The 101733-nt window shown below is 36.4% G+C and overlaps 2 protein-coding genes across 7 annotated transcripts; both read right to left on the reverse strand.

The window, feature by feature from the left end:
• Nucleotides 1-10964: 10964 nt before the first annotated feature.
• Nucleotides 10965-66674, reverse strand: LOC141520018 (regucalcin-like). Of its 4 annotated transcripts, XM_074231926.1 has the most exons (8): nt 40288-40418; nt 34862-34923; nt 34555-34720; nt 26933-27115; nt 26474-26689; nt 20678-20809; nt 13672-13826; nt 10965-11122 (listed from the first exon to the last, which is right to left on the reverse strand). In XM_074231926.1, the coding sequence occupies exons 3-8, from the start codon at nt 34715-34717 to the stop codon at nt 11060-11062; spliced, it is 912 nt and encodes a 303-aa protein (XP_074088027.1). In that variant the 5' UTR covers nt 34718-34720; nt 34862-34923; nt 40288-40418; the 3' UTR covers nt 10965-11059. The 4 variants fall into 4 exon arrangements, with proteins under 4 accessions (XP_074088027.1, XP_074088028.1, XP_074088025.1 ...); XM_074231927.1 differs by lacking the exons at nt 34862-34923; nt 40288-40418 and adding an exon at nt 66568-66674; XM_074231924.1 differs by lacking the exon at nt 34862-34923.
• A 10747-nt stretch (nt 66675-77421) lies between these two features.
• Nucleotides 77422-100128, reverse strand: LOC141506700 (regucalcin-like). Of its 3 annotated transcripts, none has more exons than XM_074213690.1 (7): nt 99837-100128; nt 95904-96095; nt 86261-86443; nt 82752-82967; nt 80139-80270; nt 79264-79418; nt 77422-77957 (listed from the first exon to the last, which is right to left on the reverse strand). In XM_074213690.1, exons 2-7 carry the CDS (start codon nt 96064-96066, stop codon nt 77907-77909), a joined length of 900 nt encoding a protein of 299 aa, XP_074069791.1. In that variant the 5' UTR covers nt 96067-96095; nt 99837-100128; the 3' UTR covers nt 77422-77906. The 3 variants fall into 3 exon arrangements, with proteins under 3 accessions (XP_074069791.1, XP_074069792.1, XP_074069790.1); XM_074213691.1 differs by having other exon boundaries at nt 99833-100110; XM_074213689.1 differs by lacking the exon at nt 99837-100128 and adding an exon at nt 96353-96491.
• Nucleotides 100129-101733: the final 1605 nt, after the last annotated feature.

Consider the following 101733-nt stretch of genomic DNA (forward strand, 5'->3'; position numbering starts at 1 on the left):
GGGTTAAGGTTAGGGTTAGTTTTGAGGTTAGTGTTATGTTAGGTTTAGGGTTAGGGTTCAGTTTCGCATTACCTTAGTGGTAGCATTAGCATTAGGGTTAGGGTTAGGTTTAGTGTTATTTTGAGTGTTAGGGTTAGGGTTAGGGTTACTGTTAGTGTTAGGGCTACGGCTAGGGTTAAGGCTAGGGCTCCGGCTAGGGCTAGGGTTTGGGCTGGGGTTAGGGTTAGGTTTAGGGTTAGGCTTAGGCTTAGGGTTAGCGTTACGGTTAGTGTTAAGGCTAGGGTTAGTGCTAGGGCTAGGGCTAGGGCTAGGGTTAGGGTTAGGGTTAGGGTAAGGGTTAGGGTTAGGGTTAGGGTTAGGGTTAGGGTTAGGGTTAGGGTTAGGGTTAGGTTTAGGCTTTGGGTTAGGTTAAGGGTTAGGTCTACTGTTAGGGTTAGGGTTAGGGTTAGGGTGAGGGTTATTGTTAAGTTTATGATTAAGTTTAGGGTTAGGGTTAGGTTTAGGGATCAGACATTGGGGTTAGGGTTAGGGTTAGGGTTAGGGTTAGGGCTGGGGTTAGGTTTAGGGTTAAGTTTAGTGTTAGGGTTAGGTTTTTACGGTTATGTTTAGGGTTAGGTTTGAGGTTAGTGTTATGATAGGTTTAGGGTTAGTTTTATGTTTAGCGTTATCGTTATCGTCCTCGGAAAGTAGGTTTACGTTTTGGGTTAGGGGTCATAAATTGGGTTAGAGTTAGGGTTAGGGTTAGAATCGTTAAGTTTAGGGTTAGGGTTAGGGTTTGTTTTAGTGTTAGTGTTAGGATTCGGGTTAGGGTTAGCGTTAGGTTTATGGTTAGGGTTTAGGGTTAAGCATTAAGGGTCACAGTTAGGGTTAGTGTTAGGGTTAGGGTTAGGGTTAGGGTTAGGGTTAGGGTTAGGTTAGAGGTTAGTGTTATGTTAGGTGTAGGGTTTGGTTTAGGTTTAGGGTTAGAGTTAGGGTCAGAAAAAAGTAGTGTTAGGTTTAGGGTTATGGTTAAGGTTAGGGATAGGGTTAAGGTTAGGGTTAGTTTTGAGGTTAGTGTTATGTTAGGTTTAGGGTTAGGGTTCAGTTTTGCATTACCTTAGTGGTAGCATTAGCATTAGGGTTAGGGTTAGGGTTAGGGTTATTTTTAGTGTTAGTGTTAGGGTTAGGGTTACGGTTAGTGTTAGGGCTAGGGATAGGGTTAAGGCTAGGGTTAGGTCTATGGCTAGGGCTTGGCCTGGGGCTAGGTTTAGGTTTAGGGTTACGGTTAGGCTTAGGGTTAGGATTAGGGTTAGTGTTAGGGCTAGGGTTAGTTCTAGGGATCGGGCTAGGGCTAGGGTTAGGGTTAGGTTTAGGGTTAGGTTTAGGGTTCAGGTTAGGGTTAGGGTTAGGTTTAGGCTTTGGGTTAGGGTTAGGGTTAGGTCTAGGTTTAGGGTTAGGGTTAGGGTTAGGGTTAGGGTTAGGGTTAGGGTTATTGTTAGGTTTATGATTATGTTTAGGGTTAGGGTTAGGTTTAGGGATGAGACATTGGGGTTAGGGTTAGGGTTAGTGTTAGAAGGGTTAGGGCTATGGTTAAGTTTAGGGTTAGGATTAGGGTTAGGGTTAGGGTTAGATTTAGGGTTAGGGTAAGGGTTAAGGCTAGGGTTAGGTCTATGGCTAGGCCTTGGGCTGGGGCTAGGGTTAGGTTTAGGGTTACGCTTAAGCTTAGGGTTAGGATTAGGTTTAGTGTTAGGGCTAGGTTTAGTTCTATTGATTGGACTAGGGCTAGGGTTAGGGTTAGGTTTAGGGTTAGGGTTAGGGTTCAGGTTAGATTTAGGGTTAGGGTTAGGTTTAGGCTTTGGGTTAGGGTTAGGGTTAGGTCTAGGGTTAGGGTTAGGGTTAGGGTTAGTGTTATGGTTAGGGTTATTGTTAGGTTTATGATTATGTTTAGGGTTAGGGTTAGGTTTAGGGATGAGACATTGGGGTTAGGGTTAGGGTTAGGGTTAGAAGGGTTAGGGCTAGGGTTAGGTTTAGGGTTAGGATTAGGGTTAGCGTTAGGGTTTGTGTTAGGGTTAGTGTTAGGGTTAGGGTTAGTGTTAGGGTTAGGGTTAGGGTTATGGTTAGGGTTAGATTTAGGTTTAGGTTTAGCTTTAGGTTTAGGTTTGGGTTAGCTTTAGGATTAGGGTTAGGGTTAGGGTTAGGGTTAGGGTTAGGGTTAGGGTTAGGGTTAGGGTTAGGGTTAGGGTTAGGGTTAGTTTTAGGTTAAGTGTTAGGTTAGGGTTAAGGTTAGGGTTAGGGTCAGGTTTAGGTTAGGGGTAACGTTTGGGTTAGCATTAGGGTTAGGGTTAGTGTTAGGGTTAGGCTTCCTGTTAGTGTTAGTTTAACGGTTAGGATCAGGGTTATGGTTAGGGTTGAGGTTAGTGTTGAGATTGGAGGTCAAGATTGCAGTTGGGGTTATAAAAATTGATTTGAGTATCATCTACAAAAAAGATAATGACTGAATTTATTGGAGCTAATAAGATTACCAATATAGACTACTAGATTATGCATATAATATAGCTACTAATGTCATTTTTTAATATATTCATCAGTTTTGCCAAACTTTTTCCCCCTTTTTATTTTTCATTTTAAGGGATGATTCTGGAAGAAGGCATGCTAGGAATTATTTTACAATGTAAATATTAATATAGATCAATAAAATTTACTTTAAAAATAAAACAAAAGTCAAGTGAATATCAATGTGTTTTAGAGCACAGGGGAGAATGAAATATGCTACTCATTTATTTCACAACCCATGAACTCCGACCAAAGTGAGAGTCAAAATGAGAATTTCACTTGTAACAGCTTTGGAGGGATGTGGGTGTAAAAGCAAAGGAGAAAGGAATGACTCTCCCCACTCCTAACTAACCAGGAGCCTATAATTGAGCATTCTGTGAGCATCAGAGCTGCTGCTCTTGTCTCACTTCATCTCATGGGAGGCCAAGGCAGGCTTTGCTGTGGGCACAATGCCCTGAGTCAGTGCAATCATTTACATTTTCTGCTTTACGAAATCATGAACCCTGGGATTCTCAGGCAGCAAAGTATGAGACAGCCAAGGCATCAAACAGTAATCCCTAAAGCACCCACATGTGCATGGCATCCATCCAGATGGGGTTCCTTCATTATAGAGGGTCTTCCAAGGACATGGTAGTACTATGAGTCAGGGAGCATAGGGTCAATTGAAAGGAGCTTGTGAATGATGACACACTTTCGGGTATATTTTCCTATAAACTCGGGTTATCACACTATCCACCCATGAGAATCCAAGAGCAATTAGCAAACTTCTTTGGAAAGGTTTCCTAGATCTTTGAGGCTTGTCATCATGGAGTATTATTCCCTCATTTTTGTATATCTCAGCTACAATATATACTAGCTAAGTGACCTTCATTTTTCTCTAAACTTCAGTTTCTCATCTGTAAAATGAATATATCACACTAGCACTCACCGAAGTGTTGAGAACATATTCATAAACCTTAAAGCTCTATACAAATGTAAATTATTGTTTTCATTAAGAGAGGTAGTGTCTTATCTATGTCACACAACATATTTCCCTCATAATAATAGGTTCATACCAATTCAGCAGAACACATATCTAATTTTATGTTGAGTTGGGCAAACTGGTTGTTAAAATGCCACTTGTAATCAGGGTTCTCTCTGAGGTGGGTGCCTGGGCAGTGGCCTAATGTGGAAATCACAAATATACATTCCTTATTCTTTTTTAATGTTCATCTGTAGCAACAATGTTTTCCAATAAGGCTCATTTGATTATGATGCTTTGATGCTCTCCAGTGATATGGTGCTCTGGTGAAAAAAAAATTGACAGAACTATGCTTGTAGTATTTATTTATTCATTTCTTAAAACTCATTATACCTTTGAGGAAATACTACATTTTATTTCCTTTGTTCTTATTACTTTAGTAAACCAATATATAACATAAAGAGATAAAATGCCAAACAATCAGGCAGTGACAAACTGTCATTTGTTTCCACTTTGTGTTATGCCCCAAATTTCCTCAAGGTAGTATGAATGTGCTGGTGTTTCCTGAACAGTGAAACCAATAGGAAGCTAGAACACAATGAAACAATAGAAATATAGATTTCAAGGATTAACTTATTGCCCATTTCAAGAACCATGGAAGTAGAAGAAGAGTTAGAACAGGTAGAATGAGTTTTGGTTCTGCATATGTTCTAACACTGGCAACTGTAGTTACATGGCTGTTTTTGTTCCATAAGGATATGTTTGATTACTGTGAGTAATATAACATAACCTAATTTTGCGTACCTCTTTTATTGTTTTTATTTGAGTATTAAATGCATGAAATATTAAACTACCTTTTTGTACACCTTTTTGTATACATGAAATGGTCATTAGGGCAGAGAACCAATTCTTAATTTATTTAAATCCCACCACTGCTCTTAATCTATGCTAACATGCCTACCCTATTCAATATATAAAGATGTCTTGTTTAACATGGATGGCCTGAAAAGGAAATTGGGGTGATCATGGAGTCATTGATTTTTCTTTTTCAGATTTTGTTGTTCAGTTATTTCAGTTTTGTCCAACTTTTTACAACTCCAAAGGGATTTTTTTGGCAAAGATACTGGAGTGGTTTGCTGTTTCCTTCTCCAGATGTAGGTGAGGAAACTGAGTAAAACAAGGTTAAGTGAGTTTGCCAGGGTCAACCAGCTAATAAGTGAGACCAGATTTGAACTCAGGAAGATGAGTCTTCCTGAATCCAAGTCATCTACTGAACCACTTTCCTGCCTTTTTTCTTATACCTTCAGTCTTTTTTAAAATTCAATTTTATTTTCATTTCCAGAGGATCTCTCTCTCTTCCCCCTTCCTCATCCATTGAAAAGGCAAGAAAAGCAAAACTTAAAAAATTCAAAAAAAAAAAAACAAAAAGATGCTTCCATTTTTGTTCCAAGTCCATCAATGCTCTATTTTGAGGTAGATAGCAAGTTTCATCATGAATCTATAGAATCACAGAATAAGGACTGAAAGATATCTTGGAAATCATCAATTTCAATTTTTTTTTTTTGCAGATGAGGAAGCTAAGGTTCAGGAAAGAGGGGCTATTGAGCCAATGAACCTATGTGCATTTTTTTAAAAAAATGTTATTTCATTCTGAACTTAAATAAAAAAGATGACTGTATTTGATATTGGAAATCTATTATGTACAATTTGCTATGTCTTTGAAATATATTATAAAGTTATAATATAAAAAACTTTCTTTTTTTTCTTTTTTCTTCCCTTCCCTTGTTATCTGCCCCAGAGATGGTTACCATTTGACACAAATATGTGCATATATATCTGTGTATGTGTATAATGTATGTTTGTGTGTGTTTGTGTAAAACCATTCTGTATATACTTCTATTTATTAGTTCTTTCTCTGGATGCAGGTAGCAACTTCCCTCGTGGTCCTTTGTAGTTAATTTGAGTGTTTATTATATTAAAAATGACTTAGTTGTTTAAAGCTGTTCTTAAAATAATATTTCTGATACTATTTACAATGTCCTTTTGATTTGGCTCATTTAGCTCTTCATTATATTGCTCAGGTCTATCCACATTTTTCTAAGATCAATGAGCTCATCAATTTTCATAGCACCATAGTATTCCATCACAATCAAATACCACAACTTGTTCAGGCATTCCTCAGTAGACAGGCATCCCTGCAATTTCTAGTTCTATGGTCTCACAAAGAGCAATGCTATAAGCATTTCAAAACATATAGGTTCCTTTCCTGGAAATAGATCCAGTAGTGGTATTGCTGGTAAAAAACAAAAGACAAAAATAAGATATGAAGCCAAGTGCATTTCAAGTCACCTGGTTATACTGAGTTTTTTTTTTTAACTTGGAGAGTTACTCCCATTGATAGAACATAGACTGCCTTAATAAAAAACGTCCATAAAAAGGTAAGTCATGATCCCACTGTTTTCTACAGTTGTCAGGTCATAAGTGTAGTTTTCAGATCTAGGTACCACATTTGAAGAGCAGCATTAACAAATTGTAGTATGCTCAGAGAAGGATAGTTAAATGGCACAGCAGACAGAGGACTGAGTCTAGATTCAGGAAGACCTGAGTTCAAATCCAGACTTAAATGCTTTCCAGCTATGTGACTGTGTCACTTTAACCTATTTACCTCAATTTACTCATCTGTAGAATGAACTGGAGAAGGAAATGATAAATCTCTCTAGTATCTTTGCCAGGAAAAGCTCAAATTGGATCACAAAGAGTCAGACATGATTGAAAAATGACTAAACAACAGCATCAAATGAGGACATTTAAGCTCCTTTCTAGTTCTAAATCTATAATACAGAGATAACAAACCAGGAAAGGAAAAGATTTAGAGAGGTCTGAGAGCAGTTTTCCAGTATTTAAAGAGGTTTTAATGAAGAGGAATTAGATTTATCTTGTGAAACTTTAGAGGACAAAACAAGGTTCTTCTGGGGCAGGGGGCGGGTTGAGGAAGAAATCTTGGCAAAGACTGAAGAAAAATATCTCAACAATCAGGGATGCCTCATTGGGCAGTGACTTCCTTTTCACCAGAAATGTTCATGTGTAGGCTGGCTTAACACTTTATAAAATGTTGTATCAGGGAATTATAAATCAGTTGAAGCTAACACTAGATGACATTTAAGGTTCCTTTGAACTCTGAGATTCTGTGATAGATTCTATGAACTAAAATAATAACAATAATAGCTATTATTAATATAGCACCTTTTGCAAAGTGATTTACAATGTTATTTCACTGTAATTAGAAACCATGATCAAGGCCAGTCTTGAGGTATTTGGTGTTGAAAGTACTAGCCTGGGAGCTGGGAAGACTCAAGTTCAAATCTAGATTCAGACAGAATCTAACCATGTGAGCCCAGGCTACTAACTTAATTTCTGCTTCAGTTTCCTCAACTGTTAAATGAAGATAATAATAACACATAGTTTGTGATGTTTTTGTGAAAATTAAATAAAATAACATTATCATAATATCTGACACATAGTAGATGCTATTTAAATGCTATTCTTTAGACAAGGATAATGGATGAATTTTAAAGGAAATGATAAGAAATATCATTCTGTAAAGAGACATATCCTCATTCCTGACTGAAACATTATATATAAAGAATCAATTGAACAATCTATAGATTATATTATGTTCATTGACTTTTCTTTTAATATTTCCATCTATTACAACATGATCCATAGTCACTCAAAAGAGTTCAGTAGAACTATCCACAGAGAAAAAACCAAGTGAATGAAGAGTGCCTGCTGTTTCAATCATGATATACAGTTGGATAGAATCTAGTCGATCTGGTTCACTGTTGTTGTCCTTCATTCTTGAAGAAGACCATAACCTCAGGTAAGGTGATGCCATGAGAAGCATGTGAATTGGATTTGAATGAGGTAGTGCTGTGCTAAGTCACCAGTCTCACTTTCAACTTCAGAGCCATCTGGGTCCAGTGGCACATATACTTTGGGCAGAAAGTGGAGACAGATAATAGACCCCAAATTGAACAGAGATTATGAGCCCAGAGCCTACACTAGAGATATAGCTATGTACATATAGATACACATTTATGGATATATATATATATATATTCATATACATATGCATGCATTCTCTTCAATCTTCACTTTGTATTTATTTCTCTATGACTGTCTAAATTCTAATTAACACCTACACTTCAGTGTTAGTTTCTATATCAAAGTCAAATGTGGATTGTGAGTCAGAGAGGTAGTAGGCAACAGAGGAAGGTGGTTTTGAGTGGTGGGGTTAAAAGAAACCTTGACATTGTTGATAGACACATATAATGAGTCTGTAAGAATGCCCAATCACTTGTGTAAAAGAGTCTGACTGTCTTTCCCTCTTGGTTTATACACACACACACACACACACACACACACACACACACACACACACACACACACTTTAAATTGCTCTTGTGTGGGTTTTTCTTTTTAAGACTGACCTATTGATATTGTTTGGCCTCCAAGTATTTAGACCACAGAATAGTGTTTTATTTTTTAACTTTTGTTTTTGTTTTAAAAGAATAGCCTAGTGAATGATTCTGAATGTTTTTGCTTTGTTTTGAAGATGAAAGGAAGATGTCAGTCCAAACTTGTTTAAACAGCTTTTCAATGAAACTTGAACAGCCTGAATCATTCCCTTTCTGAATTCTAAAAAGGTAAACAAAATAATTAAGTATTCATTGTGGCTAGTTAGTTTTGGGTAAGTCACACTGTATTTACTTTAGGGTTTTTTATAGGGTTTTTTAAATAGGGGTTGTCTATATGGTATATTTAAAACCATACTCTAAGACTCATAGGAAGGTAGCCCAGCATCATTCTCCAGCAGATTAGTCAAAAGATAGTTTTCAAAAGAATTTCCAATGAACAATTAAAAACATGCTCCAAATCACTTATATTAATAAAAATACAAATGAAAATACAAACTTTGGGATTTTATTTCACACCTAGCAAACTGGAAAAGATAACCAAAAGAAAAATATAGGAATTGGTCAGTTGGGGGTGCTATGGGAAGACAGGCATACTGATAGACTATTGGTGGAACTCTACACTAGTACAAGTGGTCTGGAAAACAATTTGGAATTATTCAAGAAAAATGTCTAATCTCTTTAAACTCTTTGGTCCAGAGATCTCCAACTCACCATATACTCTAAAGTCAAAGACAAAAAGAAAGATTCACAGATACCAAAATATTCATAGCAGCACTTTTTGAGCAACAAAGAATTTGAAGCAAGGTAGGTAGGTGTCCATCAACTGGAGAATGACTGAATGTATATGATTGAACTGGAATATTAATGTATAATAAGAAAGACTGAATATAAAGAATTCAGAGAAAATAGAAAGATGTGACTGAATTGATGCTGAGTAAAATAAGGAGAATCTGAATAATGTTGATAATTGTGGCAAAAACACAAATGAAAAGAACATTAAGGTCAGTAGTCTAGAGGTGGAAGGGACCTCTGAGATCATCTAATCTGCTGTGTGCTGTCTCATTTTACAGGTAAAGAAACTTAGGCTCATGGAAGTTTAATCATCTTCCCAAGGTGATATTAGATAGCATTTATTAGAACTGGGATTTGAACCTGAGGTCCTATGAATCTAGTCAGTACTCTTTCTGTCATGCCATGAAGTTAATTGAAATAATCTATCTTGGTCCTAGAAAACAGTTGAAGAGAAGTGGGGGAACACAGGGCAACACATTACTTAAAATGCCAGACAGTATTTCTATTGCTTTCATTTAACTGTTTTGCATGATTATCTCCCATCTCATAGATAAAACAGAGATTATGATTTGCCCAGGGTCCACAGTTAGTGTCTGAAGCTAGATTTAAACTCAGATCTTTCTGACTCCTGGTCCAGAGTTCTATCTACTATGCCACTTAGTGGTCAGAAATAACGATGATGTTAAAACAAAATTCATTAAGAAGAAAAAAGCCAAAAAAAAAAAAAAAAAAAAAAAAAGAATGAATGGACCTAAAATTGAGAAGCCCTGGTTTCTAGTCTTGGTTCATTTTTCAAAGTTAAAGGATCTTGAGGAAGATGCTTTAATCTCCCTGAGCCTCAATTTCATCACCTATAAAATAAGGGAGCTGAATCTTCTTCAATTATTGTGGCAGCATCTAGTTGTATTTTTGCTTTTACAACACATTATTGGTCCTATTCATAGATAGTATAGATAAAGAGCTAGTCTTAGAAGACTTAGCTGGAGTCTTGCTTCTGTCACATACTGGACATACCGAGGTCAAGTCACTTAACCTCTTAATTCCCCTAGCAATTCTCCAGGATGATAAAATGCAGAAGTTGCTGATCTCTCTTTTAGCCAAGGGCATTTCCTCCAAAGGCATTCTCTACATCTCTGATCTATTTGGAATGAAATTAATAATTATTTCATTCATTCTATGAAAATAATGTGATTTTTATTATAAGACTGAAAGTAGAAAAATAGATAGTATATGAGCACCACACATACTCATACCAAGAGTTCATGCATACTACAATAATAAATGGGTTTAGCTGATTTATTCTTCAATTATGCAATGAATCTATGGGCTCACCAATGTGGAATCCCAACCCCTTCACACTACAATCACACATTCTCCAATGAATAAATTGATTGATGATTTATCTGCTATCAATCAACAATAATATGTTAAGTGCTAGGAACTGGGAATAAAAAATATAATAGTGAGATAGTTTATACCCTCAAGAAGTTTACTTTCTAATGGGGGATACACATCATATAAGGAAGTTGTGAAATGCTAGGATAGGCAAATAAAGTTTATAAAGACAAAGGAATTTGGAGTAGGGCATAGGGCAATAGATAGTCATATTCTTTCCAATGGAAGTGGTAATATTATTTGATTATTGTTCCTATAATAAGGGTAAGAGGTAAAATGGAGTGGGGGTGGACATAACATAAAAGCTTGTGTGTGGGAAATAATCTGTGTGCAGAAAATAAATTGTGTGTGAGAAATAAGGCATATGGAACAATATCTACCATAGGCTGGTGTCTTTCTTGGTGGATGGTTAGAGTGTGAGATCTGATCTGGCACTAACTAGGTACAGTGGGTCACTCACCAATCAAGACTGCTCAATTCCAAGGTAAAATCCCAAACCTAAATGGATTAATTCCAGATTGACTGGTCTTGGTGGGTATGTGCATGCTGCAGCAGGGAAGATAGCAAGATACCCATACTACATAAACCTTGATTTTCTGGTGGAAGGTAGGTGGGTTCTCATTTCATACAACTTTTGATCATGGCTCTTTAATAAAGGATTCATTCATTGAAATGGAAATTATGCATAGTACTATATAGATATAGCATTCTTATGCATGCAACTGAGTTTAAATGCACATTGGAACAGCAAGCAAAAACAATGAAAAGCAAAGAAGAATATAACTGAGGGAAAAGTGCTTAGCATAATGTATGTATCTTTATTGTTTAAATCTGTTAAGGAGCCATGAGAGGCAGAATATAAGTCCAGAACAAAGTACCACACAAGATTGGTGCAACAGGTTCAAATCCCTCTGAAGTATGGAAGACCTCTGGGTGAAGTTTTAGTGATCTGTGGTTGTTCAACCTGCAAAGAAATAGTGAGGGATTCCTTTCACACCTAGGCCAGTTACCTGTTAGAATAAAATAGGTTAAAATGTAAATCATTTACATCTCCTTTGATTTTTTGAAATCATGATGGGGAGCTTTGATCTAATGTGTTGATTTTAAAGCCAAAGATACAATTGATAGCAAAAATGATGTTGGTGAGTCACTGTTGTGTATTGGCAACAACTTAGCTCAAACAACAAACATGTTCTCAGCTGTCAAGGCATCTCCCTCTCAATAAATTCGTGATATGTTCCACCTGAAAGTGGAATACTATTATCCAAGGGAAAAAAGAATCAGTTCTTTTATTTGTGAGCCACTGATAGTTGAGCAGTTTTTTAAGAGGGTTTTTTTAAGGTGTTTTTTTAAAAGACCTTCACTGTCTTCTTTTTTTAGTGTCAAATAACCAATCACAAGACATCATGAGTCTGGACAAGTGAACAGAATGTTGGGACTGGAGTTAGGAAGATCCGAGTTCAAATCCTACCTGTGATGGAGTCACAGGTATTTCCAAAATAGTCAGAACAAAAGTACAAAGAGATAAAGGAAAAATCTTCAGTTCAAGATACTTTGCTACTTAGATTAAAGGGAGCACTTCCCATAAAAACCTTTTTTCCCCCTTTGGGAGATCAAAGTTTCCTCCTATGTATCAGGGTCTTCCTCCCAATTTAAGTCTACATTGAGCTCCTTCTTTTACTGCAAGAGAATTTATTGCCTGTCACCGTTTTTTGGATAATCCCAAGCTGCTTTCCACTGTTTCTTAACTGTTTTATTACTGTTGGAAACTCCTGTTTCCAAAACTGGATTGGAAGCTACTTGGGGACAAACATTACATCTTCTAACATTTCTTTAGTATATACTCAGCATTTATTCCAGTACTTTGTAAGGAGCAATCACTCAGTGAATATCTATTAAAGGGCTTAAAAAGTTATTGGCTACTTCTGGGGTACAGGAATGATACCTCAGTTTATGAGAATAACACTAGACTCTGCCTATCTACTAGGGCTACTGTGAGGATAAAATGAGGAAATATTTGTAACGTGCTTTACAAACTTAAAAGTGCCATATAAATGCTAGCTATTATCATTATCGAGAAAGAAAAAAATACAAGAAAAACATCAAAAAATAACTTCTGGAAGATCTCTTGTTTATTTTTTGAGACATTTTTCAGTTCTGTCTGACTCTTTATTACCACATTTAGGGTCTTCTTGGCAGAGATACTGGACCGGTTTACCATTTCCTTCTCTGCCTCATTTTACAGGTGAAGAATTTGAGGCAAACAGGATTAAGTAACTTGCCCAACTATTTAGTGTCGGAGGCCAGATTGGAGCTCAGAAAGATGAGTCTTCCTGACTCCAGGCCCAGGATCCTATCCATTATGTGAAGATCTACTAGACTCACTCATTCAAATGTAGCCTACTTGAAGTATAAGAAGATCTATCCATATGATTAATTAAGCAGTGTAAAAGAGAACTATATAGTTTCATTATCAGCTATATAATACAATGTTATAGGGATATGGAAAATTTCTGGCAAATCCACTATGATGAATAAACTCATAGGTAGAAGTATCACCCAAGAAATATTTTGTTTTAGAGAGGATCTTTATATTCAAGATTTGCTTACCTGGCTGTTCACTAAAAGCAAGTAGATTCTTTGTGAAAGAGTTCCACAATCTAAACCTATATTACTAATAATAGGAGAAGTAGTGTGGCATTTACAGAGAGGGAGCTCATCTCAGAGGTAGGAAGATCTGGTTTTAATTTTAATTTTGACATATCTGACTGTGATCCTGGGCAAATCATTTAACCCTTTATTGCTGTAGGAGATTTCTAAGACTATAAGTTGCAGAGGTTTCAAATTGCATTGATAACAAGAGTTTCCTCATTTGAGAGTTTTCTACCAAGTAAATCACAGGTCTACTATCTAATTCTCTCCCCTAAGATTATTCATTCAGAATTAACAAGGAGTTGAAATATTCCCCATGAAATATTACTTATACTAATCATTTGTTCATTATCTTTTTTATAGATAGTATAAATATGCCCCAGCCAATTTCTTCCAGGAAGTTATAAGAAATTCTTAAATTATATTAGCAATATTATTATTATTATTTTTCATTTTATTATTCTTTACAAAATTAAAATATATTCTTTATACAACTAATAATAGTCATTGTTATTCAGTCATATTCAACTCTCCATGATGCCATTTGGGGTTTTCATGGGAAAGAGACAGGAGTGGCTTGCCACTTCCTTCTCCACTTCATTCTACAGATGAGGAAACTAAAGCAAATAGTATTAAATGACTTGTGCCTAGGATTTCAACTCAGGTCTTCCTGATTCCAGCCCTGGTGCTCTATGTACTATACCACCCACTTAACCACTAATATAAGTACTAAGAACAACTATGTTGCTTTCATAGTTAGAAAACATTTTAAGGTTTATAAAGTACATTTTTTTAATAATAGCCAGTTGTGGTTTATTTTATTGCATAAACAGATAAATAAAAGAAGCCATGGTGCAATACCTTGAAAATTTCTCCTGCATGGGGTTCTCTTCTCAATTCTTCTTGGCTTAAGCCATCAGAGGCTGAAGTGACATAGAGTTCAGAGTAGTCCTTCCCACCAAAGCAGCAGGATGTTATCCTAGGAGTTGGCATTTTTACTGTCTGCAGTCTTTTTCCTGTAAGAATAATAGTAATAGTACACATTTGTATAAAGTTATAACTATCCCTTAGGGTCCAGGGCAAGCTGTGAGAGAAGTATCCTGAAATCAACCTTTTAATTTATGATATAATAACAATAATATGAGAAAGGATAATATAATGCAGAGGTGCCAAATTCCTGCGTGTAGGCCACAAATGGCCCACAAAACTTCAAATATGGCCTGAATCACATTAAAATGTGAAATATTTAACAAAATAAATAAGAATATAATACAACATAGATTGTTGTAATTGCTAGTGATTATTTGAGGTAAGAAGTGACCTCAGATTCCAGGATTCCACATATGTAACAGGTTGTACCACTACTCAGGAAAAAAGAAAAACATTCTCTCAGGTGATGTCATGACATGCAAGTGAATCGGCTTTAAGTGAGAAGGTGCTGTGCTAAGTCACCAGCCTCACTGTCTCCTCCTGAACCATTGGCCACATATGAATTGAGACAACTGGAGATGACCCTGGATGCGAGGTAGTTCAAGTTAAGTGACTTGCCCAAGGTCACACAGCTAATAAGTGTCTGAGGTCATATTTGAATTCAGGTCCTCCTGATTTCAGGACTAGTACTCTAACCATTCTGCTACCTAGCAGCCCATCTGCTACATCTGCTTTGAAAAATCTAGTAATAACAATTCCCTTATTCTCCAGCAGGTTATTTACCAGGAAAGCAAAATAGCATCCTGAACTTTTAAAATTTGTATTTTTCATTTCCCTGTTGTTAGGGCCAGTCTTTGGAAAAAAATGTGAATCTATTTTAGATGTGCACTCTCCCTACATGTATCCTTTCCCATTTCCCTTATTATCTTATATATCTTTTAGGATTTGGTCACTACGGTCTCTTCTCTCACTGTTATCACAACCTGCTTTCAATATCAGTTATGTATATCCTAGTATAAATTTAAGTCCATAAATCATCTCTTGGCAAGTATGGATTAGTAGAAAGAATATTGAACCATGAGACAGAAAACCCAAGGTCAAATACAAGATCTGGCATAACATTATGTTATTATAGAGAAGGCTTTTAACCTCTCTAAGCCTCAGTGTCCTTGTCTCTAAAATAGAAGAACTATATACTTAAATATTTACCTTAATGGGTTGTTTGCAAGAAGAGCAAAATGTTTTATAATATTATATGATATTACATTACATTATATTGTACTACATTATATTGTATTTATGTCATATTATCATATTGCATTTCATTGTATCGCATTGCATTGTATTATATATAAAATGATAATATATAAATATATAACACTGTTATATAAATAATGAGTTATTGTTATTTGCATGTAAACCTTATTGTTGCAGTAGAGTGAAAGACTTTATCTTCCATTAAAAGAGTTCTACGCATTACAGAACAAGAGGGGGACAGGCTTTTTTTTTCCTTATGAGGAAAGGTGCCCTTCCTGGTACTCCTGAAGGAGTACCTTTTCCATCTTCAAGAAGAATTTTTCTATGTAAAGAATTTCCATTCAAAACCATGAAATTAAGAATTGCAAATAAGAGAGACTTAACCATGGTCATGAATTCTGAGGGAAGCATCTAATATTTAGCATTTTAGTATTTAGATTAGTAACACAATATATTGGAAAGCCTCTGGCCTTGGAATCAGTAGAGAACTGGGCTTGATTTCAATCTCTAGGACTCATGTTAGCTGTGAGAATGTGGTTAAGTCACTGGAATCTCTCTGGGACTGAGATACAGTAAGAAGATAAGCTCAATGCAAATAAGAATTGTTTCATTCTACTTATTTATATCGAACCTAGCACAGAGACTGATGCACAGTAGGCACTTAATAAATTCTTGTTGATTAACTTAAACCTCTATGAGAAACCCCTCAACAACATGCCTTTCAAGCTTTTACTTTAAGACCTCCAAGAAAGATTTTTGAAAAAGTGAAATGAAAAGAATCAAGAGAACTAGGTCTTCAGTAACAGCAATGTTGTTATAAGAATGACTTTGAGGGGCAGCTAGGTGGCACAGTGGATAGAGCACCAGCCCTGGAGTTAGGAGTACCTGAGTTCAAATCTGGCCTCAGACACTTAATAATTACCTAGCCCATGTGACCTTGGGCAAGTCATTTAACCCCATTGTCTTGCAAAAACTTTAAAAAAAAGAATGACTTTGAGTGAAATAATGATTCACCTATTATACATACCTAAATTGACTATAAAGGACATATGAAGAAAGACACTAGCTGCTTCCAGAGAAAGAACTGACAAACAGAAGTATGTATAGAATAATTTTTCATGTACATTGACATATGTAAATACATATAAATTACATATGTATTATATATATATACACATATACACCTATTTAAGTCTAATGATGGCCATCTGTAGGGTAGAATGAGGGAGGAAAGGAAAAAAAAGTTTACCAGATAACTTTGTTGCATATTTAAAAAGATTAGCAAATTGTATATAGTAGATTTGCAATTTACAATCATCTTTTTATCATCTTTGAGGTACTACTTCACACCTCTCAGACTGGCCAGTATCACCAGAAAGGACAATGATCATTGTTGGAAGGGATCTGGGAAATCTGGGACACTATTACATTGTTGGTGCAGCTGTGGACTCATCCAGCCTTTCAGGAGAGCAATTTGGAATTATGCCCAATGGGCAACAAAAATGTGCATACGCTTTGAGCCAGGAATACCTCCACCGGGTCTATACCCTGAAGAGATGATGAAAAAGGGTGAAAACATCACTTGTACAAAAATATTCATAGCAGAATTGGAAATTAACTGAACATCCTTCAATTGAGGAATGACTTAACAAATTGCGGTATATGTATGTCATGGAACACTATTGTTCTATTAGAAACCAAAAGGGATGGGAATTCAGGGAAGCCTGGAAGAATTTGCATGAACTGATACTGAGTGAGATGAGCAGAACCAGAACACTGTACACCCTAACAGCAACATGGAGGTGATGATCAACCTTAAAGGATTTGCTTATTCCATCAGTGCAACAATCAGGGACAATTTGGGGGTATATGTGATGGAGAATACCATCTGTATCCAGAGAAAGAATTGTGGAGTTTGAACAAAGACCAAAGAATATTACCTTTTATTTTTTAAAAAAACCATTATCATGTGATTTTTCTATATCTTATACTTTATTTTTCTTCCTTAAGGATATGATTTCTCTTTCATCATATTCAGCTTAGATCAATGTATACCACGGAAACAATGGAAAGACTAACAGACTGCCTTCTGGGGGGGGTAGGGGGAGAGAAGCAAGATTAGGGGGGAAATTGTAAAATTCAAAAAATTCAAAATAAATACAATCATCTTTTTTAAAATTATACTAGGTTATAGAAATGCTTGTTTTATTCCACAAATTAAAAATAAAATATTTTTTTAAAAAAGACCTTCAGGAGGGGAAGGGAAAGAGAACAAATATTTATTAAGCATCTATTATGTGCCAGACACTGTCCTAAGTACTTTACAAATATGATCTCATTTGATCTCACTACTTCTTGATGTGTTCATTTCACTTTGAGATGGTTCTTATTATTAAGTGGATTGTCCTTGAATTAAGTTAAAATTTCTCTCTTTAATTTCCATCCATTGCTTCTAATTCTGCCTTCTAGGGCTAAGCAGAAAAAAAAGATAATCCTTCTACATGTCAAGTAGCTCTTGTGTCCCTATTCTCTTTTGTTCTCCAGTTTTTCATTTGATCCTGAAATGACAGAATCTTTGAGACAGACTCTTCACCCTCTTCTGAATTCTCTGTAGTTTATTAATCCCTTGAGATAAATTTAATTCAAAACACAGAAATTGAGTAAATTTATATCGACAAAAGTTCCAAGTCCCTGGCTAGGTAGAAGACACAAAAAAAGACTGAATATTCTTTTCTAGTATCTGCATTGCTAAAACTAAAGCAAAAATGACTCTAATGAATATCACCAGATGGCAAAGTAAATGTGTTAATTCTGGACTCTCTCTAGTTTGTTAATGTCCTTCTTAAAACATGGTCTCAGAACTAAACTCTGCTTCCAGCTCTGACCTCTCCTATTCCTCCATTTCCAACAATTCATTGCTCCACTGACACTTCAACCTATACTTCTCATATGCCTCCCCTGACCCCAAACCAGGCCTTCATGCTCAGAACCTTGAAATTAGTCTTGATTTTTCCTTCTCTTTCTTATATTTAATGAATCACTTTGTCCTACCAACTCTCTCTCAAATTTGTCTCTCTTCCTTTTCTTTCAATTCTCATTCCTACTGCTCAAGATTCAGGTGATATTATCTCACCTGGTGAATTAACCTCCTAATTGTTAAACCTAGTTCAACTGCTTCCCATTCAGCAATATTTTTTTAAACAGACATATTTCTACACATACACACACACACACACAATGTCAATCAAAGTCTCTTGATAGATAGTATGCTAGCATTAAATTTTTAATGAGAGACCTGGGTTCAAGTCCCAGATCTACCACCTGCTATCTATCTATCTATCTATCAATTATTTTTTTAAAAAAAATTTATCTTGGGATATTTATTTAACCTCTATGGAATTTCATATAAAACGATGGAATTAAAAAAATGAAAGAAAGTTTTTATTAATTCCTTACTCTTTGATAAGTACTGAGTTAAGCACTAAGGATTCTAATTTAAAAAATGAGACCATTCCTGTTTTCAAGGACTCTAGTTAGGAGAAAAAGACAATACATAAAATAAAACTCAGTTGCAGAGCAGATCAAATAGTTCAAGAATCCTAAGGGTTCATCAGTAAGATGGCAAGGTCCAAGAGTTCTGAAGTTATATAAATCTGGCAGATGATAGTGTAATGTGGGAAGTGAAGAAATGATAGTATCACAGAGTTTAGAGACAAAACAAATGGAAAGACTTTAACAAGTGGTGAAACAGTACTTAGGGTCTACAGGTCCTTCATCTCATTGGAAGGAAAAGAATTGCTGACTCCCACCTTGCTCAAGTCTTATGTGCCATTAAGCAACCCAGGCAAAGGGGAAAGAGAGGTCTGTGTGACCATGGGCAAGTCAATGAACTTTTCCATGACTCCATTTTCTCATCTGTAAAATGGTATAATGATAGCCCTACATTATTAGGGCTGCTGTGAGAAATAAATGAGTTAATACATGTGAGAAAAAGAGTTAACTTTATTTTCCACAGTATAAGCACAATCTGAGTGATAAGCATGGGGGTGGGGGTGGGGGTGGGGTCTGGTTGACCCAGACAGAACAAGACAAGAGTGGAATTCAACAAGAGTAAAATTTAAGGAGAGTAATATTTAGAAATATTCTAGTAAGTAGATAGAACCTGATGAAGGCCTATTCTTAGGTTAAACATAGATTAGAGCAGTTGCATCAGTAATCATACTTGCTTAATAGATTTATGAATTTTTCTTTTTTTAGGATTTTGCAAGGCAAATGGGGTTAAGTGGCTTTCCCATGGCCACACAGCTAGGTAATTATTAAGTGTCTGAGGCTGGATTTGAACTCAGGTACTCCTGACTCCAGGGCCTATGCTCTATCCACTGTACCACCTAGCCACCCCTAGATTTATGAATATTATTCAACACACCTATAGAGTAGAAATTAGTTCTTTTAATATAAATGCAATATTTATCTGGAAGGGGGTACATATCAAAGAGAAACATGTTTTAGGAAGATCAGAGAAGATTGTAAACTCCTTACTTCCCATCTAATGAGCAGTTGGAGGAAGGACTTTTGCTATCAGGAGAGGGTTAAAAGATTCATGTTCCAAGCTGTTGTGTACCCTCTTTTGGGACACCCATTCTTAAGAATGTAAATACAAACTTTCCTAGCTTCATCAGTGGGCAGAGTCTGTAGAGTTTTGGTAGGATACATTTTTCTTATTCACAATTTTATTTCTCACCCATATGTAAAAAGCACTTTGTAAACCATAAAGTGCTATCTAATTTGAATTGGTTATTATCGTTGTTGTTCATCTTTCATTGTCGAAGAAGACCAATGACATCACAAGGTGTTGACTTGTGCACAAGTTCGGTAGAGTTCATAATATCATCAGCCTCACTCTCTCTTGAATAGTTACCAAAATCCAGGGGTAAGACAAAAGTCAGAACAATGGTTCAGGATGCAGTGGATAACCATGGCATCTTCCATGTCTGACCAAGTTCAAAATTCTCCACATGGCCTACTTCAGCTATCTTCATGATCACTGGAACAAATTGATCTTTTCTACACAATCCATTGGAAGAAATCTTTATATGCTTAGGGTGAACACCCCCAACTAACTCACATCCTAATTCACCCATAGATTTGAGGTTTGTTGATTACCCTTAACCTTGTTTAGAGCATTTGCTGAGATGGTTTTACCTGGGTATGGCTACTGCACATTCTACAGTTTCTTGGAGTCATAGGTGAGAGTTGAGTGCCAGGTAGACACCAAAGGTGAATGAGCAGCCCTGAAAAAAGACTCACAAACCCTTATACCAGAAGTGCCAGTCCTCCCTGAATACCTCAAATACCCCTATTTATTATTATGTGTTGCATATAATAGATATTCAATAAATATTTGTGGAAGATGTGAAAAAATAGCTAGTGAATTTAAAATTCTATCAGATTTATATGAAAATCATTTTGACTGTGACTTTTGAGAGTCATCAGTACATAAAGGAAGATAAATCTACATAAATAATTCTATAATAAAAATGAAAGACTGCAAGTGAAGTGACAGCAAGTATGATTTGATGAAACAGTGACTATTGCCTTATTTCTGTCTCTCTGAAGTCCACATACCAGAAATAATCCCAAACCTGAAAAAATTCTCAAAATGTCACTTGCAATATTTTACCTGTCTCAGGATCCAAGCGTATTATTCTTCCAGCATCAATGCAGGCCACCCACAGCTTCCCTTCAGTGTCAATACACATACCATCAGGCATGCTTTCTTCCTCTTCCAGCTTATAAAGAAGCCTTCTATTGGCTATAAAAGGAGAACAAGGATGAAGATTTTTATAAAATCGTAGGCTTATAAAAGCTCATTGTTGAAAGGAGCATCAGAGGTGAGTTACTTCATCTATCTTGGGAAAATATCCCAAGTGTGACTCCTATACCTCCATGCATGTTAGACTAGATTTTTCCTTAAAAGGTATGAAAACTGTCCTTGGGATACGATTGGCTAGAGAAACTAAAGTTTACAATCACAGATAACCAGGTGTGCTCTACTGAATCAAAGCTTTAGATTGAATAAACATACCTTCTCTGCTCTGAATATCTTTTTTGCTATGGCAAAGTAAGTAAACCTCTTTTTGTTAACTGTTAACTAGATTTCTAGTGACATTTCTTTTCAATTTCAAATGTACATTTCCTGTGTCAGAGTCAGGTCATTTTGTACTTGAATCCAATTTACGATAACCCTGATAATATTAACCTCCACTTAAACTTGCATTTTTCAAAGCAGCCAGTCCCATTTTGGAATAGTTCCAATTATTAGGTATTTTTTTTCCCTTGATACTGAGTGAAATTTACCTTTCCTTTAATTTTTACCTTCTGAGACTAAGGAAAAACAACCTTGTTCTTCTTTCAAGATAATTAATTTTCTTTTTTTTTTAGGTTTTTGCAAGGCAAATGGGGTTAAGTGGCTTGCCCAAGGCCACACAGCTAGGTAATTATTAAGTATCTGAGACTGGATTTGAACCCAGGTACTCCTGACTCCAGGGTTTGTGCTTTATGCACTGCGCCACCTAGCCACCCCTAATTTTAATTTCTTGAAGACACATTTCTTTCTTCAAACTTCTTTCTTTCCTAATTTCTTTTCTCTTAACTACACTTTTCCAGTATCTTTAATTGATCCTCACATGACATAGTTTGCAGCTCTTTACCTTTTCTGATCCTGATCCTGGATTTACTTTTAATTCATCTGTGTTCCTTCTCCTGGTCAGATCCCAAGATATCACTTGAGATGTAGTCTGATGAGTACAAAATACAGTACATTATACTTTCTGTGATTGCATCTAAAATTGATTTTTTTTTCGTTGGCCACCACACCACTGACTCAGAGTTCAGTATCAACACCACTGCCTCCTTTTCCTCCAGGTCTTTTTCAATGAACTAATTTCTCACCATGACCACTCCCATCTTCCCACCCATACCTGAAGCACCATTTCACACTTATCAGATTAGCTAAAGTGATAAAAAAGGGTACAGACTTACTAGTTTGATAGCTTTTGAGGTATAGTTACAAATTGCTTTCTAGAAGGGTTGGACCAGTTCACGAGAGCATATTGCAATATTTGTTTTCCCACAACTCTTCCAACATTTGTCATTTTCCTTTTTCATCACTTTAGCTAATCTGATAAGTGTGAAATGGTGCTTCAGGTTGTTTTAATTTGCGTTTCTCTAATTATTAATGATTTAGAACTTTTTTCATATTATTATTATTGATAGTTTGGGTTTCTTCTTTTGAAAATTACCTATTCATATTCTTTGTTCACTTATCAATTAGGGAATAACTCTTATTCATATAAATTTTATTCAGTTCTCTGAAAAATGAGATCTTTATCAGAGAAACTTGCTGCAAAAATTTCCCCCAGTTTCTTGTTTCTCTTCTAATTTTAGCTGCAGTGGGTTTTTTTGTGCCAAAACCTTTCTAAATTTTATGAATCATTTCTAAAATATACAGAGAACTGAGTCATGGTTTTTTTTTCAAAAAAGCCATTCCCCAATTGACAAATGGTCAAAGAATATGCAAAGGCAATTTACAGATGAGGAGATCAAAGCAATCCATAGCCATATAAAAAATTGCTCTAAATCATTAATTATTAAAGAAATGCAAATTAAAGCTTCTCTATGGTACCACCTCATACTTCTCAGACCGGCCAATATGACCAGAAAGGATAATGATCATTGTTGGAAGGGTTGTGGGAAATCTGGGATGCTATTACACTATTGGTGGAGCTGTGAACTCATCCAACCTTTCTGGAGAGAAATTTGGAACTATGCCCAAAGGACAACAAAAATGTGCATACCCTTTGATTCAGCAATACCACTACTGGGTCTATACCCTGAAGAGATGATGAAAAAGGGTAAAAACATCACTTGTACAAAAATATTTATAGCAGCCCTGTTTGTGGTGGCAAAGAATTGGAAATCGAGTAAATGTCCTTCAATTGGGGAATGGCTTTAGCAAACTGTGGTATCTGTATGTCATGGAACACTATTGTTCTATTAGAAACCAGGAGGGATGGGAATTCAGGGAAGCCTGGAGGGATTTGCATGAACTGATGCTGAGTGAGATGAGCAGAACCAGAAAAACACTGTAGACCCTAATAGCAACATGGGGGTGATGTTCAACCTTGATGGACTTGCTCGTTCCAGCAGTGCAACAATCACAGACAATTTTGGACTGTCTGCAATGGAAAATACCATGTGTATCCAGAGAACTGTGGAGTTTGAACAAAGTTTAAGGACTATCCCCTTTAATTTAGGGGGGAAAAAAACAGATATCTTATTGTCTGATCTTGTTATCTCTTATACCTTTTGTTTCTTCCTTAAGGATATGCTTTCTCCCTCATCACACTCAATTTGGATCAATGTACAACATGGAAACAAAGTAAAAACTGACAGATTGCTTTCCGTGGGGGGGGGGGGGGGAGCAAGATTGGGGGAAAAAATTGTAAAACAAATAAAATCTTTAATAAAAAAAAATTTATGAAGCAAAATGCCTCTTTTGAACCTATTTCTTATTTTGTCATGAACTCTTCCCCTATCCAAAGATCTAAAAATTTCTCCTATGTTCCTCTAATTTGCTTATGCTTTTATCTTTTATTTCTAAATTATCTGTCCATTTGAAGCTTATCTTGGTATATGGTACATCACTTATTTTTTTAAAATGATTGAGATTTATTCCATTTGGACTTGTGAATCTTTTAAGGAGGCTAAGGATAAAGCATTTTGAAGGAAAGTGGTAACTTTTGTAGGTGAAATATATCCCTCTGCCTTTTAAAGAGTGAGAATTATAGCCCCTTCAGGGTGGATTATTTTCCTGAATAAATATTCCATATTTTGATGCTTATTGGAAGACTCTAATTATTTATAATTGGTGGAATCTAATACCTTATTAGAGCTAAAAGAACTAGTTTATAATTTTTTTTCAGAAACAGAAGCTATATAGAGAGATAAGCCAAAGAAATAGGAAAGAGTATTGAGAATCTTCAAGATAATTTCAATCTGAAAACGTAAGGTTTGGTTTTGTTTTCTCCTTCCTCTGTTTCTATACCATCATTAGCTCAGTCTTAGTTACCTGAAATCTTAGTCATTTTTTTATTCCTTCTTCACACCTTCCCCTAAATCTACTCTGACAAACTCTTTCTTTTTCATTTCCACTGATACATCTAGCTCAGACTTTTTCTAAATTGATCTCTAAACTGATTTCCCTGTTCCCAGCTTTAACCCTACTAAATCCATCCTGCACATCACTCAAAGATTATTGTGCTATGCATATAGTAACATTTTAATAATACTTTATTACTTCATTATTTTCTGAAATAAAACTTTAATTTTTACAACACCTTCCTAAGACACTGCTTTGATCATGTCATCGCTGTTCAAAAATTGTTAAGGGCTCTACATTAAATAGAGAATAAAATACAAGTCTGGCATTTTTCCTGTTGTTACATTGAATTGTTGTTTAAATTTTGCAAAGTTTTTAAATCTTTTACCAGTATGCTTTGTCTCCTTTTGGACTGCGAAAAATAAACATGGCAGGGTCTCTATTTTTTTGTCTCTATATTCCCAAGACTTAGCACAGTTCTTGGCAAATAGTAGACACTTAATGAATGCCTCTTGAGTGACTCACTGACAGCCCCTCTCTCCCCTCCATTTTTCCTTTCTTCCTTCCTTCCTTCCTTCCTTCCTTCCTTCCTTGCTTGCTTCTTTCATTTACTCTATCTCACCTAGACTATAAATTCTACAGGCAATCATTGGGCTAATCTGAATGTTCTCTTAGCAAGGACAGTTTGACTTTCTGACTTGAATCTATTCACTCTTCCTTCAAGAGTGAATCTCACCATATTGATGCCCAACTTAATGTGGATACTCAATCAGTTATAGCCTACTGTAATTCAGAACTCTAGAGATCACATAATCTACCAGCCCCAGCTTCCCTAGGAACAGACATTATAGTACCACTCCAAGTCAATTTTTTATTCAAATGAACAAGCATCTATTATACAATAAAGCAATGCAGATTAAGAGAAAAGAATAAACAGCAAATAAAGTCTTAGTCAAAGAATATTGTTCAGAAAAACATGATCATTGATCTAGAGTGTCTTCTGTAGCAACACACCAAAGCAACATTCTTTGATGTTTCATAACAATGGGAGTTGTTCTGAATTTTCCATTGCTATCTGGGTAAACCAGTTATCTTAGTTGATAACTGAGTTGAAGGAAAGTACAGATATAGACTCACAGAATTTTAACCCTAAAAGTGAATTCAGAGGTTCAACCTTCATTTTACAGATTAAAAATAACAACCACAACCTCTTTCCTAGAAATAAGTTGAAATAGCTAGTTAGTAGTAGAACCAGAGGTTGAACTCAAATTTTCTAACTATAAACTCAGCTCTACTTCTACCATACAAGCACTGCCACAATAGGTCAGACACATGACTAGGGCAGTCAGTGCTCTATATATCAAAGCAGCATCATACAACATTATTATTAAAGGGACTGTGGTTCTTTTGATGAGGATGACCTTACTAGTTGGCAATGAAGGCAACTATTCATCTCATGACCATCAACAAAGTTTCTTTGTTCCAAATTATCTCCCCCCTATTTTTGGGGAATGGGAACAGTTCCTTAAAGAGGAGGAGACCCTTTGATTCTAAAACTCACCCTAAAGTGAAAATAACTCTAGAGGAAGTATTATATGAACAAATTCATACTAAGGTTAAAAAAAAGTATTTTCAAAGGGTAGGTTTTACTAGAAGGGAAAGATAGAACCTAAGGGTAATGGGCACTTTTAATCAGTTTAAGTAGATCCGGAAAGCCTATAAATGGTTGTGCATATTTGTATAAGAGTTTTATTTTTCTCTCTAAACTGTGGGAAATGTAGGAAGAAGAGAAGGTAAATTTTCATTGATTTTTAAAAAATAGAATTTAATAAAATTTTTAAAAATTCACCTGCTTCAGAAGATTTGCCCTATGACCAGGTTTGTACTATTATAGTAGCTATATCAAAGGTAATGAATGTACCCTAAAGTATTGACAGGTTATCTTAATAATCCATCATAATTGTGCTATCCACAAACTTATCAAAACCATTTTAAAATCAGTTTCTATTTTGCTTCAATTATCTCTTAGGGCAGTGATTTCTATGAATTTATTAGCATCACATGAATTATTTGTCCTAAATGAACCATTTGCAAGTTTTACTGTCCTTCCCATCTCTACTTTAGAAAACAAGTCTGTGTTCACATCATCTGAATCTATTGCATGATAATAATATGCCATTGCATAATGTTAATAACAAATACAAAATAGATCTAACAAATAAATATAATATTTAGTGTGTAATAATTATAATATTATAACAAAACAATAAAATTATTATAATAAAATTTAAAAAGGTCATAAGATCATATTCATACCAATCTTCCCTGATTGTAGGTCATAGTCAAAGGCATGCACAGCAAATGTCAGGCTGTCAATGTGGTAGAATATTTGGTGATCCAGAGACCAGTCCAATCCATTTGAGATGCTTAGCTTATCCAATTGCTTTACCACAGAGCAATCTGAATAGAGAGTATAGAGAGACCCTTGTTGTTTCTCCCATACTCCTGGCCTAGATTGCTCAGCCATTGTACCTACAAGAATCAATCAATCAATCAATAAGTGATTAATTATCAGTCCCTATATGCTAGATACTAGGGAAACAAAGATGAAAAATAGAGAGACAGTATAGTAAAATGGATAGTCAGCAAGCTCTGGGTTCAACTCTTGTCTCAAACACTTGCTACTAAACTAGAAATGTTTGGATTTAGAATTATATTTAAATGAAATAAAAATTGTTTCTGGCAGACAGTCATCATTACTGTTTCCATCCTTACCAGCTACAAATCTTCCAGCCGGATCCACTTTGCCATCATTGAACCTATTGTTTGGTTTATCCCGTTCAAGATGAGAAACAGTTGTCACTGACTGGTTTTCCCAGTTCAAGAGGCCAAACCGAGTTCCAAGAGCTAAAACATAGTCCCCACACTCTCGAAGGGCCACACATCCAACCCGGGCATCTGCAAGAAATATAAAGGAGTAGAGAACAAGAATCACTCCTGATTATGCAGTGCTATGCAAGGGTATCTGGTCCAACCTCTACTCATCAGTCTGGAACAAGCAGTCATACACAGCTTTCACTTGATGATACCCCATGATGGGGACTCATTTTATTTTTCTGGATAATTTTAATTGTTAGAAAGCTTTTCCTTACATTGAGTCAAGATCTGTCTCCTATAACTTTCCACCCTTGGTTCCTATCCTCTGGGATCAAGCTGAACATGCCTGATCCCTTTTCCAAGTGATAATACTTAAAAATATTTAAATAAAATTCAAATATTTATGTCTTCCCCTTTCTCTTCTCTTTCAACTTCTCTTTTTCAACTTAAAAATTCCTTGTTCAGTCTAGCAATCTTTTTATTATATGGTTCCAAGTCTCCTGATCCTTTTGATTGTATTTCTCAGACAACCTCCAACTTGTCAATCAATGTCCCTTTCAAAATGTCATGCCCACAGTTGGCTACAGAGCTCCAGATATAGTCTAACCAGACTAGGATATATTGGTTGCTCTTAGCCAGTCATGTGTGACTCAGCACTAAAAAGTGTTCTGAGCATTCTCTTATTAATCTCTGAGCCAGAGGAACTGATGATTATAACTATTAAACTGATGATAATGACCATTAAAAGGGAATGACCTACTTTCATTTGTTTCTTTCTCTTTCTTGCTACAAAATAAGTGAGTGCCCTTCAATATTGCTGGAAGGATGGGGGTCTGTCACCCTTTTCCATCTACTTACACCCTATAGTGACCTCTTCTGCATGACAATTGGAGAGAGAACAGGGACACTCAACTAGGTGAGCTGATTCTACTTTGTGATTCTTTGAGGATAAAAGACCAAAAAGCGATCTTGAGATGGTCCAGTCTTGTGAATTGGAGAAGTTAGATCCAGGGTCAATCAGTCAAAGATGACAGGAGGTAAAGAGAGAGAGAGGAAAGGATAGACAGACAGATAGACACATACACATAGAGACAGACAAAAGACAGAAACAGAGACAAGAGAGACAGACAGAAAGAGAGAGGAAGTGAATTGCAGTACCCTAATGAAGTGGTTTATTAATTGTTAAACTCCTATTAATATAGACATATTAGTTTTTTTGTCTACCATATCAAGATGCAAAATTTTATGGAGATTTTTTCTCATGTAATTGCTTTTTTATTTTGTCCATTTTCATCTTTATTTTTTATAAAAGTAACTAATATTTTATTTTATCCAGTTTTCAACATTCTTTTTTTTTGTTTTTCTTTTTGCGAGGCAATAGAGTTAAATGTTCTTACCCAAGATTACACAGCTAAATAAGTGTTAAGTATCAGAGGCCAAATTTGAACTCAGGTCCTCCTGACTCCATGGCTGGTCTTCTGTCCACTGCACTACTTAGTTGACCCAACATTCATATTTTATAAGATTTTGAGTTCCAAATTTTCTCCCTCCCTCCCTCCCCTCCCCATTCCCCAAGATAGCAAACAATTTGATACAGGGTATATATGGGAAACTACATAAAACAAATTCCAAATTCCATGTAAACTACATTGTACTCATGCTTCCCTGTACTTGTGTTCAGTAGTCCTACTGTACAAAAGAATTAGTTTTTGGGGCGGCTAGGTGGCGTAGTGGATAAAGCACCAGGCTTGGAGTCAGGAGTACCTGGGTTCAAATCCGGTCTCAGACACTTAATAATTACCTAGCTGTGTGGCCTTCGGCAAGCCACTTAACCCCTTTTGCCTTGGAAAAACCTAAAAGACAAAACAAAAAAAGAATTAGTTTTTAAATATAGTACAAAAGGCATAAAAATCACATGAGATAATAATTACTCCAGAAAGTCCCTGATATCACCTATATAAAAATAGTTGTTCAGGCATGTCTGACTCCATGTGACCCCCTGGACCAGACTGTTCATGGATATTTCTTGGCAAAGACAGTGGAGTATTTTGCCATTTCCTCCTAGTGGATTAAAGCAAATAGAACTTAATTGACTTGCCCGGGGTCAAATGACTAACAAGTATCTGAGGCTAAATTTGAATTTAGGTCTTCCTAACTTCAAGTGCAGTTTCTATCCACTGAGTCATCTGGCTGCTCTAAAATACAATACAATACAATATCTTTAAATAGCTGTGACCAGGAAAAAGGTTCAGGTCTCTTTCAAAGAAGGCAGTTTGTATCAGAGAACAGATGGATTTGAAAATGGTTGCTATGGAAACAATTGAAAGCAAGTCTGATTTTTTTTAATGACACCTCATAGCAAAAGTTTTACTTAAATTGAAGGAAAAAAATAGGCAAAGCCTTACTTGACAATAAAACTGATAATTGGAGGGAAAATGTTCTTGTAAAGGATCTATGTGTGTGTGATTACAAAAGGGGTTGATCTCATTACCTTATCTCATACCTTTTACTTTTTCCTTCTTCATCATGAGACAAGAAAGGACACCAAAAAATCAAAGAAAGCACAAGGAGGCTCATTCTTGCTCACTAGGTATGTTACAAAAAACAACTGAGGTTCTCTCACTCATCTCTATCTGCTTGACCAGAATGAATATCCATCATCTATTGGTATGACGAAGAAGATCTGAGGGAACAGCAGATTCACCTCTCCCATCTCCACATTCACTCTAAGGCACGAATTAAACTTAAGTTAAATGCAACAATGATTTGATTCTTTTATAGATGATTTTTTAAAAAAAAGCACTAGTGTAGGATTTCTTTTTACATTTGCTCCTATTGAATTTTTCCTGCTTAGCTTCAGCCAACATTGTGGCTTGTTGAAATTATCTAAGATCTTGAACCTATCATCCAGTGTGTTAGCTATCCTTCTCTACTTTTTTGTCATTCACAAATTCGGTGGGTATATCATCTAATCCTTCATTTAAATTCATGATCTTTAAAATTGGTTAGACATAACAAGGCAGGTATTTATTGATTCCCAAACATTGTTTGCCATCCATCTCTCACAGTATCTTTGCCTTCTTTTGTATTAACTGTCAGTGGAAAAAATATAGATTTGTTCTATTTTGAAAATTTTTTCTATTTTCTTTCCTTTTTAAAAATTCTGAACTTAAGAAATAAAACAAGCATTTACATAATAAAGTAGAATAGAAAAAAGAGGATTGAACCTGAAACTATATATATATATATATATATATAATATACAACTTGCTATTTCTTTTAAATATACAAAATTATAACTTTCTTTTATCCCCTCTATCTGCCCTTCCTAGAGATACCTACCATTAGACACAAATATGTGAGTATATGTATGTGTGTGTGTGTGTAAATATATGTATGTGGGTATATATAGGTATATTATGCTGTTCTGTGCAGCTAGATGGTGCAGTGGATAGAGCACTGGCCTTTGAGTCAGAAGGATAGGAGTTCAAATTTGACCTGATGTCATGTTCTTCTTTTGTTTATCTTTCATTCTCCAAGACCATGACATCAGGGGAAGCGATGCCATGACAAACACATGAACTGGATTTGAGTGAGGGGTTGCTGATCTAAGTCACCAACTCCACTTTCTCTTCCAGAGCATCTGGTTCCAGTGACTAGATATGAATCAGGAAGACTGGAGATGACTCCTGGGTTAAGCCAGGGTTAAGTGACTTGCTCAGAGTCACACAGCTAGTTTGTTTCAAGTGTCTGACTGATTCCAAGTCTAGTCCTCAATCTTCTGTACTACCTAGCTGCTCCTTATACATATGATATATATCTGCATTTTATCTGTTCTTTCTCTAGATGCAAACAGCATCTTTCCTCATAGGACCTTTGAATGACTTGATCATTCTAAGTTGTTTGTTTTTTACTCTAAATTGTTCTTAAAACAATATTGCTATTCCTGCCCAAAGGGCAACAAAAATGTGCATACCCTTTGATCCAGCAATACCACTACTGGGTCTATACCCTGAAAAGATGATGAAAAAGGGTAAAAACATCACTTGTACAAAAATATTTATAGCAGCCCTGTTTGTGGTGGCAAAGAATTGGAAATCAAGTAAATGTCCTTCATTTGGGGAATGGCTTAGCAAACTGTGGTATATGTATGTCATGGAACACTATTATTCTATTAGAAACCAGGAGGGATGGGAATTCAGGGAAGCCTGTAGGGATTTGCATGAATTGATGCTGAGTGAGATGAGCAGAACCAGAAAAACACTGTAGACCCTAACAGCAACATGGAGGTGATGATTAACCTTGATGGACTTGCTCATTCCATCAGTACAACAATCAGGGACAATTTGGGGCTGTCTGCAATGGAGAATACCATCTATATCCAGAGAAAGAACTGTGGAGTTTGAACAAAGACCAAAGGGTCATTTAATTTAGGAAAAAAAAAACTGATATCTTATTGTCCGATCTTGCTATCTCTTATACTTTATTTTTCTTCCTTAAGGATATGATTTCTCTCTCATCACATTCAATTTGGATCAGTGTATACCATGGAAACATGGTATACTGACTAACAAATTACCTTCTGTGGGGGGGTGGGGGGAGGGAAGTAAGATTAGGGGAAAAATTGTTAAACTCAAAATAAATAAAATCTTAAAAAAAAAAACAATATTGCTATTCCTGTATACAAATATTCTCTTGGTTCTGTTCATTTGCTCTTCATTATTTTATGCAGGTCTTTCATGTTTTCCTAAAATCATCAAGCAGAGTAATATTCCATACAAACATATCACAATTTATTTAGCCATTCCCCAACTGAGGGGCATCCCCACAATTTTCAGTTCTTTGCCACCACAAAGAGAGCTACTATAAATATTCTAGGACATATAGGGTTTTTTTTTCCTTTTCCCTTAATCATCTTGGGGAATGACCTAAAAGTGGCATTATTGTGTATAGGCTGTTTAATAAAACTTTGGTATAATTACAAATCTCTCTCCAAAATGGTTGGATAAGCTTACAGATCCATCAACAATGAAGGACGTACCCATTTTCCCATATCTATTCCCTTTCCTATTGAGAAAGGAACTTCTTGCTAGTCTTTAAATATATAAAGTCAACTTTCAGAATTCTCTAATAAATGAAGTTTTCAATTTCAGGTATGACAGATTTGTTTTCTCTTTGATGAAACAGTCTTCATCAAGCTGGTGGGACAATCTCATACCATTAGGCGCACAAGGCATTTCCCAGAAGGAGTTCTTATCCCTTTCTTCAATCAAGCAATCAATCAATCAATTAAGCACTCACTTATCCAAGCACTATGCTAGATAAATACAAAGAAAAGGAGCTTACATTTGAAGTACAGTTACATTAAAAGGTAATAACCTGATTGCCCTCTGGTGAAGTCTACCTCCAATTTATCATCAAGACTCACTTTTGCTTTATTTTTATAGACTTACAAGCCCCTGCTCTCTTCCTTTCTTTAATAACACATCTCCAATAATATAAACTGGCATTTATTTGTAACTTTGATTATAAATTGTTTTACATATATTAAATTGTTTGATCCTAACCTTATGAGGTAAGGCACTATTATCCACATTTTTCAATTGAGGAAACTGAGTCAGACAGAAGTTAAGTACCTTGCTTAGGGTCACACAGCTAGTATCTGAGGTAGGATTTGAACTCAAGTCCCAGACCTTCATGATTTTCTGAAAAGAATTATTCAACCAATAAGTTACCTCCTGGGTAGGCACTTTGCCCAGTAACCATACAAAAGTAAAAAGAGTCCTCCTCAAGAGGCTTTCATTTTGATGTTGATGTTATTATCATTGTTGTTTGTCCTTCTTTCTTGAAGAGACCAATGACATCAGGAAAGTAATGTCTTCACTTGCAAGTGAACTGGATTTAAGTGAGGCAGAGCTGTACAAAGTCCCAGCATCATTCTCCTTCAAGATCATTGGAGTCCATTGGCAAGACATAGATCAAGACAACTGGCAGTGGCCCCAGATGCAGAGGGAGACCCTGGCCTTTCTAAGCTAAGGCCTTTCCCAGGTTTATAATTGCCCAGACAGTAAGAATCAAAGTGATTTGTGTTTATAGGTATAGTCAAGGAGTTTCATTTAAATTACAATGGGCCTTAACAAAGCCTGGTTTTCCAGAGCTATAATTCAAGGAATCATAAATGAAAACTACATGAGACAAAATAGTCAATTATCCCAGTCTTTTTTAAGAAGCAGAATAAATAAATAAGAAGAAAAAAAATCTAGCCCCCAAACCCCAAGATATCTTCTGAAGTATGTGATTAAAATTTATATTCCTTTGGACAGAGTACCTCCAATTAAGACTATGATTCCCCATGTGGAATGAGGAGGGGGGAGGGGAGAGGTGCAAATGAAGGAAGAAATTAGGGAACAATACATGAATAATCAGAATATACATATAAAATTAAGTGCTCAGATGTACAGCTCTTGGAATTTAGAGGAGAGCTAAAAGCTTATTTCAAGAGCCATCTTCAGGAGGGCTTTCGTGGTATTCTTAATCCTTGAAGGTTACCTTGTATCTGCTTTGTATATATTAAAATATGTTTCTGAGTATGTACAAGCTGCCCCCTGGATTATAATCAATCAATAAAGCAACCAGAGTTTATTAAAATTTACTGTATATCAGGCACTGGGCTAGGCCCTGATGATACAAAGACAAAAATGAGGCATTTTGTTCTCCAGAAATTTATATACTGTGGCTAAAATATAAGAATGAAAGCTTCATGAAGCTAAGGACTATTCCACTTTTATCATTGTATCTCTAGAACAAGAGCTTAATCAACCTTACTGATTGTTAGTTTTTTGTTGTTTTTTTTACTTGATTTAACAAACTCAATAGGACTAGAATCATTAAGGAAAGTTTTTTTGTGGACAAAATGAGATTTAAGGTGGACTTTGAAAGATTGGAGAAAATTTGAATAGGGGAAAGGGTCATTTTAAATAAAGAAAACTTAAAGCCATGACAGGATGGCCAGGACACTATAAAGCTAACATTAAGATGATACCTTAAAATGGTTTGTCCTTATCTCACTTGTTCCCCTCAACAACCCTATGAGATTAGTACTATTATCTCCATTTCATAACAGAAGAAACAGATGGAAAGAGATAAATTATTTTGTTCACAGTTAACACATCTAGCAAATATCTGAGGCAGGATTTGAAACTAGGTCTTTAGGTTACTGAAGGAGAAGGTACAAGTTAAAGAATCATAGAAAATGGAGGTTAGCTAGGTCAGATGAGTCCAGATTATGGAAACTGTTAAAAGGAATTTTTTTAATCTTAAAGTTAGGAGAATTCTGACTTGATATTATCAGTTTAGCTTTCATTTAGAAAATAGGGGGTCATTTCTTCTGTTTCCCTTTCACCCATGTACCGTGCTTGCAATACACTAATCTGCTCTAGGAAAGAAACATCTGTAGACTAGAAAATCAAGAAAGCTCCTTCTGTTCACATAGCAAATTTTTCCAATCCTCTCCCCGTTACCTAGGGTCAGACTCTGTACTTTCCCAGTGATTGGATTCCATCTGCAAACCTTCTGTGCATTGATATCCACATAAACAAGGTGACCAGTCTTTTCATCCCATACAGGGCATTCTCCCATTCGGTTCTTTTCCTTCATGATAGTCTCTATCTTAATAGAAGTCATTGCCTGACAAAGAAAGCAAATAAATGTCAGTAAATCCACTGATTGAATCATACATTGGAACTCCTTATGTTTTAGACAAGTTTAATGGAGCACCAGGCCTGAAAACAGGAAGACCTGGGTTCAAATTTGATCTCAGATACTTACTGGCTGTAAACCTAGGCAAGTCACTTAACTCTCTGTCTCAGTTTCCTCCTCTGTAAAATGAGCTGAAAAAGAAAATTGCAAACCCACTCCAGTATCTTTGCTAAGAAAACTCCAAATGGGATCATGAAAAAAATCAAACACAATTGAAGAACAACAACTTCTGAAATCATATTCCTACTGCTTTATAATTGTCTTTTTGTAGATGCTATAGATTGCTTAGTAGATTAAATCACAAATAATTGATTAGTTTTGTTGCTGATATAAATGAAATTTCTCTTTTCTTCATTCTCATCTAACTCCCCAACCTGATTTCTTATCCTTTTCTATTCTTTCTTTTCCCTGTGCCCTCTAGAACAAAATTCCCTTTCATCTTCCGTTCATTCCATTTTTTTGTACTTTTGAAAACTTGATTCCTTCTAGAAGACTCCATATTTCTGGCTGCTCTCTCTCTAGTGCTGAATGAGTACTTTTACCCTAATCCTATACAATTGACTGATCTAGGAGGTGAAGTAGAGACATGTCTTGATCTACACCGTTACTACCAGACCCTTCCTCTGTCCTCATCTATTCAGAAACCTCCCTTCTCTATTAGAGGATTCAACAACCTCTCCAATCCATGCTTAACTGGGAAGCAGCAAGGTTCAGAGGAAGGAGTCCTGGTTTTTGAATGAAAGGACCTGAGGTCAAATACCTTATCACCTGTGTGACCTTGGGCAAGTCATTAAATATCCCTAGGCCTAAGATTCCTTATCTGAAAAATGAGGGGGTTGGATTGGATGGTGTCTGAGGTTCCTTCCAATTCTAGATCTATGATAAAATGCAAATCATCAATTGATCACCTTCCCTATTCATCCCTCTCCTCCCCCCCCCATTCCTTCTTTTCCTTCAAGGACTTCAAGTCTTTGATTTACAGTGTTCCTTTCCTTCCTAAACCCCTCCCCTCAGATTTGGTGACTATAATATATACCATGATATCCCTTAAACATCCTAGCCCAATTCACTAAAATCCTCTACTCCTTAATTTCACATTCTATCAAACCATTATAATAGAATATCTTTAATCTTTATTTCCCTGTCACCTAAAGTAATCAACATCTATGGTCTGAAATTCCCCTTTTTAATCACACTTTCCTGTTTCTCTATCCCTCCTTCTATCTCAGTGCTCCTGAATCTATTTTTAAATTCAAAATTTTGTTTTTCAGTTCTCCAACATTCATTTTTCCTCCTACCTTCTACCATCCCACAAGAAAGGAAGGAGAAAGAAAAAAGGAGGGAAAGGAGGATCAGATGGAAGAAGGAAGGAGGGAAAAGGAAGGAAGGAAACAAGGAGGAACTGAGGGAAGAAAAGGGAAAGGAAGGAAGAAAAGAAAGAAGGAAGGGAGGAGGTGTACAACAAAGAGAGAGAGAGAGAGAGAAAGAAAGAACCTCTGTATTAATCTTTTTTTTAAGGTTTTTGCAAGGCAAATGGGGCTAAGTGGCTTGCCCAAGGCCACACAGCTAGGTAATTATTAAGTGTCTGAGAGTGGATTTGAACCCAGGTGCTCCTGACTCCAGGGCCAGTGCTTTATCCACTGCACTACCTGGCTGCCCTGAACCTCTGTATTACAAAAATACAGTCAAAGCAAAATACATTCCTGCACTGGTCATATTCAAAAATTAATTTCTTGGGGACATTGCCTTGCAAAAAACCTAAAAAAATAAATAAATAAATAAATAAATAGTATAAATTTTAATTCTGTTCATTTTACTCTGCATCAGTATTCCCAATTTTTCTAAAACCTTTTCTTTCTTCCATTACATCCATAAACCATGGTTTGTTTAGCCATTCCTCAAAAGATGAATATTCCCTTAGTTTTCACTTCTTGTCCCAACAAAAAGAGCTACTATAAATATTTTTTGTACATATAAAGGACCTTTCAAACTTTCCTTCCTTCCTTCCTTCTTCCTTCCTTTCTTTTTTTTTGGGGGGGGGGCGGGGTTTGCAAAGCAATGGAGTTAAAGTGACTTGTCCAAAGTCAGACAATTAAGTAAGTATGAAATGTCTGAGGTCAGATTTTGAATTCAGCTCCTCTTGACTCCAGGGCCAGTCTGGCTCTATCCATTGTGCTATTTAATTGCCCCAACTTTTCCTCTTTCTTGATATTTTTGAGATTTAGGCATAGCAAAGAAATAACAGGGTAAAAGAGCAGGTACTAGTAATTTTTTTGGGGGGTATAATTCCAAATTGCTTCTCAGAATTATTGGACCTTATCATAGCTCTACCAAGAATATATAAATGTGTCTATTTTCCGAAGTAACTCCAATATTTGCTATTTTCACCAATTTGATGGATGGGAGGTGAAATCTCAGAATTGCTTTAATTTGCATTTCTCTAATTATTAGTGCTTTGGGGCATTTTGGTTTTCATATGGCTACTGATAGGCTGGGTTTTTCTCTTGAGAACTGCATTAGACCAATTATCAACTATGAAACGGCTTTTAAAAATATGTCTATCAGTTTCTCATATCTTGGAAATGAAACTCTTCTCTGAACCAATGTAGTGAACTTCTAATTATTCTCCTTTCTTCAAGTCTGTCCCCACTCCAATACACTCTATAAAGTGTTAAGGTCCGAGAGAAGTCCCCAGTTACAGAACAGAGGCACTCGACACAATGGAGATGCAATAGCAAGGGTTTATTAAACTAGCTCAAGCTAGGGTTCTGTCCTAGGTCAGGGCTAGGATCCTGGAACCCAGAGTAAAGTGAGGAGAGACTTTATATATATGGTTTGGTAGGGGAGTTTCAAGCATCTGCCTGCATATTGTCTTGAGATAGTGTGGTGTGGTCTTATTGGATGCAGGTCCTAGGAGAAGCCCCCCTACTGCATGGTTGGAGGGCTGACCACTCAGAATCTTCAGGAGCTGATCTGGCAGAAATCCAGCTAGCTGGCCAAGTAGGGACTTAGGGCAGAATTTAGGCAACAGTTCATAGGTTTCAACATTCAGGATCTTACAGGCATTCAAGCTATTGTTCACAGATTTTGACACTCAGGATCTTACAGGCATTCAGGCTAAAATCCACAGATTTCGAGACTCAGGGTCTTACAAAAGTGTTTGGCCTTAAATTCAGTTTCAATTACATCACTAAACAAGTGTTGTAATTTTTCAGTTGTGGATTGGTTTGCTAAATCCTTGTCAACTCAATTTACAAGATAGGAAATCAGGTGGCTAGGTGGCGCAGTGGATAAAACACGGGCCTTGGAGTCAGGAGTACCTGGGTTCAAATCTGGTCTCAGACACTTAATTACCTAGCTGTGTGGCCTTGGGCAAGCCACTTAACCCCATTTGTCCAGCAAAAAAAAAAACCTGAAAAAAAGAAAAGATAGGAAACCAAGGCAGACAGGATTAAGTGACTTACCCTGGATCACACAACTTGGAAGAGTCTAAGGTCACATTTGAACTCAGTATATACACTGCCACCAACCATGCCACTTTTCTATTCAACAAACTTGTATTTCCTTATTGCCTCTAGGTTAAAATATACACTCCTGCTTGACTTTTAAAACATTTTATAGTCTGGTTCCACCCTAATTTTCAGACTTATATATTGCTCTCCCTTTCGACATTCTGGTCTAGTTTATCAATTAGTGAATAGAGTACTGGACTTGGAGTAAGGAAAACTTGAATTCAAATTTGATTTCAGACAGGCAAACTGTGTTTCCTGGGGAAAGTCATCAAATCTGCATTTGCCTCAATTTCTTCAACTGTAAAATAAGGATAATAACTGCACATACTTTGCAGGATTTTTATGAGGATCAAATAAGAATATTTGGTAAAGTGCTTAGGACTTCAACACTTAGTTGAAGTACATAGTAGGCTTTCTGTACATATGTATAAATAAATATATATATATATATATATATATATATATATATATATATATTCCTTTCCCTTCCCTATAATACGAAGTAACTATTTTTGTTCATGTTTCAAAAATAAAAAATTCAAAGTTATGTTTAAGTTCATCTGCATTTTACTTTGCCAAGAGAAATAAATCTGTATTACAAGTGGTTCAAACATTCGAAAGCATCAATTTAACATTAAACAAATAAAATGGATACAATAATGAAGATATCTTGCTCCCAAAATGTGGCTTCCACATTATTTGGGAGACACAATTTTGTATTCAAGAAATGATATAGGGGCGGCTAGGTGGCACAGTGGATAGAGCACTGATCCTGGAATCAGGAGGACCTTAGTTCAAATGTTACCTCAGGCACTTAATAATTACCTAGCTCTGTGGCCTTGGGCATGCCACTTAATCCCATTGCCTTGCAAAAACCTAAAAAATGAACAAACAAACAAAAGAAATGATATATATACTTAGATAAATTACACAATATCTCTGAACCTGTTTCCTTATCTGTAATATGAAAAGTTGAACTAGAAGATCAGTAAATTCTTTTCCCTCTCTAGCATTCTAACAATTTTATGATTCTCAATTTGGCCTAAAGATATTTGGTATCAATAATATACATTTGATTGATAGCTTTTATTTTTATTTTACCATCATTTCCAAATATATTCCCTCCCCCAAAGAGCCATTCCTTGTAACAAAGGATAAAAAAGTAAGGGGGGGGGGGGGAGTCACTGTAGCAAAATTAATGCAAAATTATATATCAATTGAATCTATGCAACATTCCACATCCAAAGGAGAAAAGTGCATTTTCATTCTCTTTGAGGACAAGATTTATCACCATAGTTAATGTTCAGTTTTGTTCTTAAAGGTATTCCTAAGCATGTGCTTTCCAAGGAGTCTAATTAATCTTCTGTCTTTCTCTAGAGGGCTCCTAAATGGCCCAGTTTACCAAGTCAAACTACAAAGCTGTTGTTATGATGGCAAACGAGATGCTTCCAATGCTTGAGCAAAATTGGAAGTAAAAATGGAACCCTTTAGCAGGGTATTCCTTTTACCATTCTGGGTGTTTCCAATAAAACATTTACCTAGTTTCATAAAAATTTTATTTGAAGCACAGTATTCTTAAAAGGAATATTTAATAAATAATTGTTGAATTGACTTCCCATTTTCAAAACTGAGTCTCTCAACCAGAAAATAACTTGATCATAGTCAAACAGCTAAGGACATCAGTGTCAAGATTTGAATCCAGATCTGCAGATTCCAAGTCTGTCACTTTTCCCACATGCCCCTGCTTCTTAGAGTCAAAATAACAAAGCAATAAAGAAGCATCTCTACAATCATTCCAGTGTTGTTCTGGAATTAGAGGCAGGGAACAAGAATCTATATAAAAATAAGGTGAAGTACAGAGTAGATGTCAAAACCTTTAAAAAAAACACAACAATTTCTAGCAGGTTAATCCAAACTGTATTTCATAAAACCACTCAAAAAAAGAAATGGTGGTGAGTTAGCAAAACTACCCACAGAATGTACCTGAAGATGTCTTAGGAACTGGAATGGTGGCTTCTGGTGTGTCCATAAAACTATCCAGGAAAAAAATAGATAAAGGAAGGTGTTTTCTTCTGTTCTTGTTATGCTGGCAGCTCATCTATTGCTATGAATGTGGAAATGAAGGAGTAAATAAGTGGAATGGAAACTGTGCCCACATTATTTATATAGCACAACCTGAAGGAGTGAAAGTTCTCATTCAGCATTCTCTTCCATGTGGGTGTGGATTGGCATATGGCTAAATAGATCTTACTGTTACTAAGAGAAGCCCAGGTCTTTACTATATAAAGATAAACAGGTGAATTGAAAAAGGAAAATTAAGGAGAAAATATGTAGTTGTGAAAGAAAAGTAATGGAATCAACTCTAATGCTCCAGGTAATCAAATGTGCTGTATTTTTGAAATCTGTGTGCATGCACACTCAGAGATAAAACTCATTGGCCTGTCAAAAGAGAGAACATACAGAGATTCTATTCTAAGGCTATGTCCATCAACTGGAAAGGCTTCAGCAAAGAAATGTCATTTGAAGAGTTGTAAGCCCCAATATGAGGCAGCTAGATGGTGAAGTAGATAGAGCACTGGGCTTGGAATCAGAAAGACATAAGACCTCATGAATCTAGACTCAGACACTTAACTGTATGACCTGGGCAAGTCACTTCATTGTTACCTCAGTTTCCTCATCTGTCAAATGAGCTGCAGAATGAAATGGCTAACCACTTCAGTATCTCTGTCAAGAAAACCCCCAAATGGGATCAAGGAGAACTGGATACAACTAAAATAATAGAACAACTACAACCTTCAACTTCATCATTCCCAAATGCCTAGAAATTTCTTAATATTTATTTTGCATAAATTGATGATGATGCTTTGTCTTTCATTTTTGAAAAGTCCATGACATTAGAGAGGTGATGCCATGGCATGCATGTGAATGGGATTTGAGGGAAGAGGGTGCTGTGTTAAATCAACAGTCTCACTGTCTTCTACATAGCCATCTGGGTGTAGTGGCCAGAAATGAATCAGAACAACTGGAGACAGCCTTGGATGTGAGGGAATTAGGGATAAGTTGATTTGCCCCAGGTCACATAGTTAAGTAAATATCTGAGGCCAGTGTAGAACTCAGGTTCTCCTGACTTCAGGGCCTACACTCTATCTGCTATGCCACCTAGCTGCCCTACAATTTTACATAGCTGCCATATATTTTATATAATCTATGCATAAATTCATGTGCATACTCTATATGTTATCTCCAATAGAACATAAAACCCCTGAGGGTAAGAACTGTTTTGTTTCTTTTTTTGTCTCCATTGTCTAACACATGGCAGTGAGAGAAATGATTATTTCTCTTATATCAATAACCAGCTACTATTGAGAAGATCCGGGATTTTTTTCTTTTCTATTTTCTCATTTTCTACTACATCAAATCAGTCCTTAAAGAACAAGGCTCATAATAAGACTGAATTTAACATTCTCCTCAATCATGTTCAGACCCCACCCAACTAGGGAAAATTAGTTCTACATTCATTTTTGTAAGATTTTGAATTCTAAGTTTTTCTCCCTCCTTCCCTTCCCTCCCCACTCCCCAAGACAGTAAGTAATTTGATGTGTATAATACATGTACACTCATGTTAAACATATTTCCATATTAGTCATGTGAAGATTAATTCTGATTAAAGAGTAAAAAGAATTTAATGTACATGAATTTCAATCCATTGTGTTCCTTCTCAGGCTTAGGGAGACTGGGGAGTGGAAAAGAGGTAAATCTTTTATCTAGATTGCCCAAGTCCAGGAGTCATCCAAGAGTAAGAGTGACATAATCAAATTCAGGGTCCCCAACCCATTAGGAGCCTACCTCTCATTATAATGTTCATTCTCTCATTAAATGTATAGCCATCAGAGTTGATTGCTACCTGTTGGGAACATCCATTCTCCCTAGGGCATATAAGTATCTTTTGTTTGTTTGTTTGTTTTGTTTTTTAGGTTTTTGCAAGGCAAATGGGGTTAAGTGGTTTGCCCAAGGCCACACAGCTAGGTAATTATTAAGTGTCTGAGACTGGATCTAAACCCAGGTACTCCTGACTCCAAGGCTGGTGCTTTATCCACTATGCCACCTAGCTGCCCCAGGGCATATAAGTATCAAGATGCCATCATGATCTATCTTAGGTTTAAGAAAGACAGTCAAATGGTCATCTTTTTATTAATTATTTTCTAACCATAATTAATAGAATGATTTATTGCTCAGAAATTAAGTCTCTTGAACGTTTTGTATGTCACAGTTGATACCAAATAAATCCTTGTTGATTGAAGAGAATGTTGAACCATAACTACAGGATGAAATATACATTTTCAGTCGCTGCCAATTCTGTTCTGATCAAAGCAGAAAACAATTGTTATTTATGCTCATTTTATGCCATCAAAACATAAACAATGAATTGTAGAGACTTGGGATAGAGGCACCTTATCGGTTGCCTCTAATTCTTATTTTTTAAAATTCTTGTCCTTCCAGGCAAAAATTCCTCTCCTCTGTAATCTATACCTATCTTCATCCTTGTCTAGCTTAGCTCTACCACTTCCTATACTTCTTCTTCCATAATGACCTCATTCAGTCATTAGCAAATTTCCTTACCTTCTCCATCTATCCCTGTAATATTCCTTTTATCTCCTGGCACTTAATAAAACCTCACCTTCTGAAGGAGATACTATATTTACTACCAGTGGTAGAGCTAGGAGAAGTTGGTATATTCCTTCCTCTTCCCTGCTTCTCTCATACCCTTGCTCTGCTAACATCATTCCAGTCATCTCAGTCCTTGTCATTTATTATTTTCCAGAACATGTTTCTATCTTCTCCAATTATTTTAGCATTAGGAACACAATTTTCCTTTGTGCTCTAATTTTTGTTATCCTCTATGATTTCAATATTCATTGTAATGACTATCCCTAACACTCAAGGGTAGGGAGGTATTTGTATACCTTTGCCTGATAAATACCAGGATCTCCACAAAAACTTGTTGATTAAGAGCATCCCCCTTTAATGTCACCTTCCTTCTACTTAAGGTATATCTTGCACATATCTACTTAATCATATGATGTCTCTACATTAGTAGGGTCCATTGTCACTACTCTTTTTCAATATTGTACTAGAAAGTTAGTTATAGCAATAAGAAAAGAAAAAGAATTGAAGGAATTAGAATAGACAATGTGGAAATAAAATTAGCACTCTGTAGATGAAAGATGGTATACTTAAAAAATTCTAGAGAATCAACTAAAAACTAGTTGAAATAATGAATAATTTTAGCAAATTTGCAGGATATAAAATAAATGTCTGTAAATATCAGTATTTTTCTTTTTTAAATTAAATTAATTTTTTTCTAATTACATGAAGAGATAGTCTTCAACATTCATACTTTTGCAGGCTTTTGAGTTCCACATTTTTCTACCACCCTCCCTTCCCTTCCCCCTTCCCATGGCAGTGAACAATTCAATACAGGCTATGCATGTATTTAATATATTTAATATATTTTTCAATATTTCACAACAGCCATGTTGTAAAAGGGAAATCAAAACTAAGAGGAAAACATGGAGAGAAAAAAGATGAAAGAAGTTTTTAAACGTGAACACAATATGCTTTACACTAAATTCAGACTCTATAGTTCTTTCTCTGGATGTGGATGGCGTTTTTCATAACAGGTTTTTTAATCATATATAAAAAATGATCTAAATCACTATTGATTAGAGAAATACAAATTAAAATAACACTGAAAACTCCCTCACTCCTATCAGATTGACTTGACAGAAAAGGAAAATAATTAATGTTGGATGCAGTGTGGGAAAACTGGGACACTAATACATTCTTGTAGTTGTGAACTGATTCAACCATACTGGAGAGCAATCTGGAACTATGTCTATAGGTCAATAAAACTATGCATATCCAGTAATAACATACTAGGTCTGCATCCCAAAGAGATTTTTCTTAAAAGGAGGAAAGGACCTATTTGTACAAAAATATTTATAGCAACTCTTTTCATAGTCGCAAAGAATTGAAAATTGAGAGGATGTTCATCAACTGAGGAATGGCTAAACAAAGTTGTGATATGATTGTAATGGAATACTATTGTGCTGTAAGATGATGAACAGGCACATAAATCTGGAAAGACTTATGTAAACTGATGCAAATTGAAGTGAGTAGAACCAGGAGAACATTGTATACAGTATCAGCAATACTGTATCATGATCAATTGTGAATGATTTAGCTATTTTCAGTAATATAGTGGTCCAAAACAATTCCAAAGGACTAATGATAAAAAATGCTATCTATCTCCAGAAAAAAACTGGTGGAATCTGAATGCATATTAAAGCATGCTATTTTTTACTTTCTATATTTTTCCTTGGTTTTCTTTTACTTTGGGTCTGCATCTTCTAACACGAATAATTTGATAATATATTTTACATGATTGAAAATATATAATTTATGTCAAATTGCCTCAAGAAGGCAGTAGGTGAGGGAGGGAGAGAAAATTTGGAACTCAATTTTTTAAAAATGAACATTAAAAAATTGTCTTTACATGTAACTGGAGGAAAATAAAATATTATTTAAGAAATTAGGATCTTTTTTAGTTTTTATTTTTTGCCTTTCTTTTTCATATCCCATACTTAGCATAACACCTGGGACATAATAAACATTTAACAAATGTTTGTTACTTAATTGGTGGATTAATATCCACCAATTGTGCTTTAACCCTGTTCTCCCTTCTCTCTTTTGATAATCTCACCAGTTACCATTGTTCAATTATCCCTCCTTTAAAGATTATTCCTAATTCTAAATCTCCAGCATTTGATCTCATACTAGAATCCCAGGCCCAAATTTCCAACTAGACACCTCAGTGTCACTTTCCTTTATTTCAACTTCATCCAAGCCAAGACCACTAATTCTGGGGATCCTTGAAGACTGTTTTAGACCTTCTCCTTTCCTACTATTCTATCTCTCTTGAGGTTCTCATGAGCTCCCCATCAAGTTCAACTTTCATTTCTATGTGGATGATTTCCAGAATACAACCCTAATCTCTCTCCTGAGTTCCAGTTCCATATTACCAGCTGCCTTCTAGACATTTCCAACTATAGGGCCTGTAATTTAACATATTCAAAATAGAATTTAGTATTTATCTCTCAATCACACGCTTCATCCAAATTTCCTTAGTATTGTCAAGTGCAAGATCATGAACCCAGTCATCCAGATCTGCAACTTTGGTGTCATCCCTACTGCCACTTATTATACATATCTAATGGTAATCAACAAGTCTCAAACCTGTCACTGAGAGAGTGGGATGGTCTACCTCAAGTATATGAAACTTCCCCCAGTGAAATGGGTGGATGAGAACAATTTGTTGCAACAGCCATGAAGGTGACTGAAACAAGCACAAGGAGCTTGGTCAGATATCAAAGACACCAAGGTTATCCACTATATCCTGGGCCATCCTAGTCAGCTTGACTTTTGAATTGCCACTGAATTTCAGTGACTCTAGAAAAGAGGGTAAAGTTGCTGACTTTGTGCAATTCTGCTTCACTTAAATCTAATTCACTCATGAGTTAAGACATCACCCTTGTGTTGATCATCTTCAAAAATGAAGGACACACGGGGGCAGCTAGGTGGCAAAGTGGATAGAGCACCAGCCCGGGAGTCAGGAGGACCTGAGTTCAAATCTGAAATCAGACTCTTAATAATTGCCTAGTTGTGTGACTTTGGGCAAGTCAGAACCCCATTGCCTTGCAAAAATAAACAAACAAAAAAAACGGACATACAACAAAACATATCTAATCACTTGCCAAATCTTGTTTCTCTATGGCATTTTTTATCTATCTATCTATCTATCTATCCATCTATCTATCTATGCTTTTCACTTCAGTCACACAAATACAACCCTCAATCAGATCCTTATAACTTTTTGAGCAGTTTTATTATAATTATTTTAAAATTGTCCTCTCTGGCTTAAGTCTATCCCTCTGTCTCTTTCTCACACACACAGCCTTTTGCCTCATTTCTTATCAATGAATGGGTATTGTCTTAGATTGAGAGCTGAGAAAGACCTAAACTTATAAAGGTCAAGGTCTCCACTGCATCCAGCGTCATCTCTAATTGTCCTGATCAATATCTTTCCATTGGATCCAAATGGTTCAGAAGGAGAAAGTGAGACTGGTGTCTTTACTGTATTTTCCTGAAAAATAAGACCTAAGCAGAAAATAAACCTTTGCATGATTTTTTTTCAGGATCTCACAATATAAGCCTACCTCCAAAATAAGTCCCAGTTAAGGTTGCCAGCCAGCCAGATGCTTTTAGTACAATTGCAACACGTGACAGATGTATTGAAGTATAAAATAATAAAATTTACATATAAGTATAAATAAATACTATTGATATTAATACTTAAAATAAATGTTATAATTAAGTATTTGTTAAAACTCAAGGGGTACCTTTGGACAGAGGTAAAAGCCTATGTAAACAAACGAACTTGAAACTTTTTGACTAACGACCATTCAGAGTACAGACACAAGGCTCTTGTTAACCTCTGAATGAAAGAAAGCCCCACCTCTAATCGTCACTACAGGCAAGAAAGACATTTATGTTCTTGGAACTGAAAAAGCCTGGTTGATACAAGCAGTTATAAGAATGTGGGTCAATTTAATGCTGCCACTGTTTTATGAGATGGCCAAAGAGATCTGCTAGTCTGGGATTCAGCCAGCACTCTCTGAGATAAAGACATGAAGAATTTCCTTGCAGAGAGAATAGCTCAAATAATGATTCCTGCAGGAATGACTGCCTATCTCCAAACATCCTCTGAAAATAAGCTCTAATGTGTCTTTTGAAGCAAAAATTAATATAAGATTGGTCTTTTTTTGAGGGAAATATGGTACCATAATAGTTAAATAGTCTCCCTACCTCCATTTCTTTCCCATCTCCAATCTGTTCTTCAGTAGATAAAATAAGCCTCAGACTTTATCAATAACTTGCTCAAACTCTTTATTGCTTACCTACTATCTATAAAATAAAATACAAATTCCTGATATTAATGGTGTTTTGTAATGTGACTTTCACCTAACTGTGTCCTATCTACCCTGTTATTGCTTTATTCACAGTCTCCTAACATATGTTCCTGCCAACTGACAATGCCCTCTGTGACTGGAAAGCAATTCCCTCTTCACTCTTTTCAGATGAAAATGGATCCATTTCTTCATCCCAGTTCTAGTTCAGATGTTACCTTCAGAAAGTCTTTTTTATTGTTCAATTGTTATTGAACAACTATGTTGAACAGCTATGTCCACCTCTTCATGATTCTATTTGGGGTTTTCTTGAAAATTATACTGCAGTGGTTCAGCATTTCCTGCTCCAGCTCATTTTACAGATGAGGAAACTGAGGCAACAGGGTGAAATGACCTTCCCAGGGTCTGAGGACAGATTTGAACTCTGGAAGATTAGTTTTCTTGACTCCAGTCCTGATCCCTGTATCCACTGTGCCAACTACTTCCTCTCAAAAAGCCTTTACTGTACCTTGTGCGATGGCCAACTTCTCCCATTTCCAAAGTGATCTCTCCTTCCTGCTATTATCCAGATCCTTCTTTTGCCTTTGCCATATTCTATTTTCTCAGATCTAGAGCTGGAAAGTACCTCAACTCAGATAATTCCAGTTCAGTCAGTTTTGTGAAATCCCCTGCATAATCCCTATTGCCTGACTTTCTCTCCTAGAATAATCAAGTCATTTCCCTCTTCTGCCTTGGTCTCATTGATAATAACTGATGAAAAGTTGGAGTGCACCTAGATTTTGAAGAAAACCTGTTTCCTTATTGGACAATTTAGTTTATCTTCATGAATAATGGTTTTATCTCTCTGAGTCAAAGTAAGATAAGATCTGGATAACAAATTAAGGCTTTTTTTTTTAAGAGAGATGTTTTGAAAGGAATAGATCTGGGTTCACTAATTGGCGTGATACACGAAATGAATGCACGTAGCAGACATCCTTCCATTTCTCTAGTACAGTATCTGGCATAAAGTTGACACATTTAATAAATGTGAATTAAAGTAACTTGTCACATCTATTTTGTCCAATTAATTTGGTTTTGTTTTTACTGGAACAAGGAGTCTTTTTTTATTTACCATGCTGCCTTCTCCAAGAAAAAAGAAAAACAATGATAAACAAAAAGAAGAAACACATGAATCAACTCAAAATGGGAACAAAGAGAATACCAACTATAAGAAAGGATTTATCTTGATGAGTGAGTACATTAGAAGTAGTGATAAAAATGGAATTAATTTACTTTGAAAAATCCATCTACACTAACTGCAGAACTGGTCCTGCCCTTAGATGGAGCCAATGCTGCCTATCTAGTTTCATTTGGGAGCATCAAAAGGCCTAGTTTCCCCCAGATAGCTACTGTACCTCCATTACACTGAGAATATTCATGATAGATAAAAACATAAAATGACTAGGGATCAAAAATTCATTCTTCTGACCATATCAATTAATTAGGCAATGGCAACTGCCTAACCAAGTAGACCAGACCTTCTCAGCTTAGACCTGGATCCTAAATACAGGGGAACAATTTTTACACATTAAAAGCAATTGATCATATGAAGTCAACTAATTAAAAGAATTTCTAATTGAATAAAATATTAGGGACTTTCCAAGTTGGGAGGGGGAGAGCAAACAGGTACAATTTACTGAAATCAGAAAAGGAGGTATCTCATTAACCTCAAATGTCTGTAAATAAATCAAAGGAATATGGAAACAATAACTGATTGATCAGTGTGGGATCAGTTTTCAGGTATGACATGGGGGTTGCTTGGCTTTGGGGTCAGGAGGACAGGAGTCTGAATTTGGCCTCAGACACTTGTCATTTACTAATTGTATGTGACCTTGGGCAAGTCATTTAATCTTGATTGCTTTGCATCCAGGGTCTTCCCCAATTGTCCTGATTCATATCTGGCGACTGGATCCAGATGACTGTGGAGGAGAAAATGAAACTGGTGACTTAGAACAACATCCATCACTCAGATCCAATTCATGTGCTTGTCACAGCATCACCTCCCTGATGTCATGGTCTTCTTCAAGAATGAAGGACAATCATCATCATCATCATCATCATTATCATCATCATCATCATCATCATCATCATCATCATCATCATTGGTTGAGATGTGCAATTGTGAGAAAACTCCTTGGTTTCTGATCAACAAAACCTAGATTAAAGGTCTCTAAGTAGTAGATAGGAGTGGTCCAGCTACCTAGCCATTACAATGCCATTTCTAAACAGAAGAGTCTGGAGGACCTCTCAGTTTCTAAGGAATCCCTCTTTCATTGTGGGGTGACCGCACTGGATACTTTTCATGAAAGAGGTAGACACTTTTGGCAAAAATACTTGTAGGTAAATTTCAGAAAATCCTGGAAAGACTTACATGAACTAATGCTAAGTAAAATGAGCAAAAAACGGGGAGAACATTGTAAATAACTACAGCAAAACTCTGTGATAATTCAACTATAAATGACTTTGTTTTCAGTAATATAATGATCCAAAACAATTCCAAAGGATTTTTGTTAGAAAATGCTAACTACATCCAGGGAAAGAATTGATAGAGTCTGAATGCAGATTGAAGAATACTATTTTTACTTTATTTTTTACTTTTTCCCCTTTTGTTCTGTTTCTTCTATCATAATATGACTAATATGGAAATACTTTTTCATGATTGCATATATATATAACATATATCAAATTGCTTACCATTTTAAGGAGAGAGAAGGGAAGGAAGGAGAAAAATTTGGAATTAAAATTTTTTTAAATGAATGTGAATAACTGGATTAAGTAAAATGCTATTTAAAAATATGCTTCCCCCACTTTATGTTTCAGTTGATAAATAAAAATCAGAGAATCATTAAACATCTTTCAAGGAATTTTCTATGATTTCAATTCATACATGGAAGAGAGTCTTTAAGGGAACAATCTGCAGTTGCCTTAATTTGCTAATTTACAATTAGTAAACAATAATAGGGAGTGGAGGGCACAATAGACTGAGTGCTAGGCCCATAGAAATTAGGAAGTTAGGAAGATCTGAGTTCAAATTAAACCTCAAACACTAGCTATGTAATCCTGACAACCTCAATTTGCTTTAGTTTCCTCAACTGTAAAATGGGGATAATAATAACATCTGTCTGTCAGAGTTGTTGGTCAAGGGAATTAATGTTTGTTAAAGCACAGTTCCTGACCCATGGTAGGTGCTTTATAATTGCTTATTCACTTCCCCTTCTCAATAAGTATTTGTTGCTTGGTTCTTGCCCCTCATTTTCGAAGAAGATCAAAATGACATCACTATGCTAGACAAATGACAGTGTGTCCAACTGTGGCTGATCAGACCAACACAAGCTCAGAATGTTCTGCCACAGGTTGGGCACAAATAGTTCATATGAACACCTGGGGTGAGTACTCCAAACTTACCTATCTCACATTTCCTTTGAGCTGCTTCCATTCTGCCTTGTTCATAGAGCACAGCACCCTCACTGATGAGGGCACTCATACTAGGCATTCCTATGCAGGATCTCCCATGTTACACAATCAATTATAGTGTTCTTAAGAGAGATCTTCAGGTGTCCCAGGATTGCTTCTTCTGACCCCATTGTGAGCACTTGCCCTGTGTGAGTTCTCCAAAAAAATAGGTTTTCTTGGCAAACATACTTCTGGTATTCTAACAACCTGATCAGACAATCATAGTTGCATTTTCTGTAGTGACATTTGAATGCTTGGCATTTTAGCTCAAGAAAGGACTTCAGTGCCTAGTATCTTTTTCTGCCAGGTGATTTCCAGAATCTTCCTAAGACAATTTAAAATGGAAGCAATTCAGTTTCCTGCCACGACACTGGTAGACTGTCTAGCTTTCACAGGTGTATAGCAATGAGGTTGGCACAATGACTCTCTAAACTTTTATTTTGATAGTCACTTTAATACCTTTTTCTCTCCCACACTCTCTATCAGAACCTCCAAAATACAGAGCTAGCTCTGGCAATGAGTATGTCAATGGTGTGTCTCCCTGGAAAATACCTGGCCAAGGAAAATGAACTCATCCAAAGTACTCATTACTTTGCTGTAATTGATGGTTCCACATATGGATGGTGTGGTTCTGGCTGATGGAGCACCTGTGTTTTCATGGTGTTTCTTTGTTAGGCCAAAATTTTGTATAAATATCAGTGAATTGAACTATACTTTGTTGCATCTAAGCTTCAGAAGCTGCATTGTTGTTCAATCATCTGCAAACAGAAGAACATGCACCCACACTCTCTCCTCTTTGGTCTTGTTAGGAATAGTAAAGTGGTAAGGGTGATGTCTTTTGTGTGACTAAATTGGATTTAGGTGAGGCAACGTGGCACAAAGTTGTTGGCTAACCTCACTCTCTCTTCCAAAGAATCAAGACAACTGATAATGGCTCTAGTTTCTGCAGATGACCTTGGTGTCTTTGATGTTTAACCAAGCTCTAAGAACTCCACAGCACATGCTTCAGCTGCCTTCATGGCCTTTGGAATGAAGTATTCTCATCCACTCATTCCACCAGTAGAAGACTTCACATACTTGAGGTAGACACCCCTCCAACTCAATGAAGAGTTTGATACTTTCTTGGCTAACCCTCAACCTGGTTCAGTCCTTCTCAACAGTTTACTGGGGTGTGACCACTGTGCAAGCTACAGCTTCTTGGAGCCACGGATGAGTTAGGTGACTCAGGTGGATATCAAAGGTGGAAAACAGCCCTGAAAATGACTCGGCAGCCCTCACACCAGAGGTTCTAATCTTCCTTGAACACACCCTACACCCAGTATGATATTGGGATTTTCTTTTATCTGACCCTTACAATCAATTGGGTGACTAAAGAAGTGTTCTGCTATAAAAATATCATTTGGAAAAAACCTAGGTATTCCCTTTTCACTCCTTTATTGAAGATTTTTTTTTTTAGGTTTTTGCAAGGCAAATGGGGTTAAGTGACTTGCTCAAGGCCACACAGGCAATTATTAAGTGTCTGAGGCCGCATATGAACTCAGGTACTCCTGACTCCAGGGCTGGTGCTCTATCCACTGCGCCACCTAGCTGCTCACATTGAGGATATTTGTGATGGGTAGATAGAGTATTCTCAGAAAAATTTTGTAGAAAGAGGAAAACAGTATTATGGGTCACCAGTTCTGGATATTTCTTTGATCACCCTTTCCAGTAATCATTTTTTTCCTGATTTTTCTCAAATATTTGGTTTTTGGTTTCTTGATTTTTCCCAAACATTTGTGTTTTTTTTTGGGGGGGGGACTGTTTTGGATACCTTTCAGATATCTTAGAAACTGAGGCAGTTAGTTGGTGCAGTAGAAAGAACTCTGGCCCTGGAATCAGAAGGATCTGAATTCAAATCTATTCACTTGAATTCACTTGAAATTTACTGACTGTGTGTCACTCTGGGCAAGTCACTTAATCCTGATTACTTCACCAGAAGAAGGGGGGAATAAAGATCTTGGAAATCAATTCCCCAGCACCCTCAAAATTATGTTACCTCCAGTGAAAACCTCTGCTGTGTTTTTTTGGTCTGGTACAGCTGCTCTTCCCACTTGTTTTCTGTAGTATTAGCACCATGCTGTGATGTGAGAATCCAAATGTTGGGGCTGCACCATTAAGTTTTAGACTGGTCTTTTTTCATTTTAATTTCTGCCAGTTTCTCCATTGGTTTATTTTTCCTTCCACTGCTTCCACTATTCTCCTCCATAAGAACTGGAGTTGCTCTTGGCTGCTGCCCGATCTCTCTGCTTATCAAGAAGACCAAATATTTGCCAGTCATAGAGGTTAATAGCCTCATTTAATCTTCTTGTTATAATGATTAGCTTACATCAATTAAACTTCCTTAGGAAATAGTGATTGACTATGTCAATCCATCTTCTTTTATTGACTTCCCATTTTTCAACTTATTGTTTAACTATATCACACTGGAGTTTTCTCAATTGTAATCCATATTTTCTTATTTTTATTCTTTCTTCTAATTTAGTACTGATGTGATTCTTCCTTTAACTAATTAATGGTTTCATTTTAAATGGGAAGTTGATTGGGAAATGACACATCAATAATCAGTCTATTAGAATATGTTCATTGCATTGACCCATCAATCATTTCCTATCTTTTAGAATATATTTAAATTCATTTTTGATGTGCAATTGTGTATAGCTTATCCAATATTTCCTAACTTGCTTCAAAGAAATTATTTGTGATACATAAGTAGGAGGTTTTTGTTCACTCTTCTAACCATAAAAAGGGAATAATAATAACTCACTTAAGGGTTTATAGAGTAAATACAAGAGATGGGGAAAAAAACACCCTCCTTTGGAATGAAGGCTAACCTTCCAATGGTAATCCAGAAGAAACTTTGCCTTTGTAATAAACTTGACTTTTATAGTCAGCCCTAGGATATATTTGAAATAAAAATTAAACCAATTTTTAAGGAGGGGGGGAAAGTCAAATTGGCAGTCTCACTCAGATACCTCCTATAAATTTTTATGCAAATAGTGATTATAATGTTGAATATAATAACACCTTACATTTATGGCAACAAAATGTTTTATATACACTACCTTATTTGAGCCTTACAACAACTCTGTGAGGTAGATGGCACAAATTATTTTCTCCATTTTTTAGCTTAAGCCATTGAAGCTTAGAGAGGTTTATAAAGAGATTCATTGGAAAGTATGCTGAATTTGGAATTAAAAGATATAGGTTCATATATCAGTATTAACATTTACTACCTATGTGACCTTGAGCAAATCACTTATGATAAGGTCCCTTCGTTGGGTCTCAGTTTCCTCATTTGTAAAATCTGTTTAAAAAAAATTATGGGGGCAGCTAGGTGGAGCAGTAGATAAAGCACTGGCCCTGGAGCCAGGAGTACCTGGGTTCAAATCCGGTCTCAGACACTTAATAATTACCTAGCTGTGTGGCCTTGGGCAAGCCACTTAACCCCGTTTGCCTTACAAAAATAAACCTAAAAAAAAAAATTATGGAAATTGGATCACTTAACCTTTGGAGTACCCTCTGACTCTACTTCACTTTCCCAAAAACCATATAGCTATCAAGTAACAGGCTTGCTCAAATCTAGGACTTTTTTCCAGTATTTGATATAAAAAACAAACAATAATATCCAAGTCTTTAATATTTGAAATCTTCCCAGATTTTAATAAACCATGTTTTGAAAAAATTTTTTTGATTTCCTAGAAATTCAAGATAGGTGAGTATATTTTTTAAATCACCCAGATGGTCTTATTTATTGTTTTCTATGATTGCTAACATTTATATAGCACTTTAAGGAAAATTACTTCATGGGTGTTATCTCATTTGATGATGATGATAGAAATTCTATAAGGTATGTGCTTTTATTATCCTTGTCTCCATTTTATGAAGGATAAAACTGAAGCTGAAAATATTAAGAGATTTGCCCAGAGTTGAACCACTGGTAAGGATGAGAGGCAGAATTTGAAGTCAGGTCTTTGGAACTCCAAGTTCAACATTGTAATACCATGTCATTACTTAGTTATTCTCTCATACCTAAACACATGAAGAAGCATGTAGGATATGATAGTACATGGGAACTCCCTCCACCACACAATAGAAAAATCCAACAGCATCTGCCTTTACTGTCTCTTATGTATTCAACATATTCCTAATGCTTTTCCCCCATTGCAGAGAGCTATGTCATTAGCTTCTTTAAAAAAAAAATCCTCCCCAGCTTTCTCCATGATAGTGTTTTGTTAGCTGGGTTCTCTTGAATGGTCAGAGGCTGATGAAATCTCTACCCAGGCAGCCTAAGTAAATAATGTGGCCAGGACTGGGGAAGTAACATGTGAAGTTCTCTTGATAGTCTTTTATCAATAATAAAGCTGTGTAACTCGTAATTATAGTTTCAGGAGGAATTAGCCAACATGCACAATTTGACAGCCCTGTCACTTGAAGATTACCACTACTTCATCTCCTTCCATAATAGAGTCATTTTCAGGCGAAACCCTTCCAGAGTGGGAAGAAGCCACTTAGAGAAATAATTGCCATACTCTGTTGTCATGGTAACCGACTCACTTTAATAGAGAAGAGTTTGTGTTTATGTACTGGGGGTGGATGGGAATGAACTTCATCTGAACTCTGAAGTACCTTTTAAAGAAAATCCTTCCTTTTAGGCCCTTTTACTATCGAAAGTTCACCTCCTTGAAACTATCCCATCTCTCTTCCATTCCCAACAGCTAGCTAGAAATGACTTCTCTCATTCCCACCCCAATTATTTCACTTTAATATTTTATTTTTTTCCAATTACAAATAAACATATTTTTACATTTTAAAAAATTGTGTTCCAAATCTCTTTTCTCCTGCTCTCTCTTCACTGAGAAAGCAGTTTGAAGCAAATTATACAAACATTTCCATATTAATCATGTTATGAAAGAAAACATAGACCAAAAGAAAACTCCAAGAAAAATAAAGTTTTAAAAATAGTATGCTTTGATCTACGTCCAATTTCCATCAGTTCTTTCTCTAGAAGTGGATAACATTTCTTATTTTATGTCTTAGATCGCTACATTGCTGGCAATAGCTAAGTGGATGGTTACACTATGCTTTAGGAAAATCATTTTAGCAGCTAGGTGGAGGATGGATTAGAAAGGTACTGTTGTTGTGTTGTTTCAATTGTGACCAATGGTTTTCTTGGCAAAGATACTGGGATAATGTTCCATTTTCTTCTCTGGCTCATTGTACAGTGAATAAACTGAGGCAAACTGTGTTAAGTGACTTGTTCAGGGTCATATGGCTAATAAGTGTCTGACCTCTTTACTAGGGTGGTAGCAATGTAATGAGTAGAAAGAAATGAATCAAATAAAGCAGAAAGAAAAGATCAGATGGGAGAATTGATGTGGAAGTAGAAATGATAAAATTTGGCAAATGATTGGATATGGAGCATGAATAAGAGGAAGAAAATCTTATGATATGAAGCTTATTCATCTCAGTAACTGAAAGGATAGTGGTGAATGGGGATGGATATGGGGGGGGGGGGAATAGACTAAATGAAATCTGTAATGCAGGAAACAAGTCTGCATCCATACCTACTTATCCTATGAGAAATTCTGGCCTAAGTAAAAAAGGGGTTGGGTGCTGAGTTCTTAATCTCCCTACCCTAGAGCAGAATGCTAATTAAGGGATACTCTAGGTCACCTGGAGGGTGGAGAATGTATTAAGGACTTTGGAGGTGGGAGATGGAATTTTCCCATCAGGTGCTGAATTCATGGTTAGCCCCGAATATCCCATGAGGAAGATGGAAACTATAATATGGCATGAGAGTGTGATTGTGTTGAAGAACGAATCCCAATTGTGGGGAGGATAGGATTCATTCCATCTTCTTATCCTGATTGACTGACTGATCATGTATTCCCCTTAGGACATGATGGGGACCCACTTAGAGAAAGGGTATAGAACATGTTGTCAGATGTATTAGATTTGAACATCACCTCTGAACCTCAACTCAAGATTCTAGGAAATTCACTTAGTCTTTTTTGATGCTTATGGATTTTTTTCATCTGGAAAATGGGGATAATAACACCTGTGCTACTTATTTTTATCAGTGATAATGTGGGCCCTGTGAAGTGACTTGTTATCATAAAACTTGTAGTAAATAGCAGAATAATAAAAATTATTTTCAATCTCAAAGAATTAATGAAGAAGCATATTATCCACCTCCAGACAAAGAATTGATATTGTCTGAATACAGATTGAAGTGTGTTATTTTTCACTTACTTTTTTTTCATTCTTTTTTCAATTTCAAGTCTTCTTGGACAAAATGACAAATATGGAAGTGTTTTACATGATTGCATGTATAATCTTTTTCTGATTGCTTACTCTCTCAGGGAGTGGGGAAGGAAAGGGAAGGATAGAATTTGGAATTCAAAACTTTTTTTAAGGTTTTTTTTTGCAAGGCAATGGGGTGAAATGGCTTGCCCAAGGCCATACAGCTAGGTAATTATTAAGTGTCTGAGGTCAGATTTGAACTCAGATACTCCTGACTCCAGAGCTATCCACTGTGCCACCTAGCTGCCTCTGGAATTCAAAACTTTAAAAAAAAGTGTTGACAATTGTTTTACCATAATTGGGGAAAAAATAAAATATTATGTTTCTTAAAATGGAAAGTTAAGACTTAAATACTAATTACTCAACTTTGACTCTTGTGAGGAATGAAGGGCATTGTTGGTCTTCACAGGGTGTGAAGGGGGCCCCCCTTCGAAATCATTACAAAGGAGGAATGACCTCAGTCAATCACAAAACTGGGAGAGTTCTCCTAATCCTATTCCAAAGATGATAAACTAGTCCTTAACCGGTCAAGAGTAACCTAGTCTTGCCCTTCTCCTTTGCACGTGCTGAAAGAGGTCTATCTGTTCTTGTTCATCAGTATAATGAGCAGGGTGGGGAAACATATAGGAACCAATGTATCATTTAGATTTGTGACCCCAGCCTATGACTGGCATGAATAGGACAGGAACAAAGTCTTTCAAAATGCATATAAGATCTTGTATGTTGGGATTTCCCTGCCCCTCTCTCCCACCATGAGAGAACTGTGCCATTTTGTTAAGATATCTTAATAAAAACCATTTTAATCACTCTGGACTAAGTATTATCGAGCCATTTGTAACAATTTTATAACAACAGGCTATAAGCCTAATAGGGACAAAACAAGGGATGATTAGGAAGAAATACATTTAGATCTTGTCTTGGTATTAGAATAATGAAATTAAATTAGCCACACATTTATTTTTAATAGTATTTTACTTTGTCCAATTACATGTAAAAACAGTTTTCAATATTCATTTTTTGAAAGATTTGGGGTCTCAAAATTTTCTTCTCTCCCTCCCACTGTACCCAAGTGGCAAGAAATCTGATTTAAATTATACTTGGTATAATGATGTAAAATATATTCTCACATTAGTTATCTTATGAAAGAAGAAACAGAAAAGGGAAAAAATGAAAAACAAAAACAAGTGAAAACAGTTTACTTTGGTCTGCATTCAGAATCCTTCAGTTCTTTCTCTGGAGGCAGATAGCATTTTCTATCATGAGTTTTTCGGAATTGTCTTGTATCATTGACTGAGAAGAGTTAAGTCAATCCTAACAGATCATCACATTGTTACTGTTACTATTAGACATTTGTTAAATGCTTGCTATCTGCAACTCTTGTGCTACTGATAATAGGAAAAATACATTGTAAGAAATAGCTCTTGCTTTCCTAGAGCTTATGGTCTACTATTAGTATGATGCTAATAGCAATTTATATGAAATATAAACTATCTTGTTGTCTAGGTTTATCCATACTTTGGTGTCCAGAATAAATTCCACTTTTCTTAATCTTAAGGGGATACTTAGGATCTTTGATTTCCTCTTACCATACATGAAATATCATCCCTAATATCTACTCCTAATTAAAGTAAATAGTAAACAGATATTGGGAAATCTATAAAGATTAGAATGAACCAAAGAATAAATTTACATGAGTAAGGGAGATCATTGACTGAGAGTAAGAAGCTCCCAGAAAGGGGTATTTAAAAACACTGGCCCTGGAGTCAGGGAGGACCTTGAATTTGACCTAAGACCCTTGAGATTTACTAGTTATGTGACCATGGACAAGTTATTTAATCTCACTTACCTCCCCAAAAGAAGTTCCTAAAGAGAAAAAAACAAATTCACCTAAGTAGTCTTCTCTTACTCTTAACTCTTAGACTATTCTAGGGCTGTAAGTATTGGAAGTTAAAGATCTTGTTGGACATGGAGGACAGCCTTACCCTACATGTCAGCAACTTTGAGCATTCCTAATAATCCTTAATCATTTATATTTAACTGAGAGTTTTCAGTGTCTGTCCCCTGAGCCTGGAACTCTCTCTGATCTCATCTCTGCCTCCTAACTTCCCTATCTTTAAAGTCTCAGTTAAAGTCTGACCTTTTACTAGTAGTCTTCCTTGATCTTTAATTCTAGTGTCTTTCTTCTGTCGATTATCTCCAATTGATCCTGTCTATACCTTTGAATGGGATAAAGTCTGAGATTTCTTCAGTAGAATATTATAGATTAGAAATAGTTGAACTGTGTGTTAGGTCTCTTCTGCCTCTCCTCCTCTGACTGAAATGTAAAGAATAAACTGGCTCTCTTATCTGGATTGAAGTTCAGATGTTTCTCCATTCCTTGTCCTGGAGGGAAAGAACCTGTCTCTGTTTGAATTATATGCTTTTTTCTTTAGATTAATTGATGAGTCTAGATTGTGAAGACCACATTCTTCACTACTGGGGATGGGTCAGTGAGGGGTGGGGTGGGGGTGGGGATTGTGTTAGGATAAATAGATTTTAGATTCCTTGCTCCAGTTAAGGCAGAGTGGGGTCCAATTCTTGAGAATTGAATAAAACTTTTCTCTTCATAACTTGAGAAATCTCTGAATTTTATTTAAGTGGGTAAATTCATCTCACACTTTTTTTTGTAGTTTTTGGTATATTGGTATATTGTTATTGGTATATTGTCTTCTCCCATTAGACTGTGAGATCCTTGAGAGCAGAGTCTATCTTTTATTTTTCTTTGTATATTCAGCATTTAGCACAGTACCTAGCCCATATAAAGGACTTAGAAACTAGTAGACTGATTCCCTAAATCACCTCTCTCAAAGTTCTTTCTTCAGAGTCTCTCAGTCAATGAGGAGTTGTCATATATAAACAAAACAATTACCCCTCCTGCATCACAGGTTAGGGATGTAGAAGGTAGGTTTGCAGTGTCTCAGTGATCTGAAAAATCCACAAAAAATATTTTGGCCCTCCCTTCATATCAGAAAAGAAGTGTGAATTATTATGTTAATAAAAGATAAAATATGTTGATATTATATAATACTAAACATATATTTTATGCATTTCTGGGTTCTTAATTTTTTCTGTATAATCTGCTAGACTTCGTGTGTCATCTGTGGCTTCTGCAAACTCCCCAAAAATTTCCATTTAATTTCTTATGCCAACCCCAAAGATATCAAAGCCATGATGGGGATAATCTCAATGGAAGGATGACTTTTCAGTCATGGAGTTGTGCTTTGAGGGCACCTTTCCACTTGAATAGGGAGGTGGAGGAGTTATATATATTTTGGAGCATCATAGACAAAAAGCTTATTAACCTCAAAGTCAGCAAGACCTTCTACATCTGACATATGTTAGCTGTGCATTCCTTTTCAACGGAATTTTTTTTTAATTCTAGAATTAAAATGCCTTTTAAATAGAAATGGGCATCTGCTGATATCAGCATGGATTCAAGGTCAATTTTCAATAGCTTCAGCCATAATAGTAGTGGGCCTAGGAAAGTATTTTCCTGTTACTGATTCTTTGTTCTGTGGGTATTGTTAAAACTGGAATGAAAAGATGAAGGGCATGGACTGTCTTATTCATCTAATATATCCATTTAGGACCATGCATTTAGCAGGAACTCCATAAATGCATATTGAAATAATTTCCTTCATACCAAAGTGATTTTTTTGTTCTGATATACTCTGTGCAATTCAATAAGAATCTACTATGTGCACAGCACTGTGCTAGGTAATAGGAAAAAGTTAAATTTACTATTAGAGATTTTATTCTTTTAAGTTAAAAGATCTAAAATCTCTTTTTTTTTTGGTGGGACAATGAGGTTAAATGACTTGCCGAAGTTCTCACAGCTAAGTCACTCTCTTTTTAACAAAATCCTGGGAAAAATAACATGGATCTTTCTTTCAGTCATTTCTATTAGTCATTAATACTTTTGTTAGGAATTAATTACTCGGTCACTGTGCAAGAGGGTATTGATAAAAAAGGGGAGGAAGAAGAGATAATTGTGGAAACTAAAAGGGAAGGACTGCCTGCATAAAATGTTTTAGTGGGGAGCTTTGAATAACATAAAGGTTTACCTATTTACCTGAATTTGAGCCAGGATAAAGACAAGAATGAGAGAATGTGGGAAGATACTAGTGATTTACAGACATGTTATAATAACAACTAACATTTATATAGCACTTTATGATCTACAAAATATTTTATATTACTTCATTTGATCCCAAAACGCTGTGAAGTGAGAACTGGTATTACAATCCCCACTTTATAGATGATAAAAGATATAAAGAGAGATAAAAAAGATACAAAGGCAATTAAGAAATGATGCCAGCCATTAAAATTTTTGACTATTTGAGATCCTCTCTGAAAGTTCCAAAAAAAGTAAATGTATAGCAATTTATCATTTCTCATCTGTTAATCTAGAATGTTTCATAGAGAAGACTAGGGTCTATTTACACAAGGGAAGACAAAGGGCTTCCTTGCAGACAAATTCTGGGCAAAAGGATAACTGGGAGAGATAAAATTACCCAAATATAATAATTTTTAAAAATTGTATTTATTTTCTCTCCCTCCCACCTTAAAAAATATCTTTTAGCAGCTAAGTAGCAGAGACTTTAAGAATGTAGACTTGGGGGGCAACTAGGTGGCGCAGTGGATAAAGCACTGGCCCTGGCATCAGGAGTACCTGGGTTCAAATCTGGTCTCAGACACTTAATAATTACCTAGCTGTGTGGCCTTGGGCAAGCCACTTAACCCCATTTGCCTTGCAAAAAACCTAAAAAAAAAGTGTAGACCTGGAGTCATGAAGACTTGAGTTTAAATCCTGCTTCAGATACTAGCTATACTTGTCTATGTCAGGGGCCTGTTGGTCTGGCATTGCCAAAGCAATTACAGTTGAGATTTGAAATTCAATAAATCGAGTAGCTTTTTAGGGGCAAATTAATTCAATGTTGGACCAAATATAGGCCTTGAATGATGTTATAAATATCTAACTGACCCATGGCAGAAAAAAGGTTCCCTATCCCTGGCCTATGGGCAGGACATCAAAACTTTCTTAGCCTCAGTTTCCTGAGAACAAATCCTGAAAATATTTTAAGAAAAAAAATTTATTAGTAGTCAGAGCTAAGAGCTGGGAAAAAGGTTTGTCTTCTTTTTGTTCTTCAGTCTATTCAGACTCTCTGTGACCCCATTTGGGGTTTTCCTGGCAAAGATTCTAGAATGATCTTCCATTTCCTTCTCCAGGTCATTTTGCAGATGAGGAAATTGAGGCAAAACAGGATGAAGGAATTTATCTTGAATCATACAGATAGTAAGTGTTTGAGGTCAGACTGGAACTCCTTGAAGCTGTCTTTCTGAGTCCTGGCTGGTATTCTAACCACTGTGCCAACTAGCACTCACTCTGAATTTTACAAGGACAAGGACAAGGACAAGCAACTGAGTGACCTTCACATAAGTAGTTTTGAAAAAGTTAGTTTCAAAAAAATAAGGTTCTTAGATTGTTTGAGATGTATATTAACGTAAGTCTAAACATTCGTTAAGATTTAGTAAAGTGAAATCAGAGGCTTTAAGTGAAGTCCCAACTCAAGATCTGGGTAGAATCCAAGCATTCCTTACAGCAATCTCTGGATCCCCTAGGGTGTCACAATTTAAATAATACTAGATATAAATAAGAATGCATAGGCTAGAAAGCAAATTCCCATATGCCCCAAAATGTGCATATTTTAATTCATCATCTCTCTGTCAAGAGATATAGCATGTTCTATCATCTGTCCCTTGGAGACACTGTATTTGTAAGGTTAAGTGACTTGCCCAAAGTCACATAGCCAGGTAATTATTAAGTGTCTGAGGACAGATTTGAACTCAATCTTCCTGACTCCAGGGCAGGGGCTCTATCCATTGCACCACCTAACTATCCTATGATCCATAATTTTTAATACATATCTTTCCCACATTTGCACTGATGTTTTCAAGTATCAAATTATATGTAGATTGAATTTGGAATCTGGAAGCTCTTACTGAATTTTTTATAGAATTTCAATATCTCTTCTTTCTCTACAATGATGTTACATATTCTGCAGTTGTTTTCATGGTTGTCTTTTTGCTAATATTTTTCATGAGCATCTCAATACAAACTGACCAAATGCTCAAAAAATAATATTTCTTATTGACACTACTGTTTATTCCTTCTTTGCCTTTTCAAAGAGAGCCTCTAAGTCATTCTTTCATTTAGCTGATACATCTTTAATTTCAGTTTCTTTTAGAGTTCTCTCTTTTGTCTGGTTGAGATAAGATTGAGGTTCAAATGAAACTTACTCCCAATACTCCTTCCTCCACACTTTTATATTCTTCATGAGCACTCCATTACTGAGAATTAGTTCTAATCCACTTCATCCTCCTTTCTCTTTTCCTTCCTCTCTTAAGGTCCACAAAATAGAGGAAAACCATGACCAATTCCTGTTTGTCAAATCATGACAACTAAATATAATGCTGTATGGTAAGAGATGGTAAATATAAAGAGAAGCATGGAGAGACAACATGAAATAATGCAAAATTAAGTGAGATTGATATAATTTATTTCCTATATTACTACCACTAGTCATTAGATAAAAATCTATCATTAGAACCATGAATCAATATGTAGATAGTCACCTTGTTATTGAATTGTTTGCCAATCATGTTTGATTCTTTGTGACCCATTTTGAAGTTTTCTTGGCAACAATACTGGAGTGATTTGCCATTTCTTTTTCCAGTTCATTTTACAGATAAAGAAACTGAGGCAAACAGGGTTAAGTGGTTTTTCCAGGATCACACAGCTAGGATGTGTCTGAGGCCAGATTTGAAGTCAGGAAGATGAGCCTTCCTGACTCCAGATGTGACACTCTGCCCCCATAGATGGTCAAAAAACCCATCAATCTTAGCATCCTCTGTTCTTTTCTTGTCATTCTGGCACCATTACTGCAGAAGTGGAAGGGGACTACATGGTTCTGGGCCTATGAAACAAACATTTCTTGTTCCTTGGATTGTCATGGTCAAAGATTTCATGAGTGGTTAGACTAATGATGATACACCTCTCTGTGATTAGCAAGATCCTGGTCCTCAGATTATAGACATAATCAGTTGCCAAGGCTATATTCAAAGATTGTAGCTTAGTAGAACCTGTCGCAACTTATATTCCACTGACATAAGTTTCAGGAACACAGGGTTACCTCCACATCACAAGAAATCAAAGAACAGCTTTGTGGAACATAGATACACAATAAATTCAATATATGTAATTAAAAAGTCATTTAAGAGAGCAGTAACAATTAGTGAAAATCAGGAAAGGTCTCTGTAAGGAACATTGATACTAGCACTACTGATCATTGTCACCATCATCATCATAACTGACAGTTATGATATTGTTCAGTTGTATCTGATTATTTGTGATCCCATTTGGAATCTTGGCAAAGATTTTGTAGTGAATTGCCATTTCTTTCTTCAGTCCTTTTTTTTAATAGAGGAGGAAACTGAGGCAAACAGGGTTAAGTGACTTGTCCTGTGTCACATGGCTAGTTGGTTGGTTCTTGTACTTCATTACTGAAGAAGACCAAAATGACATCCCTGTGTTTGTTTTGTTTGGCAAGGAAATGGGGCTAAGTGACTTGCCCAAGGTCACATAGCTAGGTAATCATTAAATGTCTGTGGCCAGATTTGAACTCAGGTCCTCCTGACTTCAGGGCCAGTGCTCTATCCACTATGCCACCTAGCTGCCCCTGACATCACTTTGTTTGAGTCAAATTACAGTGACTGTAGCTGATCAGATCAATATGAGCTCAGATGCTCTACTACAGGTTGGACACATATAGTCCATGTGAACACCTGGGATGGGTACTCTTTACTTATACATGTCACGTTTCCTTTGGGCTACTTCCATTCTGCTTTTCTCATAGAATGCAGCACCCCCACTGATGAGGGTACACCATGCTGGGCAGTCCTGTGCCAGTGTCTACCATGCTGTACAATCATAGCTAGTAAGTGTCTGTGGCAGGACTTGAACTCATGAAGAGAAGTGTTCCAGGTTCTAATCCTAGTGTTCTATCCATTGCAACACCTGGCTGCATTTTTATAGTACTTTGAAGTTTGCAAAGTGATTTATAAAAATTCTCTTATTGGAACCTCATGACAAAACCTGTAAAGTAGGTACTATAGCTATTTTTATTAGCTCAACTGAGACTCAGAGAAATTAAGTAAATTATAGCCAGTGGTTGAATTCGAACCCAGCCCTATAGCCACTATTCCTATATGGGACAATACTATTTAGTCCAACAAAAAACAATTTAAAGTCCAATGGCAACATATCAAGATGTGGAAATCAGGTAGAAGAAATATTTTTGGTCAGTGAGATTTCCTGGTGGTCCTAAAATTTTTCAGTACAAATGATTCCACAAATTATGGTATACAAAAGCAATGGAATGCAATATTGTAAGAATGATAAATAGAAAGAATGTAAAATAAAGTCAGCTGACTCAGAAATACACCATGACCACAATGTAAATGGAGAGAAAAACATCAGTAAAACTGAACACTCTATAATTATAGTGACCAAGCTTGGCCTTAAAGAAGAAATAGAAGGGTAAATTCACTTCCCTCCTTCCTTTGTAGAAGTGGTGGACTGTGGATGTAGAGCATTTTGCATACCATTGTACTTGATTGATGTATTGATTAGTTTTGCTAAACTGCTTATCTTCCCTTTCTTTTTTCTTCTTTGTTATAAGGTATAGGTGTCTTTGTGGGGAAAGGGATATTTTTGGAAATTTGGTGACATAAAAGAAAAAAACCCAATAACAATATTATAAAAAATCATTTCACACAGGTATCACTAGCTCTCTCCTGTGAGGTAACTGACATGCAATGTTTGGGGAGAAAAATGATTACTCTGAGTGTGAATATCAGCTTAGAGGCTGAAACAGATAGGGAATTTTCTCAGGACTTTATTCATATTTCTTTTTATAGAAATTTTGTCAATCTCTTTTTCTCCAACTTAACAATAAATTCAAATGATTCCTCTAGATACACAGACAAATTACTTTCACATTTTCTTTATTCCTCACATGATATGGCTCCCAGACCCACCATCATAATTTTTCTTTCCCTGGATGGGTTCTAATTGGATAAAACCCTCTTAAAGGGTAGTATCCAGAACTGGACACAATATTCAGCTGTGACCTTGATCATCACAGGTCCTATTATAGTGGGCCACTATACTTCTATTAACAGCCCTTCAAACTATAAAGTTATGATCCCTTAAGCACAGTTTAAGATGACTGACTGGTTCTTTTTGAGAGAATACAACCACAGTTGCTATCTACAGCTTGGCATTGGAAGCATTGGCTCTTACCTTGGAAGTATATGCCAACAGAAACTGGATCTGAGTAGAGATTTGGTCTGATATCACTTGGAGAGAGCAACTTCTGTAGGAGCTATAATAAAGAGAGGCTAGATAGAGGCTTTATAAATCAGCAATAGTGTGCTGAAACCCAGAAATGGGGTGTTCCCCTAAACGTTGCATAACCATGAGAACTTGTCAGCTGTGGCTTGAGGCTTCTGGTAAATATGCCTTTCCAGACTGAACAGATAGGGGAGGCTTAAGGATCCAAAGAAGTCTCTAGAACTGACATGGTGTAGATTGATACCAATAGTTCACATCCAGGATATAATAGCTTGCATCAAGGTATCATGAAGGCATCTGAATGTAGTAGACTCCTGGGCTAAAGCAAGAAATGATCATTAAAATTCCAGAGGTGAAATAACCCAATCATCTCAAGTTAGTGACTTCACCCCTCTTAGGCTGCCATTAAAGTTTCAAGCAGTTAGCTTGCTAGTGCTTTGGTTATCTGTCAGTCATTTGTAAAGGAGCTAGTGTCTAATTTGGCTTTCTGTCATTTCATTGAATTTATTACACTCAATTCAGTGGACCTTTAAAATTAGCTTCCACTTAATTTTATATTACTTGTATATATTTGTATATTATTATATGATATGATATATGACAATATAATATAATACAATATAATATAATATAATATAATACCATACCATACCATACCATACCATACCATACCATACACCATACCATACCATACCATACGATATGATACCATATATTATATATGTATATATATATATATATAATATATATATATATATATTTGTAACTACAGGTTGACTCTTACATTTGTAATTCTGACTTGGCAATAGGAACCAGTCAATTATCACTGCTAAGTAAAACATACACATACACACAAATTCAGCATATGTTTATCCTTGTGTCATGGAGTTTTCTATAAATTTCTGTAAATTATTTCTCTACCTGACTATCCAGCTATATCAGGAGACCAACCATATTATGAGATATCAAAAAATTCTGTTGGGATAGTCACCTTTTGCTGGGTTAAACTCTCTTGACAATATAAGGATGAGAATTAGGACCTCATCGACCTCAGTTATCGTTGGAAGAAGACATATTCCAGCCCTCTCTCTAACTTAGTACAATTATAACTTCTAGTCAATCATTTCATCACTTGAATGACTAAAATTTCAAGAATAAATTTCAACATTTTCACAAACAAAACTTAAAATTCAGGGAAACATACTGAAATGAAGAGTAAGAATAAACTATCTAGTGGGCAATAGGGGATTTGTCCAAAGGGATTTTGTGCCATTAGGTTGAGAAGATGGAGCTATACTATCTTTTTGCCTTGGAGAGACTCTTTTATAGAATAGGGTCTTTTTGGAACTTGTCCAACCCTAGAGAAGAGCAGTTGGTAAATCCACATGTTGCATAACCTATTTAATTTGCTCTAGAATTGTTAATTTACTGTATCTATATGGTTGTTAATTATGATTCAAAATCTCAAATGAGCCAAAGGACAATGGAAAGATATAGTGTCAGTTACAACTTCTGTTTGTTTTTTGTTTGTTTTGTTTTTTTAGGTTTTTTCAAGGCAAATGGGGTTAAGTGGCTTGCCCAAGGCCACACAGCTAGGTAATTATTAAGTGTCTGAGACCGGATTTGAACCCAGGTACTCCTAACTCCAGGGCCGGTGCTTTATCCACTATGCCACCTAGTCACATGAAATATTTTTCGAGGTAGAATTCAAAGAAGAATACAAGAGGTTTAGAGAAAATCCAAGAGAAATAGGACAGTTTGGGGAACTAAGGCATTGAATTTAGTACATACCTAAAAGAAAACAAGAGATATATAATGACATTCATGATTTTACACACAAAACTCCTTTTCTATCAGTCTTTGTATATGAAGTATTACTGTTTATTGGAGTTTGTCAAGTTCAATGAACAATTGCTTTAAAAGACCTAGAGGAAGACTTTCATGGTATTGGATAAGTCTTTGAAGCTCATGAACAGGCTCTTCTTAGGATGAGATGATGTTGATGGACTGAGTCCTAAACTGGTACATGAAGTACATATATCACAGGATATATGTACAGATATATCGCAGATCAATCCAGCTATCAGACTATATCATACAAGATGTGTGCCCTAAGGTTCCTGACTAATGCCATTCCTTTTCTAATGCAAAAAGGTTCCTGTTGCCTGCCTTCAGGTAACCTTTTAAAAATGTAACAGCACATTTATATATTTCATGGTTTTCATATTCAGAAAATTCCAATTAAGTATTTCTTGTATATCCTCCAAATTTATCTTTTTTTCCTCTCTATTCTTTAGAAATTGTACTTTCTGAAACTTCCACATTGTTTCCCAGAGTGGTAATTTAAACATTCTCAAGTAGATGGTTAAAGGTACCATTCCTGTCTAAAGGTGCTCCAAAGTACACAAATATATCTTGCTAGGGCTTAGGAAGGTCTATATATACACACAGAGAGATGTATATCTATCTCTATCATCTATCTATATGTATCTATATCTTATTTCTATCATCTATCTATCGATTTCTATCTATCTGTTTATCTAGTTAAACACATATATGTGTATACACATGTTATACAATGTGGCTTCCAAAAGTATTAGTGTAGTAAGCTTTGATAGTTTAAACTCTACTAAGACTTTGGGGACATTATACCTATGCGGTGTGTGTGTTTGTGTGTGTGTGTGTGTGTGTGTGTGTGTGTGTGTACAATCACAAAATCACAGACTATTAAAAATTTAAAGACTTTAAAGATTACTTCATGAATCAAGCAATCGGTAATTATTTATTTAGGCCTAATTGTGCAAAGTACTGTTAGGTATCAATAATAGGAAGAACAAAGAAAACTAGTTCCTTACCTCAAGGAGTTTGCATTCTATTGGGGGATATGGTTTTTACACATGTGAATTTTTGCCAGATGTATGCAAAATTTAATGCAAAGTATTTAATACAGCTGAGAAAACTGAGGTTTAGAGTCCTAGTGACTTGCTCAGTAAGCCAATTAACATGTATTTATGAAGAGGTTTACTATGGGTTAGATACTGTGTTAAATTCTGAGTATGTGAATACAAGCAGAAAGACAGTCCCTGCCTTCAGGGTGTTTATATTCTAATTAAGGAAAATAACACATGAAAATAAGTTGAAAGAGCTCAGAAGGAAGCCCATTTGTGAGGATGGCAGTAGTGGCAAAGAAAGAACATGTAGCTAGTACTAATAATAATAGGATTTTAAATAAGATAAATAATAAGATTTGCAAAACACTAGACAAACTGTCTCATTTGATTGTTACAAACAAGAGATTAGTGCTGAAAGACAAGAGTTGTTATTATTACTTTTTTCTTTAAAAGTGAGAAAATTGAAATTTGAAAAGGTCACATCATTGGTTCATAGTTACATACATATAATAAGCAGAGGAAGAAGGATAACCTAGGTCTCACCTTTCTACAAATTCATCTATCCTGCCTAAATCACTTTTGTTGTTAAGTTGTTTTTATTCAGTTCAGTTGTTTTTCAGTCTTGTCTGACTTTTTGTGACCACACTGAGGTTTTCTTGGCAGCGATATTAGAGTGGTCTGGCACTTTCTTATCAGACATTTTACAGATGGGGAAACTAAAGTAAATAGGTTTAAATGACTTGACCAAGGTCACACAGATAGGAAGTGTCTGAGGAGAGATTTGAACTAAGGAAGGTGTCAGGCACTCTAGCCACAGCACCACCTAACCACCCATCCTCATTACTGCCTGCCTTTTGGAAAGTGACAGAGCTTGAACCCAGGCAAGCTCTTTGTGTTGTGGGCCATTGGACCTTCATAATCCTTTAAACTATCTTGCTTTAATAGCTATGAATATTCCTGAAGATAACTACTTACTAAGTTTGCCACTTAACACAGCTGTGTAACCTTGGATACTTAACTCCATTTGCCTCAGTTTCCTCATCTGTAAAATGAGATGAAGAGGGGTGGCTAGGTGGCGCAGTGGATAAAGCACCAGCCCTGGAGTCAGGAGTTCCTGGGTTCAAATCTGATCTCAGACACTTAATAATTGGCTAGCTGTGTGGCCTTGGGCAAGCCACTTAACCTCATTTGCCTTGAAAAATCCTAAAAAAAAAAAACATGAGATGAAGAAGGGAATGGCAAACCACTTTGCCAAGAAAACCATTTAGGAATGGGGTAACAAAGAGTTGGATTTAATTGGAAGATGATTTTAAAAACATTCTTGAAGCAGTAGGAATTTTTTTTACTTGGTACTTTCCTCATTCTCCATTCTGAGCTCTAAGAGGATAAAGAGAAACAAGTATATAAGAAAAGGAAAACAGTTTATTAGGTGATAGGTGAACCAAATCAGAAGGGGATGGTTTTTATGGTTTTATGTCTTTTTTTTGGTTTTATGGATTTACATTGAATTATTCTTCCATTCATTTTTATGTATCTTCATCAGCACAGCTGGGATGCTTTTGTTATGAAAATAATATTTTAACTAAAGCACATGGAGAAAATAGGAGAAATCTCAGACTCTTGATGTCCTGAATGGTGCTTTTTCAGTCAGGAGCAGCTGTGTTCTTTCCTTCTTAAGAGTTCTAAAATCTCAAAAAACTGCTTAGAGGAAACTAGCAACCACTAATGCCAGTTTAATGAAACCTTTCCTCACATGAAAGCATAGTGCCTTTTGGTTTGTACTTGCCTCTTATTAAACTTTTCCTGTGAGAAGCCAGATGTTGACATCTATGGATAGTTTTGATTTTACCTCTGGAACAACTTATTTATTAAAAAAAAGTTACAGGAATTGAATTTGGCTTCCAGGTTAATATCATTAACATACCATATACAGAAAATTGGGGAAAAAACACATGAATTGCTTCCTTGGATGAATCACGTTAACTTCTACATGCTAGTTGTAGAAAAATTATTATTCTGAATCTCCAGGCTCCAATTGACTCCATTTATCCTAAGCTCAACAGCAAGGGATGACAATCACGGCTGCCAATGCAGTATTTTTGCATCTAAAGGCTCACACTCTTACCGCCCCCCCCAAGCCCTCCCCCCCCCCCCATTATCTTGGAGCAGCTTAGAACGATGCTAACCGATGACTCCAAGAAAGATAGGTGCAGTGCAAAGAATGTTGGATTTTGTGTCTTTGCACTTAACTGCCAAATGACTTGGGTCAATTAACTTTCTTGGTCTTAAGTTCTCATCTGCCAAATGACTGAGTTCAATTAGAACTCTTTTTAAAAACACAAAATTCTATCTTGTTTTCATTTTACCTTCATTTCCAAATCTCCTGTCTGTCTGTCTCTGTCTCTGTCTCTCTCCTCTCCTCTTTCTTCTCTTTCTCCTCATTTTAACAAAGAATTAAAGTGAAAGGAAGAGGAAAACTAGTTGGCATAATTAAGCAATATATCAATCCATTCTGACACTAAATGTGACATTCTGCACACATACTCCTGGCAGTTAAGAAGGGAGTGAGGTGAATTTTCTTTCTTTTTCAATGCAATCTTGGGGACTTGTTGTCAGTCTTTTCATTTACATTGTTGCCATCAGGAGTATATTTCTCCCTGTTCTGCTTACTTTAATTTGTATCAATTCACATAAATCTCCCCATGCTTGTCCACATTCTCCATACAAACACACACACACACACACACACACACACACACACACACACACACACAATACACATACTCCACCATTTATTTCCCAATTATTCTAAAGTTTTCCAGATTATTTTCCCACCTACAAGTGGAATCTGCTATGTACTTTTAAAATTGAGAACATTTCACCCATCAATTGACTTGGCCCTTTAACTAAATGGCTCCTTAGTTCACTGTACCTCTGAAATTTTATGAGTCTATCTATAAATCAGGAGTTATTTATGTTCTATTCTTACTCAGTTAGTTCTTTTGGTAGCCTCTCTGCTGGGTTTAAGGCAGGTAGAAGGGGTCCTACAAAGTAGAATAAATCAAACCTTCTTTCCCTGATTTTCCAGGGTAATTTTTGGCTTCTCCTCAGGATCATTACCACTCAAGTCACTACCTGAAAATCCCTTCACCTATTAAACCAAGTCCCTATGCACCAGCCTTAGCATTATTTGCAAGGGCCCCCAAGCAAAATAGGTTCAAAATTATTTCCCTGAGGGTAAGTGAAAAAAAAAAGACCTCTCCTGAAAGTATTATCTGACAAAGGAACAGGCTGCCCAGGAAGGTTTCAGGATCTTCTTCCAGTCTTTTTAAATAAAAGAGCCATCTGTCAATAAGTGTTTTGTCTGGCCAGGGGTCCCAACCAATTTCTCAAACTCTTAGGGTCATCTGAGAATCTAGTATTTTTCAACATTCTTTCTTTGTGGATAAATTAATAACACATTAAGCCCAGTAGATGGCAGTTGAAACCAAGGATTCTGTCAGGTCAGTCTTCTGCATGAACTTTTTTGTTTATTTATTTTTATTCTAAACCCAAATACCAAATAAAATGGTAGAACTTATATGTACTTTTTCTTTAAATTTAATATTTATTTATTCTCATTGTGTACAAACAATGTTTTTTATACATTAATAAAATATTCTTGTTTAAGAGTAAACAAAATACCCCCTCCTCCCCAAAAATATAGACTCACTTGAGCGATAAAGGGGAGAAAAAAAAATTAAAATTAAAATAAAAAAAAATATAGTAATAACTGTAGGTATGGCCAGGTGGTGCAGTGGATGGAGCACCAGCCCTGGAGCCAGGAGCACAAGCCCACATCTGGCCCTGTACACCCAACAATCACCCAGCTGTGTGCCATGCAAGGCACCCCAACCTCACTGCCCTTCATACACCAAAAAGAAAAAAAAAGACATAAAATAAAATAGTAATAATAGTAGGGGTGGCTGGGTGGCAGACAGAGCACTGGCCCTTGAGCCAGGAGTACCTGGGTCCGAATCCGGCCTCAGACACACAACGATCACCCTGCTATGCAGCCCCAGGCAGGCCACCCAGCCCCATTTGCCCTGCATCCCCCCAAATAATAATAAAAAATGTGCTTCAGTCTGTGTTCCAACACCACCAACTCTGTCACAGGTGGATCACATTCTTTATAAGTCCATCACAAAAGTTACTTCAATATTTTTCCACCATTGCCATTGCTGATCACAACCGCCTCCTTTCGTATTTATCCACTACCATGTACTATATTTTCTCTCTCCTTTCACTCTGACTCTGCTGTAGGGTAGCTGAGTGGCACAGCAGACAGATCCCCAGCTCTGGGGCCAAGAGGCCCCGAGCCCCCATACCAGCCCTTAGGCCCAGCATCCACCTGGCCCTATGGTCCCGAACAGGCCATCCAATCCCAGCCCCTTGCAAGAAGTAAAAAAGAAAATGTGTTATATCTGATCACTCTCCCCCCATGGCTCATCCTCTCCTCCTTTATTCACATACCCCCCTTCCCCTGTTCCCCCTTCTCCTTCTTACTCCAGATGTCTATACCCCATTGAGTATATATGCTGTTTCCTCTCCTAGCCACCTCTGATGAGAGTGAAGATTCCCTCATTCCTCCTTGCCTTCCCCACTTCCATATCACTGCAATAGCTCATTGTAATAAAGAAAAATCTTATTATATAAAATATCTTGGCCTATTTCCCCTCTCCTTTTTCTTTCTCCCATTACATTTCCCTTTTTTCTATTGACTCCATTTTTACACCATATTTTATCTTCAAATTCAGCTTTCTCCTGTGCTTCATCTATAAAAGCTCCTTCTACCTGCTCTGTTAATTGAGAAGGTTCATATGAGTATTATCAATGTCATTCTTCACCTGAGTCCTGTATTTGAAGAACAAACCTTCTGTTCAGCTCTGGCCATTACAACAGGAACATTTGAAATTCCCCTGGTTCATTGAAAGTCCATCCTTTTCCCTGGAAGAGGGCATTCAATTTTGCTGGGTAGTTGATTCTTGGTTGCATTCTAAGCTCTTTTGCCTTCTAGAATATTATATTCCAAGCCCTACAAGCTTTTAATGTAGTTGTTGCTAAGTCCTATGAGATCCTGATTGCAGCTCCACAGTATTTGAATTGTGTCCTTCTGGCTGCTTGTAATATTTTCTCTTTGACTTGGGACTTCTGGAACTTGGCTACAATATTCCTGGGGGTTAGTTTTTTGAGATCTCTTTCTTGGGGGATCTGTGGATTCTCTCCATTTCTATTTTGCCCTCTGCTTCTAGGATATCAGGGAAATTTTCCTGTAATAATTCTTTGAAAATGATGTCAAGGCTCTTTACCTGATCATGACTTTCAGGTATTCCAATAATTTTTAAATTATGTTTCCTAAATCTGTTTTCCATATCAATTGTTTTTTCAATGAGATGTTTCACATTTTCTTCTAAATTTTCATTCTTTTGGTTTTGAAGTATTGAATCCTGATTTCTCGTAAATTCATCAATCTCCCTGAGTTCTATTCTTTGTCTGAAGGATTTTTTTTTCCTCAGAGAACTTTCTTATCTCTCTTTCCATCTGGCCAATTCTGCTTTTTTAAAGCATTCTTCTCCTCAATAACTTTTTTGAACTGTTTTATCCATTTGACCTAAGCTGGTTTTTAGCATGCTATTTTCTTCAGCATTTTTTTGGATTTCTTTGACTAAGCTGCTGACTTCATTTTCATGTTTTTCCTGCATCTCTCTCATTTATTTTCCCAGATTTTCTTCTAACTCCCTCATTTGATTTTCAAAGTCTTTTTTGAACTCTGTCATAGCCCAAGCCCAATTTCTGTTTTTCTTGGAATCTTTAGATGCAGGAGCTTGTGCTTCCTCATCTTCAGACTGAGTGTTTTGATCCTTCTTGGGCTCACAGGCAAAATATTTCACAATGGTGTTCCTCTTATTTCTATGCTTGCTCATTTTCCCAGCTGGTTTTTGGGTGCTTCCTGAGGTTTGGGGACATTCCCACAAGGGTCTCAGTGTGTGAGGCTCTGTCCTCCCTCCTGGTCCCTCCATATGCGCTCCCCTCTGCCACAGGGCTGAGCTGGGGGGACCCTTCTGTTCTATGGGGGTGCCTAGACTGTGGTCAGGATCTGAATGTGGTCAGAATCCCAGATTCCTGTTCCACGGGCAGAGCTCAGCAGTCTCTCTTTACTCTCCTCCCTAGGTTCAATGGGTTCATGCCCTGGGGGCTCCTGCTTACCAGCTCCACTTTCCTGGATCTGGACTGCCTTGATCATGCTGCTAGCTGTGTGCCCTGAGGGCTGGGCTTCACGAGCTTGCTCTGGCAGAGGTCCCTGCTGTTTCCCCAATTTGTGCCCAGTGCACCCCGGGGCATAGGTCAGGAAACTCCCTGGCTGCTGTTAGCTGCAGCTCCCAGCACCCTGGGGCTGCCTCCAGGAGGCTGAAGTTCTTTTGCTCTGGAGGGCTGCCCCTCCGACCCTGGGGAGCAGAGCCTTTCTGCTCTTTTCCAGGTTACTTTGAGTAGGAGAACTGCCTCACTGGGTCCCTGTCGGTTCTGTCTCTCAAAAATTTAGTCAGAGTCCTTAGTTTAGAAGTTTTATGAGAGAGCACCTAAGACAGGATCCTCTCTTGTTGCCATCTTGGGCCCCCCCCCATATGTACTTTTTTTTTGCAAGGCAATGAGGTTAAGTGGCTTGCCCAAGGCCACACAGCTAGGTAATTATTAAGTGTCTGAGGCCAGATTTGAACTCAGGTACTCCTGACTCCAGGTCTGGTGCTCTATCCACTGTGCCACCTAGCTAACCCCCTTATATGTACTTTTAAAAGCCCCGTTCTCCTTTTTTGCCACTTATAATAGCATGTCATTATAATTTAAAGACTTTCTAACTTATAATATATATTCTTTTTTTTTTGCAAGGCAATGGGATTAAGTGGCTTGCCCAAGGCCACACAACTAGGTAATTATCAAGTGTCTGAGACCGAATTTGAACCCAAGTACTCCTGACTCCAGGATCCATGCTTTATCCACTGCGCCACCTAGCTGCCCCTATTATATATATTCTATATATAAAGAACATATATATATATATATACATATATATACATATAATGTAGAATTTATAATTCTCATGAAGAGAAGGAAATAAGCAAAATAGAGTAAGACCTTAGACTGAGGCAGAGCAAAAGTTAGAGACCCGATCTATGACTTTTTTCATATCCATTGTGAGGAAACTCCCTCTTCCAATGCAGTTATCACTTGTTCTGCAGCTCATCATCTTGAAGAGTTGCCTAGAACATTGAGAGGGTAAAGGACTTCTCCAGGCTTACCTAACCAAAATTTGTCAGGAGTGGGAATATGTTCAAAAAGTCTTTGATTAGGCCATATTTTAGATAATTAGACCACTTCTATTGACAAGTAAGGAGGGGCGTATCCAGGGAAGGTATTTATGCTTATGAAGAATCCTTAAAACCTTATTATATAAAGAATAAATATGTTTAGATTATGGTGTGGGGGGGAGATTTAGAAGGAAGGAAGGAAGGAAGACATGACCACTATTATCATATGTGAAAAGTCATAGTATGGTAGAAGGATTCAGCTCATTTTATTTGGTTCCAAGGGTGAGAGCTGCTTGTATGTTACTCCTAGAATTATGTCTGTATTTATATAGTTACACACATCATGCATTTATACACATTCAACATACACATACATTTACATGTATGTATGCACACATTTCCCCTGGCTAAACTGTAAGATGCTTGAGGGCAGGGACAGTCTCATCATTACTGACAATCTTCAAGCAGTAGCTGACTGCTTGCCAGTAATAGACAAGTTTCAGATCCTTGGCAACTCTGAGAGTTCATAATTAAAACTAAAACATAAAAAATGAAGCAGACAGGCAATAGAGTTATATTTATTGGGTACAGATGATGTCCTAGATCTTTTTAGGACAAAATGAAGAACAGATATGGTACCTCTTCAAGTAGAGATTACAAGGGAGGTAGACAAGTCAATTGAAGGGTGAAGAAAAAATTTTGGCGATTTCATCACACTTTTACTGAAGATTTTACAATCTATTGGCAGAAGTGATTAAGCCTCACATGATTGTTCATGAAGAGATATGAAGCATTCATGTCACAAGATGGTGTTGGGCCTCTTCATTTGGCAGGGTAAAATTACCAGCCTCAAAGACTATCAACTCTAATGTGACTCTTAGACACTGTCCCAAATAAAGATCAAATCATCCAAATGCTATTGTTTAATCTTTAGGAAAAAAAAGTCCATTTTTGGTATTTCCTCCTTGATAAAATTCTATTTGAATCCAAATCTGCCAGAGGATTCCAGAAAAAGGAGAAGTCTAGGAAAATTATTCCAGTACGGGTTCAAGATTTATCCAGCAAAAGCAGATGGGGCAATTCCTTTTACACCCAGTCCAGTTATCTGTTTAAAAGCAAAAAAGGTGGTTGGGCAGGAAGAAAAAGGTTTTGGAGTAGAAGGAGAAAGAAAAACCCACCCATGTTTAGTCTTTCAAGTAATTTTCATAAATCCTGAACAGAAATGAGGATTTGTCTTAATCTTCACTCTAACATTATCCTGAACTATTTTTTCCTTTTCTAAAGAAAGATATTAACTTACTAAATTAGGCATCTCTAGTAAAATCTGACTTCATTATTCACATTACACCAATCTAGCTACTACCCATTGGTAATTAACTTGACTTTCAAAAGGAAATTTATTTGCTCTTCATTCTGGACCTCATCTGAAATGCCCCAGAAATCTTTTTGCCTTAGAAGCCCACTCCAGATTCACATACAGAAGGATACCCCGCCTCTTTGACCCCTCTTTCTTATTGGCTAATCCCTCCCAGAACCTCCATTTTTAGGAAATCAATTCTGTCTTCTTTCCTCTCCAAGATGCATTTCTGTCTCTCCCAGACTTTCTCTGTCTTATTTTCCCACTCTACTTTTATGTTTTACCTTTCTCATTAGATAGTATGCTCCTTTGGTAGGGACTTATTTTTATTTCAGCTTTTATTTTATTTTATTGCTTAGCACAATACCTAGAATATAATTAAGTGTTTAATAAATACTTGCTGACTTGCCTTATGGATTTTCTAACTTTTATCGGCTTCCTCCTCTGCAAGATTAAGAGGCTAGAAGATAGATGAACTCTTAATGTTCCAGTAATCTCTAAAATTCCACTCCTTGGACTCTGTTGATTGTTTGTTTTGATAAAATGAAAATTCACTATAAGAGTTTGAACAGATTCTAAAGACATTCACACTAACAGCTCATTACATAAATTTAATATTAACCACAGAACCTATCTTCATTGTGCCATACTCAGGATTCAAGGTACTGTACCTGGCAATTAGTTGGAGCTTAAAGCTATTGAATGACAAATTAGTGTCCAATATACCCAAAGAGTCTTTCTAGTTTGGTAGAGTCTGCTACAGATAGTGTTTTGCTTTTAAGACCTTTGAGAATTTAGAGTCATTTTTATATAATAATAATAATAATAATAACAATGTCTTTTATTTGTTCTCTAGTGAAGAACAAATTAAGAATTTGGGTAAATAACATAGACAGAATGTACCAAAAGTCTTAGTGCAGTTTTAAGACATTATTAAAGCTAAAACTTTTGGAATATTCTGTAATATAGAAACATAAGAAAGGATATGAGCCATTTTGATATTTGCAAAGATTTTTTTTCCCTTTGTAATATATAAAAAATCAAATCAAATCACCTTGAAAATCCTTCCTGCTTCAGGTTGTCTTGAAAGTTCATCAGGATGCAGGCCATCCCGGGCAGAGGTCACATATAATTCAGAAAAATCCTTCCCTCCAAAACAGCAAGAAGTTGTTTTTTCAGTGGGCAGCTTTACTGTTTGAAGTCTTTTTCCTGGTTAGCAAAGGACTGTGTTTTAAATTCAGTTTTATTGATTATGTAACTGTTATGACAATTGACCAGTCTTCTTCACAGAGAAATAACCATGGCATGGTCATTGCATTAAAACTTCTTGATTTGGAACCAGAAGATATGGGATGTCTATATTTCACTCTAGAGACAATGGGTATCAGAGAAGTTTCTTAAGTAAGGGACTGATAGAGTTCTACGTAAGCTTTGGATTGAACAGTTGGGTAGCTCTGTGGATAATGAAGAGAGGAGACTAGATATGGAGACACCACTTGGAGTCTATTATCACAGGAAAGATGTAATGAGGGACTAAGCTAAGGTGGTTGATATATGAAAGGAGAGTAGATTCATGTGATTCCAAGGAAGTAGAATCATGACTTGCCAACTAAAAAATCTAAGATCGGGGCAGCTAGATAGTGCAATGGATAGAGCACCAGCCCTGAAGTCAGGAGAACCTGAGTTCATATCCGACCTCAGATACTTAATAATAACCTAGCTGTGTGATCTTGGGCAAGTCACCTATCTCCATTTGCAAAAACACCCCAAACTAATAATAAGTCTACAATCATTATTTTGAAAGTCATATTATCAATAATGATAATAATAATAATAATTTTATAATAGATTCCTATTCCACTTATAAAATGAATCCTCTACCCCATTCCTATACATTCGCATTAGATAAATAAGTTTATGGTGATCTACCTGTCTCTGGATCTATCCGGATCACTCTCCCTCCATTGTAACAAGCCACCCAGAGCTTTCCTTCAGTATCAATAGACATTCCATCTGGAATGTGTTCTTCTTTTTCCATCTTGTATACACTTCTGCGGTTGGCTAGGGAAGGAATAGGTAGGTCAATGCTGAGCATCATACAATTTTTTCATGGTTTATTACGAAAATTTATCAGTTATCAACTGTGTATTGTTTCCATATGTCATGTGGTCCAGATGCTTAAGGAATTTAAATTCCATGAAACAAATGAATAGGATAACCTATAAAATTTATTTTTTTTCAAAATCCTGTCTTTAGCAGGAAAAGATAAAGATTCAAGTATATTTATTTTTATTTTATTCATTGTTTTGTGGCAGTTTTCTGAAAGAGAAGAAAAATGGTAATGATGAAATACTTACAATTGATTTTCCTACTAAAATACTGAGTCATTTTAAAAAATTGGTCTGAATTCATGTGGTCAAACTCTGATAGTATACATACTATGTATCTCAGTGAACATTTCTTGTGGATTTTTTACTCATAGAATAGATATTTAATTAGCTAGCTTAGAAATGCATTGAATATTGCCCACACTAAAACAAAATTACAAAATTAATGTTATATGAAAACTGTTGTTTTGACAAAGTACTCTGCTTTATAGAGACCAAGTGCACGAGGCTGGCTATATTTACTGAATAAGTAAATGAGTGTATGTGTAGAAGGGTGCATTTTAGAGCCAAAATGGGTTGATTTAACTAAGCCAGAGAATCAAGAACTCAAGTGATCTTTAGAGCTACTGCATCCTCTTGAACTCAGAACATGATTACCATCAAATTTCAATTCAACTTGGAAAAGAAAATCAATTATGACATGTCAAATAAAAGGAGAAAAATAAATCAAGAGCCTTATTTTTAGAATAAGACATCTGTGCTGTCAGATTTTGTAATGCAGTTCATCATAATAAAGAGAATTCTGATTTCTTAAAGAATCAAAATTTAGTTCTGCAAAAACCTAGGAGATTCTGGGGACAGCTAGGTGGGCCAGTGGATAGAGCATTGGCCCTGGAGTCAGGAGTACCTGAGTTCAAATCTGGCCTCAAACATTTAATAATTACCTGTGGCCTTAGGCAAGCCATTTAACCCCATTGCCTTGAAAAGAAATAATTTTTTCTTTTTTTAATTCAAAAAAAGGGAAGGGAAGAGGAGAGAGTTGAGAGGGAGAGAAAATTAATGCTGTTAGTTTTTAAAAACTAATTTCATCCAAGTAATTTTTGTCCCCACTATTTTAAATAAAATCACAGGACTAGAGTATTTCAACTTAATTCTCCTATCATTTGAGGGACTGTTAAAACTAAACTTACTGGTTGTCTGGGGCTAATCAATATATGAAAATCATCATGACAATCCAACTTTAGATGCTTTTGCTTCACAGTTATTCCTTCCACATCGTGGGGGTTGGTTAGTGGCATGGTGGCTCTTCCCCCCACCCCCAGTCTGGAAAATCTGTGTAAAACGTTTTGGCCTTTCCTTCATTCCAGAGATGATGTCTGATTATAGTATTAAAAGATACAATATATTAATATTAAATCTATTTTATGTATTTCTAAGTTTCTAAACTTTTTTTTGTTTTGTCTTCTGGTCTTCATGTGTTATCTATCTGTAGCTTCTGCAAACTGCCCCCAAAATTCCCATTTTATTTTTTTATGTCAACCCATGATATATGGAAGCTATGATGGGAAAAGTTGGGATGTAGAAGGGATAAGTGTATTCAGCTCCTTATGACTTATTTAATATAATTTTTGGCAGATTCAGGTCCAATATAAACCTGGTGTATAAAGCTGGTATATCCATAATGTAGGTGAATTATATTAAACATGTCTATCTTTCAGAAGATGAAGAATTTCATCAGTATGGGAGCTACCTTTAATCTGCACAGATTATAACCCATTCATGCCTTGGTAGATGATTTTTGTGAATGATTATAGACAAATATATTCATGACCTAATATTGAACCTTTGATTTATAAACCTCTCTACAGTTAGTTAAGCTGATCCTCATATTAAAGGCTTGTAAATCATTCCTCATTCCATGCTCAGAGTTTCTCCTCCTTGGCAGGACTTTCCAGACTTTACTTTATTGTAAAACTTTTTGAAAGTCTTAAAGCTCTCCCCATACCACTTATACTATACCTAGATTTTGCTACCTACAATTTCATTTTTTAAATATTACAATTATATTAATTTTTAAAAACACAACTATAGTTGAATATTACAACAAAAACAATATCTAGTGGTAGATGTATTAAGATGATCATGGTCCTTCACTAATTCATTATTACATACAAAAGTCAGCATTACAATGAAGAAGATCCACTGGCTCCATTTAAAAAGGGACATAGGTTGACTTGCCCTCTATCCAAAACAGTACAATAATGACTCATATCACCATTGAGTCCTATTGTATTCTCAACATTAGAAAGCTGGTAAGATCATATCCATTGAGTCTGACCTTGACACCTGGGTTAAAAAGGTTGACACTGACTCTCAGTTGCAGAAGAAAATAATAACACAGATGTGACTTAAACAATGGCAAAAATATCCGTACCGATCTTTCCTGTTTGTACATCATAATCAAAGGCATCCACAGAGTAAGCCAGGCTATCGATGTAATAAAAGATTTTGTGGTCCAGGGACCAATCTAAGCCATTAGAGATGTCCACACGATCAAAATATTTCTCTACAGTGCCATTGGGAAAGAGAGCATACAGGGAACCTTGGTGTCTCTCCAATACAGCAGGGGCAGTCTCCTCAGCCATGGTACCTGCAAAGATCACAAGAAATGATGTAATATCTTCCATCACTAGGTTATTACATTCTAGGCTCACAGATTTATAGTTATGTGAGTCCTGAGAGTCTCACCTAGTCAAGCCTCTAGAGTTTAAGTGATTGGACCAGGGTCACATTTCTAGGAAGTGGAAGAGCTAGGATTTTTTTTTTTTAGTTTTTGCAAGGCAATGGGGTGAAGTGGCTTGCCCAAGGCCACACAGCTAGGCAATTATTAAGTGACTGAGGCTACATTTGAACTCAGGTACTCCTGACTTCAGGGCCGGTGCTCTATCCACTTCACCATCTAGCCATCCCAAGAGCTAGGATTTTAATCCAGACCTTCTGAGTCCAAACCATAGTATCAAGCAATCTTTCAGAAGTAGGGGGAGGTTTTTGCCATGCCAGCAAACAAAATTCCTGAGTCTTTAGCAGGAATCTTTTGAGCTCTCCCCAAGAACTTTCCTTTGTCTTTCCCAGTCCTTGGTCCTTCCACCCACCAGCAACTCAAAAACTAGAAACCTTTAATAATGTCTTTAAATGATTGTTTTTTTTAAATAAAGTTTTGCATGCATTTAAAAAAAAATCCCAAAGTCTAGATCCTTATCATTTCCTCTCTTCACGCCATCTGTGGCTATGACCACTTTGATTACCTCCTAAGCAATCCCTATAAAGGATTCATAGTGTCTCTCAATTAAACAACCTAACCTAATTAGTTAGGTGGCACAATAGAGAGTATGAATTAATTGAGGTCTAGTTGTGTGACCCTGGACAAGTCACTTAGACTAAGTGATTTGTAAATCACACTGCAAACCTTAAAGTGTTATATAAATACTAGAAGAAGATAATTTCTAATGCTACACTACAACTTAACCAGAACAAATCTCTGACCTTTTCAATATTTAATTTTTATTAACAAGTAGAGTCCTGAAGTCACACAGTTTCTACTTTGCTTTTACAGAGTGAACCTGTAGCACCTTAAGCCTAGAACTTGCTTTTATTCTAGAGAAAAGATAAGGTGCAATGATTGAGATTCCTCCTTGATAGGATTTCAGTTCCTTGCCTAAATTATGTAGAACCTCAATGGTTGCCAATCTGGGGGGGGGGGTCCTCATTTTAAGTATTATTATTATTATTATTATTATTGTTATTATTATTATTATTATTTTGTCTAGAGCTATGTATTTATTGGTTTGGAGAATTTCCGAGGTGGAATCACCCTCTACTGAATGCAGAGAAGGAATTGCTGACAATTTATAGTCTTGAGGTTTGCCTGGGAAACTGAAAGGTTGATCACCCAACCCATGTTTCAGAGACAGAACTTGAATTCAGATCTTTTGGCTACTATGGTTCATCCTCAATCTACTACACAACACTTCCAGTTCTATTATTAACACTAATAAAACTAATAATCATTAAGAAGACAGAGCTCAGAATTATGGCTTCTAGTGGGGTACAAGTGATAGAGGGAAAATATCATTATTTATCTGTCTGTCTATAAACTAAATTTTATATTATTCAGTGATTAATGCTAGGTAAGAATGGGCTCTCCCTCACTTAAATACAATTCACTTGCATCTCATAGCATCACATTCCTGATGTTGTAGATCACTTCAAGAAAGAAGGACAAACGACAACAGCAACCATATGATATTTTATATACATATATATATATGTTTCTTATATATATGAATAATTTTTTATTTATTAAAACTTCAATTCCTGCGCTGTCATTTGAAAAATATTCAACATTCATTCCACAAGAATTTATTATGGGCTCCTATTAAACAAACATGGCAGGAAGTGGCAGGAAGCTGGTCTTAGACCCAGGAAGACCTAAATTCCAAGTTCTGCTTTTGGCATATGCTGGCCACATGACTCTGAACAAGTTCCCTAAGCTCTCTGCTCCCTAGGAAGCTCTCTAAGACTACAAATAGTCAAGAAAGTGCCAATCTGTTCTAGTAGAGGGAGTTCCTTACTAGAAGGGAGTTCCCTCTGCCAGTGAAATCATAGCCCCAGGTCCTCACCCTCTCCTACTAAGCCTGGTGCTGCCCTGCTGAAAAGAAAGCTAGTCTTTGTATCTATGACCAATTTCCCCACTAAAAATAGGAATATACTCATTAAAATTAGCCTTTGGTTCCATTCCATGCTTATGTCATTTTATTTAACTGATAGCCATGAAAATAAATCACAATGAACTGTCAGAACCTTTGAATTGGATTATATTCTTTATCTAAAAGGCATAAAGGCAACAGATTCCCATAATATTTAACAACCAAGGATGGTTTTTTTCCTTTATATAACCTATGGAGATGCATCCAAAAGACCTTTTAATCATCTCCAAGAATTCTCAAGACTTTATATCTTTTCTCTGAGAGGTAATAAGCCAAGAAAATATGAAATAATACAATACACTATTGTAGTTCAATAGGATGTATTGCCATTGACAGAAAAAGAGAAAACAATTCTTTCCCTTCTTTTTTCTAACAGGTAGCAAATATTCGCTCAGAATACGAATACTACTACTACTACTACTACTACTACTACTACTACTACTACTACTACTACTACCAACACTACTATACTACCACTACCACCGCCACCACCACCACCATGACTACTATTTCTATTACCATTACTTCCACTACTATCATTACCACCACCACCACCACCACTACCATCATCACCTACTACCTACTACTACTACTACTACTACTACTACTACTACTACTACTCACACTACTACCACCATCCCTACCTATATTACCTATTACTACTAATACTACCAGGACTACTGCTACCACTATCACCACCACTACCACCACCACTACCACTACATACACTCCATCCTCTAGACCGTACAGACCATAACTCATCCATGCCTTGGCAAACAATCTTCCTGAAGTTTCTAGGTAAGAAAGGGATAGCCCTTTCTTATCTAGCATTAATCACTGAATAATATAAAATTTAGATTCATAGACAGACAAATAGATAATGATATTTTCCTTCTATCCATCACCTGGTGATATACCTTTACAAACTGATTTAGACTAGTCCTCAGGCTATGGTTAGGTCTGCTTGCAAGCTTTCTTCTTGCTTGGAGGTCCTCCTAGAGTTTCTATCTGCTCACAGAGCCTTTTTGAAGATCCAGGGCTGTTTCCCTGACTTGATGCCACAACTGAGGAAGGTTTTAGTGCAGAAAGTACAATATTTTCTTTCTTCTCATCATGTTGGAATCAAGGTTTTCCTCATAAACACAGAAAGACTGAAGTCAAAAATTGAAAATCATACCAGCAAAGTATCTCCCAGCTGGATCCACCTTTCCATCATTGAATCGATTGTTTTTCTTATCTTTATCCACAAAAAATAGGTCAGATAATGATTTTTCCTCCCAATTCAAAGCACAGAACCGAGTGCCTACTGTTGCAACATATCCACCAGATTGTCGAATGGCCACAGAGCTGACGGGACTATCTGTAATGGCAATAACACATGTATCAAAAAAAAAAAAAGTAAAAGTGAATAAAATATTCAACATTCAGTATAAGCTCAAGAGACAAAAGACCTGGGTTCAAATCCTACCACATGTACTTATTACTGATATGACCTGAAACAAGTTATTTAATTACCTGGGCCTTGTATTTCATATCTAAAATGAGATGATTGGATTAGGAGGCCTCTAAAGGACCTTCTGGCTCCAAAACTATAATCCTATGTTCTTGTTTAAGCTCTACTGCAAAGAATTTTGAAGGCTCATTGATCTATTGCTGGAAGGAACCTCAAAGAATATCTATTTTATAGGATCATGGGTTTAGACTTTGACCTTGTGGTTAACTAGTCACACTCCTTCATTTTCCAGATGATGAAACAGATCCAGAAAAGTTAAATGACTTGCTTGAAGTCATCTAGGTAATAAGCAGCAGAGCCAGAATCTGACTCCAAATACAAAGCCAGTGCTTAATCTATCATAATGTGATAACTCTTAATAGCATTTATTTGAACAACAAAATTATCAATAAATAAGTAAATAATAATATTAAAACACTTCTATATATTTATATATCGATATAGATAAACACACACATATGTACAGATTGCTCCACAACCTTATTGTACACATTGAGAAATTTCCTAATGCAAAATGACTGACAACATTGCTTGTTTGCTTGCACTTGTACCATGCAGCTCATAAGTATCTGATGTCAGATTTTAATGCTTCCCAACTTCAGGTCTAGCGTTCTATCTGCTGGATCCTAATAGTAACAAATGGTTATAACCGTAGATTAGACTTGGGAATTTATAAGATTGATCACATTCCAGTGGTCAAAAGGAATAATGCCAAGATAGTAGAGAAATCATAGCCAGCAGAAGTTAATTACACCTAAGATTCCTCAAGAGAGGGTCTGCCCCCTCAGGTCCTCAAACATATAAAGACATAGATGAGATAGATATAGATATAGATACAGATGATATAGATATAGATATAGATATAGATATAGATATAGATATAGATATAGATATAGATATAGAGACAGAGACAGAGACAGAGACAGAGACAGACAGAGATAGAGATAGAGATAGAGATTAGATAGATAGATAGATATGTGTGTATATATTTTTATGTATGATTATATGTGTGTATATACAAACCTAGATAGACATATAAATATATATATATATATATATATTTATATTTTTTCATCCTACTCTGGTATTCCCAGTCTTGTTGTCATTCATATCATTAAAGAAGCTACATTTTAAGTAAACAAGGTCCTTCAGTTACCAGACTGTGCCTCAAATCAAGGTCATATTATTCAGAAGTGTCTGTTGGGTTGTCTAATCTCTAAGGATAATACCTTAGGGTTCCTGCCTTCTCCTTAACCAGTTACAGTGGTCTTGTGATATTTCCTCTGAACAGGGAAAAAAATAACAGGTTTCAAAGGAGTTCCTTGATCTCATTCATGAGCATGGGAAAACATAGAACATGAGACTATGGAGCAAAGTGACAAAACTTTGTGGAGACTCAATGGCAGCTGTGACCAAAGAGGAGGAGAATTCTCTCATAAGAGCAAAGCCACTGGGGCAGGGAAAGAAAAATCTTTTGGAATATGCAAAAAAAGAGCATTGTTTTTAATATTAAAGCTGAAAGGAACTTTAGAGATCATCTCCTGTCCTTTTTTCTTTTTCTTTACAGAAGAAACTGAAAGCCATCTCACCCACCTCCAGTACATGAACACACACACACACACACACACACACACACACACACACACATAGAGAAAATTTCTTTCAAAAAGAGGCATGAAGGGACAAACATAGTACTTGAAATTTATTTTAACATTGTTAAAGCATTGATATTATCTTCCCAATTGCAGGTGCTACAGGCATTATTTCCATTTTACAAATAGGGAAACCAAGGTCCAGAAGAGTTGAATTACTTTTAAATAGCCAGTTACGTGTCTGAAGCAATATTGAAAACCAACTCTTCCCTAAATCTGAGATTGGAGCTCTAGAGCGACTGGGCCTGGAAAGAGGTGGATGATTGGGGTGGTGAAGGAGGGAGCAAAGAATGAAGACTGGAGATATATTGGAAACTAGAAAGGAATTTGAGAAAAAATATGTATGTGTATATATATATATATATATATGTATATATACACACACACACATTCATGAACACACATGATATTTATAGACATAGGTATATATATATATATATATATAATATATATATATATATATATATATATATATATATAGGTGGAGGAGTTGGTAGTCAAAATCTGAAATTATTCATTCATTCATTTTTATGGAACCTACTGAGAAGATACCACAAACATGTTTTGTTTTCACAGACATACTTCCTGATTTAGAATATTTGCACACATGTCCAACTTTGCTATTTGATTCTGTGCTGGAGAAGAGGGGTGTGTGTGGAGGGGTTCTCCCTGTTCTCTCCATGATTCAAGATAATCTAACCAAGAGAAATAGTATCACTCAAAAATGGAAATCTAATCAGATGTCAGCAAGTTGAAAATAACATACGAAATAGCAATAATTTCCATGTATACAAGGTATCCCCAAATTCTATTATCTCCCTTTTACTGACAAGGAAAATGAATACAGAGAAGGCAGCTATCTGTGGTCACAAACCTTGTGACAGTTACAAGGTGACTGCAGAGGTCTTTCTACAACTCTTTTCATTGTACTATGAGATCTATAAAAAAAGCAGGTTCGAGTTCTAGGGATTAGGGAAAATAGTCTACTCTTCTGTTGTATAATTTCAGGACCACATAGACCCCTTCCTTATCTCAAACTCTCTCCCATTGGCAAGTTGATAGCTGAAATGTCCCTCTTAAAATTTTTATTCTTTGGGTTTAGATTAAAAGGCAAATATCCCTAGGGACCTTAAGTTTATATACTTAATCCATACTTCAGTCTTTTCTAGCCAGAGACTAAAAAGAAGTGTGGAAGGGGTGTAGTAGAAAGTGACTGATGGACTTAAGAGTCAGAGGTTCTAGTCTCATGTCTGACATTTACTAGTTTTGGGCATACTCTGAGCCTCCAACTTCTGCTACAATATAGGGGCAATGCCACTTGTTATATTTGATTCCCAGGACTGTTGTGAGGATAAAATGAGAGAAAATTTATAAAATACTTTGAACCCCCTCAAAGTCCTATGTCAATTTTATTATTTCTATTATCTAGTAAAGAAAAAGGACCCCCCAAAGAAGTAAATGACAATCTTCACTTAAAATTTTGCCCCAGTCCAGCAATCTGCTTTGGAAAGAATTAGTTTTGGGGCAGTTAGGTGGCATAGAGGATAGCCTTGAGGTCAGGAGGAGCTGAGTTCAAATTTGTCCTCAAACACTTAATAATTACCTAGTTGTGCAATCTTGGGCAAGTCACTTAACCCAATTGCCTTGCAAAAAACAAACAAAAAAATAGTTTTTTGTTTTGTTTTGTTTTGTTTTGGAATGATTTACTAAAAGAATTCCTCTATTCCAGAAAATTGTATGTTTAAAGTTTTTGTTTTATATTATGTAGATAGGTGTTTGTGTGTGTGTGTTTGTGTGTGTGTGTGTGTGTTTGTGTGTGTGTATGTGTGTGTGTGTATGCTAAGGTCCTTTTCCTGCTTTTACAAATATTACAAAAGCATTTTAAAATTATCTGATCTTTATCGATTACAAAACAATGCAGCAAGGTCAAAGTAACCTAAATTGATGCCCCCCTGAAGAGAAATCCAAGAGCTGTCCATCTTTCTCCTCTCTCCTGCAAGGATTAGAATATTGATCAGAGGGAAAAAGTCTTTTTAATTACTTCACCAGTGACTACCACGAGAAAGCTCTTGTATCATGTGGTCAATAATTGAATGATTTGAAGGACATGATTTTCCAGGGTCATCCCTGAAAGATATGAAATAAAACTTTAAACTAAACAACTATGTTTTATCATGTTATAAAATTTGCCTCATTTAACATTTCTATACCACTACAAAAATATCTTTTTCAAAAGGTATCTGAAGACATTTGTCTGGACATTTTTCTCAAGCAGACAATGCTTAAATTTGGATTATTGAGAAATTAATAAAATTATTTCAATTAGTCGTGCCTAAATGCAGAAGAGTATTGATAATTTTTCTTCAATATATTTTCAAACATGTATCTCCATAGGCATCCATAAATACACTTGATAACTTTGTCAAAGTTAATGAAATATGTGAGTGTACATGTGAACACTTCTGCATAAATCCCAACCTAGTCCTCAAAATTTAAAGGAAATTGGTAAAATTAACACATTATAAGGTATAATTTTGATTTTCAAATTTCAGGTGAAAATATGAGGTATTCAATAAATTATAGTTCAGTTTTATGCTTTAATATTACAGCTCCTTTTCAGTAGAGTGGCACCATAAGCATTGAGTATTCCAAGTACCATTAGACAAGGAAGGTTTAGATGTTGGTTTGTTTGACTGAACATCCTTTTTTGGCCTCTCTTACAAAAGATGGCTCATTTGGGAGGGAAGGAGAAGGGACACATTCAGAAATGATGGATAGGGGAGGCTAAGTGGCCTAGTGGATAAAGCACCGGCCTTGGAGTCAGGAGTACCTGGGTTCAAATCCGGTCTCAGACACTTAATTACCTAGCTGTGTGGCCTTGGGCAAGCCACGTAACCCCATTTGCCTTGCAAAAAAAAAAAGCCTAAAAAAAAAGAAATGATGGATAAAGAAAAAAATGAAAACAATATTTTTAAAAATTAAGAAAATATGTCAAACAAGTTTTTTAAAAATGATAATCAACTAGTTGATATAGTAGAAAGTATACTAGGCCTGGTTTCAAATCCAGAATCAGATCAAGGCAAATCATTTAACAATTAGTGAAAATATTAGTATTTCTCTCCCAGGTTTGTTGTGAGAATAAAATGAAATAATATTTCCTAAAATATAGTAGATACTATAAAAATGCAAGCTGTTACTGTTCAGTTTTTTGGAAAAAGTAGCAGATTTCATAGGGTCAACTCCTTTTTAATTAATTTTTTTTGGATTGAAATCCATTACTCAGAGGACAAGTCCTTTCCATTCATTGATCTCAGAGAGATTTCAATGTCTTTGTTTGGTGCTTACTCGTGCATCAGGAACTAGAGGAAAGATCACTGAATGGTTTTAGAGTCAGAGTTCTAGCTCTGTCCCTTACTGCCTTTGTGACCACAAGAACAGACAAGTGACTTAGTCTCCTGGAACCTCAGTTTCCTCAAATATAAAATAGGGATAATGTTGTTCAGTCACATTCAATTCTCTGTGAATTCACTGGGGGTTTTCTTAGTGAAGATACTGAAGTGTTTTACCATTTCCTACTCCAGCTTACATTACAGATGAGGAAACTGAGGCAAACAAGGTTACATAGCAACCTTGTGAAGTAAGTAATGCAAAGTGCTATTGTTGAGTTTTGTCTGACTCTGTGACTCCATTTGGGGTTTTCTTGGCAGCTCATTTTATAGATGAGGAAGCTGAGGGACTGTACCATCTAGTCTCTCTAGCAAATAATAATAGCAGGTAATTAAAAAGAAGTGCTATTATCCCTATCTTTTTGCATTTTATTTTATGGGTAACTAGGTGGCAAAGTAAATAGAGCATTAAGCTTGGAGTCAGGATGACCTGAATTCAAATCAAATCCAGATGCTAGCTGTATGACCCTAGTTAAGGCATTTAATCCTATTTGCCTCAATTCCTAATCCTTAAAATGAGCAAGAGACCCACTCCAGTCTTTGCCAAGAAAATCCCAAATGGGGTCAGACAGAGAGACAGATATAACTTAACAGCAATAGCACTTGCATTATTGATCTCAGAAGGAAGTTCCAAGTAAAATGCTTTGTAAACCTTATAGCACTATGTAAAATGTTTGCTATATTCATCAATGATAAGAAATAGCATTTGTATGGCTCTTAATGGTTTGCAAAGCTCTTACCATATTATCTGATTTGATTCTCACAATAATCTTGGGAGATTAGGGCTACTATTATCACTATTTTACAGATGAGGAAACTGAGACAGAAATTAAGTGATTTACCTAGGTTCATGTAGCCTAGAAATATTTGAGGTCACACTTGAACTCAGGTCTATCCATTGTCCCCTTTCATTATCAGGAACCTTAGTCTCTAAAAATCTGAGATCAGGTATCCTCAACTAGCAGACTGGGGCCTAAGAGCCCCATTTAATTTAATCTAGATTATTATAGCAGCATGCATCTGGTCTCTAGAAGAGATTTTAAAAGTCATCTAGTTCAATGCCATCATTTTACAGATGAAGAAACTGAGGCTCAAAGATGTTACTCATGAAGTCAATTGCCACCAGTCCCTTTCATTTATCTGCTGTATTTCAGAGTGGTGATTAGGGGAGTAGTACTGGCATGCCCTTCACCATCTCCAAATAAATGCGTTCTGGCAAAGCTCTATGTAAAGCGAACAACTAAATTTAATCAAAATTAAAAGTATCAAAGGAACTCGATATCATCAGTTACAGCTAAGAAATTATATGCCTGGCAGTTTAAATAGATGAGACTGATCTTTCTTAAATCTTCCCTTTAGTTACATTGAAGGAGGATCATAAAAAATTACAAAGAACTCAAAAGCACAGGGGAAAGACTCAATAAACTTCCCAGTGTCCTCACCACAGCCTGTCAAATACATTTCCAATCCAGGTAGGTTAGAGACTCTTTCCCACCTAATCTTACAGTGTTTCATCGGCTCTACATAGTTATGTCCTTTCTCAGTTTTCATTAGCTCTCTGTGTTTGTACACAGTCCTCTCTACCCCTCCTATTTACTCCTGCCCATAATTCCTTCTCACTCCTTATTTCTATTGGTTGTAGCCCTTTTCTTCCTTCAGGACCCTACTCAGATGTTGCTTTGTTCATGAGGACTTTCTAGACCACCCCATTAGCCTTCCCCTCAATTTTCATAGTCTTCCTGGGGGTCTCTACATTGCATTAGTGACCAAACACACTTGCACTAGTGACCCCCCCACACACACAGATTTCTTATTTTTTTCTTAAAGGAAAAGGGCAAGGTTAGGAAAAGCTTTTTGAGAATGACTAAGTGAGATCAGTGACATCTGCAGAATTCTACATGAAGACAGGAAAGGAAAAGGGGAGGAAAACAAAAAACCTGGGTTAGCCCCCAAAAAATACCTTGGCCAAGTCATTTTATCCTTTCCAAGCCTAAGATTTTAATATGTAAAATGTGGATGATAAAAGCATCCATTTCAGAAGGTTATTTTTGAGGATTGTGGAAGATTATGAACATAAAATGCTTAGCATACCTTAAAACATTAAATAAAAGATAATTTTGGTTACACCTCTCACCCTCTCAACAAGGGATTTTGTGTAAATGTTCCATGTTCCACCCTTCCCCCCACCTCGAATTATAAATTCCTTGAGGCTAAAATTGGACGCAATTAACTCTGCATCTTAATGCTAGTAAAATATTGACCTGAAAGGTAGAAAACAATTAACTTTTAGCTTCTTCCAGATACTAAGAGATCTAGAGCAGAGGCACTCAGTATCCTCTATAAGGGATTAAACACAGAAAGGAGAATCTTGCAACAAAAAAAAAAGCAGGGAGAGGTTCAGCTAACTCCTAGTACACTCTTAGGGAAGGGCTCAGTTTGGTAGGAGGTGAGAGGTAGTGATGAGTGATGTTAACAGGAGAAAAGAAATAAAATATATAATACATAATACATAATATCCGAACAAATTACACAGAAGTGAAGAGAAGGAAGTTCAGAAGGAGACACAGGGAAGCAGGGCAGCTTTGCTATTTTTTAAAATTTCATCTCCCAGGAGTTTAGCCCCTGTTTGAGTTTGACACCAATAAAGGCAGTATTATTGATACTAATAATAATAACTAGCATTTTTATAGAACTTTGAAATTTGCAAAATGCTTTATATGTTTGTCTCATTTTATTCTTAAAACACTAGGAGTTAGGTGCTATTTTCTATCCCCAGTTTGTTATGGTTCAGTCTAATATGACTTTTCAGGACCTCCATTTGGGGTTTGCTTGGCAAAGGTACTGGAGTAGTTTCCAAGTGAGGAAACTGAAGCAAGCAAGATAAAGTGACGTATCCAGGGTCTTCCTGACTCCAGGATCCATACTCTATCTGCTGCATCACTAGCTGATCAGTTGACATATGAGAAAGCCAAGACAGACAATAATTAAATCAATTTAACCAAGGAAATGTCTGAGGTAGGATTTGAACTTGAGTTTTCCTTACACCAGGTTTCGAGATCAATACATTGCTATCCATAAACCTACTACATAGATAAGATTTTTTTTGGCTATATAGCCAAAAGTCAGTTTTTGGTTATAAAGTAACTTCAAAATTTGAAACTTTGAATCTTTTCCTCTAAAAATAGGGGATAATAGTTATTTATAATCTACAGAACTCACTAAAAGGTCAAAATAGTGACTCTCGGCATAAGCAGCAGATTAATTTTTAACTCCCATTAAAAAATAAATCAGATCCAACATGATTAGGAGGAAAAGTCTAGAGATATACCATTGCATTCAGGAGCTCTTTAGGAGGTAAGGTTAGTTGTTATAATAGGTTTTTGTTTTTGTTTTGTTTTTTTTTTTAGATAAAGAGACTCCAGTTCTTAACCACAGTGCAGCTCAGGTTCCGGCTCAGCAAATCATCTCGATGAAGTCCAAGCCCTGGGCACAACTGGCTTAAGAGATGGGACTGAGTTGGAAACAAACCACTGCAAAGGCAAAGCCTTGGCATAAAGGAGGAAACAAAACTCTGCATAAGCAAAGCTTGGCTACATAAGCAACACCTTGGCAAGCGATAAATCAGGGACCAGGTACTGGCCCCAGCACAAAAACCTTGGGACTTTACTCCCTGTACCCCAGGAACAGAATTCAACTATCAAAATGAGTAAAAAAACCCAAAAAACAAAAAGAGCATTAACTTTAGAAAGCTACTATTTGGATGGGGACAATAAAAAGTGACAAATTAACTACATATGAAGTCTTTTTTTTTTAGGTTTTGTTTTTGTTTTTTGCAAGGCAATGGGATTAAGTGGCTTGCCCAAGGCCACACAGCTAGGTAATCACTAAACCTCTGAGGTCGGATTTGAACTCAGGTACTCCTGACTCCAGGAACGTTGCTCTATCCACTGTGCCACCCAGCTGCCCTAATATGTGAAGTCTTAAAGGTGTTTATGAACTGGTCTCAAATCCAAAACTTCTTAAAAGAGTTCAAAAAAGGATTTTGAAAACCAAAGAAGAGAGTAAGAAGAAAAATGAAAAAAAAAGAAATGAGAACCATGCTGGAGAATGATAAAAAACTGACTGAAGAAATCAACTCCTTTCAAAATAAAAACAACCAAATGAAAACAGGATGTAACTCATTAAAAAATAGATACAGAATTCCCTCACCTACAGAAACCTCTTCCACTTTTTTGGTGAGTGAATCCCAGCGGCAAATCTTCTTGGATGGAATATCCACATACAGGAGACTATTGGACTTTTCCTCCCACACTGGAGATTCTCCACACCTACTGTAGTCCAGAACAATGGACTCAATCTTCAAAGAGGACATTATCAGGACAGAGATTGATACCCTAAAAGCTGCAAAGAGACAAAGGCAGCATGAATGCCCAGGCACCCAGGATTTTAAACAGCTGCCATTAAAAACCACAGCTAAATTCAAAAAAAGTTAATTCAAATATCCAGGGTGGCAGAGGCACTCTGCAGAAAGAAGTCATGTATGACCAACTCAGGAAGACTACAGTTTGAGTATATAAACAAGAGTCAATGAGAAAGTCCTCATCATAATATGAGCTATCATCTCCCCCCGCCCCAGAAGAAAAGGAATGCCAACTTACCAGGGATTTTTAAGTAGCTTTTTTAAAAAGTGAAAGCAAAGTTGCAACTTTAAAAAATCATGCCCAGGAACTCAGGGATTTAGACTCTTGAAAGACTGCAGTTGACTGAGGGCTTCCCTTTTATATTCTAGACCAGACACTGAAGTACAACTACAAATGCTGATTAATAGGCAGCTTGTCTCTTATCCTATCATCTGCTCTTAAAGCAAACTGCTCCCTAATTGGTTCTTTCCTTTATTTCTAGATCCAACCGCTATCTTTTCAATTTTTTTAAGCAGTTATTTATTTTTCTTCTCAGAGTATAGATTACCTAATTCTTTCTAGTCTTTCTGTTCTACCCCCCATTTTCAGAATCTTGTAACCTCCTTTCTGAAAGGATTTCTTTCTCAACTTTTGAGGTTAATTTAGGAGCAAAGGTATTGATTAGGGAAATTAGGTGGTACATGGAGTCAGAAGACCTGAGTTCAAATCCAGCCTCAGACATTTCCTAACTGTGTGACTCGGACCAAGTCACTTCACCCTGTTTGCCTCAATTTCCTCATCTGTAAAATGAGCTAGAGAAGAAAATGTCAAACCACAGTATCTTTTCCAAGAAAACCCCAAAAGGAGTCACAAAAATTTGGATATGACTATAATGATTGAACAAAAATAAGTATTAATTGCTTTTACCTCATTGGATCACAGATCTCGGACTGGAATGAACTTTAGGATTCCTTTAGTCTATAAACCCTCAATTTATAGACTAGCCCAAGGTCAGTCAGTCAACAGCATTTATTAATTTCTTATTATATGTCAAATACTAAGGGCTGTCCTTAAAGAGTTTACATTCTAAGGGGAGAGGCAACATGTAAATAATTAGGTAAAATCAAGCTTGTAGTAGATGAAAGGTATTCTGAGGAGAGGAAGGCTTCCAACATAAAGTGGGAATGAAATAAGATGAAAGAAGCCAGAGAAACTAAAAGGCAGAGTTGAAGGGGCAAGAGCATTTCAAGAACATCCATGGAGATGGTAGAGTGTCATGTACAAGGAACAACATGTAAGCCAGCGGAAATTAGATTGTAAAGTCCTAGAGAGGAATAAAATAAAAACAGAGTGGAAAAACGGGAAGGGTCCAGGTTATGAAGGGCTTTAAATGCCAAACAAAGTTAATATATGATTCTGTAAAGGTACCTGGAAACCACAAGAGTTCAGAGCAGGGAGATGGAGGAAAGGAAAAGCATGACTAGACTCCCATTTTTTTTAAAAATCACTTTGGGGCAGTTAGGTGGTGCAGTGGATAGAGCACTAGCCCTGGAATCAGGAGGACCTGAGTTCAAATCCTGTTTCAGAAAATTAATAATTACCTAGCTGTGTGACCTTGGGCAAATCACTTAGCCCCATTGCTTTGCAAAAACAAAAAAAAAAATCACTTTGGCAACTAGGGAGGTTGGCTTGGAGTGGAGAGAGAGTTGAGCCTGGGAGACCAATAAGAAGGCTATTGTAACTGTCCGTGCAAATGGAACTAAGGTAATAATTCATCATGATCATTGTCATCATAATTAACACTGATGTATTGTCTACTATACACTGGCCTCTGTGTTAACTGCTTTACAAATATTTCATTTGATGCTTACACCTACTCTGGGAGGTAGATGCTATTATTATCCTGGTTTGTTTGGTTGGTTTTTGTCCTTTGTTATTCAAGATCAAAATGATACCACTATGTTAAAGACAAGTTACACCATGTTTAACTGTGACTGATGGGACCAATATGAGCTCAGAATGCTCTATCACAGGTCGGGCAAGATAATCTATGTGAACACTTGAGGTGGTTACTCTAAACTTACCTATCTCACATTTCATTTGAATTGCTTCAATTTTGCCTTGCTCACAGAGCACAGCATCCTCTCTGATGCTGGGCAATCTTGTGCCACTGTCTCACATGCAGCACTGTCAATTTTAAAGTTCTTATGAGAGACCTTCAGGGTGCCCCAATATCGCTTCTTCTGAGCCCCTTGTAAGCACTTGCCCTATGTGAGCTCTCCATAAAATAGTTTTTTTTCCTGGCATTTTAACATGATGATGATGATGATGATGATGATGATGATGATGATGATGATGATTGATGTTTGTCCTTCATTCTTGAAGATGTCCATGACATCTAGGAGGTGATGCCATGATAAACACATGAATTGAGTTTGAGGGGGTGTTGTGCTAACACACCATCCACCGGGTCCAATGGCCACATAAGAATCAGGAAGACTAGAGATGGCCCTGGATATGAGGCAATCAGAGTTAAATGATTTGCTTAAGGTCACATAGCTAGTAAGTGTCAGGTATCTGAGGCTAGATTCCAACTCCAGCCCTCTTGACTCCAAGGTTGGTACTCTATTCATTAAACCATCCAGCTGTCCCTAACAACATGACCAGCTCTTCATACTTGTACTATCTGTAGTAACTTGAATGCTTGGCAGTTTAGCCTGAGAAATGACCTCAGATTTACAGATTTAGAAATCAAGGCAAACAGAGACTAAGTGATTTGCTAATTATTAGACTGGTGAAAAAGGCTAGAACTTCGTATAGGAGTCAGGAAGCCTCATTTTCCTGGGTGCAAAAATGGCCTCAGAATCATTCTAGCTGTGTGACCCTAGATAAGGCACTTCACCCTATTTACCTCAATTTCCTCATGTGTCAAATGAGCTGGAGAAAGAAATGGCCAAATCACTCTGGTATCTTTGCCAGGAAAGTCCCAAATGAGGTCACAAAGAGTTGGACAAGACTGAAATGATGAAACAACAAAAGATGTCCCTAAAATAGTGGTGATCCTTGAGCAGAAGAAAGGGAACATAAAGTAGAAATGATCAGAAGGTTAAAAATTGGCAAGAATATGTGGGAAAGAGGATATTTGGGATTATGAGACTGGGTGACTGGGAAGATGGTGGTGACTTGAATAGTAATAGTGATGTCAGAAAGATTGGAGAAGAGGGAAGATAATGAATTGTTTTAATCATATTGAGTTTGATATGCCTATGAAACATCTAGTTCCAGTTGTCCATGGGATAGGTAACTGGTGATGGGTGCTTGGAGTTGCTCATCCAGGTAGCAAGCCCCAAGAGACAGAATGTGAAATGAGATCTGAGGCAGTTCCCTTGCAAATGTTTGACAAGATTAACCTTTAAGCAGAGTAACTCCAAAATGGCCTTGTAGCTATCTCTTTGAGATAACTTCCAGGAACATAAACTTAACCTCTGCCTTTCTACCCCCCCCCCACCACCACTGGGAGCAACTTTTGCAATTTTAATATCTTAACCTGCAAGGACACGCTGTCAGGGAAACTAGCAGTAAGTTTTATGTTTCAGATGGGTTGCACAAGTGGGTCAAGTGATCCATTCTAAGGATCACCCTTTCCTCAAGGACCTGGAGCCAAACAGGGGGAAAGTCTGAAGATGGAGAATAGGAGGAGTGGGTTATAGGAACAATGAAAAGTCTTAAATCTTGTACCTGCCTGAGAAAAGAGCCTTGGAGATTTCCTTTCAGTGTTGATCCAACCAATCTGATGACAGCTCAGTCTCAGGGGACTGCTATGCAATCTGCCCCCTTCAGCACCACAAACAGGAGGATTTCCAGTGGGCAGAGAGCATGTGATCAAAAATCTGGGTTCGGTTTGGGGAGGTGACGCAGTCAGATTGAGATACTGGCTAATTGGGGGTGGGAGGAGCAGTGGTGGAGCCTGAGCTTTGAAGAAGAGCCTCAGAGTTCTCAGAAGGAATTCTTGCCAGTCCAATCTATCTTTAGGGAGGGAAAGGAGAGCACTGGGCAGTCTCCAGAGTCTTCTGCTATTCTAGAAGCTGGGCTCTGAGAGGCACCAGTCAGCAGCTGCTCTCCCTGACTCTGAGCCGGCATAGGCTGGCAGACATGGGGGAGGGCGGAAAGGAGTTGGCACACACTTAGAGGACAATCCAGTCTATTTCCTGAAACCAATTGCCTCTGGGTCCTAGATACTACACTTTGGGCTGTGAAGGCTGGAATTAGTGTTGCAGGGGTAGGGAGGAGAACTCTTCCCCTTTGGGGGATGATCTATTGGATCATATTGGATCTGTTGGAGTGGTTCTGAGAGGTGAAGCTTTCGGGGGAATATAAAAGATCACATTGGATCTGAACTTGTCCTCTCTTGCTAAAATCAAAACCCTTGTTAGAATGCCTATAAAGTGTTGGGGGAGGAATGAGGGGAAAGAGTTTAACGTTAGTATGCACAATTCTCATTTAAGTGGAATTTCAGAGTTCTTAACATGGGACTGTGAACTTATTTTAAAAAATATTTTAATGAATATTTCTCTATAAAGTCGTTCCTGAAGAATTTTACTTTATGCATTTAAAAAATTCTGAGGCTTTACCACTGTCAAAAAGGGCCATAATACAAAAAAGTAAAGAACCCCTGCCTTAAATTTGCCAACTTGTTCAAGAAGGTGCCCCTACTTTACAGATGAGGAAACAGATTTCAAGAGCTTAAATGATTAGCTCAGCATCACACAACTAATTGCTGAGGTTTTGCTTCCAAAAATCATTCCCTTGAGGCATGTGTGAAAGGGAATATAGTCGTTTTTGTTTTGTTTTGAATGTACTACCCGAACCAAGGAGAAGAATTCAAAAAATAATCTTCAAAGAATTCAGAACAGATATTTGGTCAAATAGGAAGGATAGTTCATATTAGATATATACTCTAGGAAACAGGACAAAGCACTTGATGATCTACTGTTTTCACACATTTAGGGTTAGTTGCTAAATTATCCATACTGTCTGGGGAGAGTTGGGAATTATATGCCCCTTTAAATTTTGTAGAATTCAGCAAAATCTTGCTCTCTCTATTCTGAAATTCTTATGATTAGAAAGTAGTGAATAACTGGTATTAGGAGTCTAGTAAACTCAAAGAGAAATAAGAGTCATTGAATGTGTAAATAAGGATCTCTCCCATGCTGCAGAGTGACTTAGAAAACTACATTAATATTTGTGTTTTATTTAAAAAAACAATTTCCAATTGCATTTTAATCTGGTTCAGGCTGCACTAGGGAGTGCTTTGGGCCTATTGTGACTGACTGTCTTCAAATTTGACACCTGTGACCTAGTGGATTCATTAATCATTAATTAGGTAAACATTTTTTTCAGCCCTCCTCTGTCTTTCCTTCCCTGTATATTTTGTATCCTCAAGGAAATCTCTAGTTGCTTATTAGCCATCTACCCCATCATCCTCTTTTCCTAGGACACTCTGTTAACTTCTCTTTTCCCAACTTTTCCTCCTATTCTGAATTCTTTTCCTTCAAAGTCTTGCTAGATCACTGGTGAACTAATCTAATAAAGTTGTTTTTACTATTTGAGCATTTGATGATTGTTGTTGATGTTCAGTC

This window comes from Macrotis lagotis, chromosome 1 (genome assembly GCF_037893015.1).
Source record: "Macrotis lagotis isolate mMagLag1 chromosome 1, bilby.v1.9.chrom.fasta, whole genome shotgun sequence".
NCBI classification, from domain to species: domain Eukaryota; kingdom Metazoa; phylum Chordata; class Mammalia; order Peramelemorphia; family Peramelidae; genus Macrotis; species Macrotis lagotis.

Bases quoted from the DNA above. Each gene is read 5' to 3' on its own strand.
- LOC141520018 (XM_074231927.1), bottom strand. From the start codon at position 34,717: ATGACTTCTATTAAGATAGAGACTATCATGAAGGAAAAGAACCGAATG. The intron at 26,690-26,932 runs GTAAGGATGGAA...TGATTCTTGTAG, and splicing joins GGCTGGAAGATTTGTAGCTG to GTACAATGGCTGAGCAATCT. The intron at 13,827-20,677 runs GTAAAATATTGC...TTATTCTTACAG, and splicing joins ACGCTTGGATCCTGAGACAG to GAAAAAGACTGCAGACAGTA.
- LOC141506700 (XM_074213690.1), bottom strand. From the start codon at position 96,066: ATGTCCTCTTTGAAGATTGAGTCCATTGTTCTGGACTACAGTAGGTGT. The intron at 82,968-86,260 runs GTATGATTTTCA...TGATCTTTGCAG, and splicing joins AGCTGGGAGATACTTTGCTG to GTACCATGGCTGAGGAGACT. The intron at 79,419-80,138 runs GTAGATCACCAT...TTTGCTAACCAG, and splicing joins CCGGATAGATCCAGAGACAG to GAAAAAGACTTCAAACAGTA.